The sequence below is a fragment of the Rhipicephalus microplus genome, chromosome 6 (assembly GCF_043290135.1).
Source record: "Rhipicephalus microplus isolate Deutch F79 chromosome 6, USDA_Rmic, whole genome shotgun sequence".
Lineage (NCBI taxonomy): Eukaryota > Metazoa > Arthropoda > Arachnida > Ixodida > Ixodidae > Rhipicephalus > Rhipicephalus microplus.
In genome coordinates this window covers 101,645,289-101,789,467 of record NC_134705.1, presented here as the reverse complement: position 1 = coordinate 101,789,467, position 144,179 = coordinate 101,645,289, and the positions used below count along the sequence as shown (strand labels likewise).

At 44.5% G+C, this 144,179-nt stretch overlaps 3 protein-coding genes and 1 long non-coding RNA gene across 5 annotated transcripts; 2 read left to right on the top strand and 2 right to left on the bottom strand.

Annotated features, from left to right (window-relative positions):
- The first annotated feature begins 5,787 nt into the window (after positions 1-5,787).
- LOC119168051 (uncharacterized) lies at positions 5,788-16,251 on the top strand. Its single transcript, XM_075865383.1, has 4 exons — positions 5,788-5,924; positions 10,653-10,741; positions 12,225-12,553; positions 14,177-16,251. Exons 2-4 carry the CDS (start codon positions 10,663-10,665, stop codon positions 14,411-14,413), a joined length of 645 nt encoding a protein of 214 aa, XP_075721498.1. The 5' UTR covers positions 5,788-5,924; positions 10,653-10,662; the 3' UTR covers positions 14,414-16,251.
- Positions 16,252-28,869: 12,618 nt separating this feature from the next.
- Positions 28,870-41,798, top strand: LOC119161276 (uncharacterized). The gene is made up of 3 exons (XR_012884226.1): positions 28,870-29,006; positions 33,858-34,053; positions 41,658-41,798. It is a non-coding gene; the product is annotated as an uncharacterized LOC119161276 (long non-coding RNA).
- A 25,086-nt stretch (positions 41,799-66,884) lies between these two features.
- LOC142764844 (BPTI/Kunitz domain-containing protein-like) lies at positions 66,885-114,755 on the bottom strand. Of its 2 annotated transcripts, none has more exons than XM_075865381.1 (5): positions 114,620-114,755; positions 113,899-113,928; positions 109,310-109,486; positions 78,113-78,304; positions 66,885-67,054 (listed from the first exon to the last, which is right to left on the bottom strand). In XM_075865381.1, exons 1-5 carry the CDS (start codon positions 114,678-114,680, stop codon positions 66,996-66,998), a joined length of 519 nt encoding a protein of 172 aa, XP_075721496.1. In that variant the 5' UTR covers positions 114,681-114,755; the 3' UTR covers positions 66,885-66,995. The 2 variants fall into 2 exon arrangements, with proteins under 2 accessions (XP_075721496.1, XP_075721497.1); XM_075865382.1 differs by having other exon boundaries at positions 113,899-113,925.
- A 5,498-nt stretch (positions 114,756-120,253) lies between these two features.
- LOC142765964 (uncharacterized) lies at positions 120,254-128,746 on the bottom strand. The gene is made up of 2 exons (XM_075867771.1): positions 127,145-128,746; positions 120,254-120,388 (listed from the first exon to the last, which is right to left on the bottom strand). Exons 1-2 carry the CDS (start codon positions 128,744-128,746, stop codon positions 120,254-120,256), a joined length of 1,737 nt encoding a protein of 578 aa, XP_075723886.1.
- Between the last annotated feature and the right edge of the window lie 15,433 nt (positions 128,747-144,179).

The window sequence follows — 144,179 nt, the reverse complement described above, 5'->3', positions numbered from 1 at the left end:
GCTGGATATTTTTTTTAATGCTGCAACTGACTTTTCTGAGTACCATGAGATGCCTTTCGCTTCAGAAAAAGCAGTTATGGAAGACGAAAATAGGCATAGGATTTTCAGGCACAGTTTCTGTTCCCACATAATGCGGTGACTTTAATCGTAAAGAAGTACTGTTAAATTACGATTTCATTGTTTTATTGTTGTTACCAGTTTTGTGATTGCTGTAATTTTTATATTTGTACTGATTGAAGTGTATTCTTTTGGATGCTACTGCTAACATTGCAAGAGGAGCAAGCTAATATTTCGTGAATGTGCGAAACCCTTCAAGGAGACTCATGAAATGTGCTGAAATATATTGTGTTATCAAAAAAAAAACCTTTAGTCTACAGCGCTGAACTTTGATGGTTTTCATTTTCCTTGAACTACTCGTACTTGCGCGCACCACAATAGCCAGTGCGATAAAGGTTAAGTTTACAAACGGGTTCATTCAGACGCACTGTAATGGTAGACTCGAAGGTGCTTAGTTGAAGCGCCCCGAGAACATCACTAGGTGAAAGTCCTATTTTTCTTCATCTTACCTGCTCTCTCCGAGAAAGATGCTCATGCCCTAACCACACACGACTGTAACAGTGCGTTAGATGCACCCAACATGCGAGGCGTTTCCTGCTTGACCGAATGAGCTATACATTGTCGTACCAGAGAACACAAAACAGTGAACTCCTTCGGAAAAAAAAGTATTTCACTACGCCACTATGGCTGATCGTGGCATTTGCCGGTTGATGGGGATTTCGACCCCACGAAAACCCCATCAACAACGACAATGAGCTTCTAACTTGAGCACTTCTATAGAAGCTTATGGGCGCTTTTCATATCTCGCGTCTTTTTATCAGTATCGTAACTGGGCTTTGTGCATATCATCTCGAAAAGTAAAATAAAATAAAAAACTCCTTAATTGCTGGCTGCTGCTGTATTTCACATGTGGCCTTTCACGGCAATTCATGACGATAAACAGTTTGTTTCTTACGATATCGACTCCTTGCTAGGAGAAATCCATTTGTTACTGTTAGCTTTCTATTGCCTGTACAGGGCCCAGAAAGCTAATCTACGAGCACCATGACAAACACCGCCAAGTTGCTGATATTTCATTTATTTATTTATTTATATATTCCATCCTACTTTCTGGTATGTTATTAGGTACAAAAAAAAACATGAGTTATTTTGATCAAGGGATGCTGTACGAATCTGGGAAAGTAAAATGTTCCGAAACATTATTTTAGTGCGATAGCAATTATATGGACACTCTCGGCTGAATTGTGCTGCCACCCTAGGCGTGCACGTCGACGTCGGCGTCAATGTCATGCACCCTATATATATACTTACCGTGTACTCAGATTTGGGTGCACGTTAACGAACCTCAGGTGGTCTAAATTTCCGGAGCCCTCCACTACGGCGTCTCTCATAATCATATAGTGGTTTTCGGACGTTAAACCCCACATATCAATCAATATATATACGTATCTACATATATGAAAACGCAAGAAACAAAATAAATCGAGAAAAAAGACTCCGGTGCGCGCGATATAATGTAGGACCTCCGCTTTGTGAATGCGGGGCGTTAACCACTGAACCACCAAGAAATACCTCCTGCAACGTTCAAGCGGCAAGCTATTCATATCTATTACTTACCGCTGTTGGTGGGCATCTCGGGGGAACTATCGTGTTTTCAGAATTATCAGCAAGATAGTGCAGTGAGCACGCGGCTGCTCTCAACTCTCACGAGTACTTTGGCCCACGTAGAGAATAGGGCGATGTACGCTCGATCACACGCCCTTATCTTGCTGTGGGGAGAATCGTACGTCTTGGCTATCCTTAGAGTTTGACGGAACAATTTTGTTGTAGTTACCGGGCGCACAAAGGTCACTGCAGTCGTTGCACAGCATTTTTTTGCAAAAAAAAAATAATCACTGCATATCCACGGCCACGGAGTGAATATTGATTGGTGGGGCGCAGCGTTCGTCAGTCTGTCTGTTCATTCGTTCTTGCGTCCGCCTATCTGTGTGATCCTTGGTGCATCCGTCCGTTTGTTCATTCGTCTGTCTGTCCGTCCATCTCATTTTGCGGCCATCCCTCTGTCTGTCCATCCGTCCGTGTGCCCCTCTGTCTGTCCGTCCGTGCGTGTGTCAGTCCGTTAGTCCGTTCATATGTCTAGAAAAAACTCCAAGCACAGCCATCTCACATCTTTTCATCATTTATTCATCATATACAAGTGCCCGCCCCCCCCCCCCCCCCCCATCCAGCAGACATTGTAAGGACCGCTATTTCGGGTATGTGTCACTGGTGGTTACGTTCTACGAGGGACGCACAAGCCATGCCATAAGGAGCTTCGCCCCTAAAAGCGCGCTTTTCAGACACATCGAAGTAACAACTGAGACGCTTATCCGCGTTCATCTGTACCTGTGAGTACGTTTCGTGCGTCCTTTGTGCGTGAGAAACGCGGGGCACGTTTTGACTTGCTCGCCATTCTGCGCGTGAACCTACCAATTTGCTGCTATCGCGTTCATTGCGTCGTCTTTGCAGCAAAGCTGTGAATTTTTACCTCAATGAGATACGTAAAATGAATGCAACCACCAATACTCTCAATGTCTCTGTACAAAGGTCGCAAATTCGGAGAAAGAGCATGTACCATGTCTTCCTTCAGCTACTTTAGTAAGGAATCCTAAGAACACCGGTGTGTATGCGAAAATGGAGGCTAAGTTGCTTCAACAGTAAAAGGCTCTACTTCCCTCAAAATTTATTTGTGCCATTTTTTTTTGTCGTCTTTCTAACTGTAATCTCCCCGTTCACAGCTCCAGACGTCATGTTTGCTTGAAATGGTAGTAGTGGTTATCTAGCGGCCGAATTTGATATAATACGAAGGCTCTGGTGACAATAGTTAAATTTTCATTTGGTTTTGAGAACTGGTACACGTAATATGAAGTGCTCTTGATAACGGACTGATAGCAGACGCAGTCTTCATAGATTTCAAGAAAGTTTTTGATCTCGTCCCTCCCTCGCAGTTGATTGAAAAGCTGGAATGTTATAACTTAAACACATCCGGTATTACTTGGATTAAACATTTATTTAACTGCATGTAGTCAGAGCGTTATTGTTACCAACACAAGCTTTCACAAGGTTGGAGTGACATCCGGAGTTGTGCAAGGCTCTGTTCTTGGTCCTTCGTTGTTTTTAATTTTTTTAATGATATCAGCGACGGTCTCTCGTCTTTTGTGCGATTATTCCCAGACGATTGCGTGTTGTACAGAATGATCCGTGATACAAGTGATTGTGCTTCATTGCAACACGATTTGGACAGGCTGTTTCATTGGTACGACGTTTGGAAAATGCGCATAAATTTTGATAAGAAGGTAAAGATTTCAATTACAAGAAAGGAAATAACTAATGTGTTTAATTATAAGCTAAATGGGAACCACAATACGTCAGTGAGAGAATTCAAGTATTAGGAGTATTTCTAACAGGAAGCTCATCTTGGGCTTGTCACATCCGACAGGTAACAGCTAAAGCCTGTAAAATGTTCGGCCTCCTGCGTAGGAACGCAAGACGCTTTGCGATAGAAATAAAACAGCTACTGTATCAAATGAACGTCCGGCGTATAATCAAGTATGCTTGCACAGCTTGGGACCCGTGGTTAAACAGGATATCACGGCACTAGAAAGGGTCCAAATTTAGCCGTAAGGTTTGTTCTCAATAATTATAGATGGCAATTTAACATATCCAATTTAACATGCGGAAGAAAAAGTTAAGATTAAGAATGTTTCATAGCATATTTCATTCCAAAGCAGGTATAGATAGAGATAAGTACATATTTTGACCGCATTAGATCTCAGCACGACTTCACCATTCTAACAAAGTTAGAGATAGAGAATACATGCAGAACTGAGTTGTTTAGATACAATTTTCCACCTCACAATTTCGAAATGGAATCATCTTACTAATGGTGTTTTCAACTTCACCTCTAACTCTGCCTTTTACTCTTTGTTGTGATGTTATGTACACTTTAGTTTTGTTGTCATCATTGATTCTTGAGTGTGGAGTCCAATGCTTGATATTCTGTTATCTTTCTTTTTTGTTTTTTTTCTGTTATGATACAAGACTTGTAAACATGTATTTATTATCAATTATGTATTGTGTGACCCCTCCCCCTCCCCCGCTTGATAATGCCTTTTGGCACTGAGGATACTCTGATAAATAAATAAATGAATAAAAAACTTCAAAACCAACGATTTTCTAGCTGATATAGACAACTGAGAGCATTGTACAGTACAATCTGCTGGCAGGTCGGTGGTCAAGCGGCGCCATCTCCTGGTTTTTTATTACCACCAGGTTTTTTTGACTGTAGTCTTGGAGGCTATGTTTGAGTGTTACCTAAAGATATATGCCATGGTAACTCAAAGTTCAGCGGCCAGACTGAAAAAAGAGGGAAGTAGCGACATCCCCTTTTCTATCACTTTGCTTCGAACAGGCTTTTCATATCGGTGCATTAGTTTACCTTCAATAGAAAGAGTTAGCAGCACGGGCAAGCGGCAGCTGCGGCACCCCCTTTTCTGATTGTACTTCGATGCCCTCGTTTCTTTCACGGCTGTAAAACCTAGAAAAAAACCACATTAGGCTTGTGGCATTCCTGCATTTCGGGGCAGTTTGTTTCACAAGCAACTTAAGAAGGCAGTAATGCGCAAAGCACTTTGCAAACTTCTCAAAAACAAATCGCTGACGCAATGGGTTACTAGCGCCATCTTTTGCCGTGTTACTGAACCCTGTCTTTTCTCTTCTAGTCTTAGAGGTCACTTAGAAGTGTGGCAGCTTGGGCTAGTTGGTATGGCATGACGATAGTTATAGCGCGAGAACAAAACGACGACACAGAGACCTTTCGGCTGATCAGAAAAATAAATATATGCAATAGAGGCTACGGAAAGCATGGGAGGGTGGCGCCATCTCTTTTCGCTTCACGTTGCTAACGATGGACTCTCTGAGGCTATCTTCGAAGGAACTTTCGCGCGGACGGTTCAAAAACATGAACCACCCCCACAAGTGGCGTTATTTGATGTCAGGTTGTACGTGCGAGCTCCTCGTTTGCAGGTTTGGAGGCTTTGATTCGGCCGGCCGTAGATGCTAAATCTGCACAAAAATCTTGGAGAAAGTGAGGCGCGTTTCGCCGTCCCTTATGTGTATTCAATGTCTTCACGGAAACAGTGTATTTTGTATCAGGGTCGCACGCTGGACGCCAAGAGGCTCAATCTTAATAGTTCCGGGAAGCACAGCTAGATAGCTTTAATTGGGAAAAAAGAAATGAAGAAATATATAGGGTCTGGCAACCACACGCAAAGGTTGTCTGCCCCCATTTCGACGAACGGAATATGCCTTCGATTTTTTCGATTCTGCAGAGCCTACAGTCATCTGATTATTCAGCAGTTAAACAGCGCTGCATTGGTTACGACAGCAGAAGTATCTCTGTAAGCTGCACCAAGTCATCATCAGCTCGCAGTCGCAGTTGCAGGGCAGTCAAAGCGGGAACAGCACACTGTAACATACCCTGCTCGAAGTCAGTCGCACATTGATCTGTGACTTCTGGTATTCTTTTTTGAAAGGCGGAACTAAAAGCTTCGCGAAGAACATATCGCGCCCCACCTTCAAGCAGCAGCGTGTTGTTTGATAAGAAAGAGGGCTTGGCACCGGGCACGTGGAGTAGAGGCGTTGCACCGAGGCACGTGGCTGTGCTTCCGCTAGACAGAAGTATAAACTGTTCAGAAGATTTCGACGTTGCATAGAAAGCACTGACAGAAGCTGAGCGTGACCTTTAGTTGTTATTCCCTTAAAGCATGCTTCACAACGCTTCATGCCGTCTTAGCATCATCTGAACGTTCTATTGGCTGCACTAGAACGTAAGTACTATTTTTAAAAATGGTTCTTTATTTACGTGTGAATGCGTCGCCATATTTGTACTCTGTTGGGAGAGAACGATAGAAGCATTTAAGTTGAAAAAAATGTTAACGATAGCAACGTAAATTTGGAGAAAATACAAACAGAAAAATAACAATTTGTGTGATAGAGACGCACTTGTCTTCCGCATACGCGTTTAAATTTTTGTCAACAATAATGACGTGGAACTCGGCAAATGAAAATACAACAGGAGGTATACTAGCATATATAATGGAAGACGTCGTTTGTAACAACCGAATATTTAACAAATGAAAGCTACAACAAAAAAGTGACTTCCGAATCAGCTTTTGAGATTGATGTAGAGCATGTGCGAATAAATAATCGTGAGACATGAGGCAACACATTTATACGCGTCTAGCCGAAGACTACGCACTCTTTCGTGCTCTTTTGACATTTACCATAACTGTCCTCTCTAAAAAACACAATCCATTGAGATAAAGCAGTTTGAAGAAGTAGAATACATAGCTGTTCTGAATTAGATTCTATCGAATTAAGGGGGGGGGGCGGTGCTAATATATTGCACTGAAAACGGTGAATTATTGAAATAGTTTGAAGAAAAAGAAGTTTTGATCTTGCTGGTGCCTTGCGAATTTTCCGGAATGTCGTTTGCGGCTTGTTGTAGATAAGGTAATTTATTATAAAACTACCAGTATGTTTCGTTAGACCCAGTTTGGTTGACGTAATACGCCAAATTGTTTATGTCAGATGATTCAAGCTTTGTAATATTAGCGCTATGTTTTTGTCATATGCGCGCTCATAAATACTTTCATGTGTTCCATGCTTGCGTTTTTTTCCATTGGAATAATGCACGACACATAATTAGTAAAGTATTCAATGCTTCTTTCTAAAAAAAAGTATTTGCGCTTAAAATAAACAACTGTAGTTTATAAACTTTGCAAGATGAAAATAACAAATACGAAAATTTCACTTTTGTACTATTTGCGACTTCATTTTTGCCATGTGGTCCTCCCATTAGCGATTCCCTTTGTGCTTCAATCAAACGAAAATAGAGGTTTATTCTAATTGGCAAGTTTTATTTCTACAATTTTTGTTCCTAGGAAGAAAACATTATTGGAAATGTTTTATTTACTACAATCCATTTCGCTCATACGGTAGCTTTCTCGTTAGTGTTCCCTATTGCCGTCACTGAGTAACTGCAAAAAGTATTTTTCTCATCAACGTAAAAATTGTAAGAATAAAGCTTTTCATATAAGAATAACCACCCAGTTGCTTTCAATTGATGAATAAAGTTGATTTTCCTGATGTGAACAAATGGGACAATATTCTAAAATTTGTTACTTATCTCATTAACTTGAGAAATCTCGGTGGTTTAAAATTAGTATCATAAGTACATCTTTTCACGGTAGGCGCAGAACAGAAATACTCATACACTGTGTAATATTGCATAAAGGCAAGCATAGAACAATACGCAAAAAATGTCTGGGCGGCATATGGCAGAAACATTGAAAATTGCGCCAACAATATAGAGCTTCAAACAACCTACATAAACGTATTATTTTATTGGATCAACCAACTTACGTATATACGTATTATATGATAAGTTTTCTTGTCAATAAAATATAAATGACCTTGTAGGAAATTGGGAAGGCCGCTTCGTGTACAAAATTCCTAATGCGAAGCATTTATGAGCAAACTTCCGCTAATTTGAGCGTATCTATCTATCTATCTATCTATCTATCTATCTATCTATCTATCTATCTATCTATCTATCTATCTATCTATCTATCTATCTATCTATCTATCTATCTATCTATCTATCTATCTATCTATCTATCTATCTATCTATCTATCTATCTATCTATCTATCTATCTATCTATCTATCTATCTATCTATCTATCTATCTATCTATCTATCTATCTATCTATCTGTCTGTCTGTCTGTCTGTCTGTCTGTCTGTCTGTCTGTCTGTCTGTCTGTCTATCTATCTATCTATCTATCTATCTATCTATCTATCTATCTATCTATCTATCTATCTATCTATCTATCTATCTATCTATCTATCTATCTATCTATCTATCTATCTATCTATCTATCTATCTGTCTGTCTGTCTGTCTGTCTGTCTGTCTGTCTGTCTGTCTGTCTGTCTATCTATCTATCTATCTATCTATCTATCTATCTATCTATCTATCTATCTATCTATCTATCTATCTATCTATCTATCTATCTATCTATATATCTATCTATCTATCTATCTATCTATCTATCTATCTATCTATCTATCTATCTATCTATCTATCTATCTATCTATCTAGCCACCTACGACTTTATCTCTCGAGGCCGTTCTGATGATGGGATTTATACCAAAACTTTAATGGTTCAAGACGACTGTATGACAAGCATAACTGATTAGTCATAAAATGAAAATCATGAGAGGTATGTCACGAATGTCAGGATTTACATGTCATGATCTTGCTGCTCTTGTGGTGGTTTCGTTCACACGACGTATTGCAAAACTGGTATGCTAAGACATGACTGCATGGCGTACATTAGTGGCGACCCTAACGCTTTCCGCCCTGGGGTCTGCATGACATGCATGTCATATAAGTCATGACATACGCTCATGGTGCTCTTGCGGTCATTTCGCTAGATTAACATGGACCAAATTTGGTATTACGTGATGTGAATGGGTGATAAAGGTACATGATTGGGGCAAACGCGATAATCTGCATGCGTTAGTGTAAGGACATGACTAATGCCACGCTCATGATGCGCTCGCGGCCGTACCGTTAGCTTCGCATTTACCAAAAGTAGTTTTGGTGATGTGAACGCATGACGAAGGTGAATTGCACGTCCGAAGATGATAATGACATGCGTGCCATGTAAATTATTACTATATACTACAGTCATGATGCGCTCACGGCCGTTTCACTAGTTTCAAATATACTAAATTTGGTATTACATGACGTGAATGGATCACGAAGGTTTATTAATGGATCACGAAGACTGGTGCTAACATGATGACCACAATTCGCGTGTCATGTCAAAACATCACAACACACCACGCTCATGATGCACTTGTGGGCGTCTCGCTAGATTTACACATACCAATATTGGTAATACTAGACGTGATTGAACAGCGAATGTGAATTCCAGGCCCAAACATGAGAGTCATGACATGGACGTCATGTACGGCATAATTTACATGCTTTTCGCTGCAGGTGCTGGTATTGCAAACGTTAGTGGTGCCGTTGTTGCGCGACTATAAACAACATACATGCATCTTATCGAGATACTTGAGCGTGCATAACATTTCTACTTGTGCCCCGCCGTGGTGGTCTAGTGGCTATGGTACTCGGCTGCTGACCCGCAGGTCGCGGGTTCGAATCCTGGCTGTGGCGGCTGCATTTCCGATGGAGGCGGAAACGTTGTAGGCCCGTGTGCGCAGATTTGGGTGCACGTTAAAGAACCCCAGGTGGTCAAAATTTCCGGAGTCCTCCACTATGGCGTCTCTCATAATCATATGGTGGTTTTGGGACGTTACACCCCACGTATCAATCAATCAACATTTCTACTTGTGTTTACTGTTTACAACATTCGTGCGCCTCGCAACTACGTGCCGATTATAAAGTGACATATCAACCTTCCTCATTCGTGCTTCCCGTACCTCTGATTCCTACTGTACGTAGGATCTGTCAAACTTCTTTCTCTGAAATATTCTATCAATTCACTGTTTTCAAAGCACTCAGTCAGCATGACTTTTCTAGAATAAAATTAAGTGTCGCCAAAATGTCTGGGACGTCTGACGTGGAATGATATATTAGAAAGCCAGGGGATAAATAATGCTCAAACTTTTGCCGTAATGTTTGGAAATCACTGGAAAGGACACTCTTTGTGATGGAAGCCCATTTTTACATACGATATTTTGAAGATATTTTTAATGATATAACGAAAACCTGCTTATGCCGTAGGGTTTCTGGATTATCGCAGTACATAAGCTTATGTGAGCTCAGGTGGTGAGGTTCGGTGCAGTATGAATACCGTTAATGCACGCACTGATTTTAAATTTCGTGATAGTTACTATTAGTCATCATTTGCTCAAAACACAAAACATTGGCTCTAGCGTTTAGGCACGATGTGTACACGATAACATAGTGGTGATGTACGTTATTATATATACACCATTTTCCAATAGGGCTCAAGTGCTGCCATCTTGGAGCGATAACGTTGCAGTTTATATTCGTGTCCATTAAACCAACAGTTTCATGGTAAACTCACTCTCACAAAATTGCTTTGCTGGAACACTTTATATTTAATAACCACAAATATTTTATATTGTGACATGAAAAACCTACAAAACCAGCGCTTGTCAGTCCAAGATGGCGGCGCCTATGAGTTTAAAAAATCGTGTTTGTGGATCAGCCCATTTAGTGTTCCTGGTGTTCAAATTTTCTTCACCTGCAGAGTGAGCCAAATTTTATCCCCGGTAATTGCTGTTCTGCTTATATTTAGCCACTTCTAAAGCGAACTATTGAGTTTGTAATGAAGTGAAAAATGGCGACATTACTGAATTTGATATCTGCAATCAGATCACAAGTGGTCATGTAGAATGCTTAGAAAATGCGCATCTTGTATATTGAAGGTGTATCGCTATGACGCCAGCGTGGTTAGATATAATTCTGGACGCCTCTGTTTTTTTTTCTCCATCAGGTTTTACAACATGAAGCAAGTTCTCCTCTCTTTTACGGTGGGCAGTTTAGTACTGAGCTACGGCCTAGGGCAGCTGACTTCATCATCAGGTACATATGATGCTCATGTTCGCACTAATGACTTCATAAAAAATATGTAAGTACCACGTGAAATTTCAGTCACAAATAAATCAAAGACATGTCGCTGTTAGTACATTATACATTAGGAGAATCAAGCTCATCTCTGGTACCGTGTCGTTGTCACAAAATTTAGTCCCGCAAGGGCTTTAATAGTGAAAAAAAATGTTCAATTGGGATGGTGTGGACCTTCATGTGTGGAGTTTCATTAAGATGTGAGGTAACTTAGTCGACTTTAAGGCTTTTCGCATGTATTTTATATGGGTCATTTTTGAAGGGGACTTGGTGTCAGGACTCGAGAATATTGATGCTCATCAACAGAATGACTTAAAGTTTAACGGCCGTTTTAAAAAGCCGTTTTTGTACGGCGGTAATTTTTCAACACCTACTGATCACATGCGTCAAAGAAAAAAATTGCTTGCGATAGGTCACGTTCATGTAGTTCACAAACATACTAAAGATTTAAAGTAAACTCAACAATTAAAGTGATGTGTGAGCCAGACCACTAGCATTAGGATCGTGGGCTACGTTTTTGACCCGTGTGTTTCAGGTATAATCAGATGGAAATTGCTGTATATGGTAATGTGGTGTACGGACGATATCTTCTGCCTACAATTTCCTAGGCCGGAGCTGCGGTGCCTTTGAGACCGTTTTCTCGTGTTTGTTCAATGCATGGCCACATGAATACAAGTTTAGTTTCCTCTTTCAACGTCACTGCGATAAGCTCCACTCATAGGTGTCAAGTAAACCGTAATGAAGGGTGCCCTGGGCTGCGATAAAGAGCGCTTGTGGGATCATTACAAGATGGCATCTTGTACTACTTTTCACAGTTGAAGTACTTAAACGAGTGTAACGACTTTCAATTAGCTAGTGTGAGACAATGACAAGAGCTTGATGTTATGCCTTCATAGCAACGCTACTTATCTAGGTGTTCTCTAGGACAACTAGCTTGATTTAGGAGATGGTAGAATAGACAAGTAGAAATTTCCGTTCACCTTCGTGATGCATTACACAAAGAAAAATGAGAAAAATGATGCATTACAAACAAAGAAAAATGAGAAAAATCATGAGAACTTAAGCGTTTTATACTCCATTTTTGTTTCCTGTTCCTCTGGTAAACATTATTGTTTTAAATTATCATGTAAAGCCAGCGCAGACCACGTCACCTATTTGGCGACTGTCTCAGTGCGTTTAAGTTCACGTAATGTCAAGAAGTCACGTGGCAAAAAGTGTAGAGTTGGAGGTCGCTACGGAACAAGCAGGGCTGTAGAACAGTTAAATGCCTCGAATGAAGGAAGTCTATAGCTTGGCGATGCAGTATAGGCGGCAAATGCACGAACGCGCACATCTCAGATAATGTGGGTGTTCACGTCAATATTGGTGCAGATCACGTGAATCATTCAATCACACATGTTTTAACTTATAATTTTCGTTAGTGCCTTTTCTTATGCTCTAGGGGCGTGCAACTTCACGGGCTTGAACTTGGAGCGCATGGTCGGGGACGTTCTGAAGCACCTGCCCGTGACGTACGCGGAACACGAGAACTGGCCCGAAGCGTTCGTCGCCGGCCTGCTGTCGTCCTCCATCATCTACACTGGTTTCGATAAACTCAAGCTGGCAGGGCCAGTGGTTCCTTACTGCACAAATGGGACAAGGCTGGTGCATGCTGAATTGGCCACGACCGGAGAGGACCAGATTGTTGCCTCGGCAAGCTGGAAAACCTGCAACGGTCTGAACGGAACCTTCGGGACCTACACTGGAGCCAGGGTCGCTGTGACGTTCCAGGTGAGAAATTGATAAGGCTGCCAGGGTAGCTAGGTCTATCACAAATGAAACATCGACTTACGAAGCGCGAACGTAATATACCAGCTCGGTTTTCTCAAATACTCTATTCTGAGGGGGAGAACGATGGCTATCACTTAGTTTGCATGCAAGCTTTTAGAATTTTTATACAATTGTAAAGAATCATGAAGTGTTTGAATTCAACGATTTGAATGCATTTGAGTAGAATGATGCAGGTGAGTGAAATTATTGTTTAATTATGGGATACGCCAGCTCACAAGTCATTTTGCTTCCTATAGACGGCTAATAACGCTAGGTAATTAATAAAAGAAAGGGGCATTGAAGATACAGCTGAATACCACTGATTCTCTTTCCAAGAAATTAGCCATAATAATTTGTGAATCAGGTGCAGTTTCTTAAAAAGAGTTATTTTAGTGAAGTTAAATGCAACTTTATGCGCGAATATATGAGGAGAACAATGCTTTGTTTCGACTCTTCGAAAGAACTGATATTCAAAACTTTGCCATAGTACTATGTGTTTAGGGCTTAACTGCGGTCTTCTGCGTAAGACCTGAAAGTGAGGAAGCTGAACTAATAAAAATTCATTTATTACGAACCTAAATTGTGAAGTCGTAAAAAAACTGCGTTTATTCATGCACTGTATTTGTGGACATTACCACAATATTGCAAACAAGGACACCGAACAACGACTGGACCAAGCTTTGAATTCTGTTTTTCTAGTAGTGTATATAGATTCTTCCGGCGTAAGGCCAGCTACGATAAATCCACATACAATAAGAACTCCCCCATTTTTTTACGCTCTTCTTTACTTTCTGTGGCCTTTGAGGTATGAAAACATCACTATAATTTTTTTCGTATACTTACGTCTCAAAACTACGATGATTATGGAAGGGACCGTAGTGTTGGACCCAGCAAATATTTTTTACGTGCACCTAAACTTAAGTATACACCCGCACACAATTTTAGCACCCCAAAAATGGGGCTGCTATTATATCTCGCCATTTGCGGATCAGTAGTACAGAACTACTATACACCATCACGGGAGGAATCTAAAAGCTTTTAATTTATTCTACATGTGACTAGGTAACTATTATGATAATTCGATTTTCATTTCTGGCTATTCTCTCGCATTTCTCAGCTCTGTAGGAAAATACACGCTTGTACTTGATTCCTTCACCTGAGATTCCACGTTAGTACATTGGTTGAGGTACTCAGCTGTTGACTAAATAGACGAGGGAGCATAGCCAGCTGCTAAATCAATAGACGAGGGTGCATAGTTAGCTGCCGACTCAATAGACGAGGGTGCATAGTCAGCTGCTGACTCAGTAGACGAGGGTGCATAGTGGCGACAGCGGTTGCATTTAGGTGGAGACAAAATGCTGCGTGCCAGTGGCAATGGATTAGGCGTAACAGTTTTTTAGAAGTATAACCTCAGATATTGGTCACATTAAAAACCTCACTGAGTAGAAATTTTCTGAGTCGTCAACTGCGGTGAGCTTTTTAACCATACCGTAGTTTTTTCGCGTAAAACCGAATCCCTCATCAATACTCGTTTGAATAAATGTGCTCATTGCAAAAAATGATATTGGTATTCTTTTTCTCAAGGTCGTTAAACCAGGCTACCCTTACCACGCTGTCAACAGTGCTGTGCTGACTCACCACAGCGGCCCCAAGCCTGTTTTCATCGACAAGGTATCCCTATTCCTGGATGGAGCTGGTGACGTCATGGCCTCTGTGATAGCGATTGTAGGGAAGCTGTTTCCACAGTTCGCCAGAGAATTCTGGATCGACGTACTCACGTCAAAAGTGTCCAACATATTGGCAATTGTTTCGATCACTTGAAGTAGCGATGTCGGCCGAGTTTGTACTCGATAGCCATTGAACATTTCGCAACCAAACACAAAAATTAAGACGAAGGCGTTTAGTTCCTACACTTGAAGCCAAAAGAGAGCAACGCTGGTATGGGGGTTTCTCCTTTGAGGGAGCAGTTGCGTTGACACTCACATTACTCGACTAAGTGGAGCAACTGCGGAGGGACTAACCAATGCTCTGAGTGGAAACACAAGACAAACGTATTTGTGCGTCTGCAGCAGCCATACGGACGTGGCCTGCCATTTAAATTGGCTAGCAGGCTGCGTGTTAAGGCCGCTGTGGACGCGGGAATAAATATGCCTAGTCTTTCGGCTCGTTTATCTGCGAAACCCAAGCCACCTCCCGTGTCGTTGCATTTCAAACGAACGTTTACTCGAGTGACTGCTACACCTAGTTTTGCTTCAAACCATTTTTGCAGCACCGGCGTTGACACCCGTTTCAACCAGGTCACTGCCATGCGCACCGCTTCTGCTACGCATCCCATCACAGTTCGGAGCCTCCGGATAGTCAAAGCACTAATTTACTTGCAGGTGGCGACTTTATCCAAGACCATGGCGAGGCTTATGGTATCTATTTATACCAAAAAGTGCTCTGCAGCACATGTTTTTTTAGATGTAACTTGGCTTTCTCCGCTCACACTCGGCCCACAAAAATCGTGGCTGGCCAACAAGGAAGACACAACGCGTGTTGCGTTTACCGTGTAATCAGGCAGTGGCGTTTAATTATTCTAAGATGCTGCGGGTATGCGACCTTAGCTCAAGTTTGACGTATAATCCGTCACTCTCTTTTGGTTCTCGCACTACACCGCTCTCCCTGTATCACTAAGCCTCATGCATTGTGATGGCATTTACGTTAAAGGCTGCTTTAGTTGTCAAACACCAACCACCATTGAGTAAGCTCTCTTATGTCAATACACAGTACATGTTGAGCTAACTTGGGAAGGATACGTTTCACTTTCCTGTTCTACCGATTACTAAGACGGAGGAATCAACCATGAGTTTTCTATTGATTGCTGCTACTAGCGGCTGAAATTGTGGCGACGTTGACGAAATTGTGGTGACGCATGTAAGGACGTGCCGAAGGATGTATTCGTGGAGGTCAAAATAATGACGTATTACTTTTTTTTGCCATTCCAATAGGGCGACACCACCCCACTGACCAATACCACTGCGAGAAGAATGTGTGAAATAGAAAATGCGTTTGTGAAGCGTCCAGAGAGTGTGACCTAAGCTCAGTTTTCTCCCCCCCCCCTCCTGGTAGTCAAGTGGCTGAGGCCTTAGGTCTCGATGCAGCATGTCTCGGGATTGAATCGCAGCCGTGGAGGCTGCATTTTCAATGAGGGCGAAAATGCTTGAGGCCTGTGAGCTTAGATTTAGGTGCACATTGAAGTACCCAGAGGGTGGGAATTTCCTGAGCCCCCCTGCTACGGTGTCCATCATAATCACATGGTGTTTTTAGGCTTGAAATGTGAACATTTGTTATCATTATTATTATTGATAATAATTATAATATTATTATTATTATTATTATTATTAATATTATTATTTTAAAGTTTTCTCCATTGATTCCGCAGCATATGGTGAAGCCATGTGACAATTAGACATTGTGACTTAGATGTTTGGCAATTGCGTGTTTATCACATTGAACATCACCCGTTTTGCATCTGTTTTATCTCTTATGATACATTGAACATATTACATCAAGTTGCGAGAAGGTTCTGTTAGATTTTACTACGATAAAAGAGTGCTAAACGCTGTGGAATGCCTGTGTTATGTGAAATCATTTCAAGAATAAGTGGCACGTGGCAAATCTTTTGAATGTATACCAAGCAGCTGGACGTTTGATGGTATGTATTTGCTCGGCTTTGAATATAACATTTTGCAAGAAAAAGTGACTGTGCCACATTAGAAAGTGTGCCTGGATTATATTGTGTACGGAAAGGTCTGGGGTAAAATTTGGCTCACGGAATATTTTTTTATGTTTGTCAACAGGACGTGGGGACTTTTCAGACGCTATTTTCATGACAGAAATACGTCCCAGAAATCTCAGTACACCCTGGCCTAAAACACTTCGGTGTTAAAATGCCTAAAGCGTAGCACTTGACCCTCACCTACAAAGTGCGCAACAAACAAAGAGATCGTTCAATCAAAAAAAGCCTTAATCAACTCCTCGAGTCACCGGCTCAGGCGCACTACGCCAACAACACCTTCCTATGTTCAGTGCAGCGAGCGGTTATGCCATGACATATTGCCAGTGAGCCTACGGTAAAGCGAGTTTAATAGACCAATAGAATGCCAGTGATGAGATCAGCTACGTCGGTTTATACTCTCCTAGAGTATCAGGTTTTTGGTTTCAACTATGACTGCATAAAACTGTAAATATTAGTTTTCTCTGGCAATGGCAAGAATATATGAGCAATTGAACTGTATTGGGAGTGAAGAAAGTGTGTAGCTACCACCTGAATATTGACTGTCGGAAAAAAGTTTGGCAGATCCCACGTACCTGGTAATCGACGTTATGCGAGGCATGCGGAAGGAAGGTGACCATGGTGCAATTTTTTTTTGTCGAGCGACACGTCATGTAATGACACTAAATATACGTACAAACGCTGCACGCACAGCCATATGTTGAAGAGTTGCAGATGTTCATATAACCAGTTGTTTGCACTTACGTGATGAATCCAACTAGAACATGCTCATTAGCATTAACAGAAGCTGATATGAAGCGCTGATGCTCGCGAGGATGCTGGTCCTAGGCACTGCTGCATGAATCAACTTTAGCGCATAGCAAGTAACCATAATTGACGTTAACCCAACTTGACGGCTGTATCAAAGGAGTACATGTGTAATGTTTATAAATTTGGGTAGGCAGCACGTCAAACACTATTAACTTTTCACAAAAATTAGCGTATATTTGAAAAGTAGTTCCGAGACCTGGCTTAGCTCTGAGGTAAAATGCTTGATTGCCACGCAGAATGCTGGAGTTTTATTCCAGCTGGGACCCTGACAATTATTCTTTGCATTCGTCGGGTCGACGCTATCAATTTCGAGTATTTCTGAACATTCGCGCGTTCACGCTGTTCTCGTCGATCTTGCAGGTACTATTAAGTTCTTGGTAGATACTTAGTGTCAATCCCCTGTGGTATATACCCTTATACGAGCGGTACATATTGTGCCACTGTCTAGCGGGAAGCGTTTGACAGTGATACGTGACGGGATTAAGACCATATTCATGTCTTGACCAGCGCGTCATATTCGTCAAACTGTCTTACCCTCCCATGTTTAATTTGTTCGCGCCAAGTTAATGGGGTGACCATGAGAGCACAGAAACATAAGCGGCTAGATAGATAGATAAATGTGCTTAAAGTGCCGAATTTAACTAAGAATTGATTCGCATTTAAAAGCTTGCCATGGTGTCGTCTCTCTCCTTCTGTTACCTCGCCCTGCTCGACCATACCGTTAGAGGACATTGGCAACATGCAAAGCGCCCGAACAATTGGTGGGTGTGCTGAGAACACGCAAGCCTGCATCTCGTAAGCGAGAAAATACACCTTATACGTAGAATGTTTACTGACGCTGGACAGAGCTGTACTCCACAACCACCATCAACAGTTACTTGCTCACTCAGAACCAAGTTGTGTGTTAATTCATGGGATCTCATCATCGTGATGTGAACGATGAGCTGCCAATACTCGATTAAGAAAGCTTGATTCACGAATGGAATTATACGTGTAAGCTTAATACCATCAACTTTAACGTATTCACCATCCTTGACTTCCGAAACCACATAGCCTACTTAAGCATCGAGCAATAATTTAGAGCTTAACTCTTAATAAGTACTCATTCAGCCTTCTATGCGCAAGCTTCTGTCTAATCAACAAAAAAAGGCTATAAACTTGATAATTCGATGATGTCAGCGCACTTTTCCTGTTGCATTAATTCATATATCAACAAGAATATGGAATCGAGATTTGGAAGCGCTCTTGGTAAGTAACCTACAGACAGTTTCCAATGCCATTATTCTTTGCTAGGGTTACCAAAAGTGGGTCAAGCAACGGCTTTCCACGGGCAGAGCATTCATACAAGGCAGCCCATTTTTGCCCTTGACCGACAGTTTTTCTGCAAAGTTTATTGCATCATACTTCTTGTTATTCTTCGCCTCCTCTCAAGGCTCATACCTAATGCAGTGAATTTTCCGAGTAGTAGGTGTTTTTTTTTCGCAGTATTTTGATCCGTATATTACTCATATAAGCGGAATTGACTAATATAACGAATTTAGGTAGAAAATATGAGCCATGAAGTATTTAAAGAATGAAGACTTTATTTAGCTGGATATTCTTTTAGACTGATTGATGAATTCCACTAAAGCGTATAAAACATTGCTGTGACTGTAGCCCAGAGTAGAGACGCCAATAGACTATATCGAACAATTAATTTTTTGGAAAAAAATGCGCGTGGTTGCTGCCTCTTCAACCAGCCATCCTGCTCTCGAACACCATAAATCATTCTGAATATCTCAGTGCCGTTGCATCATTTGCTTATCAACTACATTAAATAACGAATACCTTACTCACCGATAGGTTGACTAAAAGGCTGCCTGAATGAATGGCCGATTGAAAAAATAAATGAATAAATGACTAGATTAATGAGTGAATGAATGTATGGAAATCAGCTATCATGTAAGGACATGAGTAGCCAGAACGTATCGAACCTGGGAACTAGTAACACGTGCCTAAATCTAAGTAGCACTTGACGTCCAACATTATTATGCTGCATGCATATGACAACTGCTCTGTGGTCACTACAGTAGAGTTTTACAGTGAAAGCTGTTATAGCAACACGGGTCAGGCACGGCGCCGTAGCTCTCCGCCGCCGCCTGTGTTCGTAACCACTATTAATCAGAATAAGAACACAAACTGAAACAAAAACACCAAAGACATTGTGAGATTATAACCCGGGTCCACTGCGCGCCAGCTACTGTTCTAACACTGAGCCATGCCAGTGCTTGGGACTCATTCACAGACTTGCCTTAGGCAGGCCTGGTGTCGGGAAAGGAATCGCGTTATTATGAGTATTGAAGCGCTTTAGAACATCAAATGAAAAACCAGGCGCTACAAAATGTGAATTGCATAACGAGTGGGTCGTGCAAACCTCCAAACCTTTACAAAAGCTTATTTTTCATCACCTAATAACTGTGAAACATACCCAATTCAAGCGTCGTTCCTCATCGTCATCAGCCACTGGATAAAAAATAAAATTCACACAAAATTCGTTGGAAGTGTTTAGCGAACACCACGCTTCTTCGAAGAAAGACGAAAGATATCATATTGGAAGCCGGCCTATTACACAGAAAGCATGAATATTTATGGCGTAGTGGGTACCCAGCTAGTGTGCTTTTAGCATTTACCCAAAGATTGTCTTGAAAAGGCACATAAAGGCCGCTTTTAGAGCTCTCGCTGTGACTGTGTTGCGCTTTCCGCGTGGGCTGAGCGAACTTTTGGAAAAGACAGGCCCCCCGTCGCAGTGCCCAAACGGTCCGTAAGACTCAATACATAGTTATATGCGCGAATGTAATTTCGTACGCCCGTTCAGATTACTCGTTCTGTTGAAATATTCCATTGCCTTCTTCCAGGCAGTGTCTACACTAAGAACAAATCGCACAAAAAACAACAACAAATAGTGATACATAAACAAGTTTCATTTTATTTTGTTTTAATTTCACAATAGCCTTAAAGGTCCCAAGAATGGGTATTACATGGGGGAACAGACACATGAATTAAACGATGTATGTTTACGGTCCGAGAAAGTAAATATAAAAAAATAACAAGAGCACGCTTTCAATATAACCAAACAAACAACAAAAAGAGAACACTAGGAACATCAGAAAAAAATAAAAATAGAGGAAATATATGAAATATTGAAAAAGAAGACGAGAAACAATAAACCAAACTTAGGCCACTAAGAAATGCAGCACACAAGCTAAAAGTAAAATGCAGTCATAATTGTACGCACCACATCTTTGAAATATATAGAATAAATAAAATGTACCATAAACAATGAATTTACAAAATTGTTGACAAATGATGAGAACAAAAAAACATGAAGTAATACTTGACGGTATCTAAAAAGCACTCGTGGTGGATGCTTAATTATAATTGTTGCGTAAAAGTTCCTGAAATGTGGAGAAACCGGGTTCAGTGGCAATGTGGGATGGCAGATTATTTTATGCAACTATTGTTCTAGAAATGAATGAATGGGCATAATGAGCTGTGCGACAGGTTATACATTCTATCTTGAAGATGTGGTTCATGCGTGGAAAGATAGCTGCTGGTGTTTCGAAAATGCGTGTAGGCATGGGTCATAAATTTTATCGAGAAGCGAAAGACGGGCAGTTATGCCCGTCTTTTGCTTTTAGTGCTTTTTTAGTGTTTTTTAGATTTTAGTGCTAAAATATTGATGTAGGGTGAATAATGAGAAAATATGAAACACACTGCATGGTTTTGTAAAGACTCGATGTCATGGGTGATGTACATTTGTGTGGGATTCAATATAGCTGATGCATATTCAATTTTAAGGTGTATTAACGTGATGCAAGCTAGCCTACGGAAAGTATCTGTAGTACACTTGAGGTTACGTTTCAGCTGGCCTAATGAGCGGGGAACTTATGCCAAGGTCAGGCAGATGTGATGATACCATGTGAGGGCAGACTGCAGGTGAACACTAAGATACTTATATGAAGTTGTATCTTGAATTATGTTGTTATTGATTACATATAATGTCGGAATGCGGTGGATGCGCCGCATTGCGACAGTAGCTGTGTTTTAGCTGTATTAATTGTCATCAGCCATGTTGAACACCACGTGTTCATTGCCTTAAGATCAGCTTGAAGAATGTATTTATCTTTGTCACATGAAATTGTTCTATAACTTACTCCGTCATTCGCGAAAAGTCTGATGTTAGAGGACACGCATTTGGGTAAGTCATTAATATAGAATGAGAAACGTAAAGTGCCAAGAGCGCTGCCCTGAGGAACACTGGAAGTTACGTTAGTGGATGAGAAGGGGCTATTGTTAACAGACATATATTGTGATCTAGACGCGAAAAATATTTTAATTCATCCAATAACGAATGGATGTATATTAAGGCTTGTTAGTTTTATTATTAGTTCATGGTCAAGAACGCGATCTATAGCTTTTGAAAAATCCAGAAAAATGGCATCAACTTGAAGTCCTAAGTCTAAACATGAATGTATGTTATATAAAATGCTGGATAACTGCGTTTCGAATGAATAACCTTGACGGAAGCCATGTTGGTACTAAAAATGATGTTGTGGTCTTCTAAATAAATAATGATTGCAGTGTAGATGACATCTTCAAGTAACTTGCAAATGGTACTGGTTAGAGAAATGAGGCATCAGTTTTATGGATGTGTGCGGTCTCCCGACTTAAATATGGGTATTACTTTTGCAACCTTCCAGTCGCTTTGAATATTGTTAGTTGATAGCGACTGCGAGAAGAGTGCACACAATAATGCTGATAAGCAAGGAGACAAATTGTTTAACACTTTATTAATAACGCAATTTTGATCGGATGCAGAAGAAGTTTTAAGGTTATTTAGCGAAGAAGAAATTCCTGCCCCAATAATGGTTATTTCAGGCATAGATACGTCGATGAGGTTGACAACGGAGGGTTATATGGTGTCTTCCCTACTGAAAAAACCTATATAATTCCATACAGGACCCGTATGCTTCAATACAGGGGTTACAGGAGCTAATACAGGAGCTGTACAGGAACCAAATGGGGGTAGATGGGTCTTATACAGGAGCTATATGGTGGTATGTAGGAGCTGAATGGGACCTGGGCAGGACATATAGGGGTATGTAGGAGCTACACAGGCATTATGGGTTTGGTATGTAGGACTCTCATCTAGCACAATATAGGAGCTAATGGGGCTGAATGGGGGCCATACATAGGACTTGATAGGGCTCAATGTCAACCTTGATAGTCAATGTAGTACATCAGTAAACTTATTAGACCAAATACCTAGGCATGCATAACATTTTTGTTTTTTTGTGTGTTGAAAGGGCTAAAATACTAACTTTTTCAGCTCCATTAGTTGGCTGTACACAACCTCAAGAAATAACCAATTTTAACTAGTTCATATCATGAGATGCAAATATGTGCAAAAGTATAACAGATAAGTATATCAGATAATTACCAAAGTACTTTATTTCATTTGATCACCTTAGTTGTACACGTGTTATATTTGCACACATATTGCTGTTCAATTTATGAAAAAAAAGAATATTTTAAATGTTGTATTTGTGCAATGAATAATCTTTCTATGAGAAATCTCTAACAGAAAATAGTGAGTGAGTAATTTTCTATTATATGAACATACACAAGAAGATAAAAGACAATTAATCCTTATATTCAGGAGAGATATACCAAGCCTCGCTCACGTGCTCTGTCATTGAACCAAGGCACAAAGCACAAAGGGCCATGCAGGACTGCCAAGGAAGAGTGCGAATGAGCTCTACGAAGCTTGGACCGCGAGGAAAAAGTGCACAAGACACAGTCGAGAGGCAAGGCGTCTCTGTTATGACATAGCAATTGCGCTCTCTGGTCTAAACACACACAATGAAAGATATCGATGAAGTCTTTAATCTGTACAAGTACAAAATAATTACATACAAACATATTAAAAAGGTTTTGCAATACTGGTATTGTTGAAAGAAAACTACATCCAGTATTCAGATCAATTTTCGATGCACTGCTCAAAACGGTTGATCTGAGAGTTTGGTTGGCTTCGCACAAGCTTGCTCACTTGTGAACGGTACTTGACTGTGTTTATTCCTCAGAATCAGAATAAGAGCAAATAATTATAAAATTTCGTTTGGTGTGCTTCCATCTGAGCCTTTGAAAATGGCTTATTGTACGTCTGCATCAAAGTATCTTCACCACTGGCCAACTAAGTATTTCTAATGCTACTCCTGTCTTACAACAAAATTGATTCAAATATACAGTTTAACTTTCAACGCATTACTTTAAATAGTTGAATAAGTGTTTGGGTGGCACAAGCTTGCTTGCTCGTAAAATGTACTTGGCTGTGTTTATTGCTCAAAAGCTAAATAGGAGCAAATAGTTCTCAAGATTTTGTTTCGTGTGCTTTCATCTGAACCTTTGAAAACTTCTTGTTGTATGCATTCATATATCACATCATTCCAACTCAACAGCTAATGGTCACGATACTCATGTCTTGCAAACAAGAGTTGCTCAAGTTGTTGTTTTGAGCTTTCTTGCATTACTTGAAAAGGTTGGCAATAGTGTTTAGTGGCACAAGTTTTCCTCTTCGTGATACTTGGCTGGGCTATCACAGAGAAGGTGTACATTAGCAAATATTTCTCCACGATTTGTTTTGTGCGCTTTTGACTGAACCTTTTAAAACGGCTTGTTGTATGCTTGCATGTATAGCATCATCCCCATTGGTCAGCTATTTGTAACAGTACTCTTGTCTTGCAAATAAAAGGGGCTCAATTTTTCATTTTGAGTTTCCATGTATTGCTTAAAACGGTTCATGAGAGTGTTTTTGTGGCACAAGAATGCTTGTCTGTGATACTTGGCTGTGTTTATCACTCAGAAGGTGGACAAGAGAAAATAATTCTCTACGCTTTCTTTTGTGCGCTTCCATCTGAACCTTTCAAAACGTCTTGTTATATGCTTGCATGTACAGCATCATGCCGATTGGACAGCTATTTGCAACGGTACTCATGTCTTGCAAACAAAAGGGGCTCAATTTTTCATTTTGAGTTTCCACGTATTGCTTGAAATGGTTGATGAGAGTGTTTTTGTGGCACAAGTATGCTTGTCTGTGATACTTGGCTGTGTTTATCACTCAGAAGGTGGACAAGAGGAAATAATTCTCCACGCTTTGTTTTGTGCACTTCCATCTGAACCTTTCGAAACGTCTTGTTATATGCTTGCATGTACAGCATCATGCCCATTGGACAGCTATTCGCAATGGTACTCATGTCTTGCAAACAAAAGGGGCTCAATTTTTCATTTTGAGTTTCCACGTATTGCTTGAAATGGTTCATGAGAGTGTTTTTGTGGCACAAGAATGCTTGTCTGTGATACTTGGCTGTGTTTATCACTGAGAAGGTGGACAAGAGGAAATAATTCTTCACGCTTTGTTTTGTGCGCTTCCATCTGAACCTTTCAAAACGTCTTGTTATATGCTAGCATGTAATGCATCATGCCCATTGGACAGTTTTTCGCAATGGTACTTGTGTCTTGCAAACAAAAGAGGCTAAATTTTTCATTTTGAGTTTCCAGGTAATGTTTGAAATGGTTCATGAGAGTGTTTTTGTGGCACAAGAATACTTGTCTGTGATACTTGGCTGTGTTTATCACTCAGAATGTGGACAAGAGGAAATAATTCTCCACGCTTTGTTTTGTGCACTTCCATCTGAACCTTTCGAAACGTCTTCTTATATGCTTGCATGTACAGCATCATGTCCATTGGACAGCTATTCGCAATGGTACTCATGTCTTGCAAACAAAAGAGGCTTAATTTTTCATTTTGAGTTTCCACGTATTGCTTTAAATGGTTCATGAGAATGTTATTGTGGCACAAGAATTCTTGTCTGTGATACTTGGCTGTGTCTATCACTGAGAAGGTGGACAAGAGGAAATAATTTTCCACACTTTGTTTTGTGTGCTTCTATCTGAACCCTTGAAAACAGCTTTTTGTACGGATTCATGTACCGCATCGTCCCAACTGAACAGCTAATGGTCACGGTACTTATGTCTTGCAAAGAAGAGTGGCTCAAGTTGTTGTTTTGAGCTTCCACTCATTGCTTAAAATAGTTGACAAGAGTGTTTAGTGGCACAAACTTTCTTGTTTCTGACGCATGGCCGTGCTATCACAGAGAAGGTGCACAATAGCAAATAATGCTCCATGCTTTGCTTTGTGCACAAGATGCTCATGTGCTGTGACATGAGTATCGTTACAAATAGCTGTCCAATGGGGATGATGCTGTGCACGTAAGCGTGCAACAAGCCATTTTCAATGGTTCAGATGAAAGTGCACAAAACATAGCATGGAGAATCATTGTGCGCCTTCTCTGTGATAGCCCAGCCAAGTATCAGGAAGAAGAAAGCTTGTGCCACCAAACACACTCATAAACCATTCAAAGCAATGCATGGAAGCTCAAAACAACGACTTGAGCCACTTTTGTTTGCAAGACATGAGTATTTTGACCATTAGTTCTTCAGTTCGAATGATGTGGTGCACAAATTTGCATTGTTTGAAATATGTTATCTGAGTAATTGTGTGACACAAACTTGCGCATTTTCTGCTTGCCTGTTTTGAGTTTTCTTTAAAGACCTAGGAAACGTCATGTGAAGACATCTCTCTAATTTTATTGAGGGACGTAATCTTGCAGTGCCATGCAAGCATGGTTTAAAGAAAATGTTGGTGTAGTGTAACTGCAGAGAGAATTCATTCTTCAAAGAATTGAAGAGAAGTGTCTAGTGTAAGCCCTTTTTATTTACTTTAAGGAAGTATTACACTCATAAAACAAAACCAAGAAATACTTTGTGTCAAGCTTGAATTTCCGTAATATGATGGCAATTGAGTCTTATAACTTGTGAATTCTTATGCGTCACTTTGACATCAGCATGTTAATATTGATTAGCACTCATGAGAAACACTCGATCCTACGCCAGCTAGGAGTCACATAGAGAAGCATACTGGTTTGTTTCTTGTTTAACTTATTATTAACAAGACTGTTAGTATATATTACTCATTTTGTTTTGCACACTTATGCATGGGTGTCAGTAAGGGAAAAAAATTGGGGTAGTTGTCCCCCTCAAGCCTCACTAGCACTTGCACCCACCCAAGCTATGGCAGTGCTTTCGCCCTACACCAGCCATTTTCATCCCTCAAGAGAGAATCCTGCCGATGACCATGCACTTATGGCACCGATAATACAGTTGTGTGAGAGAGCTGATCTCAAGGTGTGTGCTCCTCGGTCATGCGGCTTCGCTGTCTGCGTTGGAGGCGTAACCGATAGATGGAAGACGAGAGAGTAAGCGCGGAGTCTGTAGATATCAAGAGCGACTGCAGCCTCGTTTGCTTCCTCAGTCACACAGGCTGTCTCCCCACTCCTCGCTTTCGTTCCTTATGAATGAAGTTTGTGCGCATGCAGTGTGGCAGGCTTCGATTGTCCTAAAGTGGCTGTAGGCGTTCCGCTTAGTTCGCGGCTCCTTGAATGCACATAGTGGTGTGCTTGAAGCTTGAGCACTGGCAGTTTTAGTGGCAACATGTAGCGAAATAATGTTATGTTTCTACAACTGCGGAGTGCATGTGGCTGCAGTTAGCATTGCTTCAACAAGAAGCTGCGCGTTGAATGTGCGTCAAGTAATATCGTAACCTTCGTAGAATTTTTGGTTAGTAAAAATGGAGCGTGACTGAAAAAAGTACACTAGAAATTGTCGTGGCTAATACGAGAGGGATCACTTTTTGGCCACGGGGTGAAGCATGCGCTATGACAGGAATCAGTGACTTGCAGCTCTAGAAACATAAAATATGTGCTAGCCATGTAAAATTCTAGGAGTTTGGTTAACATAAAAGTTGCTGAGGGATGTGCAGGCCAGTCTCGTGCGTTAAGCTGTCTCACGTTTTAATTGTTCTTCCTACTAGCAGCACTTTAAAGAAGCTCCACCTTATTCAAAACAGAGCTTTACGCATAATTTACAACTTAGCCAAAGACAATTCTCCACAGCTCAGCTGTTTTTACACTATTACTTACGCTGAATTCTGGCATATGCATATACAAGATAAAGAATATATTAATGCTTACAGATACAGTAAGGTCAGCTGAATACTCATCTATGTAACACTTACGGCTCGTGAAAAAATTCTAAACAACACCACACACTAATTACAGGGCCCAGACGAGAATATCTCTACCATTACTCTGTGTATTGAACAAAAAATAGTCAACATCTCGCAGATCTGCGCTTTATGCTTTCGTCGTTAATCTAGATTAACACGGACGAATTTTATTTTTTATGTGTTTTTTTTTCTGTTGGTCTCCTCGAAGTTGGGTGTACTGGTCGCGTTCTTTTGGCGATTATGTATGCTTATGTACGCCAGTTAACGTATGCCGTCACGGCATGCTGCTGAACAATAATCAGCTGGGAAGCTTAGTGAAGTTCAAAAAAGCTTTTTTTTTTCCACATGCTCTCCGCTGTAGGTAGGTCCAGTTTGTTACTGCGTCGATGAGAATCAACGGGATCATCGCAGAATGCTTAACTGCCATTTGCATTTTTGCGCGACCGGATGTTTACGAGCTATAAGTCAACACCACCTGACAACCGCACTACGGAAGCCAAAATACAAATTTTTGGTAGCATGAAAAAAAAAATCTATTGAGACCAATGAAACTTACTACATGCTTTTTTATGCGCGCAAAAAAACGTGAGTTTATGAATTTGAAATTGTGTCAATGAGTTTTCTCTTTCTCGCCAGCTTTGAGTTTTTTTTTCATTGTAACTGCGGGAGAGTTGGTTAACGACAAGCGGCCAAGACAAGCCCATTTCGGAGTCATTCGTCGTCAATATGGCGCTTGCAGTTTGTGCGAAGGGGTTTGTTGCTTGTCTTGTGCTACCGGATTTAAACGTTTCCTGTGTGCAGCCTCTATGCCTCTTCGAACTGTGCGGCAGGTGTGAAACAGATGTGGTTCAGTAAAACCGTGAAAAGTCATTTGAAATGCGGGGTGCACCAAAAGTCACGTTCGTCATTTGCGGAGACAGTTGCCGCGCCGTTGTGGACAACCTCGAGAAGTGCTTCATATCGCTGAGCGTTGCCGATATGGCAAAAAAGGCCATTATCGGCAAAGTGAGCCGGGTAAGGACATCAAGAAGAGCTGCTATTACAGGGATGTCCACCTTCTTTGAGGTGAGTGTCATTTTATTTTCCATGACGTTTTCGCTGGCGTGCGTTTAGGCGAACAAAGGAGGGCACAACGAAAACGTGTTTGAGTGCGTGTGTGTTTTATTTTTTTATGTGGCACATTTTATCCGTGTGTTGTGTATGTTGGCATGCTGCACCTGATACCGCGCGCTCGTGTCCCATGAGATCTTTCGATCACAATCATAACCGATCTGGATCAAAATGTATTATGTGCGGCTGCACAGTGACCTAAGTTGTAGCTGGCACTGTTGATCGCGATCAAAAACCGCATTCGGGTCGGCCCTGATGGGGCTGGAAATGTCCGGTGTGACACTGGTAGAGTTATTAATATATGAACAAGTCGACGTCGCTATTCCTGATGGCAAACCTGCACTACATTGCATTTATTTATTGTTCGCATGTAATAGTCACACATTCTACGTTTTCATTTGTGTGGTTATTTATAGTAGCCTGCTCTCCAACTTTATGTGTTCTCTGATTAAACTATTTTTACTGACTTCGTGCAGATGGAAAAAAAACGACTCGCCGTGCAACACAATCTTTTCTACCAGAGTGACTGTGAAAAGAACGTCAGAACTTGGAAGGTAAATGTGGTTTAATAGTAAAACTTATTTTAACAACATATACAAAATGCTAACTTCCAATGTCCTGGTTGCTTTCACAAGCCGCACGTCTATACAATAGTCGCTCATTCATGTACATTTGTGCTAATTGGCTAGGCAAGGGTCACTCATTCTATGTTGCAATTTTTTTTTTCAAGTTCTGTTCGGTCGTGAAGTAGTAACCAGAGCGAAAATGAAGACTGCTTAATTTGAAACAGTTAGGTACATATACCAGCTACATCTGTACATATTTGCCATTTTGATTCAGACATTTGACAGTGTGTAGCACCAACTCATTAATTATTTATTCACAATACTGCAGCCTAGCATAGCCCAAGCTGCAGTGGAATTACAAGAAAGGAGAATGGTACAGAAATAATTAGTAACAATACTGGCACCACACGTAAATACGTCAGTTTTGCCGGGATGATTCTTACAAAGAAAAAGAACAGCACTAATAGTTAGCAACCACACTTTTGACTTAGTAATGTAAGAGTCTCAGTGATTTAGTATTCAGCACAACAAATGTTGATCAAGGGCTTCATCAGAACTGTCTGCCTTGCAACTTCCTTTACTCTCTGCCTAGAAGTTCAGTAAGCGAGTCTGCATCAAGCAGCAGAGCGAAGAACAGGACTGGGTGAAAGCACAGGCCTTCTAGCCAGCATTTCATGTTAGCAAAAATATGGCAATCAGAGATAGCTATGTTGAGTCTGTATGGTGTTGGGCGACTGAACTTCCCGCTGCTTCCTCTGTGGCCCCTTGTTGTCATGAAAAAAAAAAAGACAGTGTCTTATGTCTCTCTTTGCTTATTCTTAATTGCGCTCTGTAGACATTTGAGAGTTAGACCTACAATACTGCAGTGAGGGTCATGCCATGTCCCATGAATAAGTGAGGCATAAACTTGCAAAGGCTCATGGGATTCATGCCATCTGCACCAGCTACCATTTCAATGGCTCTCTGCGTGCTGCATCACTCCTTGAGTATTGGCGTTTATCCGTGTCACTCGCTTTCTTCATGGTAACCCGACGCATATGCTGCAAATTTTTAGCACACAATAGCATGGCCGCACCTACGACTGACCACAAAAGAGAAGCATGTGCTGTGATTGCCAAATAATATTTTCATTTGAAGTGGCAAACAACCGACTGGATGTGCTATCACAAATATGTGTTTTCTTTTAAGTGGCGTGGCCTTGGTTGTCACGTCTTTCAACTAATTTTACACTTGCATAATAATGCACATCACCGACTAATGTGCTTATTTTTGCGTGTTTGCCTCAGTGAGGGCGCTCAGCTGTTTTTGCATTTGCAATTGAAACACTCTGTCGCTGTCTCAGATTGTTGGATATATAGTATCTTGTATCAACGTTCACCATGTGCAATGAGTATCATATGTTACTAAAACTACGTGTTCAGCGGTGACGGCCTGGTAAAATGTTCAAATGTTCATGAATGACATCGACTTTTATTTAGTAAAGTCGAGCTTCTTAGGCGTTTCGGCATTGCATCGTTTTTGTGAACAAGCTGGTATAGGCGATGCTCACCTCACAGTCAGGCACCGTGTTTGTTAAGCCTTGTTACCTGTCCTGCTCGCATGTGCACCAGATCAGGTATGAATAAATTTACTACGTAATGAATGCTTGGAGGAACAGTTGAAATCACTAGCAACACATTGTATACCTGTTCTGTATATAGAATAGTGGAGCGCCCTTTCTTGTCTACATAGCATTACTGACACATCATTTTTTCCAATTGGTACGAAGTCGTCGCCTTCTTAACCACTACTAATTGTGCATACATCACTGCAATTGGTGCCGTGGATTCCACGGTGTCACCCCTGGCATGATATCATGCGGCTGTTGGCTGCTCTGTCTTGCTGTTTTCTGTATCAAGCTCAGAGCTGGCTGCACGTTGCATAGCGGCCGTGCATTTTAAAACAAATGCCGTATGCTTGTCGTAGCTGTGTAGATAGTGATTGTGGTTGTGCTGATGAAAACTACACATCCAAACGACTTTTGTACTTCAGTCTTGGCGCCTTAGATTCTCTTTCGACGTGCCAATATGTTGATGGCACGTAGTCAACCTGCCATGGATCTTTGCTTGGAGCGCCTGTACATAAATACCGAATGTGTCAAACGAAACCATCCATGCAGGATTGTTGATAAATATTACTCACCTTACGCTAGACATATACCACTCACCATGTCTCTCCACAAAATTTCCTTCAATTTTCTATCTTTGTTCCAAGGGAATCTGAACATTTTCTCCCGTTTGGCACTATTTTCGACAGCTGCACAGCCGACTATGATTGTGCAAATGACTAGATTTCAACACAATTGAAAGAAAAGCCCTGTCTACGTCTCCAAAAGCGTGGCCAGCGAAACAGCGTGTCACGAATATCTTTAACTAGGAGCCGATGCAGATGGCAAATCTCATGAGTCTTTGTGGGTTTAAGCCTCACCTATTTTATCAAGGAAACACCACCATTTATCTCGCCAAACACAGCAGCCATGCACTTCTTCTTGGAGAAGGTTCACTTGAATTTCTTTGCGCTCATCGGAATGCTTCTGTTTGTATTGCACCTTCAGTTCTGGAGTACATCATGGTAGTGCCAGAGAAATGTCAAAATGGCACCCGTTTATCGTTTTGTTTTCATGACCAGTCAGCATTTTAGGAACTGACTGCACGCAGTTTGCAGCACTAGAGTCTCACTCTGTGTCCAACCATGGTATACCATTTGTGCTGTATTTGTATTGAGCTGACTGCAATATTTTGGGAAATGAATTACTCAGCCCGAAAATTCTGACCCCATGATTTTACCGAATTATCTGATCCGTTCAGTCAACAAAATCATAGTTTTACACTTGCTTCATTCCCAGTCAGTTTGCATTGTAAATATTGTACATCATGCTTCTAATTTCCTACACTATTGCAGTGCCTTGCTGTCATGTATTGAAAGTGGTGCTGTACACATTGCTCAATATTCCATGAATTTCAGCTGCACTGCACTGCTCAGCACCCTGAAATTGAATTCTAGCACACATTTCACACTTATCCGAGGCATGCTTACATGGGTTTTGCGTCAAGAACTGAAAGCTGTGACCTCATAAGATAGACAGGCACACTAAAGAAATCGTACAACACATATGCGTTGCATCATGAAATTTTAATTGCTTTTTATTCGGAGGCCAGTTTGACTTTGAAAAATATAGGCATTGTATTTTATGAGCTGAAATGTATCTCCGGAGTGTCAACATGCCAAAGCTAGCTTCTCAAGTTATACTCATGCTGACTCTATGTTTGTTACGTTCATGAAGCAGTTAATTTTGTAATGATTTGCATAAATTCATGTGGCTAAATCACTGCATAAACATCAGTCTGCAAATATGATGTGCAATTGTGCAATTATTGCATAGTTATAAATTAAGGAGCACATGCAGCTGTTGCGATCAGCAACACAGCAGACAGTATGATATTCAAGTTAATATTCATGGCTACCTATGAAGTAATATATGACTTAGTAAGGTAGTTACTGCAACTGTACTCTTAAGGTACGTGTAACTGGAAAGTACAGACTTTGTAGTATGTTGTGTTTATCGAAAAATTCTCAGCAAGTGCTCCTGGAGAGTGAATGATAATTCGACAAGGTTTGAAGAGTAGGCTCTTGCTCAGTCATCGGTCAATATTTAACGTGGAAGTGGAAGAATCACAGAGAATAAAAAATGCACATCTGTGCGTCTAGTTAAGCACTTTCTTGAATGCCCATGCATACACGGCTTTATTTCGCATTCACTCGGCAAATGAAAACAGTGAAGATGGTGGTAGAGGAGAAGAGGCTACTTATTTAGCACCTGTATTTAGCAAGAAAGTAGGGAGGTGCTTGCTCTGTTAGGAGTGCTTACTCTGGATTTTATGGCATTTAGAGCGTCTCTACTGAGTGGTAATATTTTGGGTTTTATATACACTCCCAAGACCCCCCACCCCACCCCTCAAAAAAAAAAAGTCGCAGAAGGCAGCGATTCAAGAAAGAAAAAGAGCCCTGTAGGATGGCTCTGGCAATTAGAAGCTTGTTTGATTGAGCCTCCTCCAGAAAGAGAAAATTTTTACAATGGAACGAGTGGATTGAGCAACAAATAGAGGCTTTGGAGGAAAGGAATGGCAGACTTCAGAACCCCTCTCAGCCATAGGTCGGCAAACTCCCTCACAAGCCGAGTCACTCAAACTTGGATTGGGCCATAAATGAGAATCTGAATGAGCCATATGTGCAAATACATTTTGCGATTGAGTGAGCTTCACTTTTTTTTTGGTCGGCCTGTGCTTTCAACATACCTTCGACAATTTAAAGATAGAGTTTTCGGTGAGCCTGTAGTTCGCGCTCTCTTCTTTTTCATTCATCTATAGTTAACACTGGCCCATCTTCCCTATGTAGGTATGGCCGAAGCTAAAAGGAACATGTTACTTTACGCCTGTATGGTAATCAACAAAATTTTTGGTGTGATTACGAAACAAATGTGAGTCCAGCTTCTTGTCCCCTCTCGATGTTTTTCAGCATTACATTATATCTCGCCTAGTACCTAGTCTATTGGTGGTCATAATGCATTTATGTTGTATCTGTTTATCACTCTCTTTAGCCCCTGAGCTATGTTGTGAATGTAGGTACTACCCACGACACACCCTTTACATGCTACGCTTCTCGCTTATTATGTTCACAGAAGTCCAACATAAATCTCTACCAACAAGCTCAGCTGTCCATTACTCTAAGTTGCAAATTTCTATAATGTAGTGAACATTCTTTTTCATGATTTCTTAATGCCTATTATCTGTCACCCCTTAGGTTTCAGTGATATCCTCCAGGTCAGGCACCTTCGGCAGAAACACTGCAGCTGCTGCTACCACCACCACGACCTATATTTCACTTCAGCCATTGCTGCATCACAACCAGTATTACAACTTCTGAGCCGCTACCACAGTCCTTCCCAATGATGCCTCACCTTGACAGGGCTTCACATGCTTCAAGAAGAAGCTGTCAGGCAAGTGTGTACTGTTAAGAAATTTAGCTTTCAATAGCACTGATGTTTTCAATGGGCAGAATAATTGACAAGTCTGCCAACTTCATGCTTCTTGAACAGGGTTGAAACTACGTGTGTCTGTCAGTGTAGGGAACCAAGTTTATGTGAATTTCAAAGTAGCTTATTTTTGTTTTATTTTACAATATTGCAGGCCCCTTCTCGGGCCAATGCAGGAATGGGTTGAACTTGAATACACAAAAATGTGAGGAAAATAAATCGAACTTATGTACAAAGCAAGTAAGAGCAAGAAATATGCACATTGTATAGTATACAGGTGTTCACATAAGTTCTGAATTCTGTTCATAAATTTGACAGAAGAGCAGTTCACAATATCAGCGGGCAGCATATTCCCTTGCTACAGAACTAAATAATATTTGTAAGGGTTATGTTATTAATTTTGTGTATGAAGGAAGCAGGGTAAGCAAACGTTAGAAGAAAGTACTTTTCCATTGTTTACTAGATATGAAAGCAGATTCTTTTTCTACAATTTTCGTGTACCGTGCAATCCTGAGCGAGTGCTCCCACTATGGTGAAGGTGACGAGAATCGGAGGGGGGGGGGGGTTCTTGCTCGGTCTTGCATCAAAAAATCAAGATTATGGTGAAAAAGTCGCATGTGCTTCCAACGAAACTGATACACTTTAATAAATATGCAAGAATTCACTATGATTCTGCAACCTCGTTGCACTTCTAAATAAAGGAAGTGAAGGAAACTACAGAAATGGCAAAAAGGCGGCGGGGGGGGGGGGAGTGCTTGCTCAGTTGTTCGTACATGTTTTAAATATCTTGAAAGAGAGAGGATGGAACTTGCTTATGTGTGGGCACTTGCTTGAGATATTACAGTATTGTCCTCATCCTGCGTATCTTTTTTTAATCAACTGAAAAAAGCGACCTGAAAGCAAATGGCCCTTTTATATATGGTATATTTGACGCTTATTTTCTTTCTAAATTGACGAAAAGCATGAAGTTTAGCATTTTTTAGCAAAAAGAAAAGGCTGTCCAACTAGTGTTGTTTAAGCATTTACCGAAGTCAGACACAGTGAAATAGATAAGGTGGCACAGTAAAAAAAATAAGTCAGCACAGAAAAAAAAATGTGCAATTTTTATTGCATAAGTAGAACTCCATCTTCTCGAAACGGCATTTTTTGTTATGTCAGTGTGATAATTTTAAAATGGCAAAAAATGTCATGCTGATTGTTTGTGCACGTACTCAAGCAACACATGGTGGTGTACTGAACTGAACTTGATCCTTTAGAATAACTTTCATTTGATCTTAAAGAAAGTGTGCAAAATGTCCAAAATCATGTACAGGAGCAAAAAAATGCAATTTTTTAAATAAAGTAAACCATACTTTGGTTCGGTCAATAGAACGCAAGGCTCTGAACAAATTAGTATAAACTTTTGGTTGCTATCATTACATGCTCAAAAATGATTACAATGGGGTAAAAAATACGTGGAAGTCTGGGACTTGCCGGTCTTCTCTAATCAACACAGTGCTCTGAAGTAAGGCAGTGTTTACATACACCCACAGAGCTGTCATATTCAATAATGGCAAAGTAGATACATAGAGCAGAAAAGTTATTGTCGCTACCCCTTAATTGGAGGCAGTGACCGGGTAGACTCCAATGGCTGACTTAACATCCCCCAAAATGCACTGCTAAAGCTTGAACAGTTTAACATCAGGCCCTTTTAGCAGGGGTGCAGCAGCTGTGCCAATCGCGCCAATTTGATACAATTCCCGATTGTTGCACCGAGCTGGGCCAAACCCGTGAAATTGTTAAAATTGCACCACGCTGCGTCAAAATGCCCAGCCAGCCTCAATTTTTTTCGGGTGTACTAATTGCGGTGAGCAATGCAGGCCATGTCGGCCACCTGCAGCTTTGCACCATCACTAAAAGCGTGCAAACCTGAAGTAAACTGCCTAGAATATACCTAAAATAATCTAGCCACCCACCCTATGCTCGTGAGACGTGATCGACCTGATAAAGTAACAACACTGCATGTCTATCGGTCCGCTGACCACAACAGATACGTATCGGCGGGATGGCAGAACTTTAAAACAAAAATGTGTTGCACCAACCCTTCGCGGAAAATGTAAGTTCTCTTGCCAGAAACGCGGATATGGCTTAATGAGGCTTCGACGTGCTGTAAATGCCGGTGTTGATTACCTTAGCAGTGGCAAATAACAAATTTTGGCTGGAAGCTGCGTCCTTGCCACGGTCTTGGCGAAGATATCTAGTACCGTCGCCGGGGCAACGGGCGTGCGCCGTTGTTACTTTATCTGGTCAAACTCGTCTTGCAAGGTAGCCGAAGCGGCACATAGCCCCATGCTGAAAAGGGTGGGTGGGAGGGGGGTGGTGAGCGGTAAGAAAATTTGTTGACTTTCGTTCTAAAGCTGCTTGAGTCACCTTTGCCGCACTAGACCAGTGCCTGCGAAAAAGCGTGTTGAGATATTTACAAGGGGCTGTTCGCGATACTGGGACACTTCACATCTTGCTCAGTTACTCATGCGTTTGTACACCATTAAATTCTGAGTACCAGTATAATTACTGACATATAAATAAGCTACTGTCAATCATTTGAAGCAGTGTGTGACATTTATGCTTCTCTACAGAAATAAACTAAATTGTGTGCCAATTTTTTTTTAACCACCTCTACTTCTCGTTTTTACGAATCTTCCAAATTTCAAGCTCACAATATCGGCAGATTGATATTGAAATTCTCAGAGTTTGTCAATTGATTTAACAGGTGCAGTAAACGCTAATATGGACTTTATCATTGGTTCCTTAGCGAGGTGGTTCAAAATACTACCTTCATTGAAATAGTAGTAAATAGTATGCTCACACTACATAATTTAGGTTATGTTGAATTGTTTATACATGTTTTTTCTCTAAATGTAAGCCACCTTTTTTTATAGTGCTCCAAATTCGCTATGTCATGATAAAAATGCATGTTCTTTTTTTCCATAACCAGCTCTGAACTTGGAATTTAGTGCTCCAAAAGTAACATTTTGCTGCTGCAAAATTGCTCCAAATGCTATTTCGGCTGTTTTACTCCTGTTTTAGCACGCCAGCAAATGCTGGTTGGGGTCCAAAGATAAAGTCTTAGCTACGAGTTTTGTTACAAGCACGAAGCAATGAAGGAAATAGGAGCAAATGGGAATGCTATACAAAGATTAGCACTTAACTCTTTAGATTCCATTTCACAAAACGAAACACTGGTTAAAGTCAATGTCAGTGCTGCTGAGAGTGAGTGGGTTTTTGTGCTGTCGGTAGTCTCAACGAATAGAAAGTGCTGAGAGCACACCACGTAAACAAGCCATGTAGTGATATTTATCTGAATAGCATGCACCAGCACTCATAACTGCGCCCTTATGTTCAATGGTAGCAGCTGTTGAAAGTGTCCATATAATTGCCATTGCAATATTTTATTCTAAATGAATGGCTAGTTAAATCACTGGACAACTCAAGTGGGTATAACAATGATGGTGAGACAATCATCAAGTATTACTCATCGCAAGCATGAAACTCAGGCACTCCAGAATATTCAATCCTTCAAGCAATGATTTCATCACCAGCCCGACTAGTCCCTCCATGTAGACTGCAGTATTGACCAGGAGCTCCCCTGCTGCAGTCGGTGAATACTTGTTACTCCTCAGTGTCGAGACTCTCTTTCAAAACACCTCCTCAGTGACTGCACAGCATCATCTATAAAATCTTCATCATAGACCGACTGACTGATGCCCTATTAAGGTGCTATTAGGAGCTGTTTTGTATGCAAAACATCACACTGCATTGTTTCAAATTTTTTCTGGTCAGTGTTTTTCTCGGCAGCGATGTAAGATGATCGATGGTACTACTTAATAATGTAACACTTCTCTGGACAACCGAAGAACTCTTCTATATCATAACACATTGCCTTACCAGCTGAACCACTTCTGCATTTACCCTGTCTCTGCGTGCTTATATTGAGCAGCACCCTGCATAGGTTAAAAAGAAATCTGCGAATCATTCACACTCACTCATGAAATATATTTTTTCCTTAGGCCTTACTAGTGGACTCAGACTCGCTGCTCATTGCAAGTCTGACAAGTCTGGTGAGTAGACTTCCGAGTCCGTTAAAATATGATGATCTTTTCCGCACATGATTTCAATGCTCCTTAACAGCAATGTGTTGGATAATTGGTGCTCCAGTTGATGATCTTTTCCACACATGGTTTAAATGCTCCTTAACAGCAATGTGTTGCATAATTGGTGCTCCAGTTACAGCCTTTCAATCTCAGACCTTTATATAGTGACTGCAACCCAGTAAGGTAATCTTTATTCAAAGAGATGGCACCTCAGATATTTTATTAGAATGTCCCGGGAAGAAATTCACAGGAGGGCATGTCAAGGAACCTCGACTCCCCCCCCCCCCCCTCTTGTAGTTCTGGCCTCTCAGCTATAAATATTGAGTCGGTGCACAAATGCTTGTGCATTGAGATATGTGTGAGCTGTGAAAACTGAGAGCTCAAGGCGCGATTTCATGTGGAGGGAGGCCGCTACACTGCCACGAGACACTGCAAGGTGCCAGCTGGAGCACCTATTATGCAATATATTGCTTTTATGGAGCACTGAAACTGTAGGTGAAAAAGATAATCATATTTTAACGGACTCGTAAGTTGACTCACCAGACTTGGTCATTGGTCACTAACAGCACAAAAACCCTTCACTCTTGGGAGCACTCACATTTGCTTTAACCAGCGTTTTGTTTTGTAGAGTTAAGTGAGATTGAATCCAAAAGAGGTTACTGCTAATCTCGATTCTCAATTGCTATGATTCTTGAACAAGGGTGCCAATAGTTGCCATTTGCACCCTGGTTCGAGGAATATTGACATGACTCATCCATGCATAGCAAAACAAAGGCAAAGCCTTGAAATGAATAAGTTTCTTGCATGCTTTTTTCATAGCACTGTAGCAGCTTCTACATGACATTGTGTCCTGAGTTCTCATTTTTTTGGGGGGCTTTTGCACCAGCATTTGGTGAGAAGCATGCTGGCTATTGCGCGGTGCCTTCTTTCAGAGGAGGGTGCAGGAGCATGCATGCTTCAGAGAAACAGCTGTTGATAGCTCGTGTAGCTGCAAAGGGCTCATTAGGGGCTATGCTTGGGGGCTTCTTTTTTAATGCTGTTTAAGTGCTCATTTGTGTCAGCTGTGGTTGCATGCTTGTCTGGAAGCACCTTATTTTATGGCTGACTTAACTATCCACTTTTTTTGCTTTTTGGGGGGCAGCACCCAGGGGGGGGGGACTGCCGCTTACAGTTCTGGCTCTCATAAATAAGAAAGTGGGCAGCTTTGTTTTTTTTAAAATTTTTGTTTGCTGTTGATGCATTAATACTCATCTCTACGAGTTCCACGACATTCCTCATACAGCCTGAATATGCCATTTACACTCCTGCAGCTTGCACTTATCTTTTTTATATCCATGTACTGTATTTGCTCACATAATAATTGTATTTTCTTCATTTTTGGATAATTTACTGATATAAAGGTGTGGTTTGTACAGTGGGTAAAGTTTTGGAACAGGTCGACTAAATTTAAAACTGGAAGCTGGAATTGTAATGACTACGTTGTGCCATAACAAAACCATATCAGGTTGAAGAGTTCCTGCCTTCAAGTTACAGGCACATGTTTGCATTACCTTGTAATGAAGAAGCCCTGAAAAGCCTTTCCAAGTAATCATCAAATGTCTTCATTAGAGAAACTTAATTCATCCTAAATCGACTGTTGCAAAAAAATTTTGCAATCTGCGAAATACTAGCGGAGCTACAGGCATTCGTCACATACTTTACGTGCTTTCTTTCATCTTTCGTTCGAGTGAGCTCACTCAAAGCCACGCAGGAGGGGATGACTGGGGGACAAGAAGCTATGCCTATTTATCAACGTGCGTCCTGAAGTTGAGCTCTTTTATCCCCCCCCTTTTTTTTTTCTTCAAACATGGGGCTTCTTCTCAGTGTAATCACGAACATGTGCACGGGCATAAGGCAGCCTCCGGTTGCGGTTGTACACATTGCACTTGAAGCGCAGTCAGTTGAATTTGGAGCCTTATTTGTTTAGGGGAAACAGCGTTTTTCAGGTGACTGATAATAAATTATGAATTACAGGCTGCGTGTTGCCCCATCATGTCTGTCTCACATGCTCTCAGGTGCCTCGACTACCCTCGGCAGCATTTTCTGACCATGCTCGAAAAGGGTTGCTGGGCCACTTAAACTGCTTCATGGAGAGTGTTGTGTATACTATACTGAATTTGTGAAAGAAATGCCCATTTTAGCATGCCTAATTCCTGTATATCTGCCATCTGCTACACTTTATAAGAACAATTTGAAAAAGATTTAAGTGATGACAGTAGATGATCGAGGCCCTTAAATTGCTGGACATTAAATGTTACCGTCAAGGCACTCAAAGAACAGGAGGAAAAGGTCGCTCTGGTGCAAGTGTGCCCTTAATTGGCTATGCTTTATATGGTTTTGCCTGCTTCAACATCATCAAAGTGCTTGAAGAACAAGAAGAATAACTCTCTGTGGCAGGAGTGTGCGATAAAATGCTCAACTATTTCTGGTTTTCCCACTTCTCTTGAACTTTACAGTATGTGTGCCAAAGTGAATTCTAATATTGAAGTGTGTGTGCAAATTGAATATTTTTCTGAAATTTCTCGAATACTTCTAGAATTTTTTCAAATACTTCATGTGAAATTCTAGAAAAAGTTGGAGAGGCTTCCAAAGTTTATTCTTATGAGATGAAAGTCTTCCTTTTCGCAAAATTGATAAGTGTTGGTAGGGTGGCGTTTCCTAGTTGCCTTATAAAGAATAAGGCAATGCACAATTGAATTTATATATGCACAGATGTGTTCATATGCACGATTTCATGCAGCCAAAGAGTTGATCAAATTTCAGGTCAAAAAGCAGTATAAGTAAGCCCTTGTCTCTGCCACACCTATCTTCTCCTTGTTAGAATCAGCCTTTTCTAGAGTCAGTACATTTGCGACCGTAGCTGAGCCAGAAAGTCAGCTTTCATGCAATACGAGTGTGATGAGGTGAAACATATTAAAAATTTGGAGGGTCCCTTTCAGTCAGACATTGACCCTATTTTTTGTCTCTGGTAAGTTATAATAGTTCAAATAGCAAAATTTGCCGTACGAATTGAATCAAATAGCAAATATTATTCAAAAGATATTCAAAAATATGAATATTTGCGTACCCCTACTTATTGTTTACTTCAAATTTTTACCCCATTTTTCGTTCTCAGTAGAAAAGACATGTGCCCTTCTAAATGCTGTGCTAAGGCCACAGATCACAACTCATGCACGTGCCTAGAGCTCCACGCATATTCTTCTGTGAGACCTTCTATTTAGCTGTTTGAATTCAAAATTGTGAAACCTCGTGGATCAATTTTCACTATTGAAACTTCATTTTTTGAAGTAGTTATGCTAGTAAGTGTTAAGTGTTAAAGCAACAATTTGAGGATGAGTGTAACGATGTTAACTCCCACACACAAGAAAGAAGGATCACAGAGACATTTTTCCCCTGCAGGTTCATTTGAGAGGCAGAAGAAGGAGCAGTGGGCTTGGCTGCGGTCGTAATGCAAGGAGGCTACAAAGCTCCTGTGGAGTGTCCTTCAGCTTCAGAACAAGAGCCTCATAGTAGCCCCGCATTGGAGTATTTGTGCATCAAGAGGACAAAGAAGTGCCCCTGAACGGGGCTCTGACAGCGAGAAATTTGGAGGTTGTAGCTAGTGATTATTGCTTAAAGAGGTACTGACGCAAATTTTTGTCTTGCAATATTAACATTGTTGACAGCCTATTAGTCACAATGTGGTGGATTGCTTGCTGCAGCATGGGACAGATGGACAATTGCTGTCTGTTTATTACAGACTAGTTTTAGCTTGGCACAGTTCTAAGAATACGAGCCACGGAATGCAACAAATGCCAACTAGTGTGCTAAATGGTACACATAAAACGGGGCTTCCAGGTGTAAGTAGCACTTGCATAGCAGGTCTATCAATATTGAAAGTGGACGGTGACAACCGACACAGTAATCAAGACGCTGGGGCAAACAGCTCCCGCTCGGCGTTTCTGGCTTAAGAGATGGCCCACCATGGCGTATTGTTCTTCTTCCTTCTTACACACAGAACACTGACGCACTTCTGTGCTGCCTGCGTTATGTGCTCACATTGTTTTGCTGCTGCATATGCAGCACAATGTCGTTGTCGTCAAGTTGATCGTTCTCGTTCGGGTGCAAAGATTTTCTTGAGGCATCCTCACGTTCCACATGTTTACATTAGGCATGAACACAGCAGTCGCTGAATAGTAGCCTGCTAGCACAAGTGTGGCCAAAAGGCAATAACGACTATGATGTCAATAATGTAGCTGTGCCAACTCTGAGCTCAGCAACAATGGTGGCACCTGGCAGTTGGGACTCAGCTTCAGGTCACTTTCAGTGATACAATGATGCGAGATGCGGCATATAGCACTGGATCAGGCACGCAAACTTTAATATTCATATAATTGGCTGTCTGAGCTATAATTGTTCATCCAATTTGTAGATATATGTACGTTCAAGGGAATCAATGTCGCAGGCTATATTAGCCACAAAATTTTGTGTCAGTACTCCTTATGGTATTTTGCTTTATGTTTTAACTTACAGTTAAAAAATAAGTAAAGAATTTAGTAAGTTATAGTAATCATATAAATAAATTCGAGGATGCAAAAATATTTGTCTTGTTTTTCTCAAATGTCCCGACACTACACTACATACAACACTTCCACCCGTTTAGTCTACTGTACTTTCGAAGCACCATTAAATTGTCCATTGTGGCATATTCATATTTTTTACACTATAAACTGGTATAGCCTTATTACCATGCTTAGACAAACATTACTTAGGACCCTTACTACTTGCCCAAAGTAACCGGGGTTTTTCTGCAGAAGGGCTTGTTTTTGGGCTAGTGTATGCTTGCTTAAAATTATATGGTGTGTGGTTTTGTGTGACTGTTCTCTCTTTTTTGCACTATATTATGATTTTCAGCAGGACCGGAGAATTCCTCGGACCCCTATCACCTATATTACCCATGAACCCTTAACTCCTGTATGGCCCATATACCCCATATGCCCCATAAGCCCTGTATCCCCCATATGGCCCGTAATCCCTGTATCCCCCATATGGCCCATAATCCCTGTATCACCTGTATCCAATAACATCGTATGATACGGGTCCTGTCTGTACAGGATTTTTCAGTAGGGATTTTTTTTAAGGTGTAAATACGGATGAGAAGGCGTTATTTAATAGATCCGCACATTCTGAGTCATGAACCATGTCGCCGTGCTTGTCAACAAGTGTTATGTTAGGGTATCTCTAAGATTTTATCATATGCCAGAAGCGCGGTGGATTGTTAGTGAGCATGAAGTAGAAGTCGTGAGCGAAGAAATGTCGTTTTTATGGTTTCAAGAGTGACTTATATTGCCTATCACAGACCTTCTAATGGTGCCAGTAATCAGAGAGATGGTCCTTGTCTGTTGAACGATATAAACGCTTCTTCCTATTAATAAGGCGTCGAAGTTTTGTGGTAACCCAAGTTGCTGTTAAAGAGAAGGCTATTTTTTTTAATGGAATGAAACCATCGATCAGGTTGGCAAGAGTGGTTTTATTCATTGGCCAGTTACTTCCAGTAGTTTGAGCTTTGTAATTTTTAAGGAAAGCTAAAGGAAACACATAGAGCTCGGAGTTTATGCTGTCAAAATCGGCTCTGTTATAGTATTGTATATACTTATCATAACAGTGACGTCTTCAAAAAAAACTGTCAAAGTGCCTGATATTACATCATGATCAGAAAGCCCATCTTGTTGAGTTAGGTCAGAGCATATGTCAGGATGGTTGGTTAGAAGAAGATCTAAAGTATTGGCTGATGTAGTCCAAAATAGCGCGGAGTGGATAATAAACTGTGTCAGAGAAAAGTCTAGGCATGACTCCAAAAAACCTTGAGCCTTCAATAGGTAGGTTAATGTGTAAAGGTTGTTCCGATCGATATAGGGGAAATTGGAATCCCCAAACATTAGCAAGGCATAATTAGAAAACTAGCAATAATAATTTTGCGGCGAAACGGTTCGACGCCACTTCTGCGCCGCTTCTACGCCTGCGCGTCGCGGCAATAGGGAGTTTTAGAATACCGTTTGCAAGCACTGCGGGCGTTGTTGGCGTAGCGGGCGCTATATGAGATTTAGAATAGCGTTTGCCCTGCTGCAATCCGCAATGCACGATCACTGCGACACCGTAGCCTCGAGACCAGCGCTTGCGTGCCACATGCGGGCCGCCATTCACCGCCCGTAGCCTCAAAACCAGCGCTTGCGGGCCACATGCGGGCCACATGCGGGCCGCCATTACCGCACGCAATTTCGTTTTTTTTGCATGCGATCCGCGAACGCTAACGCCGACTCGCGTTACAACGCATGCGCAGTGTTAGTGACCGCACCGCAAGGGCTTGAGGTGCGCTATTTTAAAACTCCCTACTGCCTGTAAACCCGGGCGCCGTCGATAAGAACACTCTCGCCCGAAAGAAGCAAAAAAACTGTGTGTGTGCCCCGATTGAGAGGCAGTTGTAGTAGTACCTTCAGTGCGGACACAATAAAGTGATGTTATCCCACATCAGGTGACCCGGAAAACGAACGTACCGCACCGCCATTGCCGACGAGGAAACCCTTGCTGCCCTTCAACAACAAGTACAACAGCTGCAACAACAACTGCAGGCCCAGCAGCAAGTGATCCAGAACCAAGAGCAGCAGCTCCGGGAACAGCAGCAGCGCAATGAAAATGAAGCGCTCTCGTCCGACGACCGTGAACCGTACCACTTGGGCCACGCCCACCAAAACTTTGCCCCAGTGGCCCCTGTCATCTCGGGCGCCTCCATTGCTGCGGCCGCCACCGACACGGACGTCTGTCGCGTCGCCGTCAAACCTCCACCGTTTTGGGCAGAGGCGCCTGACGTGTGGTTCACTCAAGTCGAGGCACAGTTTTCTACGGCACGCATAACCCAGGACCGGACGTGCTATGACTACGTCGTCGCCCATCTAGACTCTCGCTATGCGGCTGAGGTTCGCGATATACTTGCAAATCCCCCGGCTGATGACCGTTACCTACACCTGAAGAGGGAATGGACCCGCTGGCTTTCGTCTTCACAAGTTGAGAAGGTGCGTCACCTACTCCAGCACGAAGAACTCGGTGACAGCAAGCCATCGCAGCCCCTGCGTTACATGCGTGACCTCTTGGGCAGCACTCCGGTCGACGACTCTCTCCTCCGTATCATCTGGCTTCAGCGTCTACCCTCACATGCGCAGGCCATCCTCCAGGTGCAGCCGAATCTGCCGCTGAACCAGCTCTCTCACATCGCGATCAAGTCATCGAGATTCCGTTGCCAGCATCGCCTCTCACCGTCAACGCCGTTGACGCCCGACAGTCCAGCAGCGAGCTCGCGTGCCGTGTCGACAAAATCACCCGTCAGCTGGACTCAATTCAAAGGCGCCTGGATCAAAGCCCGAAGCTGCGTCCACAAAAACACTCCCAAAACCAAGACAACAACGCCGTTTCATCGCACGGAAATAACGGCCCCTGCTACTACTATCGCCGCTTCGGGGACAAAGCCCGGATATGTCAACCACCTTGCTTAGCTGGACGTCAGGGAAACTTCAACGGCAGCCCGTAGAGACGGCCGCGAGCTGCCAACTGAGTGGTCGTAGCATATTTGTCACCGACCAAGTCACAAAGTGGGGGTTCCTCGTCGACTGTGACTCCAACATCTGTTGCTTTCCCCGAACCTTCCTGCGTGACAAGCGTGCTTGCACGTCCTTTGAGCTCAGCGCGGCGAATCATTCTACCATCAAAACCTACGGCTCACTCCGCCTTAACATCAACTTCAAAAACCTGTGTCGAGATATTCCATGGAACATCGTCATCGTCCGACTTCTTGGCGTACTACAATCTTCTACCTGACTGCCAATATGACCGACTTATCGACGCTACAACAGGTTCTTCAACACCGGGCCAACGTGCGACAACCCAACAGCCTAACGTCAAGGCACCCATCATTGGAAACCAGTCGCCATATTATGACATCATCGCAGAATTTCCCGACCTGAATCGACCTAGCGGGCGTCCACGAGGGGTGCGCCACTCAACCGTGCACTACATTCGTACTACTCCCGGCTCCCCGGTCTCATGTCGTGCCCGTCGGCTAGCCGCGGACCGCCTACTAATCGCACAGACCGAATTCGAAGCCATGCTTCGCGAAGGTACGGCCTGCCGCTTGGAGAGACCTTACGCCTCACTGCTTCATCTGGTACCAAAGAAGACTAATGGCTGGTGCCCCTGCGGAGATTATCGAGCCCTTAACGCCCGCACCGTCCCCGACAGGTACCCCGTCCGCCATATACAGGACTTTGCTCACCGCTTAGACGGCAGCAGTATCTTCTCAGTGGTGGACCTCGTAAAAGCCTACACACAAAATCCTGCAAAACCGGATTACGGCCCAAAGACCGCAATTATCACGCCTTTCAGCCTATACGAATTCTCTTTCATGAGTTTTGGTCTCCGCAACGCAGGGCAAACCTTTCAACGCTTCAACGACGACGTCGTCTGTGGCCTGGACTTCTGTTTCGTCTACCTAGACGACATCTTGATCTTCTCCCGCTACGAAACGGAACATCGTCAACACCTTCGTCAACTGTGCTAGCGTCTCGACGAAATGGCTTACTCATAAGCGTTGAAAAGAGCACGCTCGGCGCCCCCGTCATCACGTTTCTTGGCCATGAAATCTTTTTAGAAGGAACTAGACCCTTGCCTGACCACATCCTGGCCCTTAAAAATTACGCACTGCCTGCCACAGCCAAAGACCTCAGCCGTTTCCTGGGCATGTTCAACTTTTACAGGCGCTTCGTGCCTAAAGCGGCCACATATCAGGCCCCTCTCTATGACGCGTTGGCCGGCCAACGCGGCAACCATCCTGTCACTTGGACCCTAGCCTTAACGCAAGCGTTCGAAGACTGCAAAACTGCCCTCTGCAACGCTACGCTGCTCTCCCTTCCCAAGCCAGAGGCGCCCCTGGGTCTTTTCACAGATGCCTCTAGCACCGCCGTCGGAGCCTCTCTCATGCAGCGTGTGGGCAACAACTGGCGCCCCTTGGCGCTCTTCTCGAAGACACTCTCTTCCCCCAAGCCGTCCCCGCCTTCCGGAAGCATTGGTGATGCCACCTCGACCCCCGCGGGGACAATTTGGCCAGCCTACTACAGAGAACTCCTTGCCATCTACGAACCAGTCCAACATTTTCGCCACATCTTCGAGGCACAGCACTGCACCATATACACCGACCATAAACCTATCACTTACGCCTTCTCCCAATGCCACGACAAACTTCCACTGGTCCAGCAGAACCAGCTGTCCTTCATTGCTCAATTCACCACAGCTATCCACCACATCAGCGGAAAGAAAAACGTGGTCGCCGACGCACTTTCTCGCGTCTCGGCTGTCGAGCTGCAAACCGTTACAGTCGACGCCCTCGCCGAAGCTCAGAAAACGGACACCGAACTCCAGCAGCTCCTCAAGAAGGCCTCTTCCTTTCAACTGCAAAAAGTTACCATCCCTGGGTCAACAGACGTTCTCTACTGTGACATATTAACAGGACGATTGAGACCATACGTCTATTCTTTGCATCGCCAAAGCCTCTTCAACCAGTTACACAACCTCAGTCATCCCGGTATCCGAGCTTCTACACGCCTCGTGACTGACCGGTACGCGTGGCCCTCAATGCAACGGGACTGCCGCACCTGGGCACAAACATGCATTCAATGCCAGCGTGCCAAAACTGGCCCCCTCCCAGATTTCGACGCTCCTTCAAGAAACCCATAACACAATGAAATTCGTAATTTCATTCAATTTCACCCGCCTTGTGGTGCCATAGGAGCAACCACCTCAAGTAGGGGGCTCTCGTCAATTTCGGGACACGTAACAGGCCACAACTTTTTTTAAAGTCTAACGGTCGTGCTGCGACCTAGGTTGCGTTTATGAGAGGGCTAAGGTGACCCTTACTGTATGTCACGGCTCACTCATCATATGAAAAAATTCCAAAATATTCATGTTGTTTTCTGCCACGGGAGAGTTACATTAAGTTTAATTAGAAAAAAAATATTATCGCATAGATAGTTCATGCCCATAACAAACCTACATTTCGTGACATCTGCTTACTAGACATTCGTTAACGAGAACACCCGAAATTTCAGTGTGGCCACAGAGGGGGTGATGGTGAGGTAGGCGAAGCTCGGGAGGTTTTTCGGTGATATCGCGAGTCCTCCAACGAGTACCATCCAGGTCCACCCCGCGCCGCGCGCGCTTCACCGCCGCTCCCCACTGTCGCATTCCGGGATTCGCTCCTCGTTGATCCCGTTTCACCGCGGATTCTTTGACGCACACCATATCAGCATCCGCCTCTCTTTTCGCGCGTTGCGCAGTGGCGTCCTTGGCGCGAACCATCTCGGGATACACTGGCGCCACGCTCGCTTGGCGACAGCCTCTCGTGTCAGTGATCCGACACGTACGACACGTATGAATAAAGAGATACCCTTGGATACTCCGGAGGGACGAGGGACCGCCCTAAACCATAAGGAGCTTCACCCTTAAAAGAGAGTTCAGTTTCATAAACAAACAACACAAAATGAAGTTGAGGCAAGACGCACAGCGAATTTGTTTAGACAAAGTATTTATCAATTTCGATACTTCGTACTATGGGAGAGCAGTGAATCGTCTTTATAAAATAAATAAAAAGAGGGATGATTTACAATTGAATACTGTCACTGAAAGTGTGAACAGATCCAGGTGAGACACGGCGCACGTAGCTTAACTCGACACAGAAACCCACCAGGCTTGGTCTGGTCATATTACACAGCTAGGCGACCTAATTAATTAGCTTTAGTTACTTACTTCACTGTGAATACGTTTTTGAATAAAGAGATGAAATTCTAATTTCTTCTTTATTCGAATCAGCCGAAATAAAAATACCAAGGTTAATCTCGACGTTTTTGCATTCGGTATAACAATAAACGCCAACACTCCCACCACCACCAGAAGCACCGATGATGGAGATCCCAGCTTCATTCAATTCGTTCGGATCCAAGGACCCGCAGGCAACCCGGGTAACGAATCCACTCATAGACAAGCTTGAGGACTCGTACGCTGAGCAGCGACCGAGACTTCGGACCAAGAGGGAGGTGCTAAGAAGCCACTCTTCACCTTTCACATCGCACAGAATTACAACTCACAAAGAAAATGAAAGCACTTCCATATCCGCAGCTGAACGAAGCTCTATGCTCACCTTTGCTTAACTAGGCAGTGGCTACAATCCCACTCAATACATTCCGTAGCCCTATTCAAGTCTTCTTGCCCTCTTTGCAAGACAGAGACCGTGACCCCAAACCACATCATCTGGGGATGCAGCCAAGGCCTTGCCCAGCCAGACATCCTGGGACCGTCACTGTCCACTGAGACCTTGGAGAGAACCTTAATCACCACAAGCCTGGACGGCCAGCTGCAGGCCACCAGACGTACTGACGAGGCTGTGATCAGGCACGGCCTGACAGCACTCTTCACTAAGTAATCCAAGGGATTTCCTTTTAAAGTATTTTGCTACTGCTGTGATAGTACCTAATTGTTCACTGTACATTTATATAAGACATATCACACAATATCTATCACTGCGTCGCTGCTATGGCACAGTTTAACCTGGCTGCACCCACGTCGACACTTGGTGGTATATCTACACTTAAAAAAACTAACGTTCATAATCAATAAATAAACAAACCACTCTGGCAGCTTTGTAGCTAACTGTAAAGCCATAATCAGAAAAGACAGTGTGACACCTATAAAAGCGTCATTAATCCAGTGCAGAAATTTAGGTGACGTCGCTATCACGCGAATTGGTAATGAGTTATTCAACACCACGACTAGACTACATAGAATCACAACGTCTTGTGACTCCTGTAGTGCGGTTGTGATTTTTTTGGCAAGCATGCATGGTTAGCTCGGTCTTAAAGCCAGGCAAGGCAACTACCTGTTGCAGGGCTATTTTTGGTATGGATGGCTGCCTTCATCAACGCCGACTTTTGGACAAAGGTTGCGACGTCATGGTGTTTCAAGACCGCGTTAGTTATTGATTGATGTTTGATTGATATGTGGGGTTTAACGTCTTAAAACCACCATACGATTATGAGAGACGTCGTAGTGGAGGGCTCCGGAAATTTCGACCACCTGGGGTTCTTTAACGTGCAAACAAATCTGAGCACACGGGCCTACAACATACCGTGTTAGTTAATACGTTCCCAAAATATCGGTGACACGTATGACGACGCGTTGCAGGACATGATTGCGAAGGACACAGTTATGATGAATTACTTCCTTTTGCCGCTCCAAGAGAGCGATGCCATGCTGCCGTCGATCAAGAGACTGAAGAAAAAATATCAAAAAGGTAGGGAGGTTAACTAGACTAAGCCTAGTTTGCTACCCTACACAGGGAAGAGGGAATTAGGGGAGGAAAAGAAAAAGAGAGAAGGAAATACACATTGAATATGACACAGACACGACATACACAGTTCAGGTTTCACAGGCGCTAGCACAGTGATGTCGCCCTCGAGAATTGTAGAAGGGCTCATGTGGTTTCCTGGGCTGAAGCACTTGAAGACCACGCTCTTAAAGTACTTTCCAGAGTAAAAAAAATTGATCATGCAGGCTCTTTAAAGCACACTGGAGAGTTCGGTGATTTTAAATGTCCGGACAATGGCACAGGTTATGTTCGAATGTTTCTACACAATGGCAGTCAACCCAGTTGCGGCAGTCAGTCATACGAATGCGATAACCCAATGAATTGGTGAAGGCAACGTTGACCAACAACCGACACATCATTGTAGCATCCCATCGCGAAGCCTTTGATGGCAGTTGTAATTGGAGTAATGAAGCGAGGTTTTGTGGGCGTCGAGTCGATTTCAGTGGAAGATTATAATGGGTAAGTGTGGTATTACGCGCGATGTGGCGAACTTCTTTTTCGGCATCAAGCCTTGACAGGTGTATAAGCAGTGTGGGTACAGCATCGTGAGCACAACGGGCAGCGTTGTCGGCGAGGTGGTTACCATCAATGCCACAGTGACCAGATAGTTATAGAAAGATTATGTCATGTCCTTTCTCAGTGGCACGATGACAGATATTATTGATTTGGGTTGCCACCTTAATGTAGATCCCACGTTGTAGACTTCGCATACGTTGAAGGGCCACCTTGGAGTCAAGATAGCCCACTTAGCAGGTGATTCTCGCAGAGCGAATCTAATTGCGGCTAGGAGGGCGGCAAGCTCAGAGCCCATAGATGTTGTGACGTGTGAAGTCTATATGTTGACGGTGATTGACCGAGATGGAATCACAAAAGCGCTCATAAAACTTCCCGAAACTGAAGCATCCGTATAAATATGAGTTTGGTTTAGTATTATATATGAAAAAGGTCCAATGGGATCTGATTGAGGGCTGCAGATGACAGGCTAGCCTTTTTGTATATCCCCGGCACTTCAAGGTGTACAGGGGGTCTTTGCAGGCACCACTCCGGGCATAGCGGTATGGTTGCGGGTGAGAATTTCCAGGAGATGGAATGCTGGTTATCTGCCACCACTATGGCAAACTTTTTTTTCGGTCTTTTTAGTGGCAGGCTAGCAAGGTGGTAGTTAGACAGTCTGAATATATAGAAAATATGCGCCTGAATATAGAGGCGTGTTTGCAAAACCTCCCGAGATTGAGACCATGCCACAGCGAATAGCGTGCCCGGCACCTGTTGCCGCGTATAAGTGGGGGTGGGTTCGGCTGCTGCTAACAGAACTTTCTTTATCGCCATTTGAACATGTCTCCTTCAGACGTCATTTACTTGATGGATAGGTACGTCGCTGAAGTCCTAGGGAACCGCGCCATAAAACACTTTCGTATTAAAATGTCTAAATGCACCGCTTCACGCTCTGCTGCAGATTACATAGCAAAAATGAGCAAGTTCAATGAAAATGCCCATTACAAGAAAACTACGCCTTCACACAGTATCTGAGAGAGATTAAGTGAAGAGGTTACAGAATCCTAATTAGCTTTGAACGTGCTAGCACTTGAGGACGCCCTGGCAGTGCCTAGGCCAGCAGTTAAGGACGTGCAGTAAAAGTGGTGACGCCCACGAGATTAAGCTCGATCCTATCATGCTTCGCATATAAGAGTCCCTACCAACTCCTTGAGGCACCTGCTCAGGCTGGTTACGCCAACAAGATCCCCTGATAATAAATGAAGGTAGCGATAATGCCTAGAATATTTCGCTGGCAGCATACAATAAAACCAGTTTAATTGATAAACGCAAGTGCCGAATGAGCGAACTCGTCACTACCAACATGGGGGCCATAATCCTAAGTGAGCAACCATGGTTCGGCATGACGGCGACCCTCTAAGACTTCACGCAGCCATTGCCACCGTTTTTCGCTGGGAGGACGGTAGTCTTCCACAAAGGGTCACCAAGAAACTGCACGCCGTGGAGCAGTGCGCATGCCACATCTCACTTGATTCGATCCCGTGACACGTGTGGACACCTGGAAATAAGGCATCCGACAATGCTGCAACGAACGCCCACGATCCAGCACCGCAGTAAACCGTCTTTGCTTCGCAGACGTCGGCCTTCTCCTCGTGGCCGGCTACATGCGCGAATGTCCCTCTAACCCTTACGTGACAGCCAGGAAACCACTTCGCTGGTTCCACTTAAAGGACTCTTGCGCAGTAGCCGTGGGTTTCTTCTTCGCCTCAGGACAGCTGACAGCCACACTACCGAGAATAGGCACTGATGCCCTGGGCTCTGACAGGGAGAATTGGTTGTGTAGACCTAGCTTGGTTGGGAAAAGACGAAAAATGCCTCGAATTCTTGACCCCCAATCTCACTGATGTTGAAAATTATGCGTAAAAAATGCGGAAGTAGACACCGCCACCCGAAAAAAAAACAACAATTCGGCCTTAAATTGGCAGCCCTCCAGACAGGACGAGATCAACCCAACGCGTCGACAATTCGGAATTTCCACCCCATTTTTGCTTGCCTAAGATGATGTTTTGCTGCGAATTCGAATAAGAATTGAGAACATCATGCACCACGAAGGCATCATGCATCTGATTCTGCTTCCCGGTGACCACATCGCTACTGAACTCATCGTAACAGGGTGCACAGGAGGCTTCTTCACGGGGTAGTCGCAACAACCATCGCAAAACTACGACAGTGCTTCTGGGTGACAAGGCTTCCGGTGCGACCAACGGTGGCACTACCTGCTGACCATGTGAATGTGTCAAAATAATCTGGAATCGCTGGTATAAGGAATATTTATACTCCTTAGAAGCACTCATAGCAGGTCAGTGGTGGACATTAGTAGTATTGCGGAAGGCAATATAGTGAGAGTGTGCGATGATGCTGTGCCCAAGTTGTGTTGGCATCTGACACGTGTTCTGAAGAACATTACGGGAAACGACGGCATTGTTCGTACATGTCACCTAAAGCTAGCAGGCGGCAAATTTGTAAGGCGCCCTCTTCAACGTTTGTGTTTCCTAGAAATGCGGTGGCGGGGAGTGTTGAAAATAGTGGACTTTGCGAGGACGAGAAGAAGAGAAGGACGAAGATAGCGCGTAGCACGCGAGGTTGGTTCTTGCATGTGGGCCGCAATAAACGGACGTCGAGACGCTCTGCTTTTCGTCTCCAGGCGTTTTAGGTCTTTAAACCAGTTTTTTAAAGAAAAAATCTTGGCACATAACACTCCCTTCACCGAACTGCACTAAAGGACAGTGGGCTGTGTGAGCGTATCTAATTATTCTATTTGATGTTTATTAAGAATATTTTGAGCAGATGACCAAATAGAATCCTGCTCTTAAACTTTTTCGCTCCTCACCCTTTATCTTCTCTATCTCCGTTTATTTTACTTACCGATATTTTTCTTCATTGAATACTGCATTCAAGAACTGGTCCGAGCAGGACGGAAACTAGAGGCAGGAAGTAAACAAAAAAAACGTAGTTGATACCCTTTTTAGGAATCGGTATAACACGAAAGTGAAACGTGTCCTCGAGGAAGTAGATAAGCATTCATTGCACCTTGTTTCTCCACAAAAGTGAAGGAATTAATGCTGGAGTAACAAATTGCACTGTCACGTAAGGAACGGCAAGGAGCTAGAAATTTGCAGCGCACACGTCAAGCAGAAAGCACGCCAAAAAAAGAGCATATACAGGACGAGCGTGGACAAATAGCCATCCCAGCTTGACATTTAGAGCCGCTCGACATTTAAAGCACGCTGCTCAAACAAAAAGACCTACGAAACAGAACGCGCAAGTATACAGCTGTTCGAGCTTAAAGGACGTTTACGGTTCTACTTTGTGTATGAGCAACGTACTCTTCTCATGAACATGGCCGTGGCAGCGAGCGATGTGACCTTCGTGCTTTCTGTAATGACTGTATATATTCAAGGCAAGCTTGCGGTGAAAGGTCAGTGGTTTTGTGACGTTAAACCCCACATATCAGTCAAGCAATCATGCGGTGGAAGCAACATAGGTACAGAGCGCCCGCATACTGGGATAAGCGCGAGTGCGCACAAGCAGCCACCACGCTGAATTACATCTATACGCACTTTCACCAAGCCATGTGGAAATAAACGAGAATATCAACACGCGTTGTGGCGCGGCACAACGACCTTCAGGGCGAGCGTGATCGTACCATCTGATAACCAAAACATGGTGAAGTACTTTGCTCTGAGGGCCGCCAGTGGTACAAGGTGTATATAAAAGGCTCACCGTTAACATGTTGGAGAAGGGCGGCTTCATGGTTACCGTCACGTGTTCACGGGGTCGCTCACTCGACGCACCGCGGCAGCATTGTTCCCTCTCGTTTCTTTCTTTGCAATGTGTTAATAAAGTTTACAACGTTATATTCCATGACGGAAATAAGTCGAAGTACTGTGGTGGACCCGCCCCACAAAACACTTTCGTGTTGAAATATATGAGATAACATAAGCATTTATTACGAGAAAGGTAATCTAATACGCATTAACAGAACGCGCCAAAGATAACATGGCAAAATATTACAAAAAATGGAAGCAGTACAGAAACTAACAGTGCTCATAGTAGCTCTAAACAACATAATATTGGTTGAGATTAGTTGGACAGTTCACTCTAGTAGAGTAAACAAAAAAGAAAAACTGAAATGCGTTGGTTTTGGCAAAATACGGAGTGAAAAAATGAGCGTGATAATGACGCGTATGCCCAGTGAACAGATGAGATAAATATCTGCACGTGGGTCAAGGGCCAACTTATGATGAAAAACTTAGGAGAAAATGGGGAAGGTAAGACGGTTCCGTTTTTGTAGTAAAGCAAGTGTTTCAATGCTGCTAGCAGTCATGAGTTCAGTCGGTGAGTCCGAAAGCTTAAACTTAGAATCAGTAAATCTCACAGCTTTTACTTGTACTGCTTCGAGTTCCTGAATGTTAGATTCAATAAAGGGGTCCTCACAACCTAATAGTATTATAATCTTGGTCCTGTGTAGGTAATGTATCTAAGTAGTTTTATGTTAGAAGCATGTTTTTTATGTTTATGTTTGAGAAGGCGCAGCTTATGGAAAGCAGAACATACCTTGTCTTTGTGTAATTTCCAAGACAGGTCATAACTTATGGTCGCGCCTAGGTATTTGTAGTTGTTTACCTGTTGTATTGCTGATGAGCCGAGGTTATATGTAAAACGAAAGAGTGTTTTTTAGCGAATTATACATTGATAAAGCGCTTTTTTGGGCGTTAGGTGGCATAAAATTGTCGTTACATAAGTCTAGTAGCCTATTAAAATTTGAGTTCAGTTTCTTTTGAACATTAGAACAAGTAACTTCACGAAGGAGCACACATTATTCCGTAAATAGTGTGTTTGTAGTGTACATAAATAAAATAAATAGCTGTTCCAAAACACTACACTGTGACACGTCTGATGTTACAAAAAAGCGCTTGAATTGTTTTCATATACTTAAACAAACTGTGAACGTTCTGGTAAATAGCGTTAAATTCAGGTAATGAATATATCGTGTAGGTGGATGTCCCTTATTTTGTAATGAGTTGGTGATAAATAACTTTATCAAATGCCTTCAAAAAATTAAGGAATATGACATCCATTTGACCATTTCATCTAAATTTTCTGCAAATAAATAACCCACTGATATAAACTTAGTTGTGGATGAATAATTTTTTTTAATGCCAAGCTTAAATTACTCAGTACAGACTTTTGTTCGATGAATTCGACGACTTGCTTAGATATTACATGTTAGGGCATTTTACATATCGGTGATGGTAATGAGATGGGACGGTAGTTTTCTACAAGTAAATGGTTGTCTGGCCTAAAGACGGCAATAATACAAGCCCTCTTCGAATCACTAGGTAGTTCCGCACTTGAAAGCGTACACGGAAAGAGCACAATGACTAATTTAACAATAATCTTGGCATAGCGGCGAAGAAAAACATTAGGTTTTTTTTTGTAAACCACAAGATGCTTTAGTATTCAAATTCAAAATCATTTCTAGAAGACCTGAACAAAAGATAGAGTCCACTTCATTAGACTGAAATACTCTTTGCTGAAGCGCACCAAGACGTCTTGGCAAACACGCTAAAGAAAAATTTGTTAAAATCTACCTGAAGGAGCCTCATATCTGTGACTTATTTATATCAACTACATTATGCGACCTGCTTCGTATTATCGCTTTGGAAATTCCTTAACTACCTAGGATAGTTTTTAAGGAGTTTGGCAGTGTTGTTTTACTTAAAGTAATATTCTTAGGGTCACGCCAAGCACTAAAGTAATTTTTTTTCAAGTTCGTGAATAATAGCTGATTAGGGATTACTCTTTTCCCCTGTTTTAGTGTGCGTTTTAGATTAACGACATCACGCATAATTCATAGGGTGTTTTTAGCAATCTCTTTTGATTTGGTTGGTACAAATGGTCTTATGCACATTTATTAAAATGGTTTCGTAGCTCATCGACATGGCGCTCATTTTCAATAAAGTCATTTAAACAAGTTTCCATGTACTGCTCAGTAGATGCATAAACAGATCTTGCATTATCCTTGAAGGCTCATGTCGTTGTGCGTTTAGGACAGGTTGAGTTGGATTAAAGAAAAGTAACACTCACAAGATGATGATCTTCTTATTCCACCCCCTGTTATTTGTTGCCAAGATATGGTACTTCGACAGTGACATTTTCGGTAAGCGCTTTTTCTTCGATTCTCCATAAGAAAGGCAATTTCGCCCCCCCCCTCAGAAATGCCACCGAGAAGCTCAGGTACATCAGCTTGTTGAGTTTAAGTCTTTATGCGAACCTGAAGAGTGCCATTTTATAGAAGCATTTATGTTTTTGAATACATTCATGCAACACTTCTCGACGGTTTTTAACCACTTAGAATCTATTATGTCCTGAATTTCTTTATTTTTCGACTTTACATCATATTTGTTTTACTGCTAAATAAAGTGTTCCGAAGGTAGCATAGATTTGTTGCGCCAGCAGGGCTACTAACATTCATTCTAGAGTGTTCCATTTTTTTCCTCACCCGCCATCGGTCTACTGTTGCTGCAAATAATGTTTATCACTTGTCTAATCATAAGCATAAAGTGCAATCATTGTTTAACTGATAACGGGCGTATATGCATACACCCATTCTTATGAGTGTATGAATATACACCCATAACAAACGCACTCAGGTGATTTGTCGTTTGTTTCAATTTATAGGAATACAGACTAAACTCATTTGGATTGAAGGTTGAATTGTACAAGCCACGTCTGAGTGTAAAGTGTTTCGTCTTTTGTGAGACCCTTAGCTAAACAAGATGAATAACCTGCGAATCTCATCAAGGTGAATTCATCGAATGATAGCGGAGATGGCGAAAGATTGATCACTCAGCGAATAAGATACTTCATGGGCATTCTATATTTTGCTGATTTCAACCTTCCGTGAGGTTATACATGGGACGCTTTCTGTTTCTTAGTACTCTTTTCTTTGAGCACAATTCTTCAGCTTGATTGTGACAGTACTATCTGTATCACCGAAGTCTACATAGTCAGTCGTATTCAACGTGCTAAAATGAAATCTCTCTCAGTGGATTCTTTTCCACGTGCTGGTCTCACTGACTTGTGAACTTTATCGTATCCGTACTATAGGATGGTCGGCGTGTAGTGACGACTCAATGGTTTTGGGACATTAAACCCCACATATCATCAGCGACGACTCAAGCAGACTTAACCCGGAGTCACTACACGAGATCAACATAATAATTCTAAAATACACATTTCAGAACGGAAAAGTGAAACGTCACGTTGGAAAACGAGTCCTTCAAATTTTCCTTAAAGCATGTGTTTGTATGTGGCAGGTATGAACGCGCATCCGTAATTCTTCAAGCACAGCTTGAGAGACAGCATTTGTTATGCAAATCTGCATAGAACAAGCTTAATGTTCACAGCAATATAGCTTAAATAATATCAGTAGTAACTACTGAACAGAGTGAGTGAACCAATGTAAGAATTAGGCACCCACGATAGACCATTGTGCTGGTTCATTCATCGAATAGCTGGTCCATGAGCTTCTGACCTACAAATGACGCCATGCCCTTGCACAAGATTATGAAACACATTGAGCGCATCATTGCTCATATTCACTCTTAGTTACACTGTTTTATTACAATACATTTGTTGAGAACAATTGAAAATGCGTGAATTATAGTAATGGCACAGCCACGCTGGCGGCAAGCCTACAGTGAGGGCTTGTCTGGCTCCGGCGCCATGGAAAGTCGGCAGCAAGGAAGACAGGAAAAGGGCAAATTAAGCTCCTCCTTTATTACCTCCATTCCGCAGTGATATTTCAGAGTTTCCAAAGAAAATAATATTGCTTATCTTCAAGTTACGCTTCTTGTGCTTTTTGTTTGTTCGACAAAGCAAGTAAATGTGGTTGCGCATGAACATAAACCGGACCCCAGCCTAGAATGTTTTCGAGGGTGTGGAGGGGATGCCCACTTGTTTAAAGCCTACCCTAAAGAACACCCAGTTTGAATGGTTACTTTTGGCAAAGCAATCCCCTTCATCCAAACTAGATTGTACTATGTTCTTGTACACTCTATTCAAACGTCAATGGTAGAGAGTTAGGGCACCCCTCCCTACCTACGGGCCTTGTTTATTCTTCGTTGAAGCAGTTTGCAGAACGCCAGCCAGATTGCAGAATCGATATAAAAACCCCATCTAGACAGTTATGAGTGATTTACCCAAAAAACAGCTAACTGATTATAAAATATTGTTATGGAGTGTCCCAGCGAAAAGAAACTGAGAGAAACTGAACAAAAAGAGGAGAACGATGATATTGCCTCTGTGATCCCCACGGGGAGCCTCTGTTATGGAACACCCCCTTTAACCATTTCTCGTTTGTGTAACATATTGGTAGAGGGGCCGGGTACGACGAACTTGGCAACAAAAGCATAACTACCCAAAGTTTACCGCAGCCACCACCATGCCGGACTTCCACCATAATCTATCGATATGTCCCAGGAGCAAAGAAGTTCTTCGAGGATGGCACCGATGGGGTCCTTGCCTTACTACCAGATTCCAGCAAACTTTGGTGGGTCGTACGGAGAAGAAGTGGGCAACTGACTGAAAGTACAAAAGGTTGATCAGAACGAATAGCAGGGGACATCTCGTAGCGACATAATCTGTCATTGCTAGGCCAGATAGTTGCCTCACTACAGGCCACTATAATTCCTGCATTGGTGCTCTCTGTGTCTAAGGAATTTTCGAAAACGTGTGGGTCACCTACTCAATGGCCTACTAGCGTCCGAGTTTCGGAGAGGCACGGAAATGCCCTTGAGGATCCACTGCTACGTGTTCCATTTTCCTTCCCCGGCTTTCTGGCCCGAGGGAGTCCCACGATGAACGAAGTAGTGCTGGCAGAATCAAATAGATAAAACCTATGTTCTTACACATGCATAAATGCATATATTTTCCTTTTAGTATAGTGGTAAGGGGCCTTTCACCACATTCACATGGCATTATGTGCGTTTCGAGAAAAGGCGAACTATTTAAGTTTATTTAGAGCGACGTTGTTCTTTGTCGAGCCCTTTATGTTCAGGACACCTGGTAACACCTGTGTACATTAGAAAGATTTAGTCACGTGTCCGCATTAGTCTTAGGGACGTAGCCTGCTAGACAATTGCAGTGGCAGGCCGCGTCCGAATGACTGCTGTGGACGTTCAACTAGATCCATAATAAACAGGCATGCGCCACAGGTACGGAGTAAGCCTCACTACTCAGAACTAGTCCTTCAAAATAAAAGGGAACAGTTATTTCAACAAACGGGTTGGTATGGTGTGGTGCCGAAAAACTTTATTTGTGTTCGTTGGGGTGTGAACTAGCACGTAGTGGGCCGCTCCCCGTCGGGACAGATAGGCTGAGCCTCTCCGCCACGTGGTGGGCTCATTGACTGCCCATAGTTGCGTCTCTAAATCCGTACTGCGTGGCGCAGCATTCTACTTGGACAATGCAATGCTTGCAACCCACAACGCAGAGCACTACCAGAGCACTAGATTTAAGATGGCAAAGCCTTCGCGAAGCACGCATGTGTCTGACGTCCAAATTTCTTGATAAATTTTGCGCAACGGCACGGGACTGGATTATGCCCCGACGCGCAGAAGTCTGAGTGTCGATGCCTGAGGGCTGTTCAGTTTACTCTGCAGAGGCCAATACTTTCACATATTATTCTTTCAAAGTTCACTGTACGTCGTTGTTCATTGTTCTTGCAAAGTTAATTTTACCTCATTGGGGGATATTTGTTGTCCAGAACCTCGTTGTCACGCCATTCAGTAACTACTGCTGGTGTTTAGCGTGTTTGAACGCGTTACAGTGCCTTCTTCATCACGTGTTCCCTAAAGGGCTAAGTTCACCTACATTTGAATTGTAGCTTATATTTTCCGGTCATTTTATCAATTTCAATTGCTCGCCGCGGTAGTCTAGTGGCTAAGGTACCAGGCTGCTGACCCACAGGTCGCGGGATCGAATCCCGGCTGTGGCGGCTGCATTTTCGATGGAGGTGAAAATGCTGTAGGACCATGTGCTCATACTTGGGTGCATGCTAAAGAACCCCAGGGGCTCTAAAATTCCGGAGCCCTCAACTACGGTGTCACTCATGATCATATGGTGGTTTTGGGACGTTAAACCCTACATATCAATAATCAATCATCAATTACAACTTAGGTATTGCATTTTATAGTAGTCACATTAGTCAGCTGTAGCCTACACAAAATATAAATTTATCTACGTTACGCTGTGTTGAGGACGCTCAACACAGCATAAATCAGGTTGGTGCTACGGAAATATGTGTGACGTATCAAACAAGTATAATTACAAATGCGTACGTGTCACAGAAATTAGGTAAAGATGACCACACAAAAGTTCCACTAAAAAAATTGGCAGATCCCATGTACAGGGGGAATCGATGATATGCGAAGCACTTATGTGAAATGTTGATATGTCTCTTTAAAATTAGCACAACGGTATGAAGTGGAGGTAAATGATGCCGTGCATGACTTCTGTGTCATGATTATCATTTTTGATGTGTCGTTTACCTTTGCCCTCTATTCACTTCACGCGATACCAAATTTAGTATATATGTGGAGCTAGCAAAATTGCCGCGAGCACGGTAAGAGCGTGGTATGTTGTCATGTTCTTCCATGACACGCGTGTCAGGATTGTCATGTTTTCAACAGTCATATATTTTGTCACCCATTGAAGTCACGTAACACCAAATTAGGTATATGTGAAGCTAGCGAAACGGCCGTGAGCGCATCATGAAGGGCCCAATATACTTCATTGTAGCATTGACGCGCGCGCACGCGGGGCACAGCGACCCTACGTTAGCAAAACGCGAGCACTGTATAGTCTCACGCCAGGTGCCACCAGCTTCCGTCGGCGCGGCCCGATGGCAACCAGCGCGAATTGCGACAAGCTGCATGTTGCACCGATGCATTATCCAGACAACACTGCGCCTCCCTCTTTTCGTGACGGATGGACGCCAGACGCGCTGAAACGCGCATGGCGTCAAAGCAACGCAGCGCGGCACGTGCGTGCGAGTACATGGCAGGACCGATGCCTGGTGTGGCAACGCCGGTGTGACGCAACGAAATGAACGCCGGTGAGCACGCGCACTGCGTCACGTCTGAATGTATTGGCGCCTTGAAGCCTAGTTCACACTGAAACATCCGCTTTCTACAGCGACCGAAATTCCCCTGCCGCCGAAACGCAGCGTTGTTCGCACTGGACGCGCCCCGAGCCGCCGAATATGCCATCTACCACCGGGCGAACGCGGGATGGATGCGCTGTCACCCGGTTGTTGTCACGGCCCGCAAACGTCACTACGATATCCGGTAGTGTATACTTCGATGATTCTCGTACGCAGGAAGCAAAAAAAGACAGTACTGCTTACTTTGCTGGCAAATGGCTGTTTTGTAATGCACGAAGAGCAGAAAAAACCACCGACGCCAGCGGCGTTGGTGGCTTCGTTTTGCTCTGCAAGACCGCAACAAGCTCCGTCACGCCAAAAGCAAGCTCGGTCATCTCTTCCACGAAATACGGACGCGAAGTAGGCACAGAGTAGGTTAAACTCCCGTTGGTTTCAACATTCAGTTAGGTGCACTGCAGCATAACAAGTGAGTAGGGCTTTGCCACCATTTTTCAAAATTCCTTGACTAGCGCTCCTATTGGTCCGCGGTTACCGATTCGGCGGCAGACGCCGCAAAAATTGGTCCGAGAGCGATCGGCGCGGAGAGGGCCCTTTCGGCGAATCTCGCCGCCGCCGAACCGGATTCGGAGCACTTTCGGCGGCCGTGTAGCTCAGTGTGAACGCGGCCTGACTGTGGCATGTAGTCACGTTCTCACATGACACACATCTCATGATTATCGTGTCTGCACCAGTCACATACCTTCGTCAACCATTGGCGTCACGTAAAAACAAATTTGGCATATGTGAGGCAAGCGAAACGGCAGTGAGCGCATCATCAGTGTGGCATGTAGTCATGTTACATGGCACGAATACAGTGATTATCATGTTTGGATGGGTCATTTACCTATGTCGTCCATTCACATCGTGTAATATCAAGTTTGGTACATAAGAAGCTAGCGAAATGGCCAAGATTGCATCACGAGCGTAGCATGTAGCCGTGTAGTTACATGACACGTATTTCATCTTTATTCTGTTTGCACCAGCATCATACCTTCGTCGTCCATTCACGTCCCTTAATACCAAATTTGGTATAAGTGAAGCTAGCTAAACGGCCGCCAGCGCATCATGAGCGTGGCATGTAGTCATGTTGCTACATGACACGCATCTCATGATTATCATGTTTGCATCAGTCCCATTCCTTCGATATCTATTCACGTACTGTTATACCAAATTTGGTGTATGTGACGCTACTGAAACGGCCGCGAGCGCATCATAAGCGTGGCATGTAGTCTGGATGTTACATGACACACATATCATGTCTGTCGCTTGTGTTCACCATGGAATCATGCCACACCATGCCAGTTTTGCAACATGGCATGTGAACGAAAGCACCGCAAGAGCAGCAGGACCACGAAGTGTAAATCATAACATTCATCCCATACATGTCATGATTTTCATGCTATAACTAGTCAAATATGTTCTACATATAGTCATGTTATGCCGTACCAAGTTCAGTATCGATATCACAATAGAAACGGTCAGGAGAGCTAAAAGCCATAGGTGGCTAGATAGATAAATAGATACGCTCAAAGTCGCCGAAGCTCGCTAAGAAATGCTTCGCATATAAAAAAGAAGAAAGGTGACAGTTAGTTGAAAAAATGAGGTGTACATCAGCACATTCACATCAATGTCACGTGATATGGTGTCGTTATAAAAAGTGGTTGCAATATTACAATCTGAGAGCTCTGTACGGATTGTTCAACAAGGAGCATTGATAGGACATATTGGAGCGTCGTAATCATAAGCGTGCTCAGGGGAGGGCGGCAAACAATCATCGCATGCCACTCCCCTTCCCCTCCTATCGTGTGATTATTTGTGGATGTATTGGTGCCCCTTCTTATGGCGCCCCGGTCTCCTCCTATTCTCCCAGTTTGAAAATCTATGATCTTAAGTGGTCAAAGGCTTCTTTGTAGATGTTTGTAAAAATTGCTCCCCAAAAATTAAGAAACAGTGCGTCATAAAGAGCAGCGGTACAACATATCTAAAAGACTTGCAGAATGTTGAAATGCATTAGCCTAGGGCATGTAACGCCACCAGCGTCGCTATGTCATCAGTGCCAACGAAGTGGATTTTTTTCTTGTATTCTGCCGCAGTAGTGAAGCGTTTACCTGTTCCTGTAACGGACTGCTCACATTAGTGGCAAAGCTGTCACGATGGCGCGGTGCCGTAAAACGTCAACCGCCTCCGCACACCCGAGAGCCGTCCAAATTCTACGGCAAGCTTAACAGGCGAGCATGCGGAGAGGCATTCGCGTTTCCGAAAAGCGTGGCTGCCCTTTTGAAAGCAGTTGTCTACGTGGAGTCTACCAAGTCACTGCTGCGCACTTTATATCTTTGTATCTTCTAATCTAACTACTGCTCTCATTTGCCTTCTATTCATGTCACTAAGATTTGACAGCACAGTGTTCGGAAACTTCGGATTCATTCGGCACCGTTTTTGAGAACTTACAACGATCACAAAGCCTACAACACAATCAATGTTGTAAGTTAAGTGAGTGGCGATGGGCGCTTCTCAAATCTTGCAAGGCGTTTATGGCGCGTTTGTTAGTTATTTGTAATCCTAGTTATATGACGCCACTTGATTTGTCGCCAGCTTGGTCAGGATTTGTGTGGTTGTGCTGGGCGCTTTTTTTGGGTAGCGGATAGCTTATAATGCTCTATCGAAATCTGATACCATGCCTGTCAACGACATGTACAACAACCTCACTTGGAGGGTGAAAACCGCGAGCAAAATGCAAGCACCTCGAAGAAGACGCAGACGACCTGGAGAGGTGGGTTAGATTTACGGCAGAAGAACAGCATGGAAGTATGTCTCGGACCCTTTCTTCCATTGACAAGGAACAGCAAACGTGCATGAAGAAAATCACCAGTGAACGGCAGCCTGAGACGTTAAACATCATGAGGCAAGCTGACAAAGTGCTACTATAAGTACGCCAACCGAAAACAAAACAGCGACGGTGCCAAATACAAAAAGGCGCGGCCACCTTTAATCAACCCGGAAACCCATCAAACTGAAACTGGATATAACGCAGAGTTAAGCTGCCCACTGAATTGGCTCTACTTATAAACTAGATAACAAAGGAGACTGGAATAAACCAAGTGACTATTAACCCAACGTTTGAAAAATAAAAAAAATGGACGGTGTCGTATTGCTTAACGCCATGCTATACAAATACCTTAAAATAGATTTGATTGATATGTGGGGTTTAATGTCCCAAAACCACCATATGATTATGAGAGACGCCGTAGTGGAGGGCTCCGGAAATTTCGACCACCTGGGGTTCTTTAACGTGCACCCAAATCTGAGTACACGGGCCTACAACATTTCCGCCATCATCGGAAATGCAGCCGCCACAGCCGGGATTCGAACCCGCGCGCGACCTGCGGGTCAGCAGCCGAGTACCTTAGCCACTAGACCACCGTGGCGGGGCAATACCTTAAAATAGCAAAGGGGCAGTTAAGTTAAAAGAAGCCCAGAGCATCGCCTTCAGTCATTTGATCAAGTAGCTAAACGAGATGCGCCGAAGTTCTGTGAAACCAGCAATGATATTGTGAACGATCAGCTCCCAACGAAGGAGGTTTCTTAACATTAAGTAAGTTCACAATTCGAATGGCACTGATAAGTTCAGCTACGCCTTGCTTGTCTTTCTAAATTTAACCAGCCTTCGGCTTCAGAACCGTAAAGCGGACTTTGCTATTTAGACGCCATTTCGAAATTAATAAAAAGAGGCATTCGATCATCTTGCCAAGTGCATGCTTAGGACTAGGCCTCACTTTCGGTCACAGATATACAGCCGGAGACAATAAAAGGGTGAAGTACTGCACCAGCTACGCTGGTGGTGTTCGTTTACCTTTGCCGCTGCAGTATTCGTTCTTTGACTGAACAAAAGAAGTATAATGTCTTGAGAGGCAGAGATCATGAAGATTTGCAAATCCTTTGGGTAAGAAACTTCAGATGAATACTAATGTCATTATTTCATTGGGAGCTACAAAAATGCTTAGCGAAAAATATTGTTCCACAGCTGAAACTTCATACCAAATGCGTGACGTGAGTCTCGATGAATAGTTCCTTTCTGCGTATTCCATTTCTTCGGTTTGCGAAGTATATGTGTAACATTTACCGTTTCCTACGGGTGCACGCCACGGAGTTGCGATGTACGTAAAACAGTACCACAAACGTTCACAAACCGCCCGGCGACGCATGCATACTGGTGTGCTCATGGAATGGCCCAATAGTTCGGTCTCGCGGTAAGTAATTAGCTCACGTTTCTGCCAACTTATTTATGCTACAAAAAGGATGATGAAAGCAACGGCGAATGTCATCAAGACCGTAATGACACAATTCCTATTTATCAAAGTATTGAATTCACCGCATTGCAGTGTATAGACGAACGCTGTTACAAAGAAAAAAATTTAAAACGTGAGAAGTGTATTGTATTATTTTATTATTACCTAGAATGTCCAAGCTGCTACGCCATCTGAAACATAATTGATGAGATTTCTGTAGCGCATGGGACGTAACCTAAAATCACTCATTCGGCATTGCAAGTGCAGTTTTCACCTGGACAGGTTTGAAGAGTTTTCATGTGACCTGAAATTGAAGGAACAGCATCAGTTAGCAGTTTGTGTGCCGGAAATCAGTGCAAAACACAATCGTAGGTACTATGTGGACTAGTGTATAAATGCTCTAGAGCCAAAATTTATTGTTATTTTAAACACCGGCACCTCACAGCAATTCGCATATTGCCACCAGACCATGAACTACGGTGAGCATGAGCTCGTATCCACGAGAAACAAACGATGAAGTCATTTTTGAGACAGCGCATGCTTTTGCCGAGACTTTTTGGTTGCGTCGCGTCTCTGACCCACGTCTCTGCGACTACGTGGTATTCCTTGCCCGCAGTCCCTCTTTTTTACAAGTGACAACTAGTGGAGGTGCTGAGTATTCCCAGTCAATGATCCAAACGCCTCGTGGTAGCCCAGTACGTGCAGTCACAACAGCTGTCTACCGGGCCTGCCGGAGAATCTGAGGATTGTCCCCTGAGCGTTGACCTCTACCGGAGATGGCGTCAACTGCACCACCCAGGAGTGGTACGAAAAATACTCCGATGGCTAATTACACGCTGCAGAAACCACGAGTGCTAAAGGTGTACCATGGCTCGACGTTGGAGGATGTCGTGTACTGGTTGGCTCACTTTGAACGCAATGCTGCTTTCAACAAGTGGACCGATGCTAGCAAGCTGTGCCGATAAAATACGTGGCCGGTGTGTTATCTGCTCCCTTAGCGTATATTATCAATCTTTCTTTCACCACGATTGATTGATTGATTGATATGTGGGGTTTAAAGTCCCAAAACTACTATATTTTAAGAACTAATATTTTCAAGTTTTCCTTTTTTCTGCGTACTATTACAGATTGGAATAAACTAACTGAATCGGCTGTGACCAATATTCACTTTTTTGAACAATTGGAATTCTGATTGCTTTGTTTTACAATTTCGATGTACTCTTGTGTATGTGTTTAATATATTTCCAATAGTGTACCACGTGTATTGCGGATTTTTGTAACTTTGATGCATTCCTGTACTTGTTCAAACTATCTTATTCAGTGTATCATGTGTATTGTGCCTAAATTTTGTTTTTCTCGTGATGCCCCTCCTGCTTGGGCCCTTCAATGGGCTTGCAGTATGTCTCAAACAAATAAATAAATAAATAAATAAAATATATGATTATGAGAGACGCCTTAGTGGAGGGCTCCGGAAATTTAGATTACCTGGAGTTCTTTAACGTGCACCCAAATCTGAGCACACGGGCCTCCTTCATTTCCGCCTCCATCGAAAATGCAGCCGCCACAGCCGGGATTCAAACCCGCGACCTGCGGGTCAGTAGCCGACTACCTTAGCCACTAGACCACCACGGCGGGGCTTTCTTCCACCACGGGCATTTTCCCAGATAAGCTGAAAATTGCTCGCGTTTGTCTTATCCTTAAAGGCGGCAATTCGAAACACATGACCAACTATCGGCTTATATTAGTGCTAACTGTTCTTTCGAAAGTTTACGAAAGTACATTGAACGAGCGGCTCCAGGATTTTTTTTTGATAAATACACTGTTATAAATAGTGCGCAATTTGGCTTCCAAAAAAACAAGTCTGCAGAGCTTGCATTACTTCAAATAAAAGCTCATATGATAGAGAATTTTGAGAAAAAATTATATACAGCTGGGCTATTCATAGATATGTGTAAAGCGTTTGATACCGTGGGCCATGACATCCTCTTGCATAAACTAAGCTCATGTGGTATACGAGAAATCGCACACGACCTACTGAAAAGCTATCTAGCGAATCAATACCAATTTGTGAGCATAAATAACATGCAATCAGACTACGTCATGGTCGAGAAAAGAGTGCTGCAGGGATCCATTCTGGGTCCACTTCTACTTATAATTTATATAGATGATCTTTGCCACATTCCAGATTGCCCCAAACTAGTAATGTACGCGGACAACACAAACATTTTTTTGAGGGTTCTTCACTTGTTGACCTTGAAGGGAACGTGAATGTTTTTTTGAATCGACTATCGTCATGGTTAAAACTTAATTAGTTGTGCATAAACGCAAATAAGGCTAAGTTCATGCTGTTTGCCCCCCTGAATAAACCAAGAAATTTTAATACGATTATTACCTACCAGGGTCACATATTAGAACAAGTTAACAGCCAGAAGTTCCTTGGTGTCTGATTTCAAGAAGACCTATCTTGGAATGAGCCTATAGCAAAGTTAAAGTCAGACCTAAGTAAATGTATTGGCTGCTTACACAGGTTAAATTCTTTCATACCACTGTGGCTAAAAAGCATCCTTTAATATACTCTCTTCTACTCACGACTCTCTTACTTGGCGCTTTTGTGGGGGACTACAACACTAACGAACTATTCTAAATTGGTTATTCTACAAAAGAGGGTTCTGAGAATCTTTGAGGATTTTCGTTGTCCTATACGTAACTTGCGGACAGAACCGCTATTTTCGAAACATCGCATGCTCGTAGCAAGAAGTTATTCACTGGGTTATCGTGGTTCTCTGTACGATTTTCGTACTTACGCTAGAAGGACTCCGAAGACTTGAACGATCTACGGGCGACAACACTAATCTTTTCAGATACCCACGTTTTTAAAGAAAATCGCCAGACTCCTAGATAATAATTGTGGAATTCCTAAGTATACGATCAGGATGGTACTGATTGAAAACAACATTGAATTTTCTTGACTATCGTTCTATGTGTCCTCTCTGCCTAAGTAGTATCTGGTGCTTTTTATGTCTGTTTTTTTTCTATGCTTCCCTGTGTATATTGTTATTTTTGTGTATCTCTTGCAATTGCGATGAGAAATCGTAATTTATATCTATTGGTATTTAAAACATTACGATGATTATGTATATACTTGTTTACTAGAAATAACACTTTATTAATGTTGTATATGTTACAGTTTTTACACATGTGCCTTTTGTATTTTTGTATATTTTTGTATTTTTTCTGTATCTTGCAAAATTCTTATGACAGCCTGTCTGCCTCACTGTATTTGGAGCAAAGGCCCTTAGTCAGGCTTTCAGCCTTTTGCTTTCGCTCCATTTTCTGTACTGGCACATAAAGAAGCAAATAAAGAAAGAAAAGCTGCGGAATGTATACGTCAGCTTTGGTACGAAAACCGCGAACCATTCTTGTCGTGGACGGTGTTTTGCTGTCAGCTGCTGGCAAGTTACGCCGACCCCCATCGCCGTGAACGAGTGGAGCGGGTTATTCAATCAAGCATTCAAATGCCAAACGAAAGCGTGATGATGTACGTGGAGGGCATGACGAGTGTTTTATATCGCGCTGATCCAGGTTTAGCAAAAAACAAGGAGTTCCGGCACCTAATGCGAGGAGGTATGGAGAAGCTCTGCGCTGGTCTCGTCTGAAGTCCCCTCAAAACTGTGACTGAGTTTTTTATTGAAGCTACGACGATGAAAAACATGCCACAGTAGTGATTGGCCGTGTATGACCGCCATGTCAATGCTGCTTCGCCGGTGGACCAGATTGGAGTTGCGGGGAGTAATATCAGTTTTGAAGCTTCTTGCAACTTTATCTGATCAGTGGTACGCGATGAGCTGCAAAAGAATTACTGCCACCTCCACCTGCTGCAGGACCCACCTCCAGCCTCATTAAAAGTGAAGCACAGCGGGCTCTGCAAGTCCCACTTTCCAGCGATGCTTCTCCACCTGTACCAATGGAGCCTCACCATGCACCATATACCAAGGTTGTGAGCTGTTACGTTATTCCTGCATCATACGCCGAAGCTGCGAGCCGTTACACCCATTCTTCATCGTACAGCGAAGCTGCGAGCCGTTACGCCTCTCCACACTGTTTCGTACACCCTGCACCTCACGATGCACTTCCATCAATCCAACCAGTCTATTATTTCCAGAATCGGCAGCTCCTCCCGCAGAAATCAGACGTACGGCGCACACCGGACAGGCGGCCGCTGTGCTACCACTCTGGCGAAGCTGGATATGTATACCTCGAATGCCAATACCCCCACCGCGGATTTCAGGGCTTTGCAATCGACTCACCCAGGCAAAGATTTGGCGAAAGGCCCATAGCAATCGAGGAATACCCGTCCGAGCAGCGCATGCTACTGCCACCGCGGGGCCAGTCACAATCATCATCTCTGAGAAGGTCTCCTTCAACTGTACCGAACTACCCAGGGACAGCACCAGCACGGTTGCTCAACCCTAGGCCGGAAAACTAGCGACACCGACTTCCGGGGGTGGAGCCACTGATAAACTACACAAGCAAGGGCTCCGATCAACGCGAGCACGTACCAGCAGTGATTAGACGACTACAGCTCCCGAATCAGAAAGCCGACTTTCCCTATACATACTTGGAGTGCTCGACAGCTGCCACGATGCTAGTGCTTTATTAGACATAGGGTCTGAGTACCTCATCATGAACAGAAAGCTGGTGACGCATCTCAAGAAAGTTGCTAGACCGTGGTGCGGAACGAAAATCTGTAGAGCCGGCACGCACGTCGTCGCCCCTCTCGGTATGTGCACGACTAAAGTTGGCGTTCATGGACGCACATTTCTCGGCAGCGGCATTATACTTCCCGAATGCTCCTAGACCTCATCGTAGACATCGACTTTTTACGGGAATATGGTGCTATAACTGACGTCCGACAGCGCACAGTGACGTTCTGGGCAGACAAAGCAGCAGAAAAACCTGATAACAGCCATCTCGGCACGTTTCGTATTTTGGCCGACATGATCACGTTGCCCCACATTCAAGGGCTCTGGTTGATGTCACGTGTGACGAGCTACATGACGGTGAGGCAGTCGCCGAAAGCAACTTCACACTTTTGTCCAGCATAGATGTCTACGTAGCCCACTTTGTTATTACGCTTCACGACAGACGTGCCATGCTGTTTGTGACGAATTTCGAAATGAGCAGCGACAACATTTTCGTCACACTGCTATCGCTTTCGCCTATCCCATCGAAGATGTTGCTGAATGTTTTACCGACACATCGATGAACAGCGGGCTAAAATCAACATCGACAGGCGTTTCTAAGGCTGTTGCAGAGGTGGACATCAATTCGAGCCTACCGCAGCAAGAACGCGAAGCGCTACAGAAACTGTTGCCTGAATTCCAAGAGTGTTTCGCTTCGTCCTCGTAGTTACGTCAAACGCCCTTTATTAAACAGCTGATTATTACGCAGACCATTGTCTCGCCCATAAAGCAACAACCCTACGAAACTACGGCCAAAGGGCGTGACGCCATCCATGCTCAAGTCAAAGAAATGCTTTATCATGTTGTTATACATTCATCCAATAGCCCGTGGTCATCGCCAGTCGTTCTTGTAAAGAAAAAAAGACGGAACGTTGCGTTTCTGTGTGAACTGCAGAAAGCTCAACGTAGTGACTAAAAAAGACGTGTATCCTCTGCCACGCATTGATGATTTACTAGACAGACAGCGGGGGGGCAAGGTATTTTTCATCCAACAACTTGAAAAGCGGATACTGGCAGATTAAGGTTGATGAAGATACCGAGCAAAAACTGCTTTCGTTACACCGGATGACCTGTATGAATTTAAGGTACTCCCCTTCGGCCCGTGTTCAGCACCAGCGACGTTCCAAAGAATGATGGACACTGCTCTTACCGGTCTGAAGAGGAACACCTACCTAGTTTTATCTCGATGATGTTGTGTTTTCGGTCACCTTTGAGAAGCACTTGAAGCGTCTGCAGGTTGTTCTGGAAGCACTCCGCTTTGCGAACCTCTCGCTGAAGCCAGAAAAATGCCACTTCGGCTATAAAGAACTTTATTCCTTGGCTATGTTGTAAGCGCAGACGGTGTTCGACCTGTCGCCGACAAGACAACCACCGCAGCATTCTTTCCCGTTTCCCGTGAAAAGAAGGAGTACGTCACTTTCTCGGCATGTGCGCCTACTATTGTCGGTTCATCGCTAATTTTTCTAGAATTGCCAAGCCTCTGACTCGTCTCACTCGTGACGGCGTACCATTTCTTTGGAATGAAGAAGAGAACGCAGCTTTTACTTTTATTATTCTACGTGAGCGTATTCAGGCATCCACAGTTCTTGCTCACTTCGACGAGGATGCTGCCACTGAATTTATTGCCGACATGAGCAATGTAAGTCTCGGCGCCGTGCTTCTCCAACACTAAGAAGGCACCGAGCACGTAATAGCTTACGCAAGCTGTACCCTGTCTCGCACCAAGATGAACTATTCCACCTCAGAGAAGGAGTGTCAAGAAGTAGTGTGGGCCACCATAAAATTCAGGCCTTACCTCTACGGCTGTCACTTGAGAGTAGTGACTGATCATTATTCATTGTGCTGGTTAGCCAATTTACGAGACCCGTCTGGGCGTCTGGCTAGATAGAGTTTTCGTTTGCAAAAGTTTGACCATACCATCCTCTGTCGACATTATTCCGACCTGCCAAGATGGCCCAGATCTCGTCACCTAGGTTCTTTACGAACTCTCGCCAGAGTTGAACAGGCGTTCTGGCCGAAACTTGCTACGTGCGTCAAGGGACATGTGAAAAGCTGCGGTCAATGTCAACGCCAAAAACCTTCACCACTGAAGCCACTACGCCTGCTGCAATCAATCACACCTCCAAGGGCACCATACGATCAAATAGGAATGCATTTACTGGGGCTGTTTCCTTTATTATATGCCGGCAATAAGTGGACAGTTGTAGCGACTGAATATATAACGAGATACGCCGAGGCAAGAGCCCTCTAACAAGCCACAGCTTGCGATGTTGCCTAGTCTTCTGTCGACCAGATCGTTCATCGCCATGACGCCCCCTCTTGCGTGATCGCTGATCATGAAAGAGCTTTAACGGCTCCGCTCATTGACGATGTATTCAAACTAAGCTTTACGAGCCATCACAAGATGATGGCGTATCAACCGCAGATGCCACCTGGCCATGAACTGCGGCGAGCATGAGCCGGCATCCAGACGAAATGAACGAGGAAGTCATTTTTAGGACAGCGCGTGCTCCCGTCGAGGCTTTTCGATTGTGTCGCATCACTGACCTGCGTCTTCGCGACTACGTTGTATTACTTGCCCGAAGTTCCTCACTTTCACACTCGACAATATACAGCATAGTGGCTTGGCTCAAAACTGTGGGCGCTTTTTTAAGAAAACAATGTATTCGTGTGCGCATCTCAAAGAATGCTATATATACGTTTTGTGATACGCTATATTGATTTCTGATGAAAACAAACTTAGTTAAATGCAAGCTATGAAAACAACAAAAGAAATAGAAGACATGCCTCATATATTCTGCTAAAGCTCACTTCAGTGTTTCACATCTCTGCTCCGAAGTTCACTACTGCTTTCTCGTTTGGGGTTTGACAGCCACTTACAGTGCGTGAAAGGGCATCTCAGTTTAGTTACCCCTCCCCCGCCCATACCCCTACAAAGGGTAGACATTTCCTTTACCCAACAAAAGGTAGCTTGCAGGTCTTCTGACTGGCTACCCTTCTTTCCTCTCCACCATTTTCTTTTTTCCTTACTGGATTTTGATGAACCCGTCCCCTTAACCCAGCAAAAAGTAGCCTGCAGGTACAAAGACTGGCTAACCTTCTTTTCTTTCCAACATTTTCTTTCTTCCCAAGTTGATTTTGATTACCCTTCTCCTTAGCTCAGCGAAAGGTAGCCTGCAGATCTTTGGACTGGCTAACCTTCTTGTCTCTCCCCCGTTTGCTTTCTTCCTTACTTGGTTTTGAAAAAAAAATGAAATCAGAAAGCTTACAGGGCTCCCTATGTTTTCACCAAAGATTACTGCCAAGCAAAAGTCGCCTTCTTTTTTCCTCTCTTCAAAAATCCTCCTGTGCACCCGCCAAAATCCACCATGAGCAGCGTGTCTTTGTCTAAGGAATGATGTGACATAATGACGCAACTTCGTCCAAATTCTTCCCAATTCAGTGATCCGTGGCGTCAAAGGTTATAATTTTTAGAATCGCTTATGTTGGCTTTGTAGCTGCTGGGTGCTGATCGGGTTCCTCAAGGCATTTGAAGCTTTCGAATTGAAAATAAAGGTAAAAACAATGTGGGCAAATAACAAGGACGTCCTGGCCCCTTCCACCTACGTCGAGAATGTCACTTCGCTTGTTTTCCTATATATACTTCTGTATTTAAAATATCTTGATGTGGCGACGTACATGCACATATAAACGTTCGTTAACTAAAATTCAGTTACCTAATAATTCCTGGAATGAGCACTATTCATGAAAAACATTGTATAGGTATTTTAGTACCGCTACATCTTAGGAGGTGGGTGCTTATTGGGACAAGTAAATGGTGAGCAGGCCTCTTTTAAAAAAATGTACGTATAAATGAATGATGTTTTAATAGTGTTTAGGCATAAATAGAATAATGCTAAAGTGACGACTTAGCGAATTGTCACAGAGACATAAGGTAAGACGCCGCCTTGGTAACATGGGGTTGCCTGCTTTGGCTGACTACCCGTACCATTGTTTTCAAAAGTCTATTATATCTCTTTGTGTGTGGTTCGATGATGTTGTACAACGGTTCACACAGCACACAGTTTGTGTACAATTTTGATCTGCGTTGACCTACAGACCTTTGCGATAGAGTTTCAGGGAAATGCTCCCATGTTTGTAGACAGAGGGGGCAGTAGTTCACAAAAAAGGAGAGCGGTAATATGTGGCCAGACTGCACGAGAGTTGGTGTACAAATGCTAGCAGTAAACGTAAGCATCGCACTAAAGTAAATAAACATCAGAACTTAGAGAATCACTTTTTCGAATATGCATTTGAGTCGCTGACAGTCTCAGAAGCAACAACCTAGTGAAAGATGAGGAGACAGCCGGTGGCTGAGGCACCACCGAGGAAAAAAGTCAGAAGGTGTAAGGTGAACAGGCCACCACCGTATAGTTCCGCAAGACGAATACCATGACATAGAGCCGTGGTTTCACAAAGAACACAAGAAAATTTCGGAGCAACACATTTGAAGGCTCAATGTATAAAAAGTGCATTGCTTTTAAAAGTATCATGCTTGTAATCAGCCAAGCCTTTCTAAATTACTGTTGTATTGTTAAACTCGAGAGTCTGACTTAATAAAGTTTGAAGCTTCAAGAACAGCAGCTAGAAGTTAATGCGCATCGATTTTGGACATAGTCGCAATTCAACTGGCATTCCATTACGTGGAAAATGCACTTACATTCATTCCTATATAATTCTTTCAAACTTTCTCACCATTACAATCTCATTCCATCCTAGTATTGCGAAAACGTGTAATGATTTCGAATTCATTCCCATTCCGATGAGGCAATTACTCAAGACTGTTTGGCTAACACTGCTAAATAATCTCGCAATCCAAATATGTAAGTGTTCACGCGAATTGCGAAATTAAAAAAAAATGAGGGCAATTTTCTCAAGAAAGCCCCAAAGTTAACGCTTGTCAAATTCCGGACGGACAACAGCATGCTTTCGGCAACCATAGTACAGTGTGTATTCACTTCTGAGCAACCCTGTGCTCACGTAGCCTACGCCTCGGCATATCCGCACAGCACGCAAGTAATGCGAAAAAGGAACTACTTCCAGCTTCCATCACTAGGGTATGTACATTGTGTGTGCCTCTGCGTGACACTAAAGTTCAGCTGTTTTTTCGCGCCAACCATTCCGTTATCATATTTGATCGTGCCATGTTTGTGTGCGGCCATTGCACAAAATGGAATAGTTACAAGTCTGAGAACGCAAAACTCATGAAATATGATTCCTTGCCGAACGTTACTCGCACTCAAGGTAACCATACACAGGAGGTTGCGCCGAAGCGTCGTGACGATGAATTATCTGTCTCCGTCAAACTGATTTGAACAAGCCTGTTGAGCGAGTGCTTTAGAATGGTTCACCTGTGAATAGAAACTGAGTTGAGTTTAGATTCTGAGTGCTTTGAATAATTCAGACGCTCACAAAACACGAAAATAAAAAATGCAATAACACAGAAAATGCAGTCACTTTGAAGGCTCTGACAGAAACGTCTGCAAAAAGCAGAAGACTGCAGAGTACTCAACGCTGAACTATCTTTATTAATACATGTGCGGCACACTAGTGACGAGCTTAGTTGAGATTCACATGCTTCTGTTTTTCTTGCTAAAGTGACCTGGCTCAGTTCACTCACGTCAAAGAACAGGTGGCTTGTTTTCTTGGTCTAGTAAATAATTTTACTCTCCAGGTGCTTTCATTCAGTTGATCAAAGTTGTGAGTGAGCCAACCACATCGAATCTTTAGTTTTATGTCCACTCTACCACAATCGAAAGTTCTCGTGCAATGGCGTTTTAACGTTCAAGTTCCTAAGCGCTGTCAAGCCTGCATATTCAACTGGATTCACCAAAAATTGCTCTAAAATCAGATTAATGGCTAAACTTCACTGTATAGATCGAGTATAGGTTAAGATTATCTTACCTTGGCGTGCTCAGCGACTCAGTCACGATGACGTCTACGTGAAGGTTCGCGGACAAATTTCACTAGTCAAGCATGCAAACAGTTCTTGGTTTTCTGTCGTCCACGCGTCACGGAAGTTGTGGTATGCAACAAGAAGTTTTTTATGTCTCAGGCTTCCACCTAACAGATGAGTCCTGTGTTGAATGCGGCCTCTCCGCTCGTCAAAATGAGTTAGACAACACACACTGCAGATAACCACTTTGCCCGTGTATTACAGTTTAGCATCGACGTCCAATTTCTCGGCGTGCACGCTCAGGCTAACCTAGAACGCATCGCTTAATGCTGCAGCAGCTTCACATACGGTCAATTTTTTAACTTCTAAAGCTAAATAAAATAAAACTTGAGCGACGTGCCCGCAGTAACTTGTGTGCAACGGTCGGAACCAACGGCATGGTGGCCTTCAAAATGATGGCCGCTTGGTTGCCAGCACAGCTGGCGCTCTTTTCGCTACCGCGCTCGCCAACCTGACGGCACGGGAATACAACCTATTAGATTGTATCTTAACTCTTTGCCTCCTGTGGACAAGTTCTCGCAGAAAAGAGTTTAGTCGTCTTTTGACCGAATGCCGTCTTTGTCGTCACTACCGCGTGTGAACATGAGCGCAGTTGTTTGTAAAATATGATTAAAAATATACTTACGCTGGCATGCCTTCTTGCACTCTAGGCATGAACTGAATACGTTTTGATCATTGGTGCAGCCGTTATAAAGGAACATGACACATTGCTTTTTTTCATAGTCAAAATACCACATATCAGAGAATGTTGGCCAATACGGACACCAAATATTTAGTGGAGGGTCAAGACATATATCCTTTTTTGGGTTGTACCATTCTGACAAAGCAGTAAAAGGAGATGAGTAAACGAAATTTTCAAACAAAATATACAAAAGCATCTGTAACCAATCGCGTTATATTGTTCAAATAGACTATACTAAGTCTTTGGAAACGTCCTCCCACCAGGTTGTGTTGTGAGTTCTTTTTCGTTGGTCATTATAAAATGTCTTGTGCTCCTGCGCATAGCGTCTTGCTGCTATGTTCTTCGATAAATGTTCACAGTTGTCAGTAACGCTTAGTCCTGCTTGTCTCACGTATTGTGGTTCTGTTTATTGCATATTATTTATATAAGTGCATAAACAAGACGGTTTATCATTATACATGTTGCAGTATATGGTGAAGCATAATCATGTGTAGTAAGTAAAATAATAACGAGTTTTGATGGTGTCTGCAAGAAATAAAAAAGCGTGAAGCAGTTGCAGCGCAGCCACAAAACAAGACTTAAAATCATAATATGGTTCGCTTCGGTGGCGAAGCACCAATAGTGGCACGTGGTCGCTCTTAATAATCACAATGACCCAGTGAAACAACGAGGAACTGCAATGGCACAATGGCAGACAAGTATGTTTCGAGGTGGCTCGTGTGCCACATGGGACACAAAAAGAGACAACTCGAGTGGTGAACAAAGAAACAAACCTATAGTTTCGGTAAGAAAGGAGACGAGTTTGGATGAAAGGTGGTTGGTGATTCATGATGAGCATGCGCAATTTGAAGACCACACGGCACACAGGAGGAGAAAACAGAAAGTGGTGAACACAAGTCTGTGTACCGTGTTGCTTTGTGTGTTTACTTTTGCTAATCTAGTATCACCAGCTAAACTACACCTCCCTCCCTCCCTTCTTCAAGGTTTATTTCAAATTCATCGCGGAAGTTCGGACAAAAAGCGTTTAAGCAGTTATTGCCACCGACATTAGCCTAGAGAGTTGTTAATGCTGCGATTGAGGCGCGACAATGTTTGAAGGAAAGAAAAAGTAATTGAGAAAAACGAAGTTTATTTAGAGCCGAAGCAATCACTAAGTTTTACAAATGTCATTTCTTTTCCCCAACAATATTCTGTAGAAGTTATGAGCAAACAACTTGATTTTTTATGTTTAGCAACCTTTTTCAGCACCCTTTGCCAATGCCATTATTACCTAATGTAGCAGTGTAGTCCATTTACTCCCTGGAAAGGCCGGCTCATCAAACTCAACTTTAATGACACACCCCTCACCTGCTTTAGTGTTCCAAACGTGCTTGCGTTTGCTGCGGTGCGCGAAGATATGAAATGCGTTTTATCTTTGGTGAAATTTTTAGTGCACGGAAATGTTGTAGGCCCGTGCACTGAGATTTGGATGCACGTTAAAGAACTCCAGGTGGTAGAAATTTTCGGAGCCTTCCACTACGGCGTCTTTCATAACCATATAGTGATTTTGGGATGTACTACTCGCATATCAATCAATATCAAAGTCTTGAGTGCAGTGTCCAACGGGCAGCGGAGCAATGTGGGTTACGTTTAACGCTGACTGTTTGCGTCGGTACCTGAAGAAATGAAGTGAGGTGCAAGGATGCAGTAGCAACAAGCGTATGCCTGGTGAACCATGGTGTTACGCGGAAGTGGCAACGGGAGAACGAAGAAACAAGAGAACGAAGTGGTATGTCTTGGAAGCAGCTCGGTTCTTGAACGAAATCTCTGATTATTTAGGCAAGGCGGCGCTTTTGGTGGCAATCATTCCGCTTTTCCCGCTGACAAGATACATTACAATTGCACGATTCCGCACCATAGGTTTCAGAAAATGCTTTTCAAACCCTGTTTTGACAGGTTCTCAAGAACATAAGCACCTATCATATCAAAGAAACAGTGAGTTATTGCGGTCGAGATTAATGAAAGTGGCTTTAACCAAATATCGCTGCCGGGTTACCTTCGTCAACTTTTACCTGCATTGAGCAAGTCAAGCAATGTCACCTCTGTGCCTTTTCTGTAAGGAGGAGGAAACAATCAATGATTACCTTTTATCCTGTCCCCAGTATACGTCACTGCAAAGAAGATTCATAGCACCACTTCTTCGAAATATTGAAATCAGTTGTTCTGTCATTTGGCACCTCTACTCTGGACTACAGTCACAGGGATGGTAACTACGCCACAGAGGAATTTATTAGTGAGACTAATTGAACATTGAGCTAAATTATTTATCCTATTACCCAATTAAATACTTGTATTCAGAAATTAAATTTGTTCTATTATCTATCCCTGGCTTACATGAGTAGTAATGCGAGGAAACACACACATACACACACACACACACAAAAGAAAAAAAAATCACTAAACACTCAGCCTATTCCCTGCATTGTGTAAGAGCCTTGAGAAGAAGAGAAGAAAAAGAAGAAGGAGCTTGTTGATGGAGTTTGTTGCTGGGGCAAGGTTCAGTAGCTATGCATTATCTGTGTTTATGCCAGGTCTCGATTCATCACCGGACTTTCTGCACCTACAGTTTCCTAGGAGCAGGAAATGGTGTGCAGCAAGACGAGCTGAAGTTGCAATAACCAGAATGCGTTGTAGAATTTCAAATCTCAATTTTTGCATGCACAGAGGGCGTTTGGCAATCTCCCTCTTTTGCTGCTATAGCAATGAACTCGAAGTTACTGAACACTTCCTGTGGAGCTGCTGACGTTTTTTTCTTATTCAAAACACGTAGTATCGAAATATTATTGCGGCAATTCTGTCTATCGATTACCTCGGCCGTTCCGTTAACATTTGGGGCCTTTGCGCTGCGACATTCGGACAGGAATATTTTCAAAGCTGTCGAAAAGATTATATGAGACCCGGATAGATTTAAAAGGTGTATTAACTACTAACAATTCTTTATTCAGCCTTTCAGATTTGGGTGCACGTTAAAGAACCCCAGGTGGTCAAAATTTCCGGAGCCCTCCACTACGGCGTCTCTCATAATCATATGGTGGTTTTGGGACGTTAAACCCCACATATCAATCAATCAATTATTCAGCCTTCCTAGTCAAAAGATCTTCTATCTATGAGCGATTACACAAAATAGTGCAACTTAATGTTACCAATCTTAAATCCAGTATGTACAATCTACCCGACTCATGGCCGATCCTCTTGAGTGGGCAAGTGACAATGATCCAAGAAGCATCATCATCATCATCGGTGACAGCGCGGCTACCCTTCGCTATTCATCCTTCAATTAACGCACCCCGTCGTAACAGTTTGGTGAGAGGTGCTGGCTAAAATAACGGCGCCCCAGACGAACGATAACGCACCGACCGCTGAGGCGCAATACGTGGAGCTTTGCCGAAGTTGAAGACTTGCTGGTCTGCCACCTGCGATGACTTCTAACGGCAACAATGACAACCATCCACCTGCTCCCCGTATTCCACGGCAGCCCTGCATTGAGCCTCCAACTTTCGCCGGACAAGCTGGGGAAGATGTCGATGCATGGCTCAGCTGCTATCAACGGACGAGTTGGTTTGATTGCTGGGACGCTACCGGTGAGCTCAACAATGTGGAGCTCTTTTTCAAGAGAAACGCATCTGTATGGTTTGAAAATCATAAAGAAAGCCTGACATGGCAGAAGTTAATTGATAAAATCAAGAAGTGCTTGGGAATCCGGCAGCTAAGAAGAAGCGCGCCGAACAAACCCTTATGCAACGAGCTCAAGTACCAGGGGAAACCTGCACGACGTATATTGAAGAGGTGCTTGAGCTGTGCAAGGTACTAGGCCACTGGATGACAGAAGAAGACGAGGTTGGTCATCTTTCAAAAGAAATCGCAGAGGACGTCTGCCAGTTCCTCATCGCAAAAGACACTTAGGAGTTCGTAAGTGACGTCATTAAGCACCGCCATACGTTTGAAGCGCTGAAAGCGCGCCGAATTACAAAAAAGTTTATCCGGCTGGTGAACGTCCCTACTGTCACTAGTGTCGACGTATCGGACCTCACATCAGTGATTTGGCAAGTAGTGCGTGAAAAGCTCGACCGACGTGAGGCAGCTTTTCGGCGGGCATCTAATGTCCTAGAGCCCTTTCCCCTCTACCAACAACTATCGATGCCGCCTCTCTTGATGCCTTTAACTATACGTTTTGTCCTCGAGTGCCAAGCGCCACCAATCATCCGCATCCGAGTTACCAGTGGTATGATGACTGCGAACGCAGACCACTTGCCGTTTTTATAGATTGGAGAGGCCGGGCCGTTCATCCTTTTGCCGGCATCGATAGTGCACCCCGTCAATGTACCATATGCTCCCACTGTGGTGTCTGTGGCCATGCCACCCGATTCAGCCCGAATTGCTGTCGCATGGCAGAACCATTTTACGGGCGACCGAGTATTTTCTACCAGCGCAGCAATCAGCACGTTGACGAGACACCCTCACCCTATGACTCGGACACCAGGTCTAACCATCAGGCGAATCACCACAGCGACTCACCTGCGTCTGTGCGCAGCTTGATGCCGCCCCTTCAAGCTATATACGGTCCCCATGCACTCGACGACGTCCCACGTCACCGCCGCCAGGAAGCTAGGCGGCGCTACTAATGAGGCGAGTTCACCAGTCATCGTCAACGACACGCCGCTACGCCTCTACCAGTGACGCTGTGTCACAACAAGATTTGTGTTTCTGTAGACAATGTGAAAACGCTAGCTTTAGTGGACATGCGAGCAAGTGGCTCGGTTATAAGCTCGGATCTAAAACAAAACTAGGCTGTAAGAGGATGTTCCAGGGTGATATTGCGAATCGAATTCATGCTGCGAGTGAAGAATTGATCCGACTTCTTGGTGGGTGCACCGCGAATGTTTCACAGTAGCAGTGAACCCACCACGAGTACTGATTTAGCGAGTACTGATTTCACAGTACTCGCTAAATCAACGCATGATCTAATTCTGGGTCTGGATTTCCTACAACAGTGGTGCCTTGCCTTGACTGCGGTACCGGCGAGCTTTTTGCCTCTCCCCTTGCCGACCAACCTGCTTTCTGTTTGCAAACTCTCGCCGTCTGTGAAGATTCCGTATTACCGCCACGTTTTTTAGCCATTGTTTAAGTTACTGAGCAACTCAGCCGTTGTTACTAACACAGTGGAACTGCAGAGGTCTCAAGAACCACAAGAAGCGGGCTCATTTCCGCCTCTATCTTGAGACCTTTGAGTTCTTCGTTGCGTGGTTGCCCTTCAGGAGCCCGGCATGGACGTCAAACTCACAAATTACACTACATTTCAACAAAACCCGGAGACATGTATACATTTTCACAAGCAATATACCGCCCAGCAAGTCACACTCCCCACAACGCCGCTTTTCCCATACACGATGGTGTCGGTGCTGCCTATAAGGCGATCTGACCCACCTGTTCATATTTTAAACATTTATTGTCCCCCAAAGCTTAAGAACGTCACGTTCAGCGCAACTTTCCCACAAGCTATGCAGGTGGCAGGAAGGGACCCCCTCCTGATCGTCGGCGACTTCAATGCACCAAGCAGGTTATGGGGTTACCCACGAGAGGACACGCGTGGAAGGAAGCTTGCGGAACTTTTTTCTACACTTGGACTCACCCTCCAGACTGATCCCGCCAGCCCAACACATGTAGGCAACTCTGTTCAACAAGATACTTGCCCGGACCTCACAATTACACGCAACATACGCCATGCCGACTGACTGAACACACGGGACACTCTCGGTAGTGATCATTGTGTATTAAACACAACCGTGTACATGCGTCCCTTAAAACGCCCTACACAAGCTCATATCTCAGACTGGACAACTTTCCGCACCACTCTACCTATTGTAGACCCTCTCCAGTTGGGATACGACACCTGGTCTAAATCACTGACGTCTACACTGAAACAACACGAACGGCTGATACAGCTCACGGAACCTAAAACGAACGTGGACAACCACCTCCTCCATCTTTGGCAGGCCCGCCGCAGCTTCACCAAACGATGGAAAAAACAGAAACATAACAGACGTCTCAAGAAACGCATCCTAGAGCTCACGGAACAAACTGCAGAATATGCTGCTCTGCTAGCCGACATTAACTGGGTGGACAGGTGCAACACGACTGCACGCCAGATGTCTGGTCGCAACACGTGGCGCCTGTTTCGCGCTCTCATCGATTCAACACAAACACGCACGGAAACTCAACGTCACTTACATAAGGCCATGCACAACTTTACAGGAACGACCACACAGCTGGCAAACACGCTCAGGGACCGATACCTGCGCACCACCAAGGACCCCCGGACGGCCGCATACTCTTACGCAGGCAAAAAGAACACGCAGTTGGACACCCCGTTCCAGCTCCACGATCTCCAGGCGGCCTTACGCAAGATGAAGCGTGGCACTGCACCAGGGCGTGACCAGGTTACGGTCAAACTGTTGGCCAAACTTCCCGACGCAGCCTACGCCACGCTCCTCAAATACATCAATAGCATTTGGGACAGAGAAACTCCCCTCCCTCTTGAATGGAAATCAGGTCTCGTGACCTTTATACCGAAGGCAGGTAAACCTATTGACGTGGAGAACATTCACGCCATCTCCCTCACGTCTTGTGTCGGCAAGCTGACGGAAACGATGGTGCGCGACAGACTCTCCGAGTTTCTAGAAACACAGCACACTTTTGCGGACACCATGTTTGGATTCCGCCCTCAGAAGTCAGCCCAGGTTCTACTTCTACAGCTCCACCATGACATATTAGATCCTGTTGAATGCCCCCATAATGACAAGGTAGTCCTGGCCTTGGATCTTAAAGGGGCATTCGACAACGTGAAGCATTAGATAATCCTTGACCACCTCAGTCAGACCAAATGTGGTTATAAAACATTCAATTATGTTAGACAGTTTCTTACGGACCGTCAAGCCTACATACGCATACAAGATGAGTAACATGGGCATTACGTCATTGGCTCGAGGGGAACTCCTCAAGGCGTGGTCCTCTCTCCCCTCTTATTTAATATAGCCATGCATCATCTTCGCCCCAAATTGGCTTCTATACCAGGGATGCATCACGCTCTTTACGCGGATGATATCACGATCTGGGCCACGCAAGGTAACCTGGGTCACATGGAGTCATGCCTGCAAGCAGCAGCGTCTGTAGTCGATGACTACGCAACCTACTGCGGACTCCAGTGTGCCCCGGCTAAGTCAGAATTTGTGCACGCACGTCCCTGCCCTCAGGACACAACTCCGCTCCATATCAGACTTCCCTCGGGACCAATCCGTGAGGCCAAGGAGATCCGCGTCCTTGGCCTCTTCATACACCACCAACGCAAGGCCGACACCACAATAGCCAAACTTTGCACTGTGGGAGACCAGGTGTGCCGTATGGTCCGCCGGGTCTCCAACAAGTGGGGCGGATTACGAAGCAGGGATGCAATGCGGCTGCTCATGCTTTCGTAACGAGTAGAATACTCTACTCGACTCCCTACTTGCACCTACGCAAACACGAGGATACTCAACTCGAGGTCATCCACCGTAAAGTTATCAAGCGGGCTCTCGACCTCCCTATCACCACGTCCAACCAGAGACTTCTGGCCCTAGGCGTGGTGAATACCTACCGGGAACTTCGAGAAGCCCACCTTGTTAACCAATACACGCGCCTTGCACAGACCCATTCCGGTCGCCACCTCTTGGACCGAATACACATCAAACACGATTACTATATTGAGGAAAGGGTGAGAGTGCCAGAACCTTGGAGACGCGCCCTCCGGGTCCGACCCCTTACCCGCAACATGTCCAAAGAAAACCACAGTGGTCGCCGCCAGGCGCGCGCGGAAGCGTTGCAGCGACACTTAGGTGAAGAGGAACACGTGTGCTACGTGGACGTTGCCGGCCCGCACCATGGGGGGTGGTATACGGCCGCAGTCTTACACAACGCAAACACCGTAAACGGGCTCACTTTCAAAGCCTACAGCGCAACAGACGCGGAGGAGATTGCCATCGCTCTAACTCTCACCTATCCCTCTTTTAAACATATCATCACCGACTCACGAGGGGCCTGTCGGAACTATCAGCTATGGTGGGCTTCACCACTTGCTCAGCGCATACTGGAACCTAGCTGCCGATACGTTGATCCAACTCCGCGAAATCTGGTTTGGGCACCTGGTCACCAAGGACTCAGTTGTAACGAACAGGCCGATCAGGCCGCCCGCGCACTCTCTTCCCGGGCTATCTCCCTGTCTTTGGAAGCCTACTCGCAATCAGACAATTCGGCCCTTTCATTCAAAGATATTACCAATTACTACAAGGAGGAGCACCGGAGATATCCAGACCCTTGTAAGGGACTGCATCGCGCTGACGAGCGCCTCCTTTCAAAACTCTTTACCAATACTGTACTGTGCCCGGCGGTGCTAAAACATTTCAATTCATCTTTTGGGGGCACGTGCCAGTTCTGTGGTGAGGTGGCTGACACCTTTCACATCGTCTGGGCGTGCCAGTCTAATCCATCTATCCCCCGCAATCCCAATCCCACGAGAGAGGACTGGGAGGTGGCCCTGCTCGGCTGTCAAGACCTGAAGGCCGAAGAGGCTCTGGTTCAACGGGCGCGGGCGGCGTTGCTTGCCAATGGAGCCCCGTAATAGGGGTTCCGCCTAGTGCTGTGAGGGTAGGAGGCCATTACGGCCCCAACCCAATCACCTCTCTGTAACCATTTAATGGTTAATAAATGTTTTCACCACCACCCCCAAGTTACTTTCGCTAATGCTGACAACAATGCATTCGATGCTATTGTTGAGCCAATGCCTTCAATCGTTGCATTGAAGGTTGTCCTCGTGCCTCGCTGTATTTTCTCTGTGGTCATTGGCGCAAGCACATAGAGGATGTCAATTGTATTCGTCCAGCCTGTTGTGCTTCCAACTTCGATGCGACTTGCCTAGTTTGAAGAGAATACACGCATAAGCATAGGTGCCTTAAGCACGACACCTCGTAGGATGCCCGTGTGCACAAGACTAGCCCTGGTGTCCCTGAAGACTCTTCGCCATTTCTGAATATGGTCAACAAGGCACTACCCTCTGAGAAACGTGAAGCCCTGGCGAGCGCACTGAGGAAGCATGCTTCATTGTTTGATTTGCCCAGGACATTACCAAAGCTTGTGCTCCCAACACACGGGCTCACCACAAAATTGACACGGGGTTCGCGTATCCCATAAGGCCGAAACAATACCGCGTCTGCGTATCGGAGCTCAAGGTGATCACCGAATAGGTGGAAGACATGTTGACGAAGTGTGTAATCCAATATTCTTCTAGCCCTTGGGCTGCGCCGGTCATCCTCGGGAAGAAGAAAAGCGGGTCCTGGAGGTTTTGCGCCGACTTGCCTGAATTCGGTGAATAAAAAGGATGTGTATCCACTTTTCTGTATAGACGACGTTATCGAGTGTCTTCGTTCGGCGTCTTACTTCTCATCTGTGGACGTCCCATCGGGCTATCGGTAGATAACTATGCCTTTTGTTAACAAAAAGAAAACCGCTTTCGTCACACCTGACTGCTTGTTTGAATTTATTGTCATAATTTTTGTTTGTGCGATGCCCCTGCGATCTTCGAAAGGTTTATGAAAGTGGTACTGCACAGTTTCATTTGGGAAATTTGCTTGTGTTACCTCGACGACATCGTCATTTTAGTAGTGAACCACCTTGAGACGTAGGCTGAGCATCTCGTCGTAATCTTATATAGCCACCTCTCGCTAGATTCAGAACCGGCCGTAGAGTGCGGTACTTGTACATGTGACGAAATGGAAATACGCTGAAAAATGCAAATGGCACGATACTAGAGAAAGTTACGTGTAGTATGATAAGTAATAAAATCACAGCATATCGAAGAAGCGAATAATTAGTGGGGTGAAGCGTCCGTCTATTCTTTCTTGCTTCCGTTCATCCGTGCGTCCATTCATCCGTCCGTGCGTCGATCTCTTCATCCGTGCGTTCGTTCCTTCATGCACCCATTCATGTGTGCACCCGTTTGTCTACGCGTATGTCCTCTTGTGCATCCACCTGTGCGTCCTCCCATGCGGCCGTCCGTCTCTGCGTTCATCTATGTGTCCAGGCGTCCAACTATCTGTTCGTCCGTCTGTGCGCGCCTTCATCCGTTCATCCGCGTGTCCGTTCGTCTATTCGTGCATTCATCCATGTGTCCATCCATCCGTCCGTCCGTTCCGGCGTTCATGCATGCGTCAGTCCGTGCGTGCATCCGTCTCTGCGTCGGTCCTTGCGTTCGTCCGTGTCTCTTTCCATCTGTCCGTCCATCCGTGCATTCATTCGTTCACCCGTGCGTCCGTCCATGTGTTCGTTTATCCATGCATCAGCGCGTCTGTTCCTGCGTTCGTCCATGTATTCGTCTATGCGAGCGTCCATGCGTTCATCCCTTTCTTTGTCCATGCATTCTTCTGTCCATGCGTGCGTCCGTCCTTCCATGTGTCAAAGAAACAGACAGACTAAGGATGGACGCGGCCATTGGATGATTCACGGTTTGCCGGTAAAAAAATTTGCACCGTATCTGCATGTGAATCTGCAAATGTCATTAAAAGACAATAGTCTTGCGTCTGGATAAGGTGAACAAAATGTTCATTTGATGTTCTGCGCAAGAAAATTGGTGGATGGTATTCTGGGGGTGCTGCGTGAGCATCGGAGGCGAAGGAGCACATCAAGTCACGTCACACGTGAGACATGAGCGCTATCTGGCAGTTATCCTGAAAAACAGAGGGCGCGGCATGCGCACCCGTCTCACAGGTGATAAGGCGTAGAAAGCAAGGCGATGGGTAGGGAACACTACCGTGTCATCTTAGCAAAGCGTTGGAAACACTCGCCCTTTCATGCAAGCGGTACATGGTCAGCGCAGCGTGATAAATGTTATGGTACTTGAAATTACTTATGTATTTCTTCTCCAGTAGAAGATGCACATACAGAATATATACGTGTTGTTAAGGTGCCTCGGATATGCGCAATAATTGCTTTTTAACAGAAATTCGCACAAAAGTGAGCGCTGAATTTTGACCAACATTTGTTGGCGCTGAATGGGGTTGGCCGTTTGGGGCCTCGGCGGGTGCCTTTAGAGTACCCGGTGCCGTTAAGGAAAACAAACAGACAAATGTACAGACAGACAGGCAGACTAAAAGTTTTGCGTCGAAGGTCGCCAAGAAAAACTGTCGTCTTTAAAAGTATGATACGCACAAGGCAGCAGGAGTTCGTGCTTGAAGATGGATCTGCGATGTGTGAGCGCACGAGAAACTAGGAATGTCGTCGCACCACGACACAAACCCGGCGTACGAGAACGGGAGGCCGAAGCGGTGTGGCAACGGCGTGCGAACCCATCTTCGCCACACTCTCAATCATCGAACCCGTGAATATGCTGTCATTTGTTTTTCGGTCGCACTTTTGCTGAACACAATAATTGACCTTACGTTATTTTGACATGTCTTAACAAGCTGTCCTTACGCTTAGCTCCAAGAAATGTTGCTTTTAGCCAACATGAAGCACTTGTTATTAGACATCTCGTGGACAACCATGGTGTGCGTCCATACCCTCGCAAGGTCGCTGCAGTTAGCAGATTTAAACAACCACAGTCACAACGCGAACTGAGAAGTTTCTGAGGTCTCTGCACATACTTCCGATGGTTTGTGCCCAAGTTTGCGTGTACTGCCTAGCCATTGACTTCATTGCTGTGAAAGGATAAGGATTTCATATTGCCGCGTGCATAGCTGCATTTAGCGGCGAGATAGCGACGACAACGAAGAACGCGGATTTGCTCGAGAGGCGCAGCGCAGCAGAGTGAAGAAGACGACAATCTTAGCGGCCTTCTCTGAGAGCGTCTCTACAAGTCCCACTGTCCGTGTTTTTAAATAAACCCCCTGTAATTTATAACCCGCGACACTGGTGGAAGTGCTGGGTACTACCACCTCATGATCCCTGTGAGAAGCCCCGAGTCCAGTCCTACAAGACAGCCACGCGTGGAGACGCCTGTGCACCACTCAAGCCGTCGCCTTCAAGGTCTTGAACCAGAATTCGGCCTTTTAAAGGGAGCAACACTTCCGGCAACCACCCCTACTTGAGAAATGGCAAGGAGTCCTGCACAGGTGACGGTCCAGAATATGCGCATTCCTGAACCATTTCATGGCCGGCCGAACGAAGATGCGCAAGACTGGCTTGAGCAGTTCGAACGGGCAGCTAGATAAAACTACTGGAGTCTCGATGGAAAGCTCTTCCACGTATACTTCGCCCTTGAAGACGGCGCGAAGTCGTGGTTTATAAACCGGGAGGCAACATTGACGACATGGGAGGAGTTTTGTCGTCGGCTTCTGGACACCTTCGATAATGCGGACCGACGCGAAAACGCAGACGCCTTCTTGAAGGACGCACCCAACAGCTGCCGGAAAGCATCGCCATGTTTGCTGAGGATATGGTGCACTTGTGCCACCGCGCGGACCCCAACATGCCCGAGGCTCAAAAGCTAAGCCATCTCACGAGGGGCGTCAAAGAGCAGCTATTTGTTCGTCTTGTGCGCAATCTGCCGACAACAGTGGACGAGTTCACCAGGGAGGCCACCGCAATAGAGCGTGCGCTACAGCAACGGTACCGACAGTCTGATCGCCCGGCCACCAGCGCAGCTGCAGGCGCCGTCGCACTTAGCGCAAACGACCAGTTTTCTCTACGCCACCTGATCAGACAGATCGTGCGTGAGGAGATCGCGAAGGAGATCGCAAAATACACATTGCAGTCACAGGCGCCCCCGCAGCAGGAGTCCACGGTAGCCTCCGTCGCTGAAGTCGTTCGCCATGAACTTCGACAAGCGTTTGCCTCTCCTTAGCAACATTCCGCTCCAACGCACTGTCCAAACTCGTGTACCTATGCAGACACTGTGCGTCGTCCATTGGCTCAAGAAGTATCATACCAGCCGAACGGATACAGCTATGCAGACGATGTTCGTCGACCCACGCCCATGCCAGCGCCGCAGTACCTCGAACCGTATCCTGTGGCAGCCTGGGCTCAGAAGGATTCTGTCAGGCGACCCTATATGCGGAAGACCGACATATGGCGCACTGCGGATCGTCGACCACTCTGCTACAACTGTGGAGAGCCAGGGCATATTTACCGTTTTTTCCCACATCACCGAGCTGAATACCGCGGTAGTGCAGCTACAGCTACGCGCCGACAGTTCGACGAAAGCCGTGCCATCATCGACGACGACCAGGCTGGCAGGCGGGAAGGCTCTTCTACCTTCCGGACGCGGTCACCATCACCGGCTCGCTTTGGTTCACCAAGCCGCCGTAGTTTTGCTGACGCCGTCAGAGGTTGGTCTCCCAGCCCATGGCGGGGAAACTGAAAGCAGCGACCTCTGGGGGGAAGGTTGCAAGCCGTCGAATTGCCGAAAATCCCCCACTGCTGCCGAAACACGTGAGAAACGACGATGAAGACTTCGCCGATAAAACTGTGACTGCCGACCTCGCTGTGACGATTGACGGCGTTGAGGTGACGGCCTTAGTCGATACGGGTGCAGACTTTTCCATAATGAGTGAACGATTGGCAGATGAACTCAAGAAAGTCAGGATGGAATGGACGAGCCCTTATATCCGAAGTGCTAGAGGCCAGATAATGACTCCCACGGGAAAATGTACAGCTAGACTCACTATTGAGAATGTGGCTTTTGTAGCCACATTTCTGATCCTACCGGAGTGCTGCAAACCTATGATACTTGGAATGGACCTTTTAAGAGAGTACGGTGCTGTGGTCAAGATACGCGACGATGTGATCACATTCGCCGCCGACAAGTCTGGGGCCACTGATCCAGACCAAGAACCCTGGGTGTTACGTGTGGTCGACGACGACGTCTGCGTGCCACCACTGTCATGTAGTCTTGTTTCCGTGTGTTGCGCCGAGCACTGTACTGAAGACGCCATAGTCGAACGCATCACTGACCTTCTTTTTCACCAAGGCATCGCCATCGCTCGCGGTATCGTCAGCTTAGTGGATGGGCGCGCAGAGGGGCTTCTGACCAACTTCACGAATGAGCGCCGGCACATCGGTAAAGGCACGGCTGTGGCATACCTCGAAGAGCTCGACTACTCTCACGACTGTCTTCTAATGCAAGGGGAAGCCAAAGCTCAATCACCTCCACATACACGACCAGTTGATATCGGTCCGAGTCTGACACCGACTGAAAAATGCCGTCTTATGGAGCTGCTCGACCAGTTCAAGGACTGCTTCTCATCGACATCACGAGTAGGTCGAACGCCTCTGACTAAGCATCGCGTAATTACGGAAGACACAGCAAGACCAATCCGACAGAACCCATATCGCGTCACTCAGAAAGAACGTGAGGTAATCCAGCAGCAAGTCAAGAACATGCTAGAGGATGACGTTATCCAACCATCAAAGAGTCCTTCGGCATCGCCAGTGGTACTCGTGAAAAAGAAAGACGGCAGCTTGCGTTTCTGCATCGATTATCGTAAGCTGAACCATGTTACAAAAAATATGTTTATCCATTGCCACAGATTGATGACTCTTTTGACAGGCTACGGCATGCGCCCTACTTCTCGTCAATGGATCTTAAAAGGGGATACTGGCAAATTGAAGTAGATGAGCGCGACCGAGAAAAGACCGCCTTCGTGACGCCAAACGGGCTTTATGAATTCAAAGTCCTCCCTTTCGGTCTATGCTCAGCCCCAGCCACGTTTCAGAGACTAATGGATACCATTCTGTCCGGCCTGAAATGGAAAACATGCCTTGTGTACCTCGACGACGTGATCGTTTTTTTGGCCACGTTTGAAGAGCATCTAAAGCGGCTACAGTCAGTTCTTCAAGCCATACGGTCTGCTGGACTCACACTCAAACCGGAAAAATGCCACTTCGGCTTCGACGAACTCCAGTTCCTGGGACACGTGATCAGTCGTGAAGGTGTGAAGCCTGACCCAGATAAAACAGCCGCCGTCGCAAAGTTCGCAAGGCCTGTTGATAAGAAAGCGGTCAGGCGTTTTCTGGGTCTCTGCGCCTACTACCGGCGATTTATAGCAGGCTTTGCACACATCGCCGCTCCACTCACCCGCCTTACAAGGGAAGACATTGCATTTGTATGGGGTGAAGAGCAAGAAGCTTCATTCAACGAGCTGCGACAGCGTCTACAAACGCCACCTGTCCTCGCTCACTTCGACGAGAATGCACCAACAGCCATTCAACCAGACGCCAGCAATGTGGGCCTAGGTGCTGTTCTTGTTTAATGCCAAGATGGTGTGGAGAGAGTGGTTGCCTACGTTAGCAGAAGGTTGACTTGCGCCGAGTCCAACTACTCAACAACGGAGAAGGAGTGTCTGGCCGTCGTTTGGGCAGTTGCGAAGTTCCGCCCGTACTTATATGGCCGCGCTTTCCAAGTCGTAAGCGACCGTCACTCTCTTTGTTGGTTGACCAACATGTAAGACCCATCTGGACGTTTAGCCCGATGGAGCTTACGGCTCCAAGAGTACGACAAGGCCGTAGTTTACAAGTCCGGAAGGCAACACTTAGACGCCGACTGTTTGTCAAGGTCACCGATTGAATCACCGGCTATAGAGGATGATGATTTCCCAGGTTTTTTAGGAGTTGTTGATGCATCTATCATTTCTCCGCAACAACAAGATGATCGGGAGCTCAACTCGCTTATAGAATTCTTGAACGGACGAGCCGCCAGTGCACCAAGAGTGTTTTCGAAGAACTTATCGTCATTCTGTTTACGGGACGAAATTCTGTACAAAAAGAACTTTTCATCAACAGGTAGAAGCTATCTGCTGGTAGTTCCTGGAGCCCTCCGCAGCGAAATGTTACAAGCCTGCCATGACGAAGCCACTGCGGGCCACCTCGGTTTCACAAGAACACTGACACGCATCAAAGAAAAATATTACTGGCCAAGAATCGCAGCAGAGGTTAAACATTACGTCCGAACATGCATTGACTGTCAGCGGCGCAAGGTACCACCAGTCAAACCCGCTGGGCTATTACATCCTGTGCCCGTGCCAGAAACCCCGTTTTCTCAAATCGGAACGGATCTGCTGGGTCCATTCCCAACATCGGACAGCGGCAACAAATGGGTTATAGTGGCGACGGACTACTTCACCCGATACGCGGAGACCAAGGCAATCGCGAGTGGCACTGCAGCTGAAGTGGCCCAGTTCTTCATTGAGAACATTGTTCTGAGACATGGTGCTCCAGCTGTCGTCATAACAGACAACGGTACCGCATTTACAGCCGAGCTTTTGCGCACTGTGCTTACGCTCAGGGGCACAGCGCATAGGAAGACGACAGCTTACCACCCTGTGATGCGGGTTCTTGTTGCTGATTTGTTTCTCCTGGTTGAGCCCCGGAGAGTTTTTCTAATAAGGACAAAGCCGTTTGCTTAACAAACAACACCTAAACATTTACTGCAGAACTGAAGCAAAACTCAAACACAAACTGCAAGAAATGAGTAGCTGGCTAAAAGCGGGATTTAGAAGGAAAACAAACATCTAAAGTCCCGAAACTGCCGACGGAAAGTCACAGCTACATGATGCAGTTCTGACGCGGTGATTCGGCGGTGCAGGGAAGAGAGCAAGTTCGATCTCACCAAAACGTTGCTGCTGTAATGGTGGCGACGGCGTGTACCGATGCTCGCTGGCGGCGACGATGGAACGGGACTCGCTCGGTGATGCCTGTGGCGGCCCAGATTCGCCCGATGAGGTGGCTGGTTGCAAGGCTCAGGCCCGTGACCCGAACTGCCGTTGCTGCACCCGCACCGGAATCTGCAGGCCTTGGTCTCGACCGTTGAGGCAGCTCGCCGTCCTTGGAAGGCGTTGTCCGGAGGTCCAGACCGGGTGAAGTCCAGAAGGCTCAGGTCTGCCACCCGACTGCCTGTCTTCAGCTCCCAGCTGTGACCTTCCTCTTGCCTCGTTCACCTCGAACTCCTAGCTCTTTTGCCCTTCAGGATTGGCTTCCTCTGGGGCACACTTGTCTCGTCCCGATTGGCCTTTCAAAACTCCGTGGTGATCAGCCATTGGCCCTTGTTTGCTTTATGGTCTTGGATGCTTGCGCTCCACGCTCTCACGTGTACCGGTCCTCGGCGTCGTCGTTGTTCAGGCGACCCAGCACGTGCACTCGGTCATCCTTTAATTTCGCGCACTTTTCAATCATTCACAATTACGCGCACCAGTCGCATCACCATCGCATCACAATGGCCCCCTTTCGAAGAAGTTTTTCCCGTTGAAAAACTGTCGTTCGATGCGCACCACACAAGCTATCACAACACACCGATGGCACCACACTGCTTCTTCGTTGACATGTCTCACGTCGAAACACCGAGTCCACAGAACGTAACATTCAACCAACAACAATAAGAAAAGTTTTTGGCAGCAACTAAGAACAGTACAAATACAGTCATTAACTCCAGTAACAGTCCACCACACAAGCATAACCTTGTAATAATAACACACAGAACATATTCACTGCAACCTACTCATGTAGTCGGCTCCGACATTCTCGGATCCCTTTATATGTTCTACGTGAAAGTTGTACTCTTGCAGTACTAAACTCCACCGCAGAACTCTGCTGTTGAGGTGTTTTGCTCGAGATAAGTACTGCAACGGTTGGTGATCTGTTTGAACCGTGAAATACGTCCCATATAAAAATATGTGGAACTTTTCCACTGCCCACACCAACGCGAGACACTCCCGCTCGATTGTTGAGTAGTTCTGTTCTCGAGGCAGTAGCTGACGACTGGCGTATTTTACCGGGTATAAAACACCGTCGTGCTCTTGCATAAGGACTGCACCGATGCAAGAATCGGAGGCGTCACTGCGGAGTACAAATCCACGTTTGAGATCCGGAGCCTTTAAAATAGGTCCAGACGCCAGAGCTTGCTTTAGTGTTTCGAAAGCTGTCTGCCCTTCAATATTCCAATTGATCTTGTTACTCTCCCTTTTCTTTGTCATCTCTGTCAGAGGCCGTGCCTTCTCAGCGTAGTGAGGGATTAGATCACGATAATATCCTGCCAAGCCAAGAAACGAACGTAGTTGTTTCTTCGTAGTGGGTAATGGGGCTTTGGCGATTTTTATGATCGTGTCCTCTACCGGCTGAATTGTTCCATCTCCCAGTCGATGACCCAGGAACACAATCGACGTCATTCCAATCTCCGATTTCTGGGGCTTAATTTTGAGTCCTGCTTCTCGAATCCTATTCATCAGTTCACTCAGAGTCTGCATGTGTTCCTCCCAGGTTGTCGTAGCGACGAGAACATCATCGATATAATGAACGACGTTCGGGATGCCCTGAAGGAGACGTCTCATTAGCCGGGTAAACACTGCGGACGCTGTTTTGATACCGAATGGCATATAGAGGAAATGGTAGTGTCCCGATTGGGTGGAGAATGCCGTTTTTAGCCGGGATTCTTTGTCCAAGGGCACCTGCCAGTATCCTTTCGTAAGGTCAAACTTGGAGAAGAATTTTCTAGTGCCGATCTCTGTAAACAATACATCCGTTCTCGGAATTGGTTCTGCGTCGGAGACCAACACATCATTGATGCGACGGAAGTCGATGCAAGTACGGTAACTCTTATCGGGCTTCTTCACCAGCACCAATGGTGAGTTGTAAGGTGAGTCGGACCTTTCAATCACTCCGAGTCGCAGCATTTCTCCGACTTCTTTCTCAACTACCTCTTTCATTGCGAATGGTAACGGATATTGTGGAGTGTTGATAGGCTCGGACGTTGTCAGTTTAAGACGACACTCTAACAAGTTTGTCTTGCCGGGGACTTCGGAAAAGACGTCTTTATGGGTGGCTAGGAGCTCGTCAATTTCTTCCCTTTGTCTATTCCTGAGGTTAGGACCAAGCTTGATAGCTTCAGTACCAAAGCCCTCAGTAGCTTTAAAGGTAGGCACTGGCGTGTCTGTCTCTTCCTCTTCCACTACAATGAAAGATGCGGACTGGGGTGATATTTCTGGAGGACGCTCTTCGTAGCGTTTTAACATGTTTATATGGAACAGCTTGGTAGTATGTCCCATATCCAGCCAGTAGTCAGAGTCACCCTTCTTTCCTGTGACCCTGAAAGGTCCTTTCCAATGCATCATAAGCTTGTTTTCCGTCGTGGGAAGTAGTACGAGGGCGCGGTCTCCAACCTTTAGCCGACGCATCCGACTTCCCCGGTCATAGTATTTCTTCTGCGTTGTTTTAGCTCGTGACAGGTTTTCTTGTGCCAACTGCAATGTTTTTTCTAGGCGATCTCTGAGATCCAGGACATACCCATATGTTGTCTTCACTTCCTCGCTTTGATTGTCTCCGGTCCATAATTCTTTAAGTAGACTGAGAGGTCCTCGAACATTTCTACCGTAGATCAGCTCAAAAGGCGAAAATCCCAAGCTGGCTTGCGGGACTTCCCGGTACGCAAACAGGAGTGGGGCTAATAGTCGGTCCCATGTCTTGGGCTCCTCTTGGCACAATTTACGCAACATTTGCTTTAGTGTGCCATTAAATCTCTCCACTAAGCCATTACACATGGGATGATAGGGTGTGGAGCTGAGATGCTTGATCGCCAACAAGTCATTGACCTCTCTCATTAGCTCCGATGTAAAGCATGATGCCTGATCACAAAGTACCTCACGCGGGAACCCGATTCGAGAAAACATCTCTACCAGTGCCTCTGCTACTGTGGCTGAATCGATGGATGGCAGGGCTATTGCATCTGGGTATCTAGTAGCGAAGTCCACTAGTGTTAGTATATATCGATTACCCATGTGTGATATTGGCTTTAAAGGCCCGATAATGTCCACTGCCACTCTTTCGAATGGGGTGTCTATCAAAGGCATTCGACCTAGTGGTGCCTTACCAACTCTGCTCTTGGGGTAGGTTCGTTGGCATGCGTCACAAGAGCGCACGTATCTCCTCACTGCCTCTTGAACTCCTGGCCAGTAAAATGATTGTAGAACACGATCAATCGTTCTTTTTATTCCTTGATGCCCCGACATCAGGGTTTCGTGCGCCAAAGTAAGCACTTGGCTGCGCAATCTTTGGGGCACTACTACTTGTTGAATCACCTTACCAGATGGTAGGTGATAATAGCGGTATAGCAGCCCCTTTTCTATCTCGAACGAATAGGACTTTGATCCTCCCTGTAGCCCTTGACCTACTTTACTCCTGCAAGAATCTAGGGTCTTGTCCTGTTTTTGAGCGGCACTAAGATCCTTTCGGGTCGTCTTCAAGGTGGGTACATCGATTTCAGATGAGATTGACCGTTGCTCTCGGATTTTGATACCAACCACTGAAGACTTCAGGGTACCATCCTCTCTATCTGCTCCTTTTCCACTCGCTATATAGTTGGGGTAGGTTTTTACCGGAATCCTTTCCTCCCACTTGGTATCGGGGTCATGGACTTCACGTGAACCTGGTACATTTCCGACGATAAGGTCGTAGAGTGGGTTTGTCATGCATTTGACAATAGATGTACCAGAAAAATAAGGTGAATGAATTTCCACCTCCGCCTCGGGAACGATGATGCTACTGCCATCGGCTAAGAATAGCGTAGCGGTAGTACCTATGAGGGCTTCATCGGGTACCAGAGAACGACGCACCACCAGTGTATTGCTACCCGTATCCCGCAACACTGAGACGGTTCGGCCAAAGATTCGGCCCTGTAACACGGGCATTTTGTGTGTGGCAAACTTCGGGTGAGTATTCACGGCGCCCGCCATGTCCTCTTCTTTGTCCGGTGAAAGCTTCACTTCCGTTGAGTGCTCCTCTGGCGACAAAAGACATGACGTCTTGTTGGCTGAACCGTTCTTCTTTGAGCAAGTTTTGGAATCATGCCCCGCCTTCTGACAATATCCACAGAAAGGTTGTTTTGGCCTTGATCGACACTCCGATGCCCTGTGACCCATTTTGCCACATACAAAACAACGTACTGCTCCTCTCTCCGAGTAGCTACCACTTTTTTCCGTATTGCTTTTAAATTCCACTTTTTCTCGGAAAACTAACAGGTTGACTTGCCTCTGAGCTTCTAAAAAGTTATCTGAGGCCTCGGCCATGTCCTCTAGCTTGTTGAAGTTCTTTTCTCGCAGGAAAAGTGCCAAACGGTGATGACAGTTTCTTAAGAACTGTTCTGTAACTATCAAGTTACGAAGAGCCGAATATTCTTTTCCGGTCCTCGACATTTCGACCCAACGATCGAAAAAACTCAGTAGCCTAGTTGCGTACTGCTTGCCTGTTTCGCCGTCCTGTGGCTTGCTTTGTCGGAACTTTTCCCGATACCCTTCGGCCGTAAAACGGAAACGCTGGAGCAACGCCAACTTGGCTTTATCATAATCGAGTGAATCCTCCGGCGAAAGTCTTCCAAACACCTTTAAGGCTTCTCCGCTCAAACATAAACTTAAAGCTGTGGCCCATTTGTCCCTAGGCCATTCTTGACCGATGGCGACTCTCTCGAACCTTTTTAAATAGGCGTCCAAGTCGTCCCGGCTTTCATTAAATCCCGGTATCAACTTATGAGGATTCACGCTGCATGAAACACTCCTTTCTTGTGCTGAGCCTGGTGCTGAGTCAACAGTTCTTGTCTCTACACGGCTATTCTCAGCTTCGGCAAGTCTAAGACGCAGTTGTAGGTTTTGGTTCTCTAATTCCAGCTGCTCCTTCTTTGCGCGTGTCTCCAGTTCGAGCTGTTTTTCTTTTTCGCGCGTCTCGAGCTCAAGCTGCTCCTTCTTGGCCTGCGTCTCCCGTTCCAACTGTTCCTTTCGAGCTTCTCGTTCCGCAGCCCGTTCCTCTCGTGCTCGTGCCTCCTTCTCCTCGTACCATGCTTTAAAATCCGCCCCATCAATTCCCATGCGATCCGCCAAGGCCATTAGCTCTCGCATATTCGACATGATGTCAACCGCGTCAATAAATGAAGGTGTCAAACCAACGGCTTTGTCCTGTCGCTGCGGACGCCAGTTTGTGATGCGGGTTCTTGTTGCTGATTTGTTTCTCCTGGTTGAGCCCCGGAGAGTTTTTCTAATAAGGACAAAGCCGTTTGCTTAACAAACAACACCTAAACATTTACTGCAGAACTGAAGCAAAACTCAAACACAAACTGCAAGAAATGAGTAGCTGGCTAAAAGCGGGATTTAGAAGGAAAACAAACATCTAAAGTCCCGAAACTGCCGACGGAAAGTCACAAAGTCACAGCTACATGATGCAGTTCTGACGCGGTGATTCGGCGGTGCAGGGAAGAGAGCAAGTTCGATCTCACCAAAACGTTGCTGCTGTAATGGTGGCGACGGCGTGTACCGATGCTCGCTGGCGGCGACGATGGAACGGGACTCGCTCGGTGATGCCTGTGGCGGCCCAGATTCGCCCGATGAGGTGGCTGGTTGCAAGGCTCAGGCCCGTGACCCGAACTGCCGTTGCTGCACCCGCACCGGAATCTGCAGGCCTTGGTCTCGACCGTTGAGGCAGCTCGCCGTCCTTGGAAGGCGTTGTCCGGAGGTCCAGACCGGGTGAAGTCCAGAAGGCTCAGGTCTGCCACCCGACTGCCTGTCTTCAGCTCCCAGCTGTGACCTTCCTCTTGCCTCGTTCACCTCGAACTCCTAGCTCTTTTGCCCTTCAGGATTGGCTTTCTCTGGGGCACACTTGTCTCGTCCCGATTGGCCTTTCAAAACTCCGTGGTGATCAGCCATTGGCCCTTGTTTGCTTTATGGTCTTGGATGCTTGCGCTCCACGCTCTCACGTGTACCGGTCCTCGGCGTCGTCGTTGTTCAGGCGACCCAGCACGTGCACTCGGTCATCCTTTAATTTCGCGCACTTTTCAATCATTCACAATTACGCGCACCAGTCGCATCACCATCGCATCACACACCCACAAACGAATGGGCTTACAGAAAGATTTAACAAGACAATCGCTGACATGCTTTGCATGTACGTTGACGTAGAACACAAGAATTGGGACCAAATATCGCCGTACATCACATTCGCGTATAATACGGCGCGCCAGGAAACAACAAAAATGACGCCGTTCGCACTAATTCATGGCAGAGAAGTTAGGACAATGCTTGACGCCATGCAGCCTTACGATTACAATGACTCAGAGACAGACGCCGCAGACTTCACTGAGCGCGCCGAAGAAGCAAGGCAGCTTGCCCGCGTCAGAATAATGAACCAGCAGCAACTTGACGCCCAACGGTATAACCTTCGCCATTGATTCGTCATTTATCAACCAGGAGATAGAGTCTGGGTTTGGTTTGCTGTACGACGACGAGGTCTCTCAGAGAAACTTCTGCGCCGATATTTCGGACCCTACAAGGTTCTGCGCCGTCTTAGTGACGTGACGTACGAAGTCGTGCCCGACGCCTCCTCCTGTTCCAAACGCCGCCAGCATCTGCCTGAGACAGTGCACGTGGTCCGCATGAAACTTTATCACTCTCAGTGATGTAAACACTCGATGGCCGCATCTCTACCTGTTGAGCGTCGGGACGACGCTCACTCTGGCGGGAGGGTAAGGCCACGTGCATAGCTGCATTTAGCGGCGATATAGCGACGACAACGAAGAACGCGAATTTGCTCAAGAGGCGCAGCGCAGCAGAGTGAAGAAGACGACAATCTTAGCTGCCTTCTCTGAGAGCGTCTCTACAAGTCCAACTGTCCGTGTTTTTAAATAAACCCCCTGTAATTTATAACCCGCGATTGCTAAGTGAGATTTCTGATTTTACGAACACAAAGGGACCTGCGACACTTTTGGGACAGCCTAATTTAGAACCGATACGTGTGTAGCGATGATTGTTGAGACGAATGCGAAAAATTTGAGGGTCCAATGAACTTCGCCTTTAAGAGTTGAACGCGATAGCGAAATCCAGCCCATAGTGCACCCTTCAACCGCTAAGTGCATAATTAATAATATAGTTTGTTACACACACACACACACGCGCGCGCGCGCGCGCACGCACGCACACACACACACACACACACACACACACACACACACACACACACACACACACACACACACACACACACACACACACACACACACACAGTAGATTGTACCAACGCGCGCGCGCGAATGGTACAGGTTTTGATCTAAAGCAAGAGTCACATGGCCTCCGAGAAAGATGCCACGTGCTCGCCATCTCGAAGACCATAAATGTCTCACAATGCCTCACAGACGGTGGCACATTATCTAGCGGTTGCTGTTTGCTTGATCAACGCTTCTGGAAAGACATATATGTTTTCCACTAGATGGATATAGTTGCCCATTTTCAGAGCTGTTTATAAGTTTATCTCTGTTTTTAGCGACTATGGCTTCACCATCCTGGCCTTTTTTGACGTAGTTTGATGGCCTCGCGAATGTGCCTACAAATCACCGAATGGTCTTATTTTCTTCGTGACACCTGTCGAACAAAATGCGTTAAGGAGACTCCTATCACTACATGACATTTATGTAGTGTTTTCTCCCAAACTAGCTGCAAGTAACATCGTGGCTTTGTTGTAGGACACCTGCTTGCTTAGTGAACGGCCCGGGTTTGATACGCAATGGGAGGGGAAATTATGTTCTTCATTTTATTTCCTTCTTTCCCGATTTTTCGCTCATAAACAACTTTTCGCTCAACCAACGGTGTCTGTGCCGACGGCGGCATTTCTGCGACACTAGCTCTCTAACGCTATCGGGTTAAAATGATAGAAGTAGGGTGCTCGGAAAGTGAAGTTATATGCCAGAAGTTCAAATCTTGAGCAGACTACGACGTGAAACGCTCTCATTTACATTTCACTCACCTGCTCACGTCAAAGACCGCTTTCAATCACAGCACACATCTCATAAAGACATCCTAGAAATGTCACCTCATGGTGGCTTTCACACAATACCCCCTACGGCTCTTTTTGACGGCTTCATTAGTATGGTTACCACGAACAACGTGCGTCGGGTAGCAGACGCTCCCATGGTCATGTTGTGTAAGATACACGCATATGCTTTGAGTGGGGTCGCTCCTCGGCTTGCATACAATAACCGTTCCACAGCTACGTTGGCGCCCACCGCTTGTGGCATTTTTGACTCGCTAAAACTCGGCTTGCGTTTTCACTTTATTTAAAAATGTCATTGTCACTCTTACTCGTACTACTCAAGCGAGTGCAACATTATTAGACCTGTTCGTAACAAACTTTTCCTCAGTATCCATACTTTCAGGCACTATATCTACCGCAATTAGTGACCACCTCCCTGTATATTTCATTGCGCCCCAATTCCGTTATCAGCCCAGACAGTCCGTTTCTGGTATAGTATATCGACCAGTGAATTTAAAATATCTTTCGAACTTTCGGGTTCAAATTGAGCGAACAAAATGGGACAACTTGTTTTCCTTGTCCACGGCTGATTTAGCTTATGACTATTTCATGCAAACGTTTATTTCACTCAATAATAAATGTTTTTCTCTTAGGGCTTTGAAAAAGCCAAAGCGTGCTCGCAAACCTTTAATGACTTCTGAAATACTAAAATTGATGAAGGAAAAAGATAAATTATTTAACGTATTTCTAGTTACCCGAAATTCAGATGATTTGAAGACGTTTAAAAATACAGAAATTCAGTTACTAAACTCCAACGACAAGCAAAACGAAATGATTATCATTATATGTTGAAAGGCGTCTCTGACAGCAAAGAAATCTGGAATAAGTTAAACTCCATCATATCTCAAGGTAGAGCTACAAATTGTTTAGAACTTGTAATTGACAAGGAGTTTATTAAAGGCAAAGGGTTAGCGAATAAATTTGATGAATACTTCACATCCATAACTAACGGCTCATACCAAACAAGTGCTTTTGAGTACTTACCAGCACCACTCAAGGAATCAATATTTTTTTGTCCGACAGATGAAGATGAGGTAATACGAGTGTTTAAAAGCTTTAAGATGTCTAAGAGTGAGGACTTAAATGGCCTAAAAATGGAAGCAATAAAACATGTTATTTACCTACTTAGTCCATGTCTAACACACATTTACAACGTTTCCTTGTGGATCATGGTAGCTACCGACTACTTCACCAGCTACGCCGAGACAAAAACCCTTCCCAAAGGCAGTGAACTCGAGGTAGCTACGTCCTTCATCGAAAATATCGTCCTACGTCACGGTTTGATTGATTTGTGGGGTTTAACGTCCCAAAACCACCATTTGATTATGAGAGACGCCGTAGTGGAGGGCTCCGGAAATTTTGACCACCTGGGGTTCTTTAACGTGCACCCAATACTGAGTACTCGGGCCTACAACATTTCCGCCTCCATCGGAAATGCAGCCGCCGCAGCCGGGAATCGAACCCGCGACCTGCGGGTCAGCAGCCGAGTACCTTAGCCACTAGACCACCGCGGCGGGGCTCCTACGTCACGGTGCCTCGGAGGTCCTTATCACTGACAGAGGAACGGCATTTACTGCCGACTTAACTCAAGCGATCTTGGCATACAGCCACACAAACCACCGCCGGACGACAGCGTACCACCCACAGACCAACGGCCTCACCGAGCGGCTTAACAAGACGATCGCCGACATGCTGGCAATGTACGTTGATGTCGAACACAAGACGTGGGATGCCATTCTTCCGTACGTGACCTTCGCATACAACACGGTGGTGCAGGAGACGACGCAGATAGCTCCATACAAATTGGTCTACGGAAGGAGCCCGGCAACGACGCTCGATGCCATGCTACCAAACGTCACCGACGAAGAAAACCTCGATGTGAGTGAGTATCTTCAACGCGCCGAAAAAGCCCGACAACTCGCGCGTCTCCGTATCAAGAATCAACAGACGACCGACAGCTGCCGTTACAATCTTCGACGACGCTTCGTGGAATACCAGCCCGGTGAACGTGTTTGGGTGTGGACGCCGATACGCCGACGTGGACTAAGTGAAAAGCTTCTGCGACGGTACTTCAGACCGTACAGGGTGGTTCGACGTCTCGGCCCACTTGATTACGAGGTTGTCCCCGATGGCATCACGAAAACCGAACGACGCCAATCGCGACCTGAAGTCGTCCATGTCGCGCACCTCAAGCCGTTTCATGCGCGTTAACAAACTGAAACAGTGTTTTTTTGTAATATTATTGTATCGTATTTATTCGTTGTACTTTCTTGCATTATTGTTGTACCTTCATTTTTAGTTAAAGCATCGGGACGATGCCTGTTTTAGAGGGGGGCAATGCCACGTTTCGTTTCCCAAGTTTTATTATGGTTCCAAAACACTACACAATTCTCAGCGCAAACCGCGCCTGCAGTTTTCGAGAAGCTTCCGGACTGTAGTACATCATTTCGATAAGATCGCGCCCACTCTGCGAACTGTAATGATTATTCTGGAACCTACGCCACCGCCAGCGATAACGCTAGAACATTCGACGGAAAGAATATAAATGCCGACGTGCTTCGCCGCTTGTCAGTAGTTGATCGACGGCCAACGCTCCGTTCGCCGCTATCAGTCCCAGCTACTGTAATCAGACTTTCCGTTTACCAGGCACAGGTTTGCCAAAATAAACAGTTAAATGCTAACACAAAGTCTTCTCTTTTCGGCCACGTCGCGACACCGTGACAATATCATTTACTAGGCGCCGAAAAGATTCTGTAATAAGTGGCACAAGCTTCATGGGTGCCTTTCACTTGTCCGTGGATTTCCCCGCTCGCTGATAAGTGGTGCATAGGCGTACAAAGTCTTCGATATTCTACCAGCATTTCGACCTATAAACCCCAAGGGAAACTTTAGCCTTGGTCTTCTTTATGCCGAGATGCCCTGCACATGCATTTTCATGCACCAGTTCCAATAGTTGGCGATGGTACTTTTGTGGCACCAAGAGCTGCTCATACTTGCGACCTTGCGTATTTGTGTAGCGTCGATACAGAAGCCCTGCCTTCTCAAAAAAGAAAACATTCTTTTTCTTTTTTCCCAAGTTTACCCTTTTCATTAGCGCTTTAATTGAGAGCTCCTCACGGTGCTCTAGAATAAGCGTTTCTCGATCAACCCTCGACAGCTCACTCCAACTTTCCGCTACAAGCGAGAGCATTGCACCTCTCTCGCTCTGACTCAATAGCGCCATGTCGTCTCCTCCGCCTACACAGACCGCTCCAGTCGCTTTGGCGCCGGGCGGCTCGAGTTACTGCTCAAATGATTCACACGGAGAATTTCCTGCCTGATCGCCGCTAAGGTCACACAGATCGGGATTATTTGCAGGTAGTGTTTCGCCACATTCAACAAAATCAAGTTACTGCGAAATCTTTCGTGCTTGCGATCACCTGAGGGCCATGTACACTAAGCTGGAGAAGAACGATTTACTCTGCTCTTTGAGAAGCTGCTCTTTGAGAAGAGGGAATATAGAGAAAATGATCGGGAAGCGTGGCAGACACAGCCGCTTTGGTGCGAAGGTTACCGAACGGGCCTTCAATGACAACCGTAGCGATTGGTAAACAAGCACTCTGATCTTCGGCGACTTGTATGATTCACGCACATTCTCCTGTAAACTCATCCGCAGGCACGAACGAAGGATGCGTCCATGGTTGCCGCTTAGTCTCGAATTGCTCGACACGTTTTCCCATTAACACTAATTTTTGGAGATACTGCTCTAACAACCACCTATTCTTTTCCTATTCTCGGATTGTTGCGAAAGCAAACTTTTTGCTTACAGTTTATCGCGATGTGCCCTTATTTTTTGCAGTTGTAGCATACTAGTGGCTTAGGTGATTCAAACGCCCGTGTGGTATCAGCTAGATGTTTAGGAACCTCACTCGATTTGTACGCTTTCGTTTGGCCTTCCCCGACAGTATCCTTCGTAAGAGATGGGTCGTTCTTGAAGTTACGGTGCGAAGCGTGGTTCCAATGATCGGGTTTCTTTGAAAAGCCCTCTTTCATTTCATCAGTTTCAACGCACACTGCCCTGCTATAAAACTTTCGGCGAGTATCATACTCCTCAGCTAAATCTGCCACCTTGTTTAGCTGTACTTCACCAAGTTTGTCCTGCAGTGAAAACTTGACAGCCACCTCGATGCCGTGGTAGCATTGCTCCGATGCAATGTATTCTACCACTTTACCGCAATCGTCATAAACACCTTCGCTCTTGAGTCATTGAATTAAATCGGCTTTAAGACGAAACGCGAAGTCAACGTGTCACTCATTCCCGTTTGCAGCATACCGGAACATGTGCCTAAAAACCTCGGGTGACAACTTATAACGTCTCCAGCGCACTTCCTTAACCTCGTCATAGCTTTCAAACATATCCCTCGACCAGCACGTTATCACGTCGGGCACTTCGCTGAGAAGAAGAGCTATCAGGTTCTGCGCCCAGAGACCGCTCTAAAGCATTTCGCTCACAGACGTGTTCAAACTTGACGAGATAGTTCGCCATGTCCTCGCCTACTACGAACGGTGGCAGTTTGTCACGAATTCTATAACCACTGACCTGAACTGTCACAGAAGCTACGCTAGGCGCCTGCGAACATCTAGCATTGCCAATTCTGTTCGTTTCAACTCGAGGTGCTCCTGTCTCTCGGCTTCCTCACGCTCGCAACGTTCTCGCCTTTCAGCATCATCGCGGCGTGTTTTGACATGTGTCAAGGTCTCGTCGACTTCCTCAGCCAACACTCCTTCCTCCTTCATAATCTCAAGTATTACTTGCTTTCGTTTCGCACGGCCCATAGTAATGCCGAGTTCCTCACAAATTTCGATGAGTTCCTTCATTTTAAGGTTCTCCATCGCTCACACTAGCCTCTTGCTGTTATAGTGGGTACGGCAAGCAAGAATCTACTTTCCGTACACACTATAAGTCTACTCGCAAGACACGCAAGAAATTTTTAACACTGCCGTGTTTACACCCTCCGCATTAACTTTGGTTTCAAGGCGCTTCGACTTGGCTTGAAACCATAAAAGCTCACTCTAATGTTTCAAATAGCCGTTCTCTGATCTACTATAACCTGTGCCAGAGAAGTCTGGTGAACTGAGGGGAAAATATCAGGCACTCACTGCATCGATGTCGCTGACGCCGGCTGATCCCGCAGCTGCCAACCACTGTTACGAAGCGCGCCGTCGACGAGGTAACGAAGGGCGCCACGAAACTTGCCGTTTTAAAAAACACCGGCCGGGCCGACAGCGTGGAGACTCGAAGAAACGAGAGGCTTCGCTGACAAATAGGTCTACTGCTGACGACGCGCTGCAGGGCTTTTTTTTATAGGCACCGGGTGGATCTTTTGAGTCACTAACGTCCAACCAGAAGTGCCGCTGGCCGCGATGCCAGAATCCTTCAATGGGGCCCGCCGCTGGGCAGCGTCCACTCCTCAAATCCGGAGCCACTGCGTGTGGTTGCACACAAGGACGAGTGACGTTGCCATGCATTGCGTAAAACTCGCCCGACTTGAAGGCGCCGATTGCTTCAACGGCCTCGTGGGCTGAGGGAGCTCGCTGTGCACTGCGTGACAGACTGGCGCCGCCGCTTTATGAACCTCGTTGAGTTGATCACGTCAGGCGGGCTCAATCACTGGTTTTGACACAGATTGCCTCGCCAAAGGAATTGATGTGCGGGGTGGACTTCCAGGTGTAACAGCCCCTTCAACCTAGACAATGACTGTCTGAATGAAGTTCAATTCAGAACAATTCAATATGCCAATGTAACCTTGATTCAAAAAGTCATCCCTGACGAATGGACTGGATCAGTCCCGAAACGCCAGTATTTCTACGAACTTGGCGGGAGCCATTTGAACCTCATTGAAAATGCTTGCCTCCTCAAATACACAGACCATCGGTACAGCGCCTGCGAGGTATTATTTCACAACTCTACGCTTATAGATATTAGTTCTTCATACTATTTGTTACTGCAGGCAAGTTTACTTCTGTGGGCATAATAAATCAATAAATTATTGCGTGACAAAGTCACAAAGATAGCAGAATTATTCTAGGTACTCCACACATAATCATAAGTAAGGAATTCGAGTTTTTGAAATTACCAGCAGCACAGACAAAACTCCGTAGGAATGACTAGGTGGGCTTCGTAAGATCCTATACATCACATGGATTTCTCAAAGTTGTATGAGTGATGGTACAAAATTCAATTTTCAGCCGGCAAGCTGCAATAATACTTACTTCCACAACGTATTCGGCAGTCTCGTAAAGTATTGAAGTTATTGCCGTTTCCGTCACAGCCTCCATAAAGGAACGCGCTGCAAAAACGTGTTCGTGCATTGTAAAAATAGCGTGTGAGGTTATATTCACATCTGCCTTTGTCCGACGGGAACTTGCACGCCACTGGTCTTCCCAGTGCTGAAAAAAATTGAAGGACACTTTGTAATCGATGAATGACTTTGCGCAGTGAGACGGGGTTGGTTAGAATTTAACTTAATGGACACTTCTCCCTTTTCGTTTGAGTGGGCTTGTCGGACACAGCGGCGCTACATTAGCAAAGTGTGAGCGCCATTTTGTCCGGCGTCCGTGGCCACGCCCCGGCGGTCACTTGGCACCTTGCCAGGGCACAGACGGAAAGAAGCACAAACAGACATCATCAGCGTGAGACATGAAAGTCATTCACCTTGAATAGTTTCAACACACTCAAAAAAGCATACGTGATTGATACGTGGGGTTTAACGTCCCAACAAAAAGCATACTTGTGGACATGTAATTTTGCTAGCCTTACGAACTAAAAGATGATTGGTGTTCTGCTCCACTAACTGATGAGTTGCGCCTGCTCTATGCAAGTTTTTATTGTGTGCTTATCATTCTCATAAAAATGTTATGGACAATGCCTTGGTTAAAATTTCCATATGTGTTCGCGGCTTTCATGAAGCGATATAACAATATAACAATTTTAACTGTATCTACTCATTATTGAAGAGTGTTAGCTTTCGCACACAAGGTCTAACAAAACGGTAAAGTACACGATGTAGGTCTGCAGCTGTGCTTATATGGCGGCCAATCTCTATTAATGCACGCGCCACGCGCATGCAACAGTTCACACTCTGCACAGCACCATTGCTCCAATGAGGCTTGAATCTTTCCTAATAAAATTGTGCAATCACACAGCAAGCAAGAGTTTCGTCGGGCAGTTAAAGAGCCGGCCGTTTCCTGATTAGCCAAGTGTGGCGTTGACGTCAGTGAATCGGATTTTGTTTAAAATCGTGAAATGCGGCTCAGAAAAGAAATTGCACAAGAAAAAAAAATATATCTCAAGCGTGTCTTATTGACACAGAGTGGCCCACAATGTCAGAAAAATGGCCACTACGTAAGAAATTCAAATATTACCGCGGCGTACTAGGACAAAAACGCAGGAATAGTAAGAGAGGAACGTCAGAAACGAGCGAACAGCTTAGAATCCACGACTTCGTCCTCGTCGCCTATAGTGGCTTGCGAAAGCTTGTTTTCTCAGAGCACAATGTGGCACAATTCCACTTACAATGAAGCTTTGACTATATGCATAAACATAACAGGTATACTGAAGAAGTCCATAGTAAAGAAAACACGGAAGATCCCGCGTACCTTGGAACCGACGTTATGCGAAGCATACGGAGGGAAGTTGACCACGTTGCAATTTGTTTATTGAGCAAAACGTCCTAAAATTACGCTAATTTTATGTACAGTTGTGGAACGCACAGCCATATGTTGAAGAGTTGCAGATGTTTCTATGACCAGTTTTTTGTAATTGTGCAATGATACCAACTAGAACGTGCATGTTAGCAACAGCAGAAGCTAATATGAAGCGCTGATGCTCGAGAGGATGCTGGACCTGGACACTGTTCATAAACCAACTACAAGCGCTGACGCTGTGTTCTAGTGGCTAAGGTACTCGGCTGCTACCCCGCAGGTCGCTGGATTGAATCCCGTTTGCCGTGGCTGCATTTCTGATGTAGGCGGAAAAGTTGTAGGCCCGTGCACTCAGATTAAGGTGCACGTTAAGGAACCACAGGTGGTCGAAATTTCTGGAGCCCTCCACTACAGTATATCTCAAAATCATATGGTGGTTTTGGGACGTTAAACCCCACATATAAATCAACCAACTTCAGCGCTTGGCAACTAACCACAATTGATGTTAACCTGACGTGATGGCTGTATCCAAAGAGTACACACGTAACGTTTATAAAATTGGGCAGGAAGCGCTGCAACCACTACTGATGTTTCATGAACGTTAGGGCTTATTTGAAAATTAGGTTCAAGATCTGATTTAGCTCTGTGGTAAAAAGGTTCATTGGTACGCAGATTTCTTTGGTTCAACTCCAGCTGGGACCCTGAGATTTATTCTTTGCATTCGTCGGGTCGACCCTATCGATTTCGAGTATTTCGTAAGGCTAGTGCGTTGAAATTGCCCATGTGTGTTGTCGCCATTCCTGTGTAAGTCACCTGTGGCACATACCACTAGCGGCACATATCCCCCCGTAGGTATGTGCCACTGTCTGGCGGGAAGTGTTTGACGATGTCCGCGACGGGATTGTGACATAATTCATGTCTTGACTAGCGTATCATATTCGTCAAACCATCTTACCCACCCGTGATAATTTTGGTTAACGCCAAGTTGAGGGGGTGACTACGAGAGCAGCCAAACGTAGGCGGCTAGATAGATAAATGAATAAGCTCGAAGTTGCCAAATTTCACTAACAAATACTACGCATTTTAGAACAAAGTACTTCATAAGACATAAAAAGCATAGCACACATGCACGTGAGTTCACTCGCTAATAAAAAAAAGAAACGCTGCACATACTTATTTAGCGAAACAATTGATAAAAACAAAGTAAAAATTATACAATCATGTTTCTATTTTAACGTGAACGTTAGTTAACGTGAAGCAGGCCAAGAACTGCTTCACGTTATTTTATATTATGGACCTATTAAGAAAATTTTGTTACATGCCATTGTGTTCAATATTCAGAAGCACACACTATCTACTTAACATGTTGCCGATAAACCTTTGATTGAAAGGACTGTTAGTTCAAAGATGCATGATTGTGTGACGAAAGAGAAAAATACGAGGAAACATTGCAGAATAAAAAACCGTCAAGCATTAAGCATTGGGGGATTTACAGCTTATCTCTCCTTACAAAGGGACCGTATATATTTACTCACTTTCATTCGCCACAGCATACACGACGTGTGCACCATACAGCTGAGAAAGTTTGTTTTCTTGCAGAAGCGTGACGGGTAACTCGCTATCTCGCATTTTGATCTATGATGGGATGATGCTTTGTTATTAAACAAAACAATAAGGGCTATAGTGTAGTGCGTACGTCGGAAGTGGTATTTTAGGCAGTTTCTTTATGACAATTTACAATGAGCTGTTCAAAGCACACTGCTCTGCCTCGCTCTGTGACTGTGATGAGCCTTTCACGCAGCATGGCAAGTTTTCATAGGAGCAGCAGTAGCGTAAGCACTTACTTCTTTCTTGTGGTAGTGATTAACGACTCGCCGAACAAATTGATTTTATATCTCATTGCTGTTCAATAACTGTTGACGCACAGTAGGCAATTAGATTGCTGTTGATTATGCTAGAAAACGCGGCAGATCCTACGCCTTGTGGGAACCGGTTTCGTGCAAAGCAGTCGGTGAGTTATTATGTATGCTGAATTGTGTTGATCTTTTTTTTTGCTTTTTTCTAATAAATACGAGGTGGGTTGACGTGTCTTTGTGGGTGCAGTGGACGCATGCAAATACCATTCTTACAATGTATATGCAGGAAGAGGCTATAATGACCAGTGTTCATCAAAGTCAGTTGAGTGTTGGCTGTTAATGTCTTGTGAAATGCTCAGGCATGAGTTACAAACGCCTGATTTGAAGTGAAAAGGCACGTAAAGCTAATACTGACTTGTGTTTGCACAAATATTATGGCTAGGAGCCTAATTGGCCCCTTAGAGGGAAAGCAGAACTAAAAATAAATGCTTGTCTATATTGATTGATTTTAGTAATTATGCCTTAAGAGCCCGAAGGCGTTACTATTGGGCTCGTAAAGTTCTAGCGTTACTCAAACATTAACAAATATATGGTGATGTTTTCTGAAGCATGCGAATGAAACGTGGACACATATATTTTTCGCTGCAGCTCGAAGCACTTTGCAAACATTTTTTTTAAAGACGATAGTCTCTCTTGGGACACCTGGACGTGAAAACTTTAGCACGTCTCTCTTTTTGTGTGTTTTTCACACCATTCACGCCTCCTGGCCAAAATAAGCACTTGCTGAATGCCCAGTCATCTGGAACTGGTTACTGTGTTCCCGCTTTGGGACATTGCCAATAGAAAAGCAAATACTACACATATCGGAGGCACTGCGTCTAAACGTAAGTATAAGGCAGTGTCTTCATTTACTACAAAGTATATAGATACGTAATTATAAAGTCCCTAGTGTTTCTTATGCAGGGCTGGTGGTGGCCATAGCTCGCGCAGCGCCTTCACGTTTTTATCAATACCAGCCAAATGCGGCCACTTGAACATAAATGAGGTGCCATCTGAGACAAAACAAAACATACACTGCTGCTTGTCCGGCAGGAAAATTGTATTTCGACGACAATGGCCCACGAAGCATACTTATGCGGGGCCATTACTGTGTATACTCTGTATTTGCCCCTAACTTTGTTATTCAAATGGCGTAGTGTTTTATACGTTCATCTCTTTACACTGCAACGTTATTACTGCGATAATTTTACACGCATTTTTACCGATACCCAAATGTTACTACAAGATGTAACTCCTACTTACCAAATTTCTGCTCTGGTGTTAAACGAGCTGCTGGAAGAAAAGAACAAACAGAGCTGTGAGCACAATCTCTTACAAGAGTATCAAGTTACAAACTTTGTAGTGGCAAATCATGCTGCCTGGTGTTCAAAGAGCATTAGAAGGCGTATAGAAAACACAGTTTTCAATAATGGGCTGTACGTCTCTAGATTAATGTGAGATTATAAAAACGAAAGTGCCAGTAATGCAAATTTTTCAGTAATGATTATTGCAGTTTCTTTGCATGTATTTCCACTGAAGTTTCATTATATTACTTGGCATAGTGATAAAATATGTGGAGGTGGTATAAAATCATTCTGCCCACCTGATCTTACTTTGAAATGCCAAGTTATAATATGAAACTGCTAAGCACACGAATATAGCTAGATGACGTCGACGCACAGGGCGCTACTATGAACTCATATTCATTTTTTTTCAAAAACGCACCATATTTATAGTCTCATAGATCATCAATTCGTGTGGCTACTTGAAAACTGGGCTATCAGTTGCTATGCCATTTTCAAGCTTTCCAGGCCTTTTTTACTTTCGTGGTAGCGATTACATGTTTTCTTTACCCCGTAATGTCACTGTACAAACTAGCTCAAACCACTTAGGAACTAATTAGGAGCAACATTATTTGTGTTAGGTTTGCGGCCATCTATTTCTGTAATTGTTATATACGAACAGCGGTAAAATGAGAGCTTACCCCTCGCATTACATATGCTGGCAAAAAATACCAACACGGTCACAATGATCCCACGTGGCATCACGGAAATCAAGTTGAACGATTGGCTAGCAACGTTCCTAAAAAGCAAACAATCGGCTGAATAAACTTTAGATCTCACTTTCTTGAGCTTATTAAAGTAAAGAAGTAGGATAGATGCTAGTGTATTATGCGTGTTTTTTAGTCAATACAAAAAAATTGTCTTATGTTTCTGAGGATATAAAAAATCACTTCATTGTTACATGAACAATACCTATTGACCAAGTGTTCCTGTGGGCTTTCTCACGAACCATGCCACGTGATATGCTTTGGTGACCACTTGAGTAAAGATTGCTTCATCGAAGCGGGAGCTTGCTGAACGTGCGTATATTTAACATGTGCGTTCGATTGCTTTAGCGAATCCAATGTACACTAGTGTCCTGCCTGTCCCTGGGTTTACATTCAAGCGTTATATTCTTCAGGGTAATCACCGATACGTAAAAGGACGCAACTTTCATGTCCACAAAGAGATTGCTAACACACAAAAGCAGAGGTTGCAAAGAGTTCCACGTATGATAGTTTGGCAGCGCATTGTGCATTCTACTCTTTCTTTTTGCTGTTTCAAGCACTTTGAATAAGGCCTGCAATACTTTGTAGCAGTAACGCTTTCGGAATAGGCACCTATGCTTCCAGAGAATTTTTGTGGCGCTTTGTGATCATGATCGTGTTGCACTTTTTGCGTTTTATACTATAGTAGAAAAGACTGTTCTTGGAACACGTGAAAACTAATGAGCCACACGCGCTGCATGCATGCTTTTCACCGTAATGCTCTGTAAAAGTTGCGTCTTTATTGACTCATAGGTTGGCAACTTCGAAATGCATGTCACCTCTGGAATGAAAAAAAAAATATTTTGGGAAAGGTAAACGTTCACTACTTTCAGACTTTTATAGAAGCAACACATTTAGTAAAATTTGTAGTTATGTTAAGCACGGCTCTGATATTTGTTCATGTTAAATGCCAAGCATGCCTTAAACAAGTGAAGGCGCTGAGAACGTATCTAACTACGTATCTATCTGAACATTTCTATGTGAACTTTGGCTACGTTGAGCGAATTTATCTATCTATCTATCTATCTATCTATCTATCTATCTATCTATCTATCTATCTATCTATCTATCTATCTATCTATCTATCTATCTATCTATCTATCTATCTATCTATCTATCTATCTATCTATCTATCTATCTATCTATCTATCTATCTATCTATCTATCTATCTATCTATCTATCTATCTATCTATCTATCTATCTATCTATCTATCTATCTATCTATCTATCTATCTATCTATCTATCTATCTATCCCTCTGTGTCTGTCTGTCTGTCTGTCCTTAAATGTTTTTATAATGTAAGTACCGTGCAATATTTCGGTTTGCAAAGAGGGGCACCACTCATTCGGTGGAGGGAAAAAGTTCAACCAACAGACAAATAGGACAAGGAAATTTTAGGGGCAGTATATTCTCGTCTTACTGTATAGCGTAGTAATTATTATTATGACATATGTTGAAATGAGCCATATTGAATAGAAAAGAGCGTTTTCGTATGCAGGATCCAAATCCACAGCCCTGAAAGAGGCGTTCAGATATCGGCTAGGCTTACCTTAGCCTCTCTGTTGAATTCATTTGGCTACGTCTCACAATGGCATTGAAGCACGGACGAGTGGTACCATTGCACTCCCTCATATCAATGTGGAACTCTGTTAAAGTGAAAGTACTCGTGGTTACCCATTATATTTCTTCTCTGAGGTCGCTTCTCTCTACTTTCTTATGGTCTTTAGCAAATCTGGACGAATGGTTAATATTTTACAAGTGCAATAGAAAAGTAGCGTCACACGGTGCGTTCAAGCCCACATAGGAGAGCTCCATTATTTCCTACCGCCTCGGAAATAACTTCGAAAGAAGAGCACCTTTAACTTAACAAACTATCTCTTCTGATGTGCGCTAGTCCTGGGAGCAGCACCATGCATTTGAGGAAAAAAAAGCCTTCCCATCTGCACCGCGTGCAATAACCTCTCCGTTATGCAAACTGCGGACCCAAAACACCTATATGAACAAGGCTATAGAGACAATAAAAATATGAACGCACTCTAAGAGTGTACCGTCATAAGTGCACTGTGCGAAAGATTTGGAGTTTTCACAAAACTCACAGTCTGTTAAGTTGTCTATGAGGGATTTGTGTTTTCTCGTTAAAACACCATATTTCCTACAGTAGAAGTTGCTGTATCCTGAAAGTAAAAAGCTTGATCGTCACTCTAGTTTCACCTTCAAGAGCAGAACGTGATAGCGTAATCGGGCACCATGCCTATTGGTAGCGTTCTTAGATTCTTGGGGGATGCCTCAGCAGCGCCACAAATAAAGTAGTGTGTCTGCACGTAATACTTTAAGCTGCAAAATGTAACTGAATTTTCATTGCAACATACAGCTGCAAGGTGCCCAGTACGCCAGAACTTTTTTCTTCGTGATCGAGCCAAAGGCCCAGTACAATGCGTAAGACAGCACGTGAACCTCCGTGTCTATTCGCTAGATTATAGCATTTGCTGTTGATTATGACTAAATAGCCCTGAGTACTTGGGGATGAGTGGGCTTTTCAATCACCAACCCGTCTTGCAATTCGTACGTTTTAAGACCTGGTGCTAGTCTACGTTTATACCACGCAACACCGCATGCGTTAAGGGGACACTATAGAAAAAGCATGAATTGGTTTAGGTTGACGAAGTGCATGATGAGAACTCTAATGGCATATGTTTCAGTACGACAAGTTCATTTAAAGCAGAAAAATATAAAGATGGAAGTTTCTTTTTTAATTATGCGCGGAATGCTCATCATGGGAAGTCACAACTTTGAAAATGTATTTTTTTCTGTTTCAGAAACATTGGCTTTATGAAATTTGCTGGAACTTCGCGTGGCTGGTCATAGGCACACACAGATCACAATGTGCTTCGCAAATATTGATTAGAAGCAACGTAGGACTTAGTAGAGACATTCAGAATCTATGGCGTTGTGCCATTTGGTCCGCGCATATCAATGTGGCGTCTACACCTATATCTTTTTTTTTGCGCATTTTCTCGCTTAGCAAACGTCGTGTCATGGTAAGAGTGGGCTCTGTGGTATTCCGAGAAAAAAAGTTTTTTTATTATACGACGTTCATATCATTCTACGCGCCCTTGAATCATTCTACGCTCACCTCAGCCGGCAAGAGAACAAAATAGCCTCGCCAAGGCCGGTAGATCCTCCAACCACAAAGTAGCGGGGCTTTGTTCTAACGACTGCCACTGTCATGTAACGTGCTCGAATTGTGAAGGAGGTCACGCAGCCATTGTTTGCTACACCAAGTACAATCACAACAGTTTTAAAAATGAACAAACAATCCTTGCTTACATACCATAATGAATTTAGGCATTTAGGATGTTGTAGGTTGCCGGAGAATGTAACCTTTCGAAATCTCTTGGCTTTTGCCCTGCCCGGTTTCTTTGATGCTGATTCTTTATAAATATAGTTATTTTCAAAGCGGATCATAAGCAGAATGATTCCTTCGCGCAATGAAGTAGAAACGTAGCTCTGGTATTAACGTCCCGAGCATGACTTCTAAACAAATGCCAGTCAAGCTTTCTTTTAGTTGTCTTTGACAATTGAACTCAACGGACATTTAGTAGACAACGCATCCCTAAGGAACTAAGTTTACCTACAAAGCGCACTATCGAAATGAAAGTAATGACATATGGAGGAGCTACCGATGCACCGATAAGACAAAATATTGTCAAGTTGACATTATTAAATGTATACTACCAATAAAAGTAAGTTTTATAACAATAAAAGTGCCGTTTTTCTGTGAGCAGCCGATCTAATTTCCACCCCTGTACAATTTTGCACGAAAGAAGTTATATGAAACGAAGTTCATTGCAGACATGAAAGCAATTCGTCAATTAAAAGCAGAAGCTTGGAGGAGCTTGCTAGATTGAGCGGACCATACGTGCAAACCTACGCTCAATCAAGCTGACCGCATCAGCAGAAACGAAGCCTGGGTGCATTTAACACTAAGATGCACTGGACGATTCACAATCCCATATGTTGCGAGCAAAGTAGTTTTACGGAATCTTTTAGGCACATCTGTATGGCCTATATCTGTGTCAACGCACAAGATGCATTCATACAAACTATTGCCACGCACTGCAACGATTCTAACATATCGAAAACTTCGGCAGCTGTATTAAGTTCAATCAAACTCGTCACATCAGCAGGATAGAAGCCTAGGTGCGTTTAATAATAACCCGTGTCAACGAAAAAGATGACGGGGAGAGTTAGTGGACATTAGGTAGTGAGCCTCTGGCTTGACTCGAAAACGAGGAGGGCAATCTTGTGGCTCAGCTGTTGAGAACACGCTGCTTTCGCTGTCTCAAGGTGTACCCGTGCTTTGTTCGCGTTGTATCATGACACTGGTGGAGGTGCTGGATCGCCACCCTGCCTGATGCTCCACACTCCCGCTAGGAGCCATTCATCCAGCCCAAACGCATTGTCACCAATTGCAACTCCTGTGCATCGTTTCAGTCGACGGTTGCGAGGCCTCGCGGCAGAGCTCACTCTCGCTGGAACCTCCCAGGCACCACTCACCTCGACCAATGGCCAACGCAAGCCCCGAACAGGTGCCCCAAGGCAGCTTTCTGATGCACCCATCTCAGGTGACCATATATCAAGCACTCGTTCCTGATCGCTTTAGTGGCGGCGCCCACGAAGACGCTGACGACTGGCTTGACAACTACGAGCGTGTTGCCAAGATAAATCAGTGGCAGGAACAGGAAAGACTTCCTCGAGCCTATTTCTACCTTGACGGTGGTGCTCGTACTTGGTATGAGGATAGAGAAGCGAATTTACCAACTTGGCCCGACTTTCCACAGCAGCTCGTCGATACCTTCGCCAAAGTCAATCGAAGCGACCGTGCACCGCAGTTATTGGAGCTACGGGTTCAAAAACCTAATGAAACCGTTGCGATGTTTGCCGAAGACATGACTCATCTTTTTCGTCGAGCTAACCCGCACATGAAAGAAGATAAAAAGTTGAGTTACGTCATGCGCGGTGTCTATGAACAGCTTTTCGCTGGGCTACTGTGCAACCCTCCAAGTACCGTGGTTGACTTTATTAAGGAGGCTACGGCTATCGAGTGGGCCCTTCATCAACGCTGCAGGCAATATGACCGCATGCCGAGCAATGTCCGAATTAATAATATTGCTATGACATCTGAGAGCCAATCTTCTTGCGAGACTTGATTAGGGAGATAGTTTGCGAAAAACTGCAGAAGTTTCGGACTCCGGTGGCTGAAACGCCTATTGTTTCAGTCGTTGAAGTCTTGCGTGACGAAATGCGCCAAGCGTTGTTTGCAGCTGGTCTTAATGCTGAGCAGCGTCTCATGAGCTACGCTGCCGCTTTCCGACGTCCACCACACGCTACACCGACGCCGTACCGCCAGGCGCCAATGGCCCTTTGGTCACCGCCACAAGAGCAGACACTACAGCAACCACCCATGCCACAGACATACAACAAGCCGTCCACAGCCACGCCATGGGCATCCACGCCAGGAGAGACGCTTAGACGTCCATCGGCCCGAAGAACAGATGCCTGGCGCACAGTCGACAGGCGTCCACTTTGCTTTCATTGTGGAGGTTCAGGTCATATCGCCCGTCATCGCTGGCATCGAGGCGATTCATTCCGTCCTGTTCGACCTAGGTTTGACGGTTGACGTGCCAACGACAAATACATTCCACGCCGTGACGACACCTCTTTCTACGGAGCCCGTTCTTACTTTGAGGACGGCCGTACCACTGCAGAGGAGTCAATGCGTACTAACCCGCCTGATCTAGGATGCTGATCCCACTCTCCCTCTCCCGCATGTTTTTCTTTGTCACACCGCCTCACCTATGCGGACCTTAATAAAAGAAGGTCACCTAGGCTGCGCCGGCAAAACTGAGGGTGGTGACCTCGGGGGAAGGTTGCAGGTCATGAAGATGACGAAAAAAGTCCCCACTGCATGACGTCGTACAGCCGATAAGCCGTGAAAGCGATGAAATTGTGACTGCCGACCTACGTATTCTTCTTGACGGCCAGCAAGTGACAGCTTTAGTCGACACCGGTGCCGACTTCTCTATTATCAGTCAGGACCTCGCCGACAGCCTCAAAAAATTGAAGACGACGTGGACGGGGCCTCATATAAGAACGGCAGGGAGGCAGTTATTGATGCCCTCTGGAAGATGTACAGCAAGAATGGACATCAGAGGTTCATCTTTCACTGCGTCGTTCGTCATTATCGCCACACGCTGCAGAGATTTAATCATTGGCATGAATTTTTTACGAGATTGTGGTGCCGTCATCAACATACCGGAGAGCTTGGTTACGTTTTGCAACAGTTCGGGCTTACCCGATTTTCCAGAGGCGCGAGCAAAGCAACTGCATCTTACCGATGACGACATGGTCCTCTCTCCTAGGTCATGCACGCTTGATTCTGCGGCTGCCACTGTCCAGTTTGACGCCGAAGAAGTTGCAGACCAAATAGGCTCGCTTCTCTTCACCCACGGTATTTCTGTCCCACGAGGTATCGTCAGAGTTGCTGCTGGACGCACGGACCTACTGCTGACCAATTTCAGCACTTAGCGCCGGCACCTTCCAAAAGGCATGGCTGTCGCTAACTTCGACGATGTCATAAATGCCGAAGGCTGCTTGGCGGTAGTCGACGAGGTGCTAAAACTCGATTCAGCACCTGTTCTAAACCTTAGCATAACTTTGCCGAAAGTAGAGTGACGCAGACTCCTTGAGCTATTGGCCGAATACCAAGACTGCTTTTCGACAACATCAAGAGTTTGCCGCACGCCTCTGACCAAGAATCAGATAATTACCGAGGAAACGGCGAGACCTATTCTTCAGAACCTATATAGCGTGGCTCCAAAAGAACGCGAAGTGATACAACAGCAGGTACACAGAATGCTTGAAGATGACGTCATTCAGTCTTCACAGAGCCCCTGGGCGTCGCCTGTGGTACTTGTTAAGAAAAAGGACGGAAGCCTGCACTTCTGTGTAGATTACCGGAAGGTAAATCAGGTGACCAAGAAAGACGTATATCTACTACCTCGTATAGATGCCTTTCTCGAGAGACTACATGCTCGATACTTCTCTTCAATGGACTTGGGAAGTGGATATTAGCAAATCGAGGTGGACCCGAGAGACCACGAGAAGACCACTTTTGTGACACCAGTTGGGTTACATGAATTTAAGGTTTTGAAATTCGTTTTGTGTTCAGCGCCTGTTACCTTTCAATGACTCATGAATACCGTGCTTTCCGGGTTGAAGTAGAAAACCTGCTTAGTATATCTGGACCATGTGATAGTGTTCTCCGAAACGTTTGACGAGCACATTGAAAGGTTTGAAATGATCTTGCGAGCCATACGGTCCGTGGGCTTGACGTTGAAGCCTGAGAAGTTGAAGCCTGAGCGTATGACGTTGAAGCCTGAGCGTATGAACCACGCGCTGGTAAACCTCGGTTGCCATATGCGTCTGCCTATAGGAAAGTTGTTAAAACAAGCATTATGAACGCATGTTTCAGTGATACAATTGACCGATCTGGTGTTCATGTGAAAGAAGCCAGCTTCTATGGTCCGGTCACTAGACTTATGTCAGCACAGTTTCCTGAGCAAGTCTTTTCTGTGGCGGAAGGCATCTTTAGAAATTGGAGGGCTAAAAGTGGTGTAACAAATGGTGCGGAAAGGCGAGAAAACTGCTATCACGAAACAGAAAATAAAACAGCTGTTGCTACTTACATGCATCAGGTCACTCAAAAGTTGAAACAGGTTGAACAACGCGTGGGAGTGATAGTAGTTTCTTCAGCGCTACAGAAACTTTTTAGCGGGCAAAATTGACGTGTGCTGTCAGACAAAAGCAACAGCTTTGCATTATAAAGAACAAGAGGGCAAGTTCTCGCCTTTCGCCTTTCTAGGAAAATTTTTGTATTTACCGTCATTAGGGTTTTTAATGAATATTATTTTGTTAGATGAACAATACATTTGGCTCCAGTGCTCTTGCTGGATTTCCCACAAACGTTATGGTCTGATCTGGTTTTGAATCTTGGAAGTGAAATAATTGCTATGCGAAGTCGAAGATTGTTGGTCCTTGTATAACGAATAGTTGCGACATCTTCGCTAGAATAAAAATGCTGAATATTATAGATGCAGTTAAGTTTTCCTTTTTGGTCGTTGATCTCCTTGATGTGGCATGAAGTCCCGTCAAGGAGATGATCGGCGTCAATGAAGCAGGAGGCAGGTTGGAGGTAATGAAAACTTGAAGGTATATTACAGTGAAATATTTAGTCATATGTACATCTTGCCGAAGCACACTCATGATAACACAGACATCAACAGCGTCTTACTCTTCTACTTAACTTTTCTTAAGTTTGAGCCTAAAACACTGTTACTACATACAACGCACTTAGTCTCACTGTTCGACCACCAAGTGGTTACGGCCCAGACAAAAGTTGCATCGTATGGAGTCGTACTGATCTATCAGTTAAGTGATTGCAGCCTCGACTGAAGAGAAACGGATTCCCCCCAGTCTTAAGCATCTTGCGGTAACAAAGAAAAAGGGGAGGGGGCCACTGCTGGTCCGCCTCAACATTCTCTCATCCAATCTGTTTCCACTCAGGTTAAGTCACTCCCTACTGGGCTTACCTTACTCTCGACAGCAGCGCTTTTACAGTTTAAACAGGCGTTTTGGTACTCTTTCCTATCATGTCTCTCTCTCTCCACCTCCCACGCGCTCAGGAATTCTAACGCTCGGGAGATATCGGCATTGTAGACCCGGTACATTCATGCCCTTTCCCACACCCAGCGAGCCGAGACGAACCTCCAAAGCCGTAAATTGAATGATTGCGCGCGGAACGCCGCAGGTAGCAAGCGGCCTTTGACTTTCTCCGCTTTCCTTGTGCTCGGGTCGTGCATCGCTGCGACTTTGAGCCAATCGCCAGGGCAGAGCGTGTCGCCTACTCCCACTGAGCGCGCGCCCGGCAGCGGAGGCAGTACGGGGTCGCTTAATCCCATTGTGCGTTTGCCTCCGGCAGCGGCGACTTGTCTCTAAACCACAAACATTCCAAGCCGGTTGGCATAGCGGGTTCGTTTCACATTGTGTGTTTGTCCCCGGCAGCGGAGGAGAAGGACGTAGTTTGCATTCCAGAGGATAAGTGGTGTACAGTTACACGGGCATACCGAGAGAGACTCGAGAAAGGAGCTTTGTATAACGTAGCTTCCCGCGCTGTCGTTCCATGCTCAAAGGAAGCAATTTGCGACCTTGCCAAGAGAGATCCGAGAAAGAAGCTTTGAATGACGTAGCTTCTGGTGCTGTCCCATCCGCACGATCAACTTATGAGCGGCAAAACACAACACGTCCCCCCTAACGAGTATACTGGGCTGTCTTACGCTCAGTGATACGATAAAGCACTGCCGCGATTAAGTCACTGGATTTTCCAACCACACAACAGTTGCACACAAGCATAAAACACAATTGCAAGTGAACACTACAGGAGAATACACTAAACGAAAACAAATACATGCTAAACAATCAAGTACAGCATTGCTGCTTCAAGCAGTGAGATCACTAGTGTCTGTTTCTTGAATTGTCAATCACACAGTCCACAATATACAGCAGCACGTGGGCAGGAACATTCACGTCCCACCCAGTTGGCATGGCACTGTTATTCTGATGGCTTCCATGAACTATTCTGAAGCCTAGATAACGCATCCGGATTACTGTTACATACTCCCTTCCGTTGTTGTACCGACACATGATATCGCTGTAAAGCCAGCGCCCATCTTGTTAATTTCGCCCCGTGCGGAGTCAAAGTTGTAAGGTACGACAGCGGATTGTGGTCGGAAACGACGTTTACTATGGTACCGAAAAGCCAGTAGTCAAACTTCTTTAAGTCCCATATTGCGAACGCTTCCCTCTCAATTGTCGACCAACGCATCTGGGTCGGTGAGAAGCGGTGGCTTGCAAAGGCAATAGGCTTCTCTTCTCCCTCCGCTGACGTTTGTGCCAAACATGCTCCTGCCGCTGTAGCTGATGCGTCTGTGAAAAGCCAGTAGGGCTGAGATGGCTCAGGGATGTTTAGCGCCACGGCCTCGCACAAAGATCGTTTGAGAGTCTCAAATGCCGCCTGAGCTTCCTCCGGCCAGGGTATCTTATTAGGTACCGCTTTCTTTGTTAACAGCGTGAGTGGGCTCGTCACCTCTGCATATCCTCGGACGTACTCTCGATAGTAGCCGCAAAGTCCTAACAGGCTGCGTAGTTCCTTTTTGGTGCGCGGTGGTACCAAGTTCTTAACTGCTGCTATCTTTTGTGGGTCTGGTGCGTGTGTCCCTGAACCGACAATATGCCCCAGGTAATGTATGTGGGATTGCGCAATCTGACACTTCTCCGGGCTGGCTTTCAGTCCCGTCTTCTCTAAGACCTTAAGAATAATGTCGAGATGCCTTAAGTGCTCCTCCCAAGTGCTAGAAAAAATAGCAATGTCATCTAGGTATGCCATGGCATACACTTGATGTTGCGACAAGAGTTTGTTCACCATTGTTTGAAAGGTTGCCGCGGAACTTTTCAGCCCGAAAGGCATCACTTTCCATGCGTACTGACCTTCATGCGTTACAAATGCGGTGAATTTCTGACTCTTTTCTTCCATCGGTACCTGCCAGTACCCGCGCCTAAGGTCCAATACCGTAATGAACGGCGCTCTGCCTACTCGGAAAATCAATTCCTGAGGATTCATCATCGGGAACGCATCCGCTTTGGTGACGGCATTTAGCGCTCTGTAGTCCACACATATGCGGATAGTCCCATCTTTTTTTCCGACGCATACTAGCGGGTGTGCAAACTCACTCTCCGTGGGGTAGATCAACTTCCAAGTCAAAAGTTCGTCAACTTGCCAGCTGACTTCTTTCTTTAATAGTTGTGGCACCCGATACGGAAACGCCTTTTTTGGCTTGTGACCCGGTTCTATTTCTATTTTATGTTCATCTACCTTTGCTATACCCGGAGTGCCGTCAAAGAGGGTGCAATGTCTTTGGAACACCGCCTGTATTTCCGCCTGCGCATCAGCATCAAGGTGAGCAACCTTCTCATTCGTTACCACTAGCTCTTCCCGCTTCACAGTGGTTGGCTGTGGGGCATATTCCACCTCCCCAAAATTATGGTCCTCATCGAAGATGACCCCAATATGACTGACTCTTGCATAGTAAGGTCGAATGTTGTTGGCGTGGACACTTTTCACCTTTCCCTCAGATGTTTCTACGCGGTAAGAATGTTCGCGCTCACGTCCAACCACTGTGAATGGGCCTAGCCATTTAGGTGACATTTTACCACTCCGATCATTGTCGAAAACCACAACTTTGTCGCCAACGTTAAAAACGTTAAGCCTGCTGCTGCGATTATAAGCACTGGCGTAACTCTCCTGATGAGTTGCACTAGTTAGCTCAGCTATATTAGCGGCCGTCTCGAGCTGCTCTTTGAGTTGCTGTAAATACTTTGCGGGGTTTTTCCTCAATGTTACGGGCACCGGCATTTCTCCCGTCCAAGTCTTCTGCAGTATTAGAAGCGGTCCCGTGGCATTCTTTCCATACAATAGACGAAATGGAGCTACTCTGGTTACCTCATGGGGGACTTCCCGATAAGCCCATAAAACCATTGGGATCAATTTGTCCCAATTCTCGGGGTCTCTTTGAATGACATGATACAACATGTTTTTGAGTACTCGGTTCCACCTTTCTACAACTCCATTACTCTCTGGGTGTTCTGGGGTTGAAAATCTTGGCATGCAACTTAATTTCTCCAGCATTGTTTGCGTGAGCTGCGATTTGAAATTAGTGCCCTGATCGGAGCAGGTCATCTCCGGAACGCCTGTGCGACTGAATATCTCAATCAGTGCATCACAAGTCGCCTTAGCTGTCAAAGAGCGCAGTGGGATCACCTCTGGCCACCTCGTGCAAAGATCCACTAAGCACAGTGCGTACTTATGCCCTCTCGCTGACGGTGTGTCTAGGGGTCCAATCACATCTACATTGACAACTTGGAAAGGGTGCTCGGGTCTAGTGAGCGGAGTTATAGGCACTTTATCCGTGCGGCGCTTGTCTGAACGAATTTGACATTCATGGCACGAACGACAATGCTCTAATATCTCTTTCGCCATACCCAGCCAAAAAAAAATTATACCTAATGCGAGCTCTTGTTTTCTTTGACCCTAGGTGCCCCCCGCATAGTGACTCGTGTGCTAAGTGCATCGCCTCAGTGCGCTTATTTTTGGGGACAACTAGCTGACTCACTCGAGTGCCTGCTATTGAGTCGCAGTGGTATAATAGTCCGTCTGAAATGAACATGCCGGATTTCCCACTACGCGCATCTTCCCAACATTTCTTTAGCGTAGTGTCACCCAACTGCACATTGCGAAACTCTACTCTTTGGCCTAATGACGCCTCCCTTTCTTCATCAGTTTGCGCCTCTTCCTTGGAATCATCTTTCTCCTCCAAGATATGATTGCAGGCAACTACCTTTTGTTTCTTTACTGCTTGTTCCGCCTCGTGAGCAGGCTCGGCCGGCGCTCGACAGGGTGCCAGAGGGCTGCTGGCCTTCAACAAAAGTTTCCAATCGTCCTTGGTCAACAAACAATCTGTGCCCTCGACGAGCTCATCAGTTAACGCGCAGAGTAGGTCGACGTTCTGAGGCTCCGTAACCTCTTGCGGGCTACTTAATTTGACCGGTAACGTAGCTAGCCTTGCCTCGATAGTTTTACCGAAAGCGGACACCAATCTTACCGTGCCAGACGGATCTACAACACTTCGCGGAAGCAGACTCTCCCGGATGACGGTTATCTCACTCCCCGTATCCAAAATCGCATCTGCGGATATGCCTGCACAAGATACAGGAATTAACTGCAGTTTATCTGTGCCTTCACCCTCGTGTTTCAGAGACTTCACCTTTGCGCTAAGTACTCCAGTAGGTATTTCCGTATCCGTCTCGTGCGATAACGTTACCTTTTGAACCTTCCGCTTTGGCTCGGTAGCCTTCTTGGGGTTGTTCTCCTTATCACTAGCCTTCGGGCACTCTTTAGCAAAATGGCCTGAGCCGTGACATAGGTGGCATTTCAGAGCCCCTTTCTCAACTCGTGTCGCCGGCTTCTGCCCCATTTCTACAGTTGGTTGCTTTGAAGCACGCCCTTCCCCTATCGCTTGTTCGAACGTTTGGAGCACTTTCGCGATTTCAGTTGGCCTAAGCCATCCCTCGCCTTCCCTTAATCTCACATACTCAAGACCCTCCGTACTAAGGCCCGATTTTATGCGGTCAGCAACCATGAGTTCTGCCATCGCTTCTACCGTGTCGGCTTCTCTCACTTGGAGGTAGTATGAGAAATAAGTTTTCACGCGGGACGCGAACTGTGCCCACGTCTCTTCCTTACGCTTTACGGCTCTTTCGAACCTCTGCAGGTACTCTGCCGGAGAAAGCTTCAGTTCCGTCAGCACTGCTGCTTGAACTGACTCATAATCTGCACTCTCTTCAGGGTTGAGGTTACGCAGTAGGTAACGGACTCGCTCAGTTAGCGCTGGCATAACCAAATGCACGCGGCTCTCGTGTGGTACCTGGTAAGTAGCAAAAAGTTTTTCTACTTTCTCAAACCATAATGGGACATCCGCGTCACTCGGCAGGCGGAACCCTTTTAGCACTTTTGCACATTGCTGAACAGAATCAAAACCCTGGCGCCTCTGATCACCCGTCTCCAACCCAGAGTTGGACAACGTGCCATTAAGACGTTCCGCGTTCATTCTAGCCTGCAATAGCTTTTCGTACTGAATCTGAAGATTGAGCTTTTGAATTTCAAGCTCGAGCGTTCTCGCTTCGCTTAATTTCGGCAAAACCTGAGATGCCTGCTGCATCGATTCTTGCCTCTGAGTAGGCACTGTCGCCTCATTTGACTGATCAGAATTTTGAATACCGTCATTGGATGGTTCTCGACTCCGATTGAAATCTGCCGCACTCGTACCCTCATCTTCATTAGACTCCATTGTTTCAGCACCCCCGCGTGTTCTCACCATGTGCTCTACACATAAACTGCCATGCCAACTAGAGAAGCACGCAAGAAATCCTGCTCACCCTTTGCTGTATGCACTGTCGTTTCCGGATCTCCTCCACGGTGCTGGAGTTGGCTGCTGTGGGAGCGTCACGACTTTGCCGCTGGTGGCTGTTGGATGCCTTGCCCCTCGGTCCTCTCAGCGCTGGTCCAGTGTATGGTGCTGCAGAGCTCGCCGATCCCTGTCGACTGCGCCAGTTAAGTTCTCCTTTTTGTTCGTTGATCTCCTTGATGTGGCATGAAGTCCCGTCAAGGAGATGATTGGCGTCGATGAAGCAGTAGGCAGGCTGGAGGTAATGAAAACTTGAAGGTATATTACAGTGAAATATTTACAGTCATATGTACATCTTGCCGAAGCACACTCATGATAACACAGACATCAACAGCGTCTTACTCTTCTACTTAACTTTTCTTAAGTTTGAGCCTAAAACACTGTTACTACATACAACGCACTTAGTCTCACTGTTCGACCACCAAGTGGTTACGGCCCAGACAAAAGTTGCATCGTATGGTGTCGTACTGATCTATCAGTTAAGTGATTGCAGCCTCGACTGAAGAGAAACGGATTCCCCCCAGTCTTAAGCATCTTGCGGTAACAAAGAAAAAGGGGAGGGGGCCACTGCTGGTCCGCCTTAACATTCTCTCATCAAATCTGTTTCCACTCAGATTAAGTCACTCCCTACTGGGCTTACCTTACTCTCGACAGCAGCGCTTCTACAGTTTAAACAGGCGTTTTGGTACTCTTTCCTATCATGTCTCTCTCTCTCCACCTCCCACGCGCTCAGGAATTCTAACGCTCGGGAGATATCGGCATTGTAGACCCGGTACATTCATGCCCTTTCCCACACCCAGCGAGCCGAGACGAACCTCCAAAGCCGTAAATTGAATGATTGCGCGCGGAACGCCGCAGGTAGCAAGCGGCCTTTGACTTTCTCCGCTTTCCTTGTGCTCGGGTCGTGCATCGCTGCGACTTTGAGCCGATCGCCAGGGCAGAGCGTGTCGCCTACTCCCACTGAGCTCGCGCCCGGCAGCGGAGGCAGTACGGGGTCGCTTAATCCCATTGTGCGTTTGCCCCCGGCCGCGGCGACTTGTCTCTAAACCACAAACATTCCAAGCCGGTAGGCATAGCGGGTTCGTTTCACATTGTGTGTTTGTCCCCGGCAGCGAAGGAGAAGGACGTAGTTTGCATTCCAGAGGATAAGTGGTGTACAGTTACACGGGCATACCGAGAGAGAGTCGAGAAAGGAGCTTTGTATAACGTAGCTTCCCGCGCTGTCGTCCCATGCTCAAAGGAAGCAATTTGCGACCTTGCCGAGAGAGATCCGAGAAAGAAGCTTTGAATGACGTAGCTTCTGGTGCTGTCCCATCCGCACGATCAACTTATAAGCGGCAAAACACAACAGATGCTGTATGGGTGCATTTATTGAACGCAATCCAGAGATCTAATAGTACTTAAACACTCAAGAGCTCTGACATTTGTTGGGCTTATGCATAGGTTATTCACGCTACGTCTCATTACAGAAGTGACGCTACTTTCATCCTCTGCATAATAAACTTCCAACAAAATACTTAGCATCAGAAGCTGATTCAAGTACTGCAAACTACAACAAATGATGCCTTGAATTTTTTCCTTTGTAACAGTGGGGCCACTATATGCTTTCCATATATATGCCCGTCATGTACTTGTGATTTCCTGTTCTACTTTTAATGTTGGACACGTTATAGTGCCATAGAGAAAAAAGACATAGTTGAATGGCATTAAAACTGTCAACGCTGAATTTGCTGTATGCCCTTAGTCTTCGAATTACGCTTCTGAAAAATGTATGCTTTCCTATTTTCTCATGTAATGGCAATTTGCCATGTCAGCACCTCGGGCATGCACTAATCTATGGAGGTATATACGGACTTTTAGAAATTAACGCTCATGTAGACGGACCATAGCTAACAAAATCTGTTGTTGTTTCTAGCATGCATTACATATCTCTTTTGTAATTTGCGAGCTGCTATCAGGGATAAATGTCGCGTTTTCAGGTTTATTTACATTGCAAATTTAGCTTGTTTTATAGCAAGAAAGGCACGCCTTCGTTTGCCGTGTGTCGTAGCCAGAAACTTATCATGACGAGTCGCACGCCCTTGCTCCGTCCTCTTTATCCTCATCTACATCTATATCTCTTGCCGCTTCTTGGATCCAAAAGCCTGTATGCCGATTTGTTCTACGTGCTATGCAGTGGCTCAGATGACCAAAAGTCACAGAGATGAAAAATATGAAAAGTTAAAAATTCTTGCTGGCAAGGAATATAGGACGAGCCGAGATTCGGATTCACATACCAACAACCCGAAGCCGGACTTCTCAGCCACCCGTCTAACCGGACACTAATAGAACAAAGGGTAGCTTTCTTTAGCTATAGTTTATCCAGTCGTGGGAAAGCGCACACTGCAAAAATTATTTTCCCTTGATTACGTAGAAAAACGTTGGTAACATGCTGCCAACCACTTCCATAAAAAGAAAATAGTTCACCAGAGATTACGTAGAACACATAGAACGTACAGTTCATTTACTTTCGCGGAGATCTCCGCAATGAAAAAATAAAGTAGCGGCTGGTATGGAACAACACCTGCTACGTAGGGTCATCTCTCACACATTATTCATAATACTATTGTTACATGTCCGTATATAACAAACGTGTTTCTATTAAATTCAACACGAGGCATACGTGATCAGCAGATCTTTCTTCTGGAAGTACAAGGTCAGTCAAAATTTCCTAGGCCACCATTCCTACTAATCCTGTGGTCGCGTCAGCTGGAAATTTTGAATGCACTTGCAGATGCTAAAAATTACGAAGTGAATTCAAATGTTTGAAAACCAATCAGGACAAGTTTGCTATTCATTGAAATTGAATTATATTTTCCCATGATCATAAAACAAAATACAGCACAGAAATACTACAAACTGCGTGAACAAAAATTGTCAAACAATTTATTTTATCTCGGCAGCTTTGTATCTAGAATTTTAAACACGAAAAAGGAGTATCATAGCAGTATTGTGCAGACTTCTTTTCTGAAAAAGAAGAAAAAATTTTGTCAGCGCAACCACACCAGGTGAGTACACAGCAAAAAACATTGTGAGTACAAATAAATGATTCCTTTAAAGACTCTTAGTAGGCCTTTTTAGAGGCACTGGTTTGCAGCACAAAAATAAATGATCACTCATAATACATATTATTACATATCATACAGAATAAAATGAGTGAAAGCACAAAAACTTCATAAACACACCAAAATATTGGCTAACAATATTAGTTGAGGCAAAAAGAGTAAAGCAGTAGTTTATATGTATTAAGCAATACAACGACTAGAGTTATGCCATACAAAATCAACCAGCGTTCTTTTAACCATAACAGTTATGGCAGAAAAAATTTTCACGTTTCTCGAAGTTCGAAACTCGTCCTGGTCATTCAATTCCGTTACTGAAAAGTTTGTTCTCTAGTTAAGAGAGTGTTTAGTATGGCGTCGACTGAGCTAAAAAGGGTCAAACAACAATTTTTTTTCAAAAGTCGTTTTGGAATGCACTCAATTAATGGCAATTCCAACAAGGTAATCAAGTGATCCAACTAAAAATACTGACATACATACGTATATAGATTCTTGGATAGCTTTTCCCATAAGCAATATCCAACATTGTTGCCAGGTTTGGGATTTTTTTATGATAACATGGCAGATATAAAGAACGCAATTGAAATATTAGCTTTTGATCTTTTTGACTTCCTACAAATTAAAAATAATTTACGCACTAAAGTTTAGGAGATAGTGTCGAAAATTATGAATATCACTTTTTTGGGAAAACCTCTCTATTCAACATCAAAAAGCTTGCCTTGGCATTAATTTTTAAACTCGAGAAGTATCTTTTTTGAATTTAAGTATCTCCACCGGCTTTACCCCTACTTAACTCAAGCAGCATGAAGCACTCGCAAGGGCAATCAACAGACTTCCACAGACCAGAGGTGCACAGAGCAAGCTTGATGCGGAGCAATTAAAATTGAAATGGGGCTATCATCTGCATTCTATTACCGCCAAAGGTGCGCTACAATGAATGTCCCTAGAAAGTGGAGACCAGCAACATAGCGAAAACATAGTATCGCGTGGGGGTGGTGTGTGAGGGAAAGGCGATTTCGGTCGTACTTTATGTACATTTTTGTGTGTTTGTATGTCTGCATGTAGGTATGCACATAAAGAACAACAAAAATCACAGCATATCTACGAAGTGAATGATGATGTGTGGGGCGAAGCTTCAGAGGGTTTTATTGGTAACCGTGAATCTGTCTGTCTGTCTGTCTGTCTGTCTGTCACTCACACTAGCGCATCCGGCTGAGTCATCAATAAACTAGACGGTCGCGAACCAGTCACAGTCGAAGGACAATCCACGGCTTTAGGATAAAAAAACCTGGACTGTGCTAGGGGGGGGGGGAGGGGATTCAAACAGCTCCTCCTGCCTCTCTGGCTACGCCACTGGTGATGACTCTCCGATGAGCCATAAAACCATTGAAATTATACACTGCATAATTATCCCTTATGCACAACATAAACGACACTATCGCCTTGGCCAGCAGTCTTTATTGAAAGTCTTTTTTCGCTTCTGTATTCATAGTGCAGGCTTTGGGTCTCAGGGAGCTTTCCTGAAAGCCAGAAAAATAAAAAACGGTTCTTTTACTATAGCGTTTACCATTGTACTTCAATAATGCTAATGCTTCTCATAATCATATAGTGGTTTTGGGACGTTAAACCCCACATATAAATCAATAATGCTACTAGCATGCTATAAGATATATGTACTGAATATGACTAAATATTTTTATTAAGTGTATAGAACACGCCTACTGCATTTGCAGAACTCCCCAGGAAACAAGGATGTCTGATTTTATATCTATAAAGCTGCATAGCTTACCTGAAAGTCACCAGACTGAACCCAGTTTTTGTAGCACCTCTTCGTTGGCAACGAAATACAGATGATAACCCTATTCCCATTTCGATTTTTCTGTAGAGAGCACCAAATTCGCTCTCTGTAATCCAGGTCAGTGAGATTCTGCTGAAGATTGCCCTTGTGAGTGTGTCATGTCGCTTGAGTTACGTAGGCGAAAAGCTGGTGCAGATACATATATCAAAAATATTTTTCGAAATTAAAAATAATACTCTCTCGTTTTTTCACCTGTAACTAGCTTGTCCATAGAGCTTTAAAATGAATTTTTTTGCATACTTATAAACTGACCCCCAAGACAATCTTTAGATGCTGAATACCAAGGTCTTTCTAAACAAAGTGACACTCAAAACTTTTTCAGATTATCTGCTATAACATCAGTGCCTAAATTAATTTTATTTAATAGCATGTTGACAGGCTACCAGCACATATTTTATTTATGTCCATGGAACTTACCATGTTCTCGGAAAAACCCAAATGTGGCAACCTTATGCAATATTGCTCGTGTGAAAAGCCATCAAAGAATCGATATACATGATGGAGTCATTATTTTAAAGTTAGATAGCTTCATTACTTTGCCAGAAATGCTTTTTAACGAGTGCATTCCAAAAACTTCTTTTGAAAAAATTGTTGTTTGACGCTATATACCTTTCGTGGCGCTATAAATACGCTCTCATAAATAGGGAGGAGAATTTTTGGCAACAAAAATATATGACCAGGACGAGTTTCGCAATTCGAGAAATATGTGGAAGCTTTATCAGCCATATTTGTGATGGTCAGAAAAACGTTGGAAGATTGGCATGGAAGAACTCATTAAAGATAACATTGACAGATCGCACAAGAAATGTGTAAAATATTTTAAATTTAAAGAAGAGAGGCATTTGCGTACTACATGCAGCATTGCCTTTCTGTGGCAGAAGGCATCTTCAGATAGGTACAAACATCATATATGGCAGTGATTATAGAAATTAAGACAATTATCTATTTAACCAGCGGTAGTAGCTAAACGGGTCGAATGGGCAAATTCAACCCCTTCCTACAAATAGTCTACAGCCACTTTAAAGTTCAGGAAAAGCGGCCACTGGTAATCACCCCAGAGCGATGCATTCTGCTCAATTTAGCTGGCGAAACCAAAACCGATGCACCAAGCAGTGCCTCTACCATTCACTTCGACAACGCCCTCCAAGGCGAAACTGTTTATTTTGGTTTGGGGAGAAGATAAAGTGAGCGTCGATAAACGGGCACATACCAAAGTGTTTAAATAATGGTTGATAACGGAGAGAGAAACAGTGTGGTAATTGAGGGCATTGTCAAAATGAATGGTAGATGTGCTGTCTAGTGCATCAGTTTCTGTTTCAACAGCTACATTAGGCAGATTGCATCACTCCACAGTGATTATCAGTGGCTGCTTTTCCAAAATTTTAAAGTGGCTATAGACTTTTAGTAGAAAGGACTTGAATTTGCCTATTTGATTCTACCAGGTACTACCACTGGTAAAAAAGGTAATTGTCCTAATTGCAACATCTACTGTCACAATTCATGTTTGTGCCTATCTGAAGATTCCTTTTGCCACACGAAAGGCAATGCCGCAACTAGCATGCAAGTACCTCCTTTCTCTAATTTTAAAGAATAGGGGACACGTTTCTTGACACATCCTGTATTTCACAGACATGCAGACAATGCGAGGTAAAAACAAACAATGGAGAACGAGCAACAAGAAATAACAAACTCGTAAAGAGACAGGCCCATAGCCAGGAATGTTTTTCGGAGGGTGGGTGGGGGGGAGGGCACGTGTTGATGGCCAAGAAAAATGGCTTTCTTCATTACTTATGCTTAGTAGGAGAACCAACAACACACGAATTCGGAAAAAGGGGCGATTTCCTGCGGCCTCTTTTGGCTGCAGGCCTTTACTAAGCACACTTCCTTGGATTACAGCAGATGTCACATAAGCAGAAGGAAAGTTGTCATTATTACCAGATGCAAATGGAAGTCTGCACAAAAGAATGTCTAACACAAGTGAGCACATGCAGAGGAATGCTTTGCTGTGTTAGTAAATTATGTAGCGAGAATCCTTATCAAAAGCTGTAAAAAGTTTGTAAACAATGCGTCAACCTGAGAACCCATGTCAAGTAACAAATGTATACAGTCAAAAAGGCCAGCAAGTCTAGCGTCACATGAAACGATTTACGAAAGCTGGAGTCATATTTGAAGGTAATGTTACGAACTTCAAGCTACAGGTCTTGCCTTGCAACAGGAAAGCTGACACTCATCATAGAATAAACTTCTTAACTGTTATACAAGTTGATCAGATCAATACTTGATGCGATCTTCCTAGTTGAAAAGTGGCCTAAGCTTGATATTTCAAAATCAAGATGTAGTTGCTGACTGTTTATACAAACTCCTTCATGGCACTGCCACTCATACCACTGAAGTAATGTAAAATATGAACGAAAATTTCGATGCCCTAGTGGGTGTTGTTTTATATTTTCGTGATCTAGCCGACTAATTTTGTATGCTGTAAAACACAGTAACAATGTGCCAGCATTGTTTACAATACTCTTGCTAAGTTGCCAGCACTAAATGGTTGTACTCACTATGGCTCGAGGCTGCCAGTGTAAAATTCAACGCAGTAAATGCAACTGCTAGTCTTGAAGTCATCTTTTGAAGACTAAGCTTTGAATGTGCGATGTCGGAAGCAAATTTCAGACTGGATAACGACAACAAAGTAAACATCATCTGATGCTACAGGTTTGTTTTACACTCACAAACATGGAAGAACATTAACAGTGAGTGCGAAATCCTGACTGTAGTACTATAGTCTCCTGCAAAGAAGATGTGGGTGTGCTTATGACCTGCTTGATCACCTGTCACTGTTCTGTGTAGCTGGACTGAACGCTGCACCATCCGGAATTGGCAGTGGAGGATGCAGCGAGCATGATGGCGCTTGATAATTTGCTGGTGAATCAGTGACACGAATTCCTGCAACATCAGGTCACCAATGTGCTTGTGGCATGAACAGTCATAGTGGCGCTGGCATGAGAGGCGACAGCTGGCCCGAGAACAATAGAAACAGCACCTGGAAGAGAATAAATTGTGAGTGTGACATTGTAACTGCTGTGTCATGACCCCGTGACATGAATAATGTGACATGCTTTTCGAACACAATGTCAAACCTTTTTTCATCAGTCATGTGTGTACATACCTGCACACTAGTGTCTGTGGGATGTGGGTATGACCCACATGTGATTCACTGCTCATGTATACTAAACAAGAGCAAGAAAACACTTTGGAGATCTCTGGGTAAGCATTAAAGTGACAGTACAACACTACATCTGTTGCCAATGATATCAGCTTCACAACGAGTGGAAAATTTCCATGAAAAGATACAGTAAATATCAGTTGCGGCTGCATTTGAACCTCGGAATTCCAGGTGGTGTACATAGCCACACTAGTGGCTGTAAATGCTAAGATAAGACTACTTAGGCATCGTATTGTATCAATGTCGAGTGTGTTTGCAATGTTGACTATTCTTGTTCACAAAATGTAATAAATAATGAATTTATAGTCATATATGACTCAACAAGTTACAATGAAGCGCTGTTTTACCTAGCAGAAACTATGCTTTGCGCATCATGGCACCGTGGTGTGCACTTGATTTTGATAAATTTGAAGTTAATGCATTTAAAAGCGCAAATGTGAGTGCAGGCATAATATTGTAGCATCAGATACTCCTGTGGTATCAGTGCAATATACATATCTACTAAGCCCTTGATATTGTGACAGCTCATAAGTTTGCACAAAAATATATATCAACTTAGTAACGCTTGCCTCAAGAGTAAAAAAAATGCGGCCAAGACAGCTTGCCATTGAATCTTTCACGTGAAATCGATCTCTCAAATCATGAGATTCACTGTACTTTATTTGGATTTAGTCCATGAAAATGTGTAAAAAGCACACTTTTCGCTGTAATTTTTTTGCCCTCTGCTGCACTGTGAATAAGCATTATATTCTAGTTATCACACCAGCAAAATCTAAATAAAACTAGTATGCTTAGTATAAGTATGCTAAATCAAATATACGCGAGAAAATATGAAAGTAAGCGAATATAGGCCTCGAAAAATCTCAAAACTAATTAACTTGAGTCAATTACTTACCCTGCCATATTTGACTTCTCTCTGAAAAAAATAAGAGTTTTTCAATTTATTATGCAAAAGTCTATTGGAACCGATCATGTAAACCAATTTACATTTAGAAGCTAGTAATGGCCAAAGCACATAAACTTGAGAATGTGCAAAAAAGGCAGCCCTTTTGTGAATGTAAAAACTTCTGGTGAACTGAATTGTGACATTTGTTTCCAACTGAAAAGAAATATTTGATTCTATAATAATACAATATCAAGGTATCAACTTGGTTTCCAAGGGAAAAAATGAATTGATTCTATTTCAATAACAACGTTAAGTGTCAACTCTGTTCTTTTTAAAGTGGAAGGGACGTCAAAGATAATAAGTTGCGCTCACCCTGCAAACTTAAAACACAACTGAAGAAAAGAACACAACTTTTTAATGAAGCTTCACCTTCATAGAATCAACTACCTTCATGATAAATGCCTCACTATGGTTCATTTGTTTTTCCCCTTTTGCAATCTTTGACCAGCAGCCTTTATTTGGACGTAATACCAGCCTTATAATCTGCAGAGGCTTCAATAAACGCCCGTAGCTAGCAGTGTCTTTGTATTCTTTTTTTTGTCATCCGTGCATCTAACTTTTGCTGCGACTACTTGACATGCGTTGTCACATCAATACAGTTGTATTGGTTCATGATTAAACATATACTTTTGTCTTATTTCAATTCATCTTTTCCTAATTTTGGTGTTCTTGCCACTTCCAAATGTTATCGCACAGGTAATGGGTTGCTGCAATCTTAGGCGTCACCAATGCTGCATAAGCACATTATTTGAACTATCAGAAGATAGCTGCATGTTGTTGAATGCACGCTAGTATGGTTCGCACCTCTCGTTTACTTATGCAGGCTAATACTAGACAGTAAACCATTAAAGTAAGCATAGACGAAACTATTATGTTGTTTAAATGTTCCTCATGCCTGCGCCCCTAGTTCTCACCACTAGGAGGCATTGATTGAAAGTATAAACACGGGAAAGGACACAGTCCAGAAGCCACATCAAAAACGTTTTTATCTCTTAAAATAAAGAATTGCGATTTGAGATGACTTTCTTTGACAGTAAGCAATGAAGGGTACTAATAATTGTGATATTTACCATACTTTTTACTAGGACCACCTCAATGCTGAATTTACAAACAAACATTTACAGAAACCAACATATTTGCAACTTTTTCACCAACTGTAAATATTAGCTCACTACACATTTAAAATTATTTTTGCCTACCAAAAAAAAATTGGTAAGCAGGTAATACGAACTATCATATTTCACTAAATGTTATCTCTCTGTGAAAAAAAAAAGAAAATCTGTTCCTTACTAGAATGGGGCACATGTTCAAGCAAAATTCCTGTGGTTTGACGTCCCAAAACCACAATATTATTATGAAGGACGCTGTGGTGGAGGCCTCCGAAAATTTTTCCCATTAAGTCATCTTTATCGTGCACTTGCATCGCACAATACACGGGCCTTTACCATTACCTCTCCATCAAAACGCGACTATATAACACAGCTGGCATGAAACGTGCGGTCAGCAACCGAACACCATAGCTACAATACCACCGCGGCAAACGAAGCACAGATTCTTTTGTTATTTTTAAACGCATTCTACGAGTAGTGATTTTTAGCCTTATGGAAGAATTCTTATGCCGTTTTACATTGCTTAAGTTACAGTTTTCTCTGGCTGTTCGCACCTCGGTGCTGCCTGCCTTGAGCCACGTTTTATTAGACAACGCGGAGGAAGGAGATGAACTTCGGCCCGACGGGGCGAACACGCGTGTAGGCTGCAGCACGCCAAGATTTCACGGTAGATATCGCCTCATATTTCGGCGCAGCGGCGTACCGGCAGCGTAAACCGAACGCCGCCAACATAAAGGGAGGCGCTCCCATTAAACGGTTGCACTACGGCGTTGACAAGCCCGAACACTGTTGGTATAGAGTAATGCAACTACTGTGGACAAGTAATCAGAGTGCAATGAAAATGTCACGCTCGAAATGTAAACACGACAAACACGAGCAATCGGAGATTTCCTTAAATGCTGTATTTTCTGCTCTCAGTATGCACTTCGTCTCAGAAAAAGCATGCATGGTACAAGCCGCGCGAAACCGACATCGACATAGAAGCACCTTCTAGCCACCTTATCACTGCGTTTATGGCCGTGACTTTACTCGAAGCAGCTTTATCTGAGATAGTGCGTAAGTACTAGACGACACAGATCATTAGTGGCACGAGTTACCTAAACGGCGAATAAATGCGAAGTTAAGGACTCACCTTTAGGATGCAGACCGGATGAATAGGTAGCACCAGCCGGGTCCCATTCCTTGTGTGTGTATAGTTGTTGAGGAGGGTAGTGACTAGAGTAGTGACTGCCGACGGATGAGTGACGATGGCGGTGCGCCCGCCATGGTCGAATAATTTCTCTTTCCGCGAAGCCCGCCTAAACCACCGTTGGGGAACAAATACAGTTTCGTAGAACAAAAGCCGTGCAGAACACGCCGTGGCGATGGATGATGGGAGGGTATGCGGCAGCTATATTAGTATAAATTTCTGGAGGTCATCCGTATTGCAAATGATTATTTCGTCTAATTTTCTGATGACGGAGGAGACACTTGTTTTCTGCACTATTCAAAGAAACATCATTGGTAAACGTGTGCTTTATTCATAATATTCACGAAGTGGTGAAGTCTGTGATTTTAAACGTGTGCTTTATCCTTGATGTTGGCGAAGGATTGGAGTGTGTTAATTTCCTGGACACTATGTCCACTTTTCTGTCCGTGAATACGCGCATTTTTTTGCAGTGAACTTAGCGTGTAAAATATAGCGAAAGCAAAAATTACAGTAAGTAAAAGGGAAGAAAGGCAGAAATAGAAAAAATAAAATATTTAGAAATTGTGAGTGAGTTTAGGAGACGTGAAAAAAGGAAGCATTATGTACATGTACATTGCAAAGAATATGTAGTCGCCATATAAAAAAAGCACTCTAAACAGTTATTTTAAACTTTAAATTGCTCTGAGTTCTCAAGACATTCTTTACTTTGAGGCTTGTTTTCTTAGATTGTGTGACAGGAACGTCTTTTTAGCCTTATGCAATTTTCTTGTTGACACTAAAACTCCCTGTTGATAAAAGTGAAGTCAAGTTTCTTGAATAGGCGGCACACACTTACGCTGGGGAATTGGCCAAGAACCTGGTGGCCATGAAAGGCTCTTTCAATGAAAGGTTGGAAATAGTGTACTTACAAAAATAAAACAAAACAACAGGATGAATTTGATAATAGAATAAGAAACTGTATTGGAATATGATGTATTTAGAACATATAGGAGCGATGCATCCGATGTCTTAACATCGTTCTCTTTATTCCATCATCTCACGCGCTCATCCTAATCTTATTTCCTGTATACAACATTTGCCTGGCTGTTAAAAAAAAACTACCGCTTGCCTTCTCATCATAGCTCGACATACTCACTCATGAGTACATTCACTCACTTTCCCTAATACTCATTTGAGCGAGGTGTGATTGTGAGTGAGTAGCCATTAGTGTGAGTAGGAGTGAGTATGAACGTGAGTGAGTACTCCGAGTGTGATTAGAAGTGAGTATGAACATGAGTGAGTACTCTGAGGGTGAGTGAACTCTTGAACTTGTTGCGCATAGGTTCCAGATAAAGCAGTCGTCAACCGGAACAGACGGGGCTCCTGTGTGGATCAGAGTTGTTTGCCGAGGGTTATCCGCAACAGTAGCTGTTTTTTTCTTTAGTTTTTCTTTACTTAAGTGGAACCTTCTATATTGACGCAAGGTAGCCTGAAAACAATAGTGCCCAGCCTCTGAGGAAGATAACAAAGTAGTCCTGTGGGTGCGTGCTCTGGCGTTCGTTCTTTTGGCCATTGGTTACGAGAGTAAACGGCGTTTTGTGCCTGCGTCCCTGTGTCCTTGTGACATTTTCTGGCGGAGGTGTAGGGTACGGTAGATGATACGGTCTCCATAGAGCACCCCTGACACAAGCCCATCGAGTAGCTCAGCTGAGCTTACCCCTGTGCACGTATGTTCTAGCCGTCGTCTCCAGGGACTTGAGCCACAGCATGGTTTGCTGCCTCAACGTCAGCGGACTATGAACCAAACACCCCCTAACGTCACTGCGCCAGCACCAGCTCACCAGGGTGTCAACCAGCCCAAGACGCCGAAGACATTTCACGGCGCTACTTTTGAAGATGCCGATGACTGGCTCGAGCATTTCGACCGAGTCGCCGTCATCAACGATTGGACTTCACAGCGTAAGCTATGCTATGTGTACTGCTTTCTGGAGAACTCCACTAATACGTGGTTTGAGAACCATGAAGCAACGATTACGTCATAGGGTGAGTTTCACCGGCAGTTCCTCAAGGGCTTTGTCCGAGAGGACAAGAAAGAGACAGCGGAGCGTGCTATAGAGGCAAGGGTTCAAGGCCCAGCGAAAGGGTGATGACTTACATAAGGACATGGATCGGCTTTTCAGGCGTGCAGAGCCCTCTATGACTGAATCCCAGAAAGTTCGCCACCTAATGCGTGGTGTTAAAGAAGAGATTTTTGCCGGCCTGATTTGTGACCCACCTGCGACACTTGCAGAGTTTCATGAGGAAGCCCCTGGCCTGAAGAGGACCCTTCAACAGTGTGCAAGGCAGTATAGCCGTGGTGTATATTCAAGTGAGGTGACTTCTGTCACTCTCGGCAATGACATCAGCGCGTTGCGAGAGCTCATCAGAGCTCTCGTTAGGGAGGAGCCACAAAAGATGCAGGTGACTGCTTCACCTGTAGAGCAGCTCTCCGTTGCGGAGATGGTACGCGCCGACCTACGGCAAGCGGTTCGTGCGGACGTACTTTGACGTCCTCCATCGTGCAATTCACCCAGCGTGTTTTACCCCAATAAGTGACGCGCTCAGCAAGCGAAGGTAGGCTTCCGTCCTCGCAACCTACCGTTGATCACCGAAGCACGACCGAGGAAGAGTGACATCTGGCGTACACCCGACCACAGGCGCCTTTGTTTCCACTGCGGGGAAGCCAGATACGTCTACCAAACATGTTCATACCACCGTGTGAGTCTACGGAGATTTTCGCTTAACGCCCCTCGTCCACGACCTGGCGAGTGACCACTGGAGATAGAGAGTTCCATTTCGAATCGTCGCAGTGTTGAACATCGGTCGCACAAGCCCCACTCGTCGTCGCCTGCTCGCTACAGGTCACCGAGCCGAGCCTATCCACGCGGGGCTCCGAGACGCTGTTCACCCAGTCCTGTAAGTCTGGAAAACTGAGTTCAGTGACCTACGGAGGTGAGGCCACTGACGCTGACTCTACGGAAGATCCTGCACTGCAATGAGAGTGACGGCAGCAAAGAGATGTACAGACGCAGTCAAGCGTGGTACGAAGAGTGGTGACATCAAATATTGCGGTAACCGTGCATGACGAAGAAGTAATGCAGCTAATCGACACTGGAGCAGACACTTCCTTTATGATAATGGGTCTTGCCTGCAGGCTGAAAAAGGTTTCTACTCAGTGGGCTGGGTCGCAGCTAGGTATGAAAGGAGGTCACCTTCTCACTCTGGTGGGACCGGTGCACAGCGCTAGTGAGTATTCATGAATTTACGTATCTCGGAGATTTTGTAATGCTGCCAAGTTTCTCAAGGGACCTAATTCTCGGTCTGGACTTTCTGCATGATCACGGAGCCGTGATTGACTTGCAAGAGTGCAGGTGACGTTTTCTACGGCACACGCTTTAGCACGCAACCCTAACGACAGTTACGTCAATGCTTTGAGAATTGTTGACGATGATGACATGTTACCGCCGAAGAGTAGCGTGTTGACCTTGGTAATCTGCGACGTTTTCAATGAATGTAACGACTATGAAGGTACTGCAGAGGCAAATATCCCGCTGCTGCTAAAACGAAACATCTGCATAGCCCGAAGCCTTGTTAGGTTAGAGAATATACGCTCTCGAGTTCTGGTGACCAACTTCAGCAATGAGTTTTAGAACGTTAATGGAGGCACCACTGTTTGCTTTCCTCAGTGAAATTGCCAACTTTTCCGATGTCGGCACATTAAATACGACTTCGCTGCATGCAAAAGCTTGTGCTAACCTCGGCAGACACATTCACGTTAATGCAGACTTGCCAGATTCACGAAAAAGGCGGCAGCAAAACCTCGTGACGGAATTCTAAGACTTCTTCACAGCATCGAAAGTTCAACGTACTACCGT

What these genes read in the sequence shown, in the direction of transcription:
- LOC119168051 (XM_075865383.1), top strand. Translation starts at nt 10,663, where the DNA reads ATGAAGCAAGTTCTCCTCTCTTTTACGGTGGGCAGTTTAGTACTGAGC. An exon ending in GCAGCTGACTTCATCATCAG is followed by an intron (nt 10,742 to 12,224) that starts GTACATATGATG and finishes CTTATGCTCTAG; the next exon opens with GGGCGTGCAACTTCACGGGC. An exon ending in GGGTCGCTGTGACGTTCCAG is followed by an intron (nt 12,554 to 14,176) that starts GTGAGAAATTGA and finishes CTTTTTCTCAAG; the next exon opens with GTCGTTAAACCAGGCTACCC.
- LOC142764844 (XM_075865381.1), bottom strand. Translation starts at nt 114,680, where the DNA reads ATGCCACGTGGGATCATTGTGACCGTGTTGGTATTTTTTGCCAGCATA. An exon ending in AACACCAGAGCAGAAATTTG is followed by an intron (nt 109,487 to 113,898) that starts GTAAGTAGGAGT and finishes AATTTTTTTCAG; the next exon opens with CACTGGGAAGACCAGTGGCG. An exon ending in CTGCCGAATACGTTGTGGAA is followed by an intron (nt 78,305 to 109,309) that starts GTAAGTATTATT and finishes CTGCTTTGTCAG; the next exon opens with AATGGTACAACCCAAAAAAG.
- LOC142765964 (XM_075867771.1), bottom strand. Translation starts at nt 128,746, where the DNA reads ATGGAGTCTAATGAAGATGAGGGTACGAGTGCGGCAGATTTCAATCGG. An exon ending in AGGCGTCATTAGGCCAAAGA is followed by an intron (nt 120,389 to 127,144) that starts GTAGAGTTTCGC and finishes CGTCAAACCTAG; the next exon opens with GTCGAACAGGACGGAATGAA.